Source organism: Uranotaenia lowii, chromosome 1, assembly GCF_029784155.1.
Source record: "Uranotaenia lowii strain MFRU-FL chromosome 1, ASM2978415v1, whole genome shotgun sequence".
In the NCBI taxonomy this organism is placed as follows: Eukaryota; Metazoa; Arthropoda; class Insecta; order Diptera; family Culicidae; genus Uranotaenia; species Uranotaenia lowii.
Genome location: NC_073691.1, coordinates 97,123,916 through 97,267,044, shown reverse-complemented (window position 1 = coordinate 97,267,044; position 143,129 = coordinate 97,123,916). Strand labels below are relative to the sequence as shown.

Sequence of the window (143,129 nt, the reverse complement as noted above, 5' to 3'; positions counted from 1 at the left end):
AAACACAAATTCAATGTCTTCATCACATTCCATGACGTGTAATTTTAAGAAATTTCTTATTCAGTGTTGTTGAGAATTGTGTACGACCAAAAACATTTGTAAAATTACATCACATATGATGTAACGAAAAAGAAGCAACACATATGATGGAATTTTCAGAGCGAGTTGAATATTACACGTCTATGAATTTCAACAGACGTGTAAAATTTGGAAGACATGTAAATATTTAAGACGTGTAATATTTAATTCGCACTGATAATTCCGTCATTTGTGATGCTTCTTTTTATTTACATCATATGTGATGGAAATTTACATCAAATAATCGCATTCCGTGTCATGTAATATTCATGTCCTTCGAATTCAGTGCTATTATGGATTCAACTTTATTCAATCTGTAAATTTACATCAACAAATCGCGTTCAACGTCATGTAATATTAAAGGTTTTTCAATTTCAGTGTTGTTAAGGATTCAGATTTTTTTTCTGTGTATAGGAACATACGACATATTCAAACATAAATCGTTCATACGTCTGAACACATTCGTCGTTTGGAGGGGAAATTTGTTTCATTCGTCTCTTTTCTTTCGTCCTTTGATTCGTTCAACTTGCTGCGCCCAAATGTTTCTGATGCAAATACTATGGGAAATTTTCAATTTTCTCGGCGTGATGGCTGTTATATAAGTGAAATATCTAGCATAGCGGTAAATTGGAGAGTAAATGCATAATGAAATGTGTGAATTGGGTGCGCCATCGGTCAAACGCAAACCAGCTCGCTGCTGCTGATCAGCTTTCTGTTGCCGATCAGCTGGAGGGGAAATTTGTCTCATTCGTCCTTTGATTCGTTCAACTTGCATTTACGCCCAAATGTTTCTGAGGCAATTACCGGTAAATTTTCAATTTTCTCGGCATAGTGAATGTTAACTTAGTGAGTTGTCGAGTGTAGCGGTAAATTTATTAGTGAATGCGTAATAAAAGCACTGACCACACTGACTTGTATGTATAGATCTGGTATTGTCATTGAAGTTGAAATCCGAAGTTTTCGCGCTGGTGATCGGCAACCTTGCCAACTAGCGACGTTGTGAAATATCATTACTGGCAACGCTTTTGTAAAGTAATAACCAGCGTGCCTATACAGCTACGGGTGGTTGCATATTGAGCAACAGTAGGCAAGGAGTACCAAAAGTTTCTCATTGGTGGGGGGTGGAGACGGAGCGCTTTTTGACAGCGAATTGTTCGCCTACCATGCCTATGATTACGATTGCCTGTTACAAGATGGACGATTCCGTGTATTCACGCAGAGTAAACTTGAATTTTGGAACGAATTAAATCTGACTTTGATTCAAAACATTCATTTTTTTTAATCCAGCTCCTGTTTTCTTTGAATCAATGAATTATAGTTTTGATTGAAAAAAATAATTTTTGAAAGAAAGAATAATTTTTTTGAATTGAATAACTTTGGACTTTGATTTCAAACAAATTCTTTGGTTCAAAAGAAATTTGTTCAATTGCATATTTCTTTAGAAACAAAATAAATTTTCTTTCAACCGAAGAAAAATGTTTTAAACTGAAAAGAATAATTTTTTGAAACAAAAACTTCAAACTTAGAAGATATTTTGCATTGACTTGCAAGAAGAACAGAAAACCGAAAAATCGAATAAAGTTCGGCCGCTCGTTTTAAAAATCAAACCAGTGAATCGGAGTAAGCTATAAATAAGGAGGATTCAGGATGCAAAATGGTAAGTGTAAGTTAATAAATACTGAATATTTAAGTGAATTCAAGATTTTCTAAAACGCTTGTATAGTTACAGGACCACGGCCGACGGATAGATTTCCAAGTCTCTCGAACATGGAGAAAGCTGCGCAAAGTAACACCTCCCCAAATCCCGCGGTCGTATTTTTTCGGCCCAATCTTCAACGGCAATCACCAGTCGGACCAGCCAGCAGCTGGAGTGGCTTTCGGAAGTTTACTGACCGGCCCACGGAGAATGCGAAACTTTGTCAACGATATCAAGGACCCTACTCGGTTATAGTGAACCAGTGTTTTATGTGTTTGTGAATAAAAAAGAATTTAAGAACTAAAATTGTATCTTTTTATTATTCAAACTCCTAATAGGAACTTCGAAACAACAGGGTAAAAATCTTCCAATTGGAATAAATGGAAAATGGTTCAATGAATAAATGCTTTTAAATCTATATCTAAATTACCTTTGAGCGAAGATAAAAACTTTAAATCAAATGAAACTGGTTTTTGTATCAAAGCATTAATATTTTGAATCTAAGATTTTTCAAAAGAAAAAATCTTTGAAACAGAGGAAAATGCATTTGAACCAAAGGATTCGTTATTTATACCAAACCAAAGGAAAAAATCCTTTGTTTTTGCGGCACTTTCCTTTGAAATAAAAAATCTTTGGTATAAGAACACACCCGAAGTTGTACACGTCCTGATAATAACTTGTCGCCAGTGAGTGTCGCCAGTAAATGTCGCCAGCGCTCATTGACGATAACTCCGGTTTGGGGATTCAGCGACAATATAGAATGGCAGAGAGTTTGATACTCTATATCACCACTACGACACACTGACTTGACACTTAGAAAAAAAATTCATCCATTTTCTGTCTAATTTTTTGTTGTCAGATTTTGCAGGTTCGCAATACCGACGGCAGGTGGCGAACCTGAAAAATTTGACAAAAAATGCCCTATAGGAAAAGTGGTCCTGTTTAGCCCGATTTTATCGTAGAAATTGCGTGTTTATTTTTTAAAGTTGAGTGGCATTTCCAAACTGGGATAGCATTTCTTCAAATCGATCGATGCGCACTCTGGAAACGACATTGCGTACTGTTGGAAAAATTATCCAGAAAACGAAATCGAGTGTCCAGTCAGTATATGGTCAGTGGTAAAACATTAGAAGAAATTATACGAAACTGTTGGACCACATAATGATTACAAATGTGCACCATTGACAGGTAGCCCGTGTCAACGTGGGTGTAAGTGTGGGCTACCGACACGTCTAGCAGCCTTAGGATCGTCCTGCACGGTGAATTGACAGTGCGATACTCGGTTGTGGTCTGAGAGCCCCCGGGTAATGCAAAGCCTCCTACGTTGGTTGCTTCCTGCAATCTCCGCACTAACCAGAAGTCGCCAACCACTAGGCGACTACGATAAGTATACCATCCACTGAATCAGGACGACGGCCGTTAAGATAGGATAACCTCTGTAAATACAGTCTGTAAGTGAAGGGAACCAGATAGGAATTTTTTGATTCGGAATAGTAAAGATTTTCTGGTTCACCCCTTGGAATCTTTCTTTGTTTCGATTATAGTCGTTTTACCATCTTTATGGCATTCGCGACTTTATCAACGTTGCAGTTGGCGGATCGTTATTGAAAAACTATCCGGTACACTCAGAAATGAAAAAAATATGAAAATTATTATATTTCAATAACTCCGATATTTCTCTGTCATTAATATCCAGAAATATTAAAAAATAACTATTTCAGATATTTAAATTTATGCATCCGAATAATTTCTTGGCGTGTAATGATCCAATGCATAAAATTTAATAACCGAGAAATTATATATTATTTTCTTCAAACAAACGCTTTGTGCGTTTGAGTCCCAACTAAACGGGTATGAGCACATGCTAGATTCTTCAGTTGCTAAATGCCTTTCAACTTGACTGCATGCAGATTCCATTCTCTTTGAATATTTAACTGAATCATATTTAAAAAGGATGGACTCAATTGCAGCAAGTAATATTACCAGCGAAATGCACATGTTTTTATGCTATGGTCAATTATGCACATTGACCATAGAACATGAACAAAAATCAAACGATTTTCGTTTGGTTTTTCTGTTTATTTCTGCTTTAAGCGTTTGCCTTTACTTTACGGCTCAAACTTTTATTTCTGACCACCAGATGTCGTTCCATAACATTTCTCAATGCATAAATTTTAATCGCAGAAATATTTCCCAGTGAGAAATATCCCAGTAATTACACCATGAGAAATATCCGTGTGCGTAAAGAGGGAGATATGTGAAAATACCTAAAATATAACTGTTTGATATTTTATTTATTTCTGAGTGTACAACTGTGTTCGATGTTTACTCTTGGGCTCGAGCTCGCGGACATCGGCTCAGGAGACAACAAACTACCCCTTGGAAAGAACTTGACAGGGTTGTTCAAGTTTAATTTTAATGCTTTCACCTGGTCAACCGTGGGCCAGATTAAGATAAATCGAGCCAATTAAACAAAACCCGCCTTATTTAAGAGTCTGATGGGCCGGCATTCATAACTTGCCAGTAACCTTCCTCTTTGGAAGTGGCGCCCTATAAAAAGTTAGACATTGTGGGCAAGACGCATTTGTTACCATCATATTAATATTAATACATCGCTTTTATCAAACATGTCAAGTGGATACGGGAGTAGACATTTGGCATGAAGCCATTTGACATAGCGGTTATTTGGCATAATTTCGTTTTTTCGTGTTGTCTCGTCGAAACTCACTTTGCAGACTTTTGGCACTTGTGGCATTGCCGTAAACATCGAGAATACACGGGGTAGGGCGGCACAAAGCCGCCGGGGCTCCACAATCCGATGTGGGCTAAGGAATCACCTTTAGCTTTCACGTAAACCTAGGAAGCCCCTGTAAATAAGCAGGGTTGGTAAATTTCGCCCGTCACGCTTGACCCGACTAGTTTTTTTTTCATCAAACGACCGGCACCTTACTCAATTGACGGAGCCTCACTACTCGCATGACGGATAAAGCACGACAACAATCAACATTTCTCCGTCATGCGACTGGCGAAGCTCCTACACATCCTCGATCGGCTGCTGCCGGCAGGTACAACCAGGGTTGCCAACTATTTTTCAGAAAAGTCTGGAAGATTTTTAAAAAATGTCTGGAAATTTCTGCAAATGTCTGGACACCTAAGTTTTGAAGTTGGCGACCTTTTTTTTTGGTCCCCAGATCTCAATGTTACAATAGTATTTTTCTGTCACTATATCAGTCACGTGCTCTGCCTGAGTCTCAATTTAACATACATCCTCAAAGCATTTGCCAAGGTTTCGAACCCTTATTGAATTCATAGTTCATAGGTTCTACTAATCATTTCCTCAGGGTGGCCACTCGAAATCCATTCTGGATTTCTCGCATTTTTCCCGACTTTTTCCCGCATGTTAACATGAAATTCCCGATTTTGTAAAACAGGAAACAAAACAAAAATCCGCATATTTATTTTTGAAACCACCTACCTAGACCTAGATTTCTAAGGTTTGCCTTTGTTTTTATATTTTTTTCAAAAATCGTCCTGAATTGCCCGACCATGCAGAAACGTGTAATGAAAAGTATGGTATTTTTAAGTTAAAAATCATCATTCTTTGAAACTACTATTCTGAAGATATTTTGCTCAAATCCGACCTTCATATAATTCAATATCAAATAAGCAATTTCAAATTGCTTAGCAAATGCTTTGACATGTTTTGTTCCAGATTTCACAGGATCCAAATATCTTTGGTAACCAACGCCCTAGCAGCGACAAGTCATCTGATGTCCTTTCAATTCTTTGTGACATTTTGAATATCAGAGAAACCCCTACCTGAAAAAGACCTCGTATATGGTAATATCATCTGATTGGAAATGATCGATTCAAAACATGAGGGGTATTACAATGGAACAAATATAAGGAAAATGAAATAATCGCTATTGCTTTTATAATTAAAAACTCTCTGGATTTTTTTTTTTTTTGTAGAGAAATGAATCCAACTTAGATGAAATTTCAGGGACTAGATAAGGGAAAATTGATGTTGAAAAACATGCGAAAAAAAATTCGCCTTGTCTCCCGGTGAGACTTGAACCCACATCTTGCGCCTCTCCGGGGCCCATGTATTAATCTGGAGTATTCGACCGAATATTCGTTTGGCCGAATAGTTTAAAAGGTCAATTTTCGGTATTTGGCCGTTGGCCGATTACAAATTTTTTCGTCCATCGTGCTTCCTCTCTATGAGCGTCGGATAGAAGTTTCAATTGTTTCGCCTCCTCGGCCGCCTCTCGCTTCCGATTTGCAATAGTTTCTATAACAGATAGTTTTCCTTTTTTTTGTTTTAATAGGACTCGACATCTCTCGAGTGAGTATAACGAGCATACTGGATTAATGATTTCGTTACGGTTATTCCCGTTGTTCAAAGAAGCAAGTTAAAACTAGTCAAAACCGATCCAACACGGTAGGAGGATCCATTTCGACCTGGTAGAAATCGGTCGAAGCCAATCGGAAAGAGATTGATGATCAACTGTGAATCAATTTTTACTTGTTTCGCCTTTTTCGTTCAAACTTCATTGAACAGACTTTCACCAAGCCAAAAATTCCCGACTTTTCGGGAGAAATTCCCGGCTTTTTCCTGCATTTTTCCCGGTGGATTCCAAATCCCGTATTTTTCCCACATTTCCCGAATGGGTGGCCACCCTGTTTCCTGCCATATTACACCATGACAAAATTGAATTTTCATAGAATCTTGGAACAATTTATGTCCAAACACAAAAGTCTGGAATTGTCTGGAAGAAATGCCAAAAGTCTGGAAGTCTGGATACCTAAAAAAATGTCTGGCAAAAGTCCAAAAAGTCTGGAAGATCCAGACAAAATCTGGAAGGTTGACATCACTGGGTACAACTAATTGAACGACTTGCTGGCAGAGAGCAACAATAGCAATAAAAAACTGAAAACGAGCTTGCTGGCAGGATCAACAATAATAATAAATGCTTTTCTTGTTCGTCTTCGGCTTGCTGGCAGGAGCAACAATAATAACACGCAGAGAAAACTTGGATTTTGAAACAAAACAAAACTGACTTTGATTCAAAACACTCAGTTTTTTGAATCAAACTCCTGTTTTCTTTGAATCAATGAATTCTCGTTCTGATTCAAATGAATAATTTTTGAAAGAAAGAATTAATTTTTTGAACTGAATAATTTTGGAATTTGATTTTAAACAAATTCTTTGATTCAAAAGACATTTTTTCAATTGCAAATGTCTTTTGAAACAAAGTAAATTTTCTTTCAACCAAAGAAAAATGTTTTCAACAGAAAGGAATAATTTCATTAAGTTAAAACTTCAAACTTAGAAGATAATTTGGATTGAGCAAGTACCGAATTTCGAATAAAGTTTGGCCGGTCGTGTTAAAAATCAAAACTAGTGAATCAGAGATAGCTATTTAGGAGGATTCAGGATGAGGAATGCATACCATGGTAAGTGCGTGTTAATCCATTAGTCAAAAAGTGAATATTTAAGATTTTATATAAACTTTTGCATTGTTACAGGACCACGGCTGATTCCGCCCAAAATCCAGCGGTCTGATTATCTTCGGGCCGATTTTCAGCGGCAATCACCAGTTGGATGACCGGAGTTGCTTCCGGAAGTTTATTGAGCGGTCCAAGAAGAATGCCCTCAGGCCAAAATTTAGGACCGGTTAATTCCATTATAGTGAAGCAGTGTTTGTGTTAAGTTTGTAATAAAAATGAATTTAAGATGTAAATTGTTTCTTTTTATTGTTCAAAATTCCTAATTGGAACTTCTGAACAACAGAAAATATTTCTTCCAATTGGAATAAAAGGAAATAGATCAATGAACCAATCCTTTTAAATCTAAATCTAAATTACATTGTAGCAAACGAAAAAGACTTTGCATCAAATGAAACTGTTTTTTGTTTCAAAGCATTAAGATTTTGACTCAAAGATTTTTCAAAAGAAAAATTCTTTGAAACAAAGGAAAATGTCCTTGAACCAATGGAATTTTTATTTATCCCAAAATCAAAGGAAAAAATCCTTTGTTTTTGCTGCACTTTCCTTTGAAATAAAAAATCTTTTTTCTGCGTGAATAAATGCGTTTCTTTTTCGTCATCGGTCGTTGAAATGCGATTGCTTGACTAGGTTATTATTTTAGCTTCAAATGACTGGGGAATTAATGACTGGCAAACGAATTGACTGGTCCTTAAGGAACAGTCAAATGAGTTTGAAGGACCATTTTACCGTTGACCGTTGAATTATGCCAACCCTGTAAATAAGGCATTTCCCCACTTGTCAGACGAACAGCTGAATTCTCATGTTTACATTTTCTCGGCATATCGTGGTAGGGTAAACATAACAACAACATTACGTATGTTCAATGACCAGATAGTAACTGTCGTTTCCTTGCAGTCTTCCACTTTTCCAACTGCCCAAGTAACAATTTAAGTTTTATAAGAAACTGGAGGAGCGCTGCAAAACTTAGTTATAAAACAGCGTTTAGTTATATAAACCCCATTAAAACATCTAAAAAACACTTATAAGTGTAAAAAGGCCCACCTACAGGAGGTTCTGAAGTGAACTTTTCAAGTACCTTACACAACCATATGGACTTATAAGGGTTTTTCCGAAGGCATGTTCCAGATAATAATTTCTTCTGACTTTCTGACACAAAACAAAAAAAATCCGAAAAAGGGTTTTTAAACTGCATTGATTAAAATGAAATAATCTTAAACAATTAAAAATAAGAGTGAACTTTTTTTTCGACCAAGACACAAAAATGCCCTTCTATCATATTACTTCAAATATCTTAATCGATTTAATCGGTTACTTTATGGATAAAGTTGATGCGCTTTTAGTTTTATCGGTTGATTTTTCGATAAACTCGAATATAGACCGCGCGCCCTCGTCATCTTCCGAAATAGAATATTTTAATAAATATTCTCCAAATATTAAATAAATCAAATATTTTTTCAGGATTGTTAATACATTGCGTTATATCAGTTTATGATATATTATTCAAATTTCAAAACATCAATCGTTGCAATTTTTAACGAATAATGCTAACTATTATAATATTCCATGAAAAATTCGTTTTAATTTTCATTTATTCCATAGGAAAATGGCGATTCAATGAAAAACCTTTTTGACTTGAAGAAACCAACTATAAATTCAACAATTCTGGAAGAATGCAATTATAAGAACAACGTTTCTGCAGAACATCAGTTTTGCTCCTTATAAAACCCTTAAAACCAAACGATCTTTTCTAGGATCTTTTTTAGTGTTCTTATTTCAGTGCAGCTGTCAGCGACGCAACACAAAAACAAAACAAAAAATTTATTTGCCCCTCCGAAACAAAACCATCATTCAAAAAGTTTCTCCGTCGACGGCTTTGACCAAAACTAAGTTTGATCTCTCCAGTTTTCCGCGTCCGACTCCAAGAATTCGAGTAACTCTACGGTGTAGTTTGTGGTCCACGTAAGGTTTTCTACTACGCCAACAATCGGAACCAGAAAACAAGTTGCAGAAATGAGCCTCGATCTGGTGCAGCGTTTCATCGTAATAGCAGAAAAAGCCGCCCACTGGGAAGCTAGAACCGGCTGGGAGAACACTCTGTGGAACGAGCGGACACATCGAAAACTGGATGTTTTCATCAAATTCCGACAATCGTATTTTCGCAGCTGGAGATGGAGGAAAAGACTTTTTGGACGGCCTCAATCCGAAAGGCCAAAAAATAGTTCTTAATGAGCAATATGGTTTTCTTTGTGAAAAGAAATTGTGATGGGATATTTATTAATAAAAAAAATCTTGTATAATAATTAATTATGATTTATGAAATTTTTGTTTGTGTTCTTTTGATGTTTTTCGAATGGAAAATCCCGATACGGCTCGATGTTGTCAACCGGAAAGTTCTTTAGTGCAAAAATAACTAGTTCAAGCTTTGCAGCAAAATTACGATATCCTTTGCCTCTCGAACTCGCTTATTCCGGGGACATTCAGGTAACATCGGAAAATAACGATTCTAGTTGTCGCAACATTTTTGGTTTTGTTGTTTACATTCCGTTTGAATTCTAAATGTCATTCTTCGTTGCTCTTCAAGTGTTCTTCAGGACAATTTGGACTTTCCCAAGAAAATAATTAGTCAAATACTCCATTTGGTGGTAAACATTTGAGGCGATGCCACACATACACATTTTGACATTTCGATCCGATTTGGATTGTCATTCTTTGTTGGTTTTCTAGAGAGGTTTTATAATTGCTTTGTAGTGCTCTACTAAACCAAAAAAATTAAAGGTTATAAAACATTCTTTGTTGTTGTTTTCTTCAAGGTTGGTTTTCTAGAGAGGTTTAATAATTGCTTTTTAGCGCTCTTCTCAACCAAAAAAATTAATGGTTATAAAACCAACACAAAATTTGACAGGAGTTCTATAAAAAGATTCTATAGTGGTTTTTAAGCTATCTTAAAGGGCAATCATATAGAGTTCCTTATAAATTACGTTACAAAGCAAACAATACTTTATAAATCCCTTATACAACAACTATTTTTTTTTATAAAACCATTCAGAGTTTAAAATGTTGCTTGGGTGGTTATGGTCCATCTGGTTTCGGAAATGTTTCCTGGTTTTCGTCTAGCTTTTTCCTAGAGTCAAAACAGAGCGCTCGGTAAATCTCACTAAACTATTTCACAAAATATGAGAGATTACCGAACGATCTTTTCCAACTCTAGGAGAAAACTTATTCTCCTCGCTCTCGCTGTTCTGCTTGTGTGTGTCCTTCTCCTTCAACTATGCGTAAACGAATGACCATATTTCGAAATCGCCTCGGTATTTATCTATTTTTTTACCCCTAGCGCACGCATTCTGGTGCAAGCAGTAACATCAAAGAACCGAAAATACACCCGCAAAATTTATCAGATGCAAATTTGGCAAATGCGTTTTTTTTTTTAATTTTTATAATTTTGTTCATTTTTCTTTTTTTTTTTTTGTTTATTTTCTTATCCATACTACAGTAACGTTCAGAAATTGGAAATGCAATTGTAGTGGTTTCGCAAGCGCACCTTGGTGAGGAGCATATAAATTCTTTATTTAATGATTTGTAAATTCATAACAAGTTGAGACATAAAGGTTTATTGATGCTTTTAATTAAAGAAGTTTTTAAAAGAAAGCATTGAACAGTGCACGCAGCGAAAAGATTTTTTATTTCAAAGGAAAGTGCCGCAAAAACAAAGGATTTTTTCCTTTGATTTTGGGATAAATAAAAATTCCTTTGATTCAAAGGCATTTTCCTTTGTTTCAAAGAATTTTTCTTTTGAAAAATCTTTGAATCAAAATATTAATGCTTTGAAACAAAAAACAGTTTCATTTGATGCAAAGTTGTACTCGTTTGCTACAATGTAATTTAGATTTAGATTTAAAAGGATTGGTTCATTAAACCATTTTGCTTTTATTCCAATTGGAAGAAATATTTTCTGTTTTCCCAAAGTTCCTATTAGGAATTTTGAATAATAAAAAGAACGAATTTACATTTTCAATTCATTTTTATTCACAAAATTAACACTAACACTGGTTCACTATAATTATGATCCTAATTTTGGCCTGAGGGCATACTTCTTGGGCCGCTCAATAGACTTCCGGAAGCAGCTCCGGTTGCTAGCTTTAGTGGTCATCCAACTGGTGATTACCGCTGAAGATCGGGCCGAAGATAATCAGACCGCTGGATTTGGGGCGGAATCTACCGTGGTCCTGTAATGCAAGAGTTTATATAAAATCTTAAACATTCACTTTTTGATTAATGGATTAACACACACTTACCATTCTTCATCCTGAATCCTCCTAAAGCTATCTCTGATTCACTAGTTTTGATTTTCAACACAACCGGACAAACTTTATTCGAAATTCGGTTCTTGCTCAATCCAAAATATCTTCTAAGTTTAAAATTTAAATTTAAAGAAATTATTCCTTTCTGTTGAAAACAATTTTCTTTGGTTGAAAGAAAATTTACTTTGTTTTTAACGAAATGTGCAATTGAACAAATTTCTTTTGAATCAAAGAATTTGTTTAAAATCAAAGTCCAAAATTATTCAGTTCAAAAACTTAATTCTTTCTTTCAAAAATTATTCATTTGAATCAGAACGATAATTCATTGATTCAAAGAAAACAGGAGTTTGATTCAAAAAACTGAATGTTTTGAATCAAAGTCAGTTTTGTTTTGTATCAAAATCCAAGTTTTCTCTGCGTGTGCTTATCATCAACGATCAAAATGGCGACCAGTTGGTGTTTACATTTATCAAAACAAAAACAAAAAGCTACCCTACCACAATCTGTCTCAGGAAATACTCTGTAGTCATCACACGATAAGTTAAAATTATGCGAAATTGTCATTACGCCAAATGACATTTATGCCATATGTCTAGTGAACCTTCATATAAGAGAAGCGACATCTGATCCCTCTTAAAATAAAATATGTGGCAACATCGCCGAATTCTTGAACAAAAAAATCCTCAGCACTGTTTTCTGGCTCAATGTTCAAGCTCTAAAGTGAACGCTCCTTCAATCCAACAAAACAACATTGAACTCGATATCCGAAGGATTGCAATAAACGGTATGAATGACTTGAATTTCGTTGATAATCATGTTAGTTTTTAACTAGGAACACGATTCACCAAAGCATTGAAAAATATTGCACCTAATCATAAATTCATATGACCAGCTTTAAAATTATTTGTTTGAACTATAACAGCAATCACAATAGCTTCTTTGGTTGAGTTTTCAATAAGAAAGGTAAAAGCTTTACGACAAAATGCTCGGATCGATTGGTATCGATTTTTAGTCTGTTCAATGAAACCTAGTAGAAACGGGTCGAAGCAAGTAGAAATGGATTGACAGTTTATCATCTGTCTCTTTCCAATTGACTTCGACCGATTTCTACCAGGTCGAAACGAATCCTGCTGCCGAGCTGGATCGGTTTCGACTGATTTCAACTTGCTCCGTTGAACAACGACCTGACTTGTTTCGACCAAAACATTGGCTCGTTGAACAACTACCAGTTGACAGAAACTAGTTGAAACCGATTTTTACTAACGATTGAACGAAGCTTTTGACAGTTCTTTTGTGTCGATTGGAATTTTGTGTTTGAGACGTCGTTTCTCTTTAATGTAGGTTCACTACATATCTAGCGTAACATTTAAAAAGGGCGAAACTGCCAAATGTAAACAAATCGAGTAAACGGTCATTCCGGATGCACGCGGTTGCACTTTACCTATTAAACGTGGTTTCATTTTAAAATTACTTAAAACTTTCATAAAATTGATAAAATTCAATTGGGCGAAACTTCCTGTTGATGCATTTTCGTTGGAACGTGAAGTTACGCCTATTCAAAATAGAGTGAATTTTTCTATTCGTGTAGGGCCAATAGGCGTAACTGAGTTGACCGTGTGTGACAAAACGGCCTTATTAGTTTTTGCGTGTAGGACGAATGGGCGAAACTTCAAAACCAAAACAAAAACGGCCGATCAATTGGGCGAAACTTGCAAGCGTAACTGGAATGGAAAACAATAAAAGGGCGAAACTCGAAAATCTCTGAAATTAAGCGAAAAAAGTTAAAGTTCTTGATAACCATCGAACAATAAGGGAATATAATGCACATTTTTAAATGTTGTTGAATAAAAAGTGGTCGATTTTTCAAATAGGATTTGAATAGGTGTTCCGAATTTTCAAACGCGTTTTACTCGTTTCGAGCAAACTGCCAGTTTCGCCCTTTTGAAATGTTACGCTAGATATGTCATATATACTCCCTTTAATACGACCTCATAAAAACGAACTCTAGATTTAATTTACTTAATATGCACGGTAACCAAAGTTACTCGATTCTGTATAAAAATCCATATACAGTTTCAAGAAAAGTGTCTCCACTTAGTTTTAACTTTGGGCGTTATACGCAGAGTGTGTGCAAAGAGCTTTTACACATTTGCGAGCTTTCACTCGATTAGTCAATTCTGTATATTTCGACACAGGGATGCCCATGCATTTTTGAGATTTCTGAGCAAAAATGAAAGTTTTAAAATGTATAGAGGAAAAACCACAAAAATTTATTCTTTTGCGTAGTAATCATAATTTATTAAGTAAATAAAGACAAACTGGCCATCTATGAGCTGCTTGGTAGGCTAGTTAAAATCGTCGAATTACTGTTTTTTTTCGGAATTGGCATTCTTGTTGGAGAGATGACTACCGTTAGATTTTGGCTACTTTTTGGGAACGACAAAATTAGCTTGCTCCTTATCCGGCCAACGTTCCAGCTTTCAGCTCTATGGTTCTGTTCGCCAATATTTCTACCCGCGGAATAATGTTAACGGCTGCTTTTCGTCGCATCCTGCCAACAAACAAATTTTAGGTTAGATTCGTCAATTTCCGATAACATTTAAAAATAAGGTAATTAAATAAGGGATATTACCTTAACGTCACTAAAACAGAGCGTAACATTTGGAACTTGGCCTCCAGTGCTCACACCATTATCGAAGAAGCTGATCCGCCCGATCCTCCTTGTCTGAAGAATAGCCGCTATCATCGGGTTCACCCTCAAGGGAAACGAGCGGGATGTTACATGTTGCTTTCGGCGATTTCGGACCGTTTCCAGCTTGCCCAGGTTCTTTGGGCGGATGCAGTAGAGCAACTGAAAAGGGAACAGATGCTAATTATTTATCATCAAAATTTTAATTCTTTTAGCGTACGGAAGCAGCGGTGTTTTGGAGCAGCTCATATAGAACGGTATATTTTTAGATTGTATTCCCCCGGATGTGTCATTAGGCACATTGGGTAGCTCCAACCAGGGGTAATTTTTCTCCTGCAAAGCCCTTAACATATTTCGAGCACTAAACGGTGGATCTCTTTAGTGCGAAAAATGATTTCTTCCGGCGGCTGTAGAGCAAAAAAAATTGAGTGGGCATCTTCCCTAAAAACGAACAATTACATTTATGAATTAAGTTACATTATTGTACGTACCTTCCACGAGTTAAAATTGACGATTACAACGTAAAATAACGATGGAAAACAAAAATCATCCTAACGACTTCTAAATTTTTATGCTTTGACATCCCCTTGAAAAAGCTTTCCAACAACAACAAACTTTTTATACAGAGCTGAATAATCGAATTTTACTTTACATCTGTATATTGGTGACCCTAAACTACCCAAAATTGAATTGGGGATATACAATTTTTGAACAACAACCGCTTAGGCTTTTTGAAGGTGTAATCGCAACACATTTCATGAATAACTCAATTTTTCCGTGTGACTAGAAAAATCCCCCATATGAGTATCGTTATTTTTTCGTGAGACACTCATTTTGGTTTATTTCAAGCGGTACACTTGCGGCCTGGCTTGCAGAGGTGCCAGGACACACTCTAGTTTTTGGTACTCCAAATTAATTTTGACTGAAATTCAAAACATACTTCGATTCTATCAGGTCAGGCAAATAGAAATTTTGCTGCAGCATTTTTTACTTTTCGACAGAAAAATGAGCACTTTTTGAAAAGATTTGTAATCGTTTATGATAAAAATTCGTGCCGGAACCAAAAATAAATCAATAAAGCTATTGTTCATAGATGAGGCATGCTCAGTTTGGTGAAACTTGTAAACTTATCCAATGCAAAACTCTCTAAAAGACTTAAAAAAAAGTTTTAAGAATGATCATCCTAATGGAGCAAAATTTGATACCTGCTCACTGGTCGGTGATTTAATCAGATCAATTTGACATTTGAGAGCTTTTTTTGTTTTTTTTTCTGTTTTTCACCCCTGGGATTCTATGAACTTTAAGTTGAGTTCCCTCCTTGCGATATGGTTCAAATCCACTGAAGTGCTGTTTTGAACCAAGAGGCTGAAAGAGAAGAAAATTTCCGAACTGACATTTCATTACCGCACTGACGTTTTGGTCAAAGAATATTGAAAGAAGGTAGTGCCGAGAGCCATATTGGATTTTTTTTCGTGACGTCACTGTTGCCAAGCTGTCGAAGGTTTATACTGGAAGAACTCAAATTTCAATGTTAAACACATTAAAGAACTAAATTAAAATCCAATTTGATTCGGATTATGTTGTAAGGCCACTAGTTGATTGTGCTATGAGGTTTCATGGTGTTTAATAGACTGCAGTGTGTATTATTCTTGAATTTGTTATTGAATGCACAGTCATGCTCTATGTGAAACGAGAAAAAATAATAATTTTCCCCTTTCAAAAGGTCTGATTGGTAGTTTATGGCAGTGCACCTCATCGTCATGATTTGAATCTAACATGGTGTACCATATGAATTTCTAATTTAGAACAATTAACCCCAATAAAGCCATTGCAACTTTGGTTTACCAAATTCCAATAAAAGATTGTGGTTGGATTCGAAAAATACTATTTTTGGTTATTTTATTTTATCAACGGTTCAAACCTAACTGATTTCAACATTTATAAGCAAAATTTTGAACTAATTATCAAGTTTTGTCAATTTGAGTTAGGATCCTCAGCAACTTCAATCGTCTGAATTAAAGCAAAACAATTACTACATTCAACTTTTTTAGTATCAGTCTTGAAGACCAATAATATTTCTAGAATTGTGTGCCTTCAAAGTTGAAAAAATCTTAAATTTTTTTTAATTGCTAACAAACATTGAAAAAATTCCATATAAATTCACAGATTATTGGCAACAGTGACGTCACAGGCGGTACTAATACTAAAGCAAGGCTGCCTCGGCACTACCTCCTTTAAATATTCCTTGCGTTTTGGTACCAAAATTCCATTGAAATCAAAGGGGAACAGACGTTCTGCTGGTGAATAACGGCGTGTTCGTAAATTGATTTTTTCTATCGAAGTGATTTTTTCTATCGATGCTGGCGTTCGTAAATTAAACAAACGGTATGCAAAAGCATTGGAAGGTGATTTGACATCTACCAAAAAAATCGATGCATCACCCAAAGAAATCAGTTTACGAACACGCCGTAAGTCGGAACGGTCCGTTTGTATGTGATTTTGACAGTTGCTTCAGTCCTTTGTTTTGAACCAAAACAACTTAATTTTGAGTTTGGCAAAAGGAGCGTGTTAACTACACATTTTTGTTACAAGCAGTACGTTTGCATGTTTGCGTAATTTTGTTTATATTCTTCGATTTGTTTGGCAACGTGTTGTAATTTCTTGCGCGACTTCTGGATATACATTGTAATTTAAACAATTCTATCGAATGTTACAAATTACATCAGTTATTGGAACAGAATATCAAAAAACGATTCAAATTTTTGTCCTGATTTGTTTCCCGCCAGTTAGTTGACTGTTTTTAATTGTGTATGTGTTCGTGTAAATCTTTTAAACATTAAAGAACTCACATTTTGACAAAACTAGCATCAGACAGCGCGCCTATTATGAGTACCAGCCAGTAGCAGCGGGAAAAGGAAAGCATCAAGAGGAAGTTTTCAGGAGAGTGGCATGAAAAGCAAGCCGTCGTCGAAAAATCGTATCCAAGTGATCTAGTGTTAATAAAAACTAAAAAAAAGCGAGTTTATATCGACTTTCCAGTGTTAAAACAAGTATTAAAAAGGACTCATAATGCCGCTCCTCAGGAAGCAGGTATTTGAGAAAGTTGCCGATCCCGAACGGCTTCGTGATAGCGATGAAGTTTTCTTCTGTGAAACAACCAACGAAATATTCAGCAACTATGAGTAAGTGGGCCATCGCCTCCAGTTAGCTCGTTTTTCACCTTTCTTGTTAATCGGGGCGGAATCCCAACATTTCATGTCGTGTACTCTAATGGCTGGCAGGCTTTTGGTTGACATGTAATCCTTCCAAAATAAAACCTTGGCCATGGTCTCTCAGCTGATCGTTACTCCTTCTTGATATTTTCATTTCAAATGATCATTGCCTGTATTTTCTCAGTTTATTAGCGTTAAGCCTATGTTGGGCCAAACCCTCGTTAATGGTTTTCTTTTATTCTTGCGCGACATCTAGCGATTACTTTCATCGCGTTATGCTCATCTCGTCTATGGTGTGGAGTTGTGCTGTAACGGGTAAACCCAATCTGACATATGCGGAAGCGCTCGATTCCGAGAAGCAAGCCCGTCGCCAGCTTAAGACGTTTCCGTCTGCTTTGAAAGGTCCCTTCCTGTTGGTCGCTACCCACACAAAGCGCAGTTCGTTCAATGAGCTAGTCGAAGATGTCTGCGGCTACATTAAGGAGCGATACTTCAAAGGCGAGGAGGTCGATGTCGTTGATCCGTCTGGCAAAACCCGTGAGGCAACTATTCTGGAGGTTATAGCACCGAGGTAACTAATGATTGATACTCTAATTTGAAAACATAATTTGAATTATTTTTTTTTCATTGAAATAACAATAGTCTTAAACCTACATCTATCTGTTGTACAAAGCCCATTTACTGTCCAATATGTGTAACGTGAATAAAACTGAAGGCAAAAAACTAGGAAAAATTGCCTATGGCCGGACAGCAAAGTTTTAAACTTTTATGATCACGATGTTTTCGTGTTTAATTCCATATCCTCTACTGATGGAAAATTATAGCGCTGATGTGGTCTAGTGGATAGGCTGGCGCGAGTCTGGTAACCCAGGCGTACTGGGTTCGATTCCCGGTATCGGCAAGAAAAACTTTTGGGTTCGAATCCCATAAGTTGTCGACATGTGAGATGCTTGGGGAGTAAGTAGAGGCCAGTCTCGAACCCACCCTTGTCCTTCCTCCAACTGGTATCAGGAGGGGTTGGTTTGTTATCTTATCTGCATTCTGTCCATATCCAGCCGGAATGGATATAATGAAGTGCATGATGGTCTAACGCAACGTCTCATGATCGCTTTCTATTCTACGCTGCCTACTCTAAACTTTGAAATTTCCTTCTCCAAACTATCTCTAATTTGCATTTCCAGCGTCAGCTCCCCGAGCTATTTAAACGCCACAAAAAAAAAAATTCCATATCCTCTACTGATGGAAAATTAAACTGTGATTTCGATTATTTTTCAGTTCGTTTCAGTCGTAGACAAATCACTTTTTTTTATTTTCAAATTTCAAAATTGTTCTTTTAAATAATGGAAGCTGCAACTTCAGCTTCGAACTGCAATGCTAGGAAGATAAATTCTAATTTTTTAAATGACTTTTTTTCTGTTTTCAAAACCCTTTCGAAAATTTGTTTTTTCACTCCTCTTCTCCGTCAAATGTAGAGCAGTTTTCGAATTAACATAGAAACATTTTTCGTAACTGAATAGCATCAAATGCATCATTTGGCTTTATTTGCTTCTCGTATCTAAAACCCTCCCATGCCCTCGCAAACAAACATTTCTGGTGGTGTCAAAACTAGGGAGAAATTCTGCTAGTGAAATGTTGGGGATGCGAGCCCCTTTTTACAATAGTTGTAATACCAATTTTGATGAATATCACTCAGAAAGGTTCCGATCTGTTTTTTTGTAATGTTTGTTGTATATGGGAGCCTTGCTATACAAAAAATGGAAGGGCTTTAAGACAAAAATACATCACATACACTAGAAGTGGAAGGAGTTTTTCCACTAAGTCAAAAAATGTAACAAACTTTATTGAAAAAAATACTAACAATTTAGTTGTGTATGTTATATTCATACAATATGAGACCTCTCATATTTATCATCATCATCTCTGAAAAATAGTAAGAGTCTTTCATTTGTTCTTCATTGAATTTCAGCAAAACTTGTTTGCCAAATATAAATCATCTCATGAAGACAAAACGCCTATGTTTATCAATTTTTATGAAAAATGGTTCGAAAATAGCTCGAATTTATTTTATTTCTATTTGTTTTGTACGGGCCCCTATATACAAACAAAAAATTTGATAATACTTTAAATAATTCCATGACACCATTTTGTGCCCAATTTGATCATACTTGTTTTAAAATCGTTCGAGTTTTGTTACATTTTTCAGTGAATTTGCAAGAGTCCCCCCTCTCCCTGTCTGTCCCACCCCGCTTTCAACGCCTGTCATTGGTTTAACCTTCACATATCGGAATATTATATTTTAAACATCATATCAGGCCTCTGTTTACTCTATTTCCATAGTGTCAGAAATTATTTGAATAATTCGTTTCGAGAAAAAAAAAAGTTGTTCAGCCATATTCTAAGTCCGGCCATAGACAACTTAGACAACTTTCGCGTATCTTATATCTTAGGACCTAAGAGGCCGCTCAAATGTAACGTATCGCAATTTTCGATCATTTTCGACCCTCCTCCCTCCACGTAACACATTCTGATCAGATTAACCATCCTGAAATTCACAAATTTATTTCAAAGTAGACGGCGCTTTCTATCTGGTCTACAAACAAATAAAAATTTTTGGGACCATACAATGTGATTCGCCATTTTTGGAATCTGTACATTTTTGCAATTTTTTGTTTACAGTAACAAAACAAACAGCCCAGTGAAGACAGAAAAGTTGCGTTATCGCGTAGCCGCCACAGACGCACGCAAACCCAAAGAATGGAACGCTTCGGCGGATAATGTTAAGCGTGCTCGTAGCGCGGCTCCACGAGAAAAATGCAAACTATTCTTAAAAATGCACGTTGAGCAAAGTGGAGCAGTATTAAGAATTAAAGAACCTTCATTGAAAAAATTTGTCTCAGATGAAGGGATTACTGATGAGCAAATTTTCTTTGGAAAACCCCCGGATTTCGAGAAATCTAAGCGACTTATGTTAGCGGAGGCGAAGAAACTTCGTGAAGATCAAGAGAAGAAAAACACCCCTCCTAAAAAGGAAAAGTCCATTACCAAAAAAGGTCCAAAGTCTAATGGAAGTGCTCAGAAAGATGGAAAACAGCAGAGTATATCAAAATACCTCAATAAATCAGATGATGAATCTGCCAAGACAGCAGAAATCGAAAAGAAAAAACTGGCAGAAGAAATGGAGCGTCTGCGTAAAGAAAAGGCGGAGAAAGATGCTCTGAAGAAAAAACATTTGGAAGAACAAAAAGCCATGCTTTCTCAGCAAGTAACGGTCGCAATCAAGAAATTTAAAAAAGTACAGGAAGATCTAGAACTATCCGATCAACGAGTTCTTCCCACGCCAACAACAGTTAGCACTATCGTGGACGAAAAGCACATAAGCGATTTCATATTCGTTCTAGAGTTTATGACTTCATTTGCTGAATTGCTATCTATAAAGGATAAATTTGCTCATGGCTTGACTATAGATCTACTGGAACGTGCGTTGGTGCTCCGGGAAGTTAATGGCCCACTTAGCGATATATTTCAAGTCCTGCTTAGTACGCTGTTCTCTCATCAAATTGAAGAGGAAAACGAAATAGCAGTTAAGTTCGACCTCAATAGCGATTCTGGAATTCGTAAAAATAATCTTCCGATTTTGAAAAAAGCAACCAAGGCCGCTATTTGGTGTGAAACTCACTACAATACCAAGCTGAATGAATTGCCAATGGATTCAACAACCATCTCAGAGCTTCTCCGTTTGCATTTTCTATCATCCGGGGCGCTCATTGAAGACAAAGGTGCCAAATGGCGATTCGGAATGCGTGGTGGTTACAACAGCTTCGATGATCCCGGAATACAACTCGTCAATGACCATCCACATATTTTCCGAGCTCTGGTGTCGAATACTGTTTTCCAGCTACCAGTTGGCGATATTTTAAGAATATTAAAATGTCTAATCGACCAGCTGATGACCTACAGTAGCGTGCGGGAACTTATCGAGGAACGGTTAGAAAAGGCGAGAGTTGCTAAACTACAGTTTATTTCGGCAAATGTTGCTAAATCGAAAAGAGAAGCTAAACTGGTGTCGGAAAAAACTGCGATGAAAAACGACATTAAGAAACAGGTAACATATGTAGATTTGAATGTTTTTTCTTTGCTAAAATTTTTAATATTTTTCATTTTTATATGATATTAACAGGTTGTTGCTTTGGAAGGGTCGGCTGATGAGAAAAACGCGTTAAAAAAAGAGTTAGAGGATAAAATGGCCGAAGATGTTATCAAGCTAGAGGCTGAGTTGGAAAAAGATGTAAAAATCATAGTGAAAGAAATTGACAAATTTAAGGAGAATTTCTTTGACTATCAAATCTATCTAGGGTCTGATAGAGCTCATCGAAATTATTGGCTTTTTGAATCATTACCTGGTCTATTTGTGGAGCACGATTACGCATTCTGCGGTAAGTGTTTAGAAAAACCTACACCTCAAATTCCCGGTCTAGCGTTATGCCCTGAAGATCAGCGGAAAAAATTTATTACACAAGCTATCATGAATAACATATTCAGCGATAATGATAAAGAAAACGATGGAATTAAACCTGACATAGCCATCGAAAAACTAATACTCGCCGGAAGTGCAAAATTGAAAGGGCTTTTTGAAAATAAAAGACCTGCCAATGGCACATCAGAAGAGTCTTCATCGACTTCTGAGCCGAAAGAAATAGTGAATCCTTCACTTGAGGAGCTACTTATGTGCACAGCTAATCCGAAAAGTTGTCCCGTACACACCAATCAATACGTTCACACGAAACGGTGGACATTCTACAATACAGTTGAGCAAATTGAGGCACTTATCGATAGCCTAAACGTAAGAGGTATACGAGAAAAAGCTCTACGTGATAACTTACAGAAGGAAAAAGAGCTCATTTTGAATCATCTTGAAAATTGTCCAGTAGAAAAGCTAACAGTTGATCCGAAAGAACGCGAATCTCTACTTGCCTCAATTGTCAATAAATCGAGAAAGTACGATTCGCCTAATTTTAACCATGAACCAGGAACTGATCCTAATGTTATCTTTGAAACAAGCATACGCGAAAATATTTTGGAACTAGAATCGAAAATAACAGTTGGTTATTTGGGTACGATGAAGGTATCCGACAGAGATGAATGGCGTGAGGCAATTGAACAGTTTGAATACAAACAACTGTCGGAACCTTTATTATGGGGCTCAAACCGAGTGATGCCGTTTAAGGAAAACAAGGAAGAACTTGAAGAACAAGACGAAGGAATGGAAAATGATGAACCCGACGAAACTGATATGGAAAAGTTATTGTCCAATTCTGTAGATCCTGGTTATGATTTACCAGATTCACTTATAATTGAATCTGAAGAGAAAACTGATAATACGGAATCAGAAACTGTGAAAGAGAAAGTTCGTTCGCTGGCTAAAGCATTGTTACAAATTGAACAATGTATCGACTCGAAGTTCTTAAGACATCCATTCGGTCCAAATAAGGTTATTAAAGATAAAGGTAACGCGGCTAAAGCTTTGTATCGAGGACAGAGGAATTTGGCACGTTGGGAAGAGTCATTGATGCGTTCAACGAATTATGCACAGCTATTCTTACATTACAATGTACTTTATGATTCAATCCACTGGTCGAGCTCGGCAGAACGTCGTCCATGCATGATTTGCCGCCGAAAAGGTGACCCGGATATGACGTTACTTTGCGATGAGTGTAATCGCGCCTGTCATATGTATTGCTTAAAACCTAAATTGAAACAGGTTCCCGAAGGAGACTGGTTCTGTCCTAAATGTAAGCCGGAGAATTACGCAACCAAAAAACAAAAACGTAGAAAGATATTTGAGGCAACCGAGGAAGAAATTGTCGAAGATGAAGTCGTTAAAGAAGAACAAAAAGCAACAGCCGGCTCAGACGATGATTCCGCAAACTCCGATGAGGAGGATGGTGTTGTATGCCAAAAATGTAAAGTCGGAGGAGCAACCGCCATGTGCACCACTTGCAATAAAGGCTACCATACGCAGTGCACGAAAACATTAACGGATACACCTAAAAAGCGATGGGAATGTGACAAGTGCTGCCAAAAGGTGGTTTACAATGAGACTCGCAAAAAGAAAAAGAACAAGAAATCTAAGAAAAATAAGGTTGCAGTTCGACTGGCTGCTTCACGCGCTGCAGATGATAGTTTTGAAAAATTAGAAGATGAACCGGAAGAAGAAGAAAACATGGATGAATCAGAAGAAGTACACAATGATGAAGTAGAAGAACCGGTGGTTAAAAAACGTTCCTCCAAACGTAGTATCTTAACTGAGCTAGATAATTCAGATAATGACAGTGATAACGAAGCACTCTCTAGTAAAGTTAAAAGGAATCGCCGATCGAATACGAGCTCTTCAAAACGATCACTTTCGAATGGTTTCCACGAAAACGGCGTTGAAGAAAGACCAGCAAAAGTTCGCCGATCAACGATGAATAATTCAATAAATGATGACCTGGATTCTTCTAGCTCACGGCGCGTTAGACGTACTGGGGAAGATCTGCCCCTGAACAACGTCATTCTCTATACATTACTAGAGGACATTCTGAAGCATCCCGAATCCTGGCCGTTCGATAGACCTGTTTCTGTGAAAGAGGTTCCAGATTATTATGACATTATTAAAAATCCGATGGACTTTGCCAAAATCAAGTCGAAGCTCAATATGGGAGAATATACTATCAATGAACAGATGATGAATGACGTCCAACTCGTATTCCGGAACTGCGATTTATACAACACTGATGAAACGGAAATCTATGTGTAAGTATAAAATAGTGAAGGTACCATTTATCATTAATTTTATACATTTTGTTTCTTTTTATGCAGTGCCGGTCGGAATCTAGAGCGGTTTGTCTTACAACGCTCTAGAGAGCTGTCGCTTCCTTTTAAGCCAAGTGATATGTTGAAGAACGATCATTTGCTTAAAAATGGTACGAACTCACCGAAAACAGCCACAGCAAAGTTGAACGGTGGTAAAGATAACCAGGACGTTCGCGGTAGTGGGAAACGTAGATCTATGAAAAAATAAGGCTTAGATACTAATAATGTTTTTAGACTTACATCAGACGAACACAGTGTTTTTGTCTTAGTATTACGCAACATATTGATAATATTGTAATCATAAACAACTCTCTTTCCGATAAATGTCATCATGATTAAATACAATTTTTATCGTGAATATTCAAAATTTAAAAATAATAGACATCGAGAAAACTAACTGCACGCCATATAATATCCGCCTGGTGCAAAGTGCGCTAATTTAATGTTTTACCGACATTTGTTGTAGAGAGGAATACATATTATAACTAGTTTAAAAAAAATAATACGAATAATCCATTCATTTTATGCTTTCGATTTTTCTTTTTTCCGACTCATGAAATGACTTGCTGTACAAATTTGACAGGTTATTACTAGGATCCGAAACTTTTACAACACTTTTAAATTTATGTTATTTATACAATATTCACAAACAAACCAACTTCTTGTTTTTCTGCAAAAATTCGAAATGTTTCCGAAAAAATATGAACAATTCCCTCACTTCAAACGGCACGTGTCAACAAACGTTTGTGCAATAATAAGTGCAGCACAAACAATGCAAATAGAAATAGGACATTCCAAGTTTCCAGCTATTCTACGAGCTCTATAAAAGTGTGTATCGCCTGTTAGAACAATGCTAAGTCAATATCGCCATTATTTTCGTTAAAAAATCCGTTTATTAGGAACTGCGGAAGAAAATGTTTTTTTTTCCAAAAAAGAGATGCCTGTGTGCACGAATCAATTAAGTAAACGATTGTTCATATTTTCTTGCAATCATACTCTGTAAGTAAGAGAAATTGAATTTTGAAGATATTTCTTTAATTATTGCTAGTGCGAAGATCTCCACTCATTGAATTGTCAGTTCACGCCATGCTTATTTCAATTCTCTCATTGAGTCATTTTCCGTTGATTCCAAAAAAAATCAAATCACGTATAGCTGGTCAAGGGCCAAATTGAGTGTGTGTGTGCCATAGTTGTACAACCAACATTCACATTTTTAATAAGTTTAGTAGAAAGTTTGGCGTTGCGGTACTCCTCAGTAGACCTTAAAATTATATTTATTAATTATTGCAAAAATTTTCTTTTTACAAGAACTAACAATCTTGGTTTATCTAGCGATCGTCGTACTGGTTCTGCTATCAGTTGTTTATTTTTAATGTTATGTTTACATTGATCTGTTTGTGTCTTGATCTTTGGTAAAATGGAATTGTATGCTGATTTGAAATTAATTGAATATTTCTGTTTTTTTAAAACGCCGTTGTCGCCCCTTATTCTTATGTGAAACATTTCTGCACAGATTCTGGTGTTGTACTTTGAGACTTTTTTTTTTAATTTTGGTGTTTTTAGAACCAAAAACATAACCGTACTCCATACTATGTTGTGTAAGTCCGGTGCCTCCTATTTTTCGTTTTTAACATCGTTTTTAGGCTGTTCCAATCTTTTGCGTAAGAATTGATTTGTTTCTCCAATGTAAGAATTTTCACATCCTCCACATTTTATGTTATAAACCACATTTACTGTTTTATCTTTTGGTATTTGTCTTAGTTTTTGTTAAAATTGTGTTCTTAACTTTGTTTAAAGATTGGAAGGCTACGTTAATATATTTTTTTTCAATATTGTAATAAAATGTTTGGGATGGTTATTTTTAGTTTCATTCAAACTGTTGTACGTTTTGTGGGTTCATTCTTTTATAATTTTTGTAACAAAAAGAATTCACTGAATCAATAACTGCTATGCTGATTTTAAAAATGCTATGCATTACAGGGTTATGTGTCTGTCCTCCATTTACGGGAGTGAAATTAAACAATTATGAACATTCACTGTTTTGTGTTAACTTCAGTGGAAACAGATCAATCATGATTGCATGTAAAAAAAATCGACGAACGATTTGTTTGTTTGGTTAATATATGTATGGTATACAGTGGAATAGTTTGGAATCTATTTGTTTTAGAAGTCCATTCATATAAAAATGAAAATATAAAAAAACTGAACTAAACATTTAAAATTTTTAACGTAACAGCATAGTTCTGACTTTTTGAAAACAATACAATACACTGCTGTGCTTCCTTCCACCATATTATCAACGAATTCATGTGGCCCGTTGTTGTGTTAGTGAGGCGCTTGACGGCCAATTTAAGGAACTGAGTAAGGGCCACAATATGGAACATTTCAATCAATAGTTTGAAAGGATTGTTCTCAAATTATCCACAGTTTCAAAGCCAAGAAATATTTTTTTTGCTTTCCGGGCTAGTAAGCAATCATGTTTGTCGAAGGATATTCATAGCTGCACATTACAGGAAGTCTACAATCTTGAGAAAACTAAGTCAATCATGCCTTAGGGGTACATCGGGTACATTTACCTTAAACCGAATTGTACGCCATCTACATTTCTGTAAGTTCCAAACTCATACAGATACTTATTCATATCAGCAGGAGATTCGAATTCTTCCAATATTTTGAAAACTACAAAAAGTGGAACAAATGTTTTGGGGAACGTATCACTACATTTATTTCAGGTCTTCAATATTATTCTTTTTCATTAAGGATCAATGATGACATTTTGATAACCAAATACAGTTTCCAATTTATTTATATTTTTATCAGCACCTTGCCATGTTGCTCAAACACTCAACCACAACATCGATGCTAGACGATTCGGGACATGGCGTCAGGATTAGTGATGCTCTGCGTGTTCCTTGCGTTTTGATTCGGCCCACTTAGCAACATTTCCGGGCGAGTTGGCTGGTGGAGTAAAATGTATGAGATAAGAATATCGTTCAACTAGTTTTGTCTCGAAATACTTACCGAGCTTGCTTATTTTGTAGAACAGAGGAATGGAAAGGCCGAATGCAATGAAGTAGTAGCGCCAAATCCATTGATTGTTGAAGTAGTGCTTAATCGGAAACTGGGCGATTTGAGCCGACATGGTGTAAGGGAACTTCATGGGGCGTGGAGCAGGATCCGACATTTTGGATTTATTACTTGTTCAGCACACGGACCAGAAACTGATTTAACGTGAAAGGCAATATAAATGCTTGATTAAGGATTTGTAGATTAATTTTTATTCGATTATATAATTTTACGGCTAAAGCGCCATGATACTCACTGCAGCAAAGACACCGAACAGAATTGAGAATCAGTAAAATCCGCAAAAATCTTTCCAGCTCTCGAATGACAGTCTGCCCAGGGATGCCAGATGCGCTGAAACGTTTTTTTTACTTTTTGCAAAAAAATAAATTAAAATTTAACTATTTAATAATTGTGTAAAAGCAACGAATTTATTCCGATATTTATTTAAATCAACATCATTGTAAGTTCGGTTTCTTCGAATCTGATTTTTTTTAAGGATTCCAGTTTGAAAATGCCGGACATTCAAACATCTTTTTTATTTTCGTTTTTCGCTTTTGGCATGCACGGAATGGAGTATGTTCCAATTTAAATATGCCAATTGTTAACACTTTCAAACATGTGTTTGATTCAGACGAATGTATACATTATATAAACTATAGTTTATGGCATCCCTGCAGTTGACAAATGTCAAATTTGACCTAACATTTCTAGCGTATTATTTCATGAGGGCGAAACTAGCAGTTACCTCGTTCCGGAACGAGAAAAACGCGACCGCGGGCAGGCCGGTCGTTTTGAGGTTGATTTTCTAAAACTGAAAAGTGTTGGTGAATCAACCAGCAAACATCACGAACACTACCAGCGGCAAATGCTGAGTGTGTATATAAGAAATTTCCCCACTTGTCAAACGAACAGCTGATTTTTCATGTTTACAATTTTCGGCACCATGGTGGTAGGGTAAAAATAAAATTAAAACTACGCATGTTCAATGGCCGGATAGTAACGAAACCAAATTGGTGGTGCAATAGTAATGGTTATGCATTTTTTTTAATTTTTTAAACTACCTAAAATTAAATAATTGTAGACATGAAATACTTTGAAAGTAAGGTTGATGTTATGTAAGTTAATTTGAAAAAATAATTTCTTTTGAAGAAATAATTGAACAGTGCTAATCTCCCAAGTTCAAAATGGCGACCAGTAGGTGTTTACATTTTTCAAAACAAAAACAAAAAGCTACTCTATACCACACTCTGTCTCAGGAAATACTCTATATATGAGACGGGAAAATTAACCTCAAAAACTCTCGGAACAAAAAAACGGGCAGCCGGTCGTCAAACATGGTCGTTTTTGAGGATGATTTTCCGTAAACTAAAAAGTGTTGGTGAAACCAGAGGACTGAACTGTAGAGAATATTGATGGATAGCGTTAAAATTATAAAAAAAATAGATAAAGATATTAATGTTTATAATGTTCATAGTAATTGATATAAGAATAACAAAAATTTGAATAAGGATTTCAGTTGATAAAAAAATTGAGTGTTTCGTTATTGATGGTTTATCTCCTAATAACCGTTTGAGCAGTTCTCCCTGGGAGAGAGGAACGCTTTAGAATTGAAATTTGACACAGAGTTGGAGAGCGAAAAAGAGAGCAAGTGAATGTGAATGAGAGAACCCGCATAGCAAAAAACTCTACCTCAAAAAATCAAAATGATAATCGAACCCCTACAGAAACTGTGATTGTTTATGGAAACATAGCTATTAAGTGAAACTATTCAAAAAAAATAAATAAATTTTGAATTAAACTATTCAAACCAAACCTTCACGTTTGAATGAAAAGTTACGATATTGGTTAGGCTTAACTTACTGTTTGGACTGTTAACGAAAGCTTTTTGTTAACCGTAAAAATAATGCCGAACGATTACATCTAACGTTCATATAAATTTGACACTTTTCGATTTTCGGGATGAGAGTTGTCATGTTTCGAGAAGAAGAAAAAAAGAATAAGAAATTGTAAAAAAAGATTTGCTGGCGAATTCGCACCAGCAGCAATTTTGGAGGAAATTTCGGTACCGTAGCTGCATCAACGTACCGGAAAGCCGGCGCACCGGGAGCCGAAATCAGTGCAGTTAGGTGTAGCAGTTAGGCTAATAATTTCAGTTTTTCAGGTGAGTTGAATTATGTTTTACATGTTTTCACCTGCTGCTTGTTGGGTAGGCAGATGTATTCTAGTTGCGTATTGTAAATATCTAATTGATGTTTTTTGTATTTCATTTCAGTGTCGTCGATGCTGCTCTCTTATGCAGCTCAAGTCCGCCGCCGGGGGGATTTCCCTCGCTGGTGGCGCTATTGCATTGCGCCCAGCATCCAGGTCAGAGGATTAATAAAAAATCAAAACCCTGTATGCAAGTAAGTTGGAATATAAAAATTAAACGTAAAGTGAAAGTATATTACTTTTTATGAAATCCGAAAATCCAAAAAAATAAAGTTCCCTTTAGTGCGTCCGCCATTATTCCGTACGGTTCTCATAACCATCAGTATAACGTTGGAAGAACATTTTGTGAAATCATATCATAACTTTTACTGTAAACGCTCAGTAACAAGCGAACTTTAAAAATAACTATAACAATAACGGTTTGAATATCTAAATATGTTTCCTAAAGGGGTTTTGAGACTTTATTTCAACTGTTTCTGGAACAGTTTTTCCATGTAAATGTTTTAACAGTTTTTAACAGTTACATAACCTAACGACATATTAAAAATACAGTCAATTTGGAACTCACGATTGAAGCAATGTATTTTACAATTTCAATTATCGTTCGCTTAACTTTTTTTTACACTTCATCAAATCTTCGATTGACTTTTTCTGAAATCGTTCGGATATAATCCTAATTTATGCGGGAAGCTCTCGTTAAAAACTTTGTAGATTTTTCGAATCGGCTGAGAACGAGGCTTTGCGGTTAGGAGTCAGATTGTAAAGAGTTGTAAACGAGTAAAGTTGTGTTTAATTTTGTGTTAAAAAAAATCGATAGGTCACGACATGAAGCTGTCAAATCGCATACAAACGCACCGTACCAAATTTTTGGTACCAGAACGTCAGTGTGGTTCCCGAAATTAAACACTTCACCCCATAACAGACTCGAAATAGGGTAACATTTTTGTTTCCAAACGCATCTGTTGTTGTCATACTGCAGATTTAGAATGAATTTTTACAAGGATTATGCTGAAAACTCTGCATTTTGTGCTAAACCATAATTTATTAATGTTACCAAAGATCCCTTTGATTGACATTCTCGAGCCGCACATATCATTTTAAGGATTATTAAAAATTGCCTCTGGTTAAAATTTTTGCAATGAGGACGCCATGTTGCCCCTATACGTGTTTCACTCGTTTCATTTTTCTTCTTCCTGCGGGTTTCTTGACTGAAAACTTGGTACGGGAATTTTTGTTTTCTTCAGCCCCTTGGGTGAAACAGTCAGCATAATATCATTAACACTACCAGTGGCAAATTGAACTATTTTGGATCATTTTTTTTTTTCTTAACGGATCATTGTTGAACGAAAAATTTCGCGTGTAGGTTCACGTTCAATAAATATTATCAGAAAAAAGTCTTAACTAATCGAATCACCTTCTATTTACCCTCCTTGATCTGGACGGGTCAAAAAGTCTGTGTTTTACAGACAAATCTGGGCACCTGGCAACCCGGCATGTGCTCGAAAAAGGTCGACATTAAACTGACGTTAAGATTTAAACATCGTCTGCATGCAGTCTACAACCTTCTACAACGTGTTCTTGTTGCTCTAAAAGTTTTAAAACATTTTTCTTTTGGACAGATTTAGATGCAGTTTTCTAGATAAAATCTACTTAAGTATCCCAGTAGTTCATCATGACTGACTGTGTTGAAGTGGCCATTACGAGCGATTCCAGTGATCAACTATGGAGCTGCTGTGTTTGGGATGTCCGCACTGGCACTCATCTAATTTCCTACAAAGGCGGTGGCGCCCCAGGCCCTAACACATTGTCCGTTATCAATGGCCAATTCATTTTGGCCGCTAATATGGTTAAGCCGATGCTGCACATCTGGCCAATAAATCGCCATGAGACTATAACGACTCGTTTCATTCTACCTGGTAGAGCAACAGCTGTAAGTAGTAAAAAAAAAAACTAACGAATGAACTAAGTGATTTGCAATCATTCTCTAATCTCAATCGATAACTTATGAATTTTCATTGCACTTATTATTTAAGAAGAAAAATTCTGAATTAATCTTCCATTTAATCCAGGTTTCCACGTCGCCTGATGGAAATTACTGTTTAGTGGCAGTCCAAGAAACAATTTACGTCTATCAATTAGCTACAGGAGCCCTGCTGGCAACGGCTTCACGACACTATCAAGCAGTCAAAGTGTTGCGTTTCACTGATGACGGTTCTCACTTCATCAGCGCTGGTCAAGACGGTATGGTTATGGTTTGGAATCTTGCACATGTGGTTCGGGTTTTCCAGAAACAAACCATTGGAGCTACCTATTCATTTTCGGATCACGCTTTGCCTGTTACTGATTTATACGTTGGGCGAGGAGGTATCAAGGCCACTTTCTGTTCGGTATCAGTGGACCGTTCCTGCAAAATTTATGATTTATCTTCCGGGACCATATTGCTGAATTTGGTGTTCCAAGAAGCTTTATCTGCCGTTACGATGGATAATCTGGAATCCAACGTTTTCATTGGAACCAGTGATGGACCGATTCACTGTTTCAGCATACATTCTCCACCTCGAACCAAGGAGTACCACATCAATCGCAAAAATCAGCAGAAAAATATGTTTCTAGGTCATAAAAAAGCTGTCACTAGTCTTTCGGTTTCTCTTGATGGGGAAACTTTACTCTCCGCTAGCGACGATGAAAATGTTTTGATTTGGCACATCCCAAGTCGCCAGCAACTCCGAGTCATCCCCCACAAAGGTACAGTAACCAATGCATTTTTCATGTTGACACCACGGACAATGTTCAATCAAGAAATAAAAATCGTCCCACTGTTTCAACCGTTTCAAAAAATGGTTTACCCGAGTGATAAAATTGACGACATTTGTGTAGAAGTTGAAGTTAAAGAGAGACCTTGGGACAATACCGTCAATAGTCATTCAAAAACTAATCAATCGTCAGCTACCGGAAATGATTACGCTAACAGTCAAGAAGAAATCATGAAACTAAGAAAAGAAATCCAATATTTGAAAATGGTGAACAAAGAGATGTATGAATTTACGGTTAAAAATATTATGAAAGACAGTTGATCAACAGACTACAGTTGATCTTGTTCGCAATAAAATAACATCTTATCCCAATGGCTATTTTATTGTCCTTTCAGTCCATTCTGTTACCTTCCCTCTTAAACCACTGATGCTTAAACTCTCCAGACTACGAAATCCGCGAAAAACATCAAATATTTCCGATGAGTTCGACGATAGATTTACTCGCATCTCGTCAATTTCTCACTGATTCAATTTGGAGGACTTCGAGAACAGCGGATATTCTGTATTGCTTTTTTTAAATGACTAATAATGACTATAAGCTTCTCTTTAATAGTACAAACACGAATGCCATAAGAATGGTAAAGTGTCTAATAAAAATAATAATAATATAATAGTGAGATCCTCAACCCAAATCTAAGTTTTTTTTTGACACAAAATTGCTCGCTGGGTGCAAATATAATGAAATTTTAGTTTATTAATAACCGTGTTTTGATTTCAGCAAGTCTGTTCAATGAAGTCTGGTCGAAACCAGGGGGATGGCAATCTAGTTCTTCTTGCGAACAATAATCTTTTTCTTTTTTTCTATCCATCGGGATAAACGTTTATGGTGTTTTCTTCTCAAAGCAGTACAGAATTGAAAAAGTCCGGTTCCTATTGACAGCAAAATGTCAGGTTTGTTATGGGCCCACAAAATCGTGGGCTCATAATTTTGATGGTTGTCAAAATCAATGACAAAGGATAGGGTGTAGCCAGCACAGTTCGATCCGACACAAGCGTGCTGCTTATGCGCCACCCTAGAATAGGGACAGCACACCAAGGTTGAATTGCCCGGCTGAGACTCCCTTCAAGGCGAGTCCATAAAGTTTTACCCGATCGGATAAAGGATCGAACTAGGGGCTTCACCGAATCCGCAATCGAAAAACTCGAGAATTTCTCGGTCACACTCCAAGAGATTACCAAAACCTAAAAGAATCATAAAAACTTCCCGGTACGAGATCGCTCATACCTGCATTTCGCATCACTGGACTAACAATCTACTCACCACCAGAGGGCGAACGGTCATGGAAGTAGCCAAAAGAAAATTCAAAACTAACATCTAAACGGTTCGCGTAGCAATGTGATTTCCAAATTCTCCAATTAAAATGCTCTAGGTAGGATCATTATCAAACAACGTATATTGTCTCTAAAACATTATTGTATTTTAGAATAATGGAAGAGTAGTTGAAGAGAAGTATCTCATATTTACAAAATTGGTTTTAGTCTGTAGTATAATTCAGTTTTCAGTCTGCGCATTTCATTCATACATTTTTGTCTTACACTACTATGTACAATTCCTACTCTAATCTCCTACCGGTGCGTGCATATTCGTATTCTAACTAATACTATCAACCGTGCAGTGCTTGGGCCATCGATCGCGTTCAGAGGCTGCGAACGATTGCGGTACCGCTGAAATTCAAGGGGTCGGACGGAGTTCAATAGAACCCGTCACGACTTAGACGAATTTATGTTTTAATGTCGAACATAAAATTCGTAAAACGACGTGATTTGTAAAATGCGATTAACGCCTATTATTTTGCCAACAATTTCAATTTTACGTCGGATATGGACGACGCTCTGCATAACGAATAGAGAAAACAGAGAATGATGGAATTGACTCACCGAGTTAGTGTATGTGGATCAAACCTGCTGTCGTCGAATGCTGTGGTATTGCTCAACCGTCCGTCGGGAGCAGATGACGTCGTCATCTCGCCAGAATCGTTGGTATTTGCTGCTGTTGATGCTGTGCTCCTGTTAGCATCGCCCAAGCAACCAAAAGTCGCGTTTTTACTTAAAGATGGAATTCCGAAGTTCACATTTGGCTGAAAAAATGTTTTACGGGAACTTCAGGTGACTCTTGTCGCGTAAAAGTTACTCAGGAATTTCCATCGCCCTTTGAAAGGTTAAACTATCGATAACGGAACTTCTAGGCGCTTTCAATGGAACTACCCGCATAATTAAAAACAGTTGGGGATATAGTACTAACTATTAACTTAATATATTGGTAGCAGTACCAGTATGAAATATCTTCCAAGTATCATTTCATTATACATGTTCAAAATTTTATTACCTCAATAAATTATGACAGGATCGTATCAGTGACAGTGACAATATGATATATGATTTAGTAAGTATAGTATAATAAGAGAATAAAAATTTGCAACCTTTGAATATTGTCTCTGGACCTTATCCAGGACTCTAACAGTGTACGACAAAGTTTCCTTATATTTTCTTAGCATTAGACATTAAATTAAAAAAAAAACAACATTGACAACATTGTATGAGTTAGACAAGTCGTTATCATTTCACCTCTTGCGGATAATAACTAATATTGTTATTTTAAGATGTAGTTGTGAGCTTATGCATTTTTTCGCTCTTGGGTTCAGCATCTGCTAATTTTCACTTCACTTCGTTAAAATTTGTGTCGGCAACCCCACGCCAGGTTCGGAACTGAAAACTGTGTTCAAAATGGCTCCGAAAAAAAAGAATCACGCTGAGAAAAACACACAGAACGCGAAAAGTAAGTAAAACTATATTATATTATCGATAAAAACTAGTGAGATTAAATAAAACTAATGAAATTACAGAAACAAAGATCTCTGCTGAGCGGAGAGCGGAAAAAAAATCTACTGAAAGGCTGAACAATGCAGATCTGCACAAATAGGTAAGATTGTATAATCCATGTATAATATCAGAAATAAAAAATAAAAATCTCAACATTTAAATTTTTTAATTTTATTTTATTTTTTGTGGGAAAGAATTGGAACTATATTGGTTATGGTACAGGGAAGCTCTTTTTAAAAATATTTTACAATATGCGGAACGTATGATTGAGCGTTATTTTTACTACAAACTACTATAAGCAAACTATATCCATTGAAGTTGATGAAATCTATGATTTTGTATTCCAACGTAGCTAGAACATTCAGGTAAATTGTTTTGCTCGCCAAAAGTGGATGATATTTTAACCGTATCCAATAATGTAGCATGAAATATTTGTTCGAAAAAATCGCTCTTTTTGAATGGTAAACATGCTTAACAGCCCTTTCCCCATATGGTACTTTAACAGATAATCATAATACAGATTGTTAATATGGTCTGTGTTATTGTACATATACTGTTCACTTTACAATAAACGATAACGTTTAGAGACAATATAGAATATTCTCTATATATTGTAATTGATTATGCGGGTATACTTTCAAGAAGGTCGATAACGTTCGCGTAACATTCCAAAACGCACCATTATGATACTTGAAGGTGTTTTAAAGAACCTATATGGGAATTCTAAGCGACATGTCAAAAATGTTTTTCAAGAAGGTCGATAACGTTCGCGTAACATTCTAAGGCGCACCATTAGGATACTTGAAGGTGTTTTAAAGAACCTATATGGGAATTCTAAGCGACATGTCAAAAATGTCTGTCAATTTTTTGTCATGGTATTTGTTTTGTTCATATCTGTACTGATATTTACAAATGGAATTCAAGATTTTTTCGAATTTTTCTTATAAATGTTAAATAAGATATTCGAATAAATTTTGATGATGCGAATTTTTGTTATGATTCGTGTTGTGTACTGAAAGTCCTTTGAACGAAATAAGGTACCTTCTATTGACCAACCCACTCAATCATCTCAAATGACATTAAGTTTAAATACTAATCATTACAGTGGCAATTAGCTATTGCTGGATTGGTCGAGAGGCTGGTGAGTTTCATTGCAACCTAGAGAGCAGCGGTTCAATTCTCTAGGCGTGTAAGCAGCTTTTGTAATCAAAACAATATAATTAAAATCAATGAGGTAGACCATGATAGACCGGCAACCTAGCAATCTGACATGTGGTTGTCAGAGCAATCTGTCAATCGGATTTTTTTTTTCGGCGCGTAGAAGTTTCTTGACATTCTCTTAGAAGCTGAATAGCGTTCTCTACAGCCACCTAAACGAACTTGAAAGTAGCTTTAAGAACTTAAATTTTGGGCTGATTAGCATTCTCTTCAGATACAAACGAGAGCTGATTAAGCTTCTATGGAACCTTTTTAAGGGAATTCTGGTTGCTTGGGCGGGTTTAAGGAAGCACGAGGCGGCCGATCCGACACGGGAGGGGCCCGCCGGATGTCCGTTCCAACCGGGAGGTTGTCTTGGTGGGAAACGTGATGTTCGGGTCAGGGAAAACGGCGTGGTTCGTGAACCGGTTTCCGTTCAGGTGGCAGGCTGGCTCGCTGTGACACTCGGGGCGATCTGGTCGAATTAGGGCGCACGTTGTTGGGAATGCTGTTGGCGAAATCGGTTGCCTATATGGCACAAAAATTAGCACTCGCACTTGCACGGGCACGGTTATTTAAGCACGCTTTACCTGCTATCTATTTTTAGATTTGCACGCACGATTTCGGCCCTAATTTCTAGGTGTAGCTTTAACAGCGAGCTACACAAAAAGGAAAGCAAATTAATCTTAAAATTCAGACATCACATCACCATTGGTACCTTTTCACTTAAAAGGACTAAAGTAAAACGGGTCGCGATAGAAGCGTACTTCCATTCGCGTTCACTAACCAGATCGAAGTGATTGCAGTATGTACCCTCAGATCAGGGAAAGCAATCTCGGGCGTTGACCTTAGGCGGAAGTACGTTAATCCCGAGTAATCTTTACAAATTCTTCGGGATTTTGGCGATCTCAATTCGTCGCTCGTTTTTCAATCGTGATTCGGGCCTTTCTATTTCTTTCCCACCCCCTAGCAAAGCTTTATGGGTTTGCCTTGAAAGAAAAAGCTCTGGAATTCAACCTTCGATGCAAGGTTCGATAAAGGCATCGGACCGATCCGTACATCTTGCATACAAATGGCAGAACCGATGCATTTTGCACGGTTCGACAAAATTAAAATTTAAAAAGGTGCGACCGCTACAAGGGATGTCACCCCCTGGACGAAACAGATAGAAATGGATTGATGTTGATCACCTCCCGCATACGTAAATACCATATGCTGAATCATCCGTATTATTCTCTTCTGATTACATTAATAGTAACGTCCCGCATACTAAAAAACTATATTATGAATAGTCAATACGATACTTCCACGTTCCCAGAAAAGGTTATTGTCTCCGTAAACGTAGCTATTATTTAAAACTTTACTTCGACAACGATAAGAATATAAAACGAAAGTTCATGTGAATAGTGATGATATCTGGGAAGGTGAATGAATTGTTTAACGATTTACTTCAATTTGATCAATAATCGTTAAACTGTTCTCGAACCATAACGTTTAACGTAATGTCATGTGTCAAACTCACGTCAAAAATGACCGAAATGCGGGTCAGAGATGCCAGATGATTTGAAAAAAGAAAATTCATGACCCGGATTCATGAAAATATCTTTAAATTTATTTATCGAATCAATTATTGATTTGTTCATACGCGGAAAGATAAAAGCAGATGCATTGTACAAAGAACAAAAAAAAACATTAAATTGAGACTATTGAGCCGATATCAAGAACTCTTATAGGTAGTTGACGGCAGTAAAATGTTAGATTTTTTATTTGAATTAATTAATTTTGAAATAATTAATAATAATTAAATTTTAAAATAAAATAATTATACATTGAGTATGACACTATCAATTCAAAACTTTCAATTTTTTTTCAATTAAGGGTTCGTTTTCTGTTTGTGTAGGTCGTGTGTGGAGCAACGAATTAATAGATTCATTTTGGTTATCATCAGATGCTTGAGCAGAAACTACTTCAACAGGCGGTGGTGGGACAGTTTCCTTTTGTTCGCCTTCCGAATATTCTTTCAACTTTTCTTTCTGCAGCAATGACTCGAACATCTTCATTCTAGAAAAGGAATGGTGATACATGGTGACTTAATCTTCTATCGCTTTAGTTATATCAACCAATTCAAATGAACTTGTAAATATAAGTTTTATTTTCTTGCTATAATTGCTATAATAAAAGACAATGCTTTAGTTATCTTCTGGTGAACTTCCTAATATTTTTTTCAGATGACGATGGAGAACATAAATCATATTCTTTACGATCTAATGAATAATAAATTGAGTATGACATTATCGATTCTAAACTTTCATTGGAATTGAACGGAATTTTTAAATTGAATTATTTGTATATTTTCATTTTTATAACATTTATTAGTTACTATTTACACATAAAGTCATCCTAAGCATCTGAAATTTATTAATTCAATATTCCGTTTCTCAATATCTGTGCAAATATTGATTAAACATTGAACTTGGCACCACTGTCGCAAACAGTCTTTATCGGTTTGTTTTGCTCGCTACGCCGGGAAATTTTCACCTCGCTCGTCGCGATCGATTGTCTTTAACCTGCTGGAGGAGATGCAATCAGCACACCGGGACCGGCATTCTAGGAATTTTACAACCAATGACATTGTACCAGGTAAGTGGAAATTAAAATCATCTTTAAAAGAAATACTAAGATCCCGTTTCTTATGTTTTAGGTTACGCTGCCGGAACCCCCAGTTTTACTCCGTGCAAGGATTGCTTGGCCCGGAAAGTGTTACAGGGCGTGCTGAGCGAAATGAGGAGGAGCAGGCAGCATGAAAATGCTCATCTCGGGCAAGTTATTTTGTGTTTTGAAATGTAAAATAAAATGAAAAATGTGAAATAAAATGATGAAATTAAAACGATTTGTCAATCTTATCCGAAAAATTCCCATATGCATGGAACGAAATTTTGCGTTTGTGTGCGTGCTCTTTTAGTACGCGTACTGTAAATAGTATGATGATTGGTGAACATCATTCTTTAGTATTAAAAAAGCTTTAAGGTTATCATTTATTAGCAGTTTAACGAAATAATCTAAAAGTTTTTTCAATGGTTACGTTATATGAGGCCATCAAAAAAACAGTAATTTTAGTTCAAACGGTTCGTACACCGATTTCCGTAACAGTTCGATGAACGGTTTGATAAAGCGTTTAAAATATGCCTACATATGTTCATTCTAGAAACAGTTCAATGCGCTGAAAACGTTATTCATAAGCGTTTTAGAAACCATACCCTAACTGTTCCTAGAACAGTGTCTCCATATAGAGGTTTTAATAGTTTTAAACAGTAACATAACTTAACGCCATATTCAACAGACCGTCGTTTTGGAATTCAAGATAAGTGCAATGTTTTTTATGGTTTCAGATATCATTTTCTAAACGTTTTTTTACACTGTCTCTAATCGTTTTATAACTACTACAGGAACCGTTGTGTTACAATATTTTCGTATTCGGGGTGCGTATCGCGTCATGGTTTAATGTGTCTCTGCTTAAATGGAAAAAATATTATTTCTGGAAGATTCTATAAATCTTCTAAATACCGAATTGATAAATTTAGCAACGCGCTGGAATGATAGAAAACTATCCGTGGAAGATACAATTAACGGTCCTAAAAATAAATTGAGGTTTTTTGCAACACGTCCCGAGTTCTCTGCTGTCACGTCAACACACGTGGTTAAATTCGTGAAAATCTTGTAAAGCTCGAAATGGAGAAGGTTGGATCAATAGGCTACGGTGCCAGCTTCGCCGGAAATGGTGAGTAACCTTAAATATTCATTATATACTTATGAGCAAAATTAATGCTTCTTCCAAAACAATGTTCTTTCAGGGGCTCTTAGGCAATTGGAAGCCGCGGAAAGTCACCGGAGGAAGATGGAAACCTGGCGAGATATGGCATTCCATCGCCCGAGAAGCAGGGCCGCGGAGCAGCCACATAGCGTCAAACAAAAGTTGGATCGCACGGCCGTGGCTAAACTCAGTATTTGTGGATACTTATGTTCCGCCGGAAGCTTCAAGGTAGAACCACCGACGAACGGTCGGATGATTATTTTGTGAAAGTGCAATTTAAAAGTTTTTCTTTTTTGATAATAGCAAAATTGTGAATTGTGTTCGCTAAAAAAAATGATTCAAATAAAAAATAATGTGTAAAATAATGTTTTTTTAATCCTAAAATTTTACTTAAATTAGATTGAATAACCAGAACCCCAGTATAATTTTGAATATTGTAATTTTAAGTTCACGATATGTGGTATCGTCATCATTTTATGATTGGATCATTAACTTAAGATAACACGTATGATCGACTCGTTTTAGGACGAGAAAAAAAGGCAAAAAAAATGAATGGTTACTCTACTTAACGACCCGTTCCCTGTATCGTAAAGTGAGTCCAAACGATTCCATGTCATGAAAAAATGATAAGCCTTATCTTACATTAATAATCCAAAACTATAGAAGTAATCTTTTGGGTGTCTTGGGAAGAAGATAATGGTAATAGTCACTGTATAATACTGATTCATGCGGGCTGCCTTTTTCCAATTGACTTTGATCGATTTCTACCAGGTTAAAACCGTTGAAACGAATCCTCCTGCCGATTTGGATTGGTTTTGACAAGTTCCGATCGATTTCAACTTGCTTCATTGAACAACGACCTAACTTGTTTCGACAAAACATTGGCTCATTGAACAATGAACAACTACCAGTTGCCAGAAGCTAGTAGAAACCATAATTTCTACTTACGATTGAACGAAGCTATCGTTTTTCGTCTTCTTCGTGACATGGACATCCGTCATCAGGCGAATTGAAAATTTGATTGAAACAGAAGTATTTATAAATACAAATTATAGGCAAAACTTTAAAATTATCAATACACACTGCTGCTTATGCGGTTTAAAATACAGTTAAAGTCGTGCCATAACAAACTATTTTGGTAATCGGTAAGTAAAAGAAAATATTTGTACATACCTACCCAGCTTTTTTTTTCTTTTAGTGAAAACGATGTGGTCCCCTTATAATTTTCAATAAGTAAATTTAGATGTTAATAGACGCTTTTAACAATGTTCAAGTGTTATTTTAAAATCAGCAATACATGAACTAATCTGAAATTTATTCATTCATATGTACTGTTAGTTGTTTAATGAAAATCATAACTTTACCTTTTCTCCAATAACCACCCGCTACCCACTTTGTCATCAGACAGGACCCAAAAATATAAGTGCGTGAATTAATAACTTTTATGTTTAAATTATAATCATTTTAACATTTTTTAGTCATTCAGTTGACAGCTGTTTAAAAACGTATATACGGGTGCAACTGTGCTTTAAGGTTGCTCTCGGGGCTTAGATTGTTACCAACCTGGGCTACAACCGGACCATATTAATAAAGTTGTATTTACAATCGACTAAATGAAGCTTCTAAAAACCTAAAAACAATCAGAATATCACTCGGTAGTATGTTGTTAGACACAAGATAATTTTATGCATAAAGTATATACAGTAATTTTCATCAAATTAACACAAAAAGTCAGAAGGTAATCTGGCGCTTGGTTTACTGGATTTTTATAATCCGAAATCATTATTGCTGCGTCAAAGTAAATAAAATTACAAACTAGCTTCCGAGCTTTTGCACAAAAGTTTGAAAGTTTAGCGCAGTTGCCTCTAGCGAAAAGAAGAGGTCGTGTAAAGCTGCTGGTAACAAATTAGCTTTCAAAATTTAAGCAGTAAAGTAATTAATTGGTTAATAATTTGTTTGTCCTAAGAAAGTACTTAACAAATACCATTTTAGTTCAGTAATATGATGAAAGTAGATATTTTTTTTAAATGATTTTTTTTTGCTTCAAAGCTATCCAACGATAAACGAACGAGGAAACCTTTTTGGCGATACGTGAATGTACAATTTGTACAAATCGAGCAGTGGCATTTCGGGCGCTAATTATTCTAAGGTCCTCACTACCGTACCGTTTGTACGTAAAATGGCTGGGGTCGCATTGTCAGCCGTAGTAGAGAAGCTAAACGAATTCGCACCAGAAAATTTAGCAGAAAAATGGGATAATGTTGGACTGCTTATCGAGCCATTCACCAAAAGGTTGGTTAATCACCAAATTGAAGAATTCAGCTAATATTGTTCGTTTTGTTTTGCAGGAATATAACGAAAATTCTGTTGACTAATGATTTAACAGAAAATGTCATGAGTGAAGCTTTGGCCAGAAGTTCCGACATGATAATTTCATACCATCCACCGATATTCGCTCCGCTGAAAAAGATCACCCAGAAATCTTGGAAAGAGCGTATAGTATCGATTTGTTTGGAAAACAAAATTGCTCTATATAGTCCTCACACAAGCTGGGATAGCGTAACCAATGGAGTGAACGATTGGTTGGCGGCTTCATTGCCGGCAGCCAGTGCTCAACCCATTATTGAAAATCTATCTAATCCCTCAATTGGAGCTGGAAGAATTTGTGTCATTCAAGGCGAACTTACTCTAGGGGCCGCCGTCGAACGTATCAAAGCCTATACCAAACTAAAAGATGTCCGAGTTGCAGTTGCCGTCAATAGAAATCTCGATGCTCCCATAAGAACCTTCGCTGTGTGTGCTGGATCGGGTACCAGTATTTTGAAGGGAGTTAAGGCCGATCTCTATATAACTGGTTTGTATAACTGAAAGTTATTGTAAAAATGTGTATCATGTTTAATTTTATTTTTATTTTTAGGTGAAATGTTTCATCATGATATTTTGGAAGCCAATCATCAAAACATTCATGTTATTTTGCTCAACCACAGCAATTCAGAGCGAGGATATCTACCGATATTTCGTGAAATTCTTCGCAACATGCTCAAAGATTACCAGTGCATTCAGATTGATATCTCTGAACAAGACGCCGATCCGCTTCAGACCTACTGATTTCCGTTATACCACTGGTAACACTCACAGCAGGACCCTGGACAATTGCAACAGCAGCAGCAGCAACACCAACATCATCATCAGTACCAGCAGCTGCCGTCGCGATTACCCAGTGGTAGTGCAATCGCAACCAGTGGCCAACACCCAATGCCAGCATCCAGTGCTCCCCGACAACCAGTCCCTCCCCCCGCGAAGCAGAAACGAGTCGTTTGCAGCAACAAGAAGCGAAAAACTAAATAATTTAATTATGTTTCGTCGTAAACGAAACGATTACTGAATTTTCACATAAAAGTTTTATCTTGCTTATTTTTAAGATTTTGGATTATCAAGTTTTGAATCCTTGTAGGTTCTTTGGATTCCTCCCTCGTGTGGTTTTTGTCACGATCAAGGTGCAAAACAGAATACGATAATGAAATGATTGTTATTTGAAAATGTTCCTAATTTGTTTGATTGTCTAAATTTAATTTTACAACCGACCTTGAAAATAATTCAGTCATTCTGGTCGACCAACTTAATAATGTAATGAGACTTCATATACTGTGCCAATAGATATTTTTATTTTGAAGTTTTTTATTGACTAGATACTACTTTTTTGTTACTGTTTGAATTCAATTCAAATTAACTGCTCCAAATGGCGTCGTTCTCGAGTTTTTGTCATCCAATTTGCGACTATATGAGTAATAGGCCTTGAAAGCTTTCATCCATAAGTGACGTATACATAATGAAGGCCAGTGTGACTCAAGGAATATAAGATAAACTGATTTTTTTTATAAAAATGGGTTTTCTTTCTTTTCTTCTAGAAATTAAGAAAAACATCAAATCACACGTGTTTGCTTAAGGAATTGGCGGAAAAAATATTGAAATAAAAAAAAAAACGAATTTATGAATTGTGTACCTACTTATCAAATTTTTAAACTTTGGAAAGTGTTATTCAATTCAAAAGTCAATTTTCTTGAAGAGTGCTTTTTTATTTGGTAAAACTAAATAAACCAAATACTTGGAATAAATGTATGTTCAACAGGATTTTCCAATAAATAATCACATAAATACGATACGAACTTCAATAATTTGAAATAGGATTAGGGACAAGGCATTTACTGCATTTTCAAGAAAAGCATTTTTTATAGGAAAAAATGTATAAATGTATAACCAACGTTCCTTTTTGACGAATTTTTTGGACCTAAACAACAAAAGAAATGTGATTCTGTGTAGAAAAATAAACCCGGCGCAAATATTGGCAAGGATAATTTATTATCAAAAAATTGTAGTTATAAGTAATTAAAAAGACATAATCTTTACAGTAAAATGTGGTTAAGCGATAAGCATTCATCAAGCAAAAATGATTAAAATTTGATTCGATAGAATCTATATGTGTACTAATCAAAATACCCAGTCGTATTCTAGAAATATCGGCCGTACTATACACGATGAAGACCTTTTGGTAAAACAATTCAATAAACGTAAATAATAATGAAAAAAAAAAAGGATTTTCCTTTCCTTTGTGCTCAATAATTTTTTCTTCAAATGAAATCCTGGTTTTCTACTGGTTATCTAGTAGGTTTGATTACTAAGTGCTGAACTTTGGAACAGGGATATACTTTTTTTTCTTCTACAATCAGCGTATCACGTTATTAATTCCAATCCTCCATCCAACATATTTATAGATTAGAGATGTACCGGATAGTGGTATTTGGTCAACGGCTCCAAAACCTTCTCAATTATTCGGCCGAATATTCGGTCGATTAAAGCTTGCCTACTGGATGCGTGGCGTTTAACATGGAATCGGTCTCAAGCCCTTTTACGATTTGTTAAACCTCACATTTGCCAAAACATAGATAGGAGACGTGCCTCAGAGCAACGTTTGTTAACAAGACTGAGAATGGGAAACACCGAACTACATGTAGGTGCATCGCCAAAGTGCGGAGTTCAAAATAAACATTAGAGCACCTGCAACGGTTCAGGTCCAAATATTGGTTTTAGGTATACCAGTTTAAGCAAAATTTTAAATTTTGGAATCGGCTAAAACATGCGCTCCCCACCGGTGTGATAGCAAATTTAAAACGGGTACACTTTTATTGCAGACACTCAATAATTGAGAAGAAAAAAACTCATTTCAATAGAAAAATTGCTAAGTTTTGAGTTTTACACCGTAATTATTCTACCAGGATTTCATTAACTTAAAGTCTTTTCAATGAAGTTTGATCGAAATAAATTGACGATTGAATACCTTTCTTTTTCCAATTGACTTCGATCGATTTCTTCCAGGCCGTAACGAAACCCCCTGTCGAGATGGATCGGTTTTGACCGTTTTGACTAGTTTCAACTTGCTTCATTGACAACGACCTGACTAGTTTCGACCAAAACATTGGCTCATTGAACAACTACCAGTTGGCAAAAACCGCAGTTGAAACCGATTTTTATCTATGATTGAACGAAGCTTTAAAAGCCAAAATGACTATACGCAGCGAGAAAAAAAGCTTAATTGAAACAAAAAAAAATCATTTTTCTTTTAAAAATTGGTTCATTTTGGGGTGCTGATTCCAAATATTAATTTAGTTCACCAGTTCTTGTTTTCGAGATACCTTAGCGTACCGAGATAGTTTTGAGTTTAACGGTTAATTGTCTTAAAATTAATTCTACGAATATTCTTTTTGACAGAACAATGATTTCAACTATTCTACCAGGACTACATTAATTTTAAAGCAAAAATGACTACACAACGAGGAAAAAAGGTCAATTGAAACAATTCTTCAATTAATTCAATCAAATTGCTTTGAATCAATGTAATAAGGTTTTGTTTAAATGAAATGAAAAAGCAATTTTTTTATCATGTTATTGCTGACATTGATATAGGAAATGAGAAATGTTTATCCCAAAGTCAAAGGAAATTTTCCTTTGATTTGTCGACATTTTTGTTTATCAAAAACTTGTTTCACTTTGTAAATTTATGTATGGATACAGAAAAATATGCTGCTATTGACGAAAACTCCGAGCAATCTATACGAAACTAAAAATCTCTCAATATCTCAAATAAAACAAAAATTATAGAACAAACAATAAACATTTATTTTACCTCATCTAAAAAGTATTAAAATTTTCTTTTCGTTTATTTTTTTCAAATTTTAGAACGATGACTGAATTCACTAATTCGTCGAGCCCAAATGAAAAGCTTTTTATTTAATTATATTAAATCGAGAATAATGTGCTTATACTTGATATGGTTTTTATTAACATCTATTCTCAATTTATGTTACGTATAGGCAGGTTGAAGCGAAAAAAAAACATTCAAATAATATCTCAAAAAGAAACTATTATCACACCCAATGTTACCCAAACATGTGTGAAAGAAATCATTGTTGGCTACAATTTTCTCACCGTGAACTAAATCGGTCTGTCGTATATTTTGAAATCCTGTTCCAAATTTGCATGAATTTGGAACAAAGGCGTATAACTGTTGGGAATTTTGAAATCGATAACTGTGCTAAAACAGCAATTTACGACACCGGTGCCAGGCGGACTGTTTTAGCGTGGTCGAAAACCGTGTTTTGCATCTACCGTTGGGACAGCCCTTACAACACATTTTGGTAGAATACCGAGGGTTTAACACTAAACGTACCGGAGGCGGTCAATTAGCGGGTTTTGAACATTAAATTATGATTACGCCGTATAAATATTTTTTTTTCGCAAATGTAACTACAAGACTATTTTTATTTTTTGTTTTGGGATGGTTTTTCTAATCAATCACGTTTTTTTCTGATAGTAGAGTTGCTTTAAAAATAATAAAGTTACTAGTCTAGTTTTCTTTCTCTAAACTAACAGCAACAAATCTTCACTAATATTGTTTCCTTGATTTTCGTTTGGAGTCTCTTTTTTTTTCTACAAATTCGTTAACCTCCCGAATACGAAAATATTGTAACACAACGGTTCCTGTAGTAGTTATAAAACGATTAGAGACAGTGTAAAAAAACGTTTAGAAAATGATATCTGAAACCATAAAAAACATTGCACTTATCTTGAATTCCAAAACGACGGTCTGTTGAATATGGCGTTAAGTTATGTTACTGTTTAAAACTATTAAAACCTCTATATGGAGACACTGTTCTAGGAACAGTTAGGGTATGGTTTCTAAAACGCTTATGAATAACGTTTTCAGCGCATTGAACTGTTTCTAGAATGAACATATGTAGGCATATTTTAAACGCTTTATCAAACCGTTCATCGAACTGTTACGGAAATCGGTGTACGAACCGTTTGAACTAAAATTACTGTTTTTTTGATGGCCTCATATAACGTAACCATTGAAAAAACTTTTAGATTATTTCGTTAAACTGCTAATAAATGATAACCTTAAAGCTTTTTTAATACTAAAGAATGATGTTCACCAATCATCATACTATTTACAGTACGCGTACTAAAAGAGCACGCACACAAACGCAAAATTTCGTTCCATGCATATGGGAATTTTTCGGATAAGATTGACAAATCGTTTTAATTTCATCATTTTATTTCACATTTTTCATTTTATTTTACATTTCAAAACACAAAATAACTTGCCCGAGATGAGCATTTTCATGCTGCCTGCTCCTCCTCATTTCGCTCAGCACGCCCTGTAACACTTTCCGGGCCAAGCAATCCTTGCACGGAGTAAAACTGGGGGTTCCGGCAGCGTAACCTAAAACATAAGAAACGGGATCTTAGTATTTCTTTTAAAGATGATTTTAATTTCCACTTACCTGGTACAATGTCATTGGTTGTAAAATTCCTAGAATGCCGGTCCCGGTGTGCTGATTGCATCTCCTCCAGCAGGTTAAAGACAATCGATCGCGACGAGCGAGGTGAAAATTTCCCGGCGTAGCGAGCAAAACAAACCGATAAAGACTGTTTGCGACAGTGGTGCCAAGTTCAATGTTTAATCAATATTTGCACAGATATTGAGAAACGGAATATTGAATTAATAAATTTCAGATGCTTAGGATGACTTTATGTGTAAATAGTAACTAATAAATGTTATAAAAATGAAAATATACAAATAATTCAATTTAAAAATTCCGTTCAATTCCAATGAAAGTTTAGAATCGATAATGTCATACTCAATTTATTATTCATTAGATCGTAAAGAATATGATTTATGTTCTCCATCGTCATCTGAAAAAAATATTAGGAAGTTCACCAGAAGATAACTAAAGCATTGTCTTTTATTATAGCAATTATAGCAAGAAAATAAAACTTATATTTACAAGTTCATTTGAATTGGTTGATATAACTAAAGCGATAGAAGATTAAGTCACCATGTATCACCATTCCTTTTCTAGAATGAAGATGTTCGAGTCATTGCTGCAGAAAGAAAAGTTGAAAGAATATTCGGAAGGCGAACAAAAGGAAACTGTCCCACCACCGCCTGTTGAAGTAGTTTCTGCTCAAGCATCTGATGATAACCAAAATGAATCTATTAATTCGTTGCTCCACACACGACCTACACAAACAGAAAACGAACCCTTAATTGAAAAAAAATTGAAAGTTTTGAATTGATAGTGTCATACTCAATGTATAATTATTTTATTTTAAAATTTAATTATTATTAATTATTTCAAAATTAATTAATTCAAATAAAAAATCTAACATTTTACTGCCGTCAACTACCTATAAGAGTTCTTGATATCGGCTCAATAGTCTCAATTTAATGTTTTTTTTTGTTCTTTGTACAATGCATCTGCTTTTATCTTTCCGCGTATGAACAAATCAATAATTGATTCGATAAATAAATTTAAAGATATTTTCATGAATCCGGGTCATGAATTTTCTTTTTTCAAATCATCTGGCATCTCTGACCCGCATTTCGGTCATTTTTGACGTGAGTTTGACACATGACATTACGTTAAACGTTATGGTTCGAGAACAGTTTAACGATTATTGATCAAATTGAAGTAAATCGTTAAACAATTCATTCACCTTCCCAGATATCATCACTATTCACATGAACTTTCGTTTTATATTCTTATCGTTGTCGAAGTAAAGTTTTAAATAATAGCTACGTTTACGGAGACAATAACCTTTTCTGGGAACGTGGAAGTATCGTATTGACTATTCATAATATAGTTTTTTAGTATGCGGGCTGTAGTTTGATTTGATAAATTTACAGCCAAGTATGTTTCAAACTCTCATTTGCAATACTTACAATCAAGTTAAACACAAACTTCCAAACTAAACTTAAACTGTCTCACAAATAACCATTTCTTTTTAAACTCAAATTATGTATGTACGCACAATTTGAAAAGGATACTACAATTTCTTCAATAAACTTAAGCCTAGTCCACACTAGGCAACATGAACTGCGATTTTTGTTATGAGAAGAACTTTGTTGTCTGTTGTTGGAAACCTGAGACGGTCTCAGTGTCTCCCGAAGAAAATTGGAGACCCTGAGACCGTCTCGAGACGAACCGTCTCCTAGGCTTTATGAATGAATAACTTCTAGGAATAAATAAAAACAAATTAAAGAAAACTTAGCTGCGTGCTTCGATTTTGTTCAATCAAAATTCTTCCGGAAAATCGACTTTCACTTACAATACCACTTAGCATTGAATTTCAAATCAAATCAAAAATTCAAACAATTTATAATTTTGACACCAGAAGAAACATTTTTCACGTCCTCCCAATCCAAGGCCTGCTTCACTTCTTTTTAAATTCAAATTATTAGCACAAAATGGCTTCCTTCACCTTCCGTGACTTCCTGTCGCCAGCGTTGCCACATTTAAATCTGTATTTTCGAGCCAAAAAATCTTTTTAATCTGTATAAAATCTCAAAAATCTGTATTGAAATCTGTATCAAAAATTTTCATTCCAGATACTTACGCTGAACTATGGTGACCTTTTGATAATGCGTAGTGCACTCATTTGGACTACGCTGCTTGTTACATATGATTATTTTGTTGATTATTATTGATACGATAAGAGCATATTCGCAAACAGTTTATTATTAACCCATTCCCCCATAAAAGATTATTAAGCGTGAATACAAATTGCAAAAGAAAAACAAAACACTGGAGCAAAACACGGTGCAGAAATCCGCAACTGCAGGAAAAATATTCATCGCGGAATCTGTCAGGCATCGGAGCATTTTGGACTTGACATCGGTCAACTTTTGTATTGCCAAGAATTGGCTAAAAAAGAAGCCTCATTCCGCTGTTGGCAACATTGCGCTTCCGGAAGACGGCGCAGAAAAGTTGAGAAGTGAAAGTGCGCCATTGGTGAGAAACACCGCCCCCCGGAAAAAAATCATCTTTTCTCGGCCAGAGCCACAGGTAAGCGGCATTAATCACCTCGGACGCAACCCTTCATTAAAAGGAAGCATTCTTCCAGTGGCATCTCGCCGACAGCCATCCAAGAAACCGGGAGATCCCAGAATCGGGTAGGGCTAAGGACGACCGGGAACGCACAGCGGCTCAAAACGAGGAAAAAAGGTAAGAGCAATCAAACGGGCTTCAGCTCTACAAACCCCTCAAGAAAGGCGTTTTTTATTCTAGTCGCCAAGCCACCAATCCAGCGCCACACAATCCGGTCGCTCTCAGCCCGGAAAGCGTACGAAGCGCAAGGAACCGTGCCGGTACATACGGAACAAAGAGCCGACAGGTAAGCCGAGGCAGATGACCACCGACACGACCGATTCTAATTAAGATGTCGTTTCAGTTTCGACCGGCGTGTTTGCCTATCAGCCCCGTCCAAATCCGAGGCCCAGAAACAGGCGAAGGAAGAAGAGCCATTAAAAGGGGTCAGGTGTATACTGTAAGTACTGACAATGCGCATTGAAAAGAGCTCATGTCTGACTAGATTTTGTGACCCCACAGGACCCCTTTTTTGTAACAGGGCAGAAGGTCCTTGCTGCGATCCATCCCGTGAAGAAACTTCATTCCGGTGGCAACGAGAAATCGAACTAGAAAGCAGCGAAACTCTACGTTTACGTTTGCTGGGGCTTTTTTCCCTTTTGTTCGCCATTTCCATAGCTCAGCAATTAACGAGCGCATCCGAACATTAAGCCGGGTACCACTTCCGGGTCAGCAGGCACGTGGTTTGAGTGGACCTTGGCAGAAGGTCCTTGTAAACATCCATCCGAGTGAGGCCAAACACACAAGCGCAATTTATTCCGGAAGCATCCAGGGCCGTCGATCAGGATTGCGTATTACATTTTCCGTTTACGTCGCTCAGCAGTGGGCGAGCGGTTCCGAACATCTCTTCCGGTTCTGGCCATTCAAGCAGGAACAGTTTGTTCCGGGAACATCCGGAAAATCCAGCCGGCAAGGAGCGAATTCCTACAGTCACGTGGTTTGCAGCTAGGTGTCGTCGAGTGGCATTGCACTATTGTTTATCGCCCGGAGCAGAAGCGTTTCTTGGCGGGCATCATATCTTTCATCGAATCGCAGCTAATTTACTGCTGGAGTTGCGATCAATTTTGCATGCGATTCGCATTCAGGAACCATCTTCGCTTGGAGAACCGGATAGGCGCGACACTACCGTTTGTGAGTCTTTTCGGTAGTCGAACCGGAAACCCAATCACCAGAAGCAGGATTTTGAATCCACTCGTGGATTTATCCAAGCAGTGGGAGGTGAGCTTCTCTTTCCACCGCCGTTCGAAGATTGGTCAGCAGATGACAAGCGTGAGGAGGTGTTTCCGGAAATTCTGTGGCGCGAGTCAAGCGTCAGCCGGAAGATACCGCGATCCGCGGTGTGAGTGCAGCGTGTGGAAGAAAAGTGTACTGGTTTGCCTCGACGGACGGTCGTATAGCAAATCGCAGCGTCAGAGTGGTGCTGATCAGCGGAATATCCGGTCCGCGCCCCTAAGGTTGGACATTGGGTCGGACAAGGAAGGACAGGGATCCCCTGGGTCCGCAGGAATCAGTTTCGTCGTCGTCGAGCGCCACAGCCAAGACCATCTGAGCATGCATCGGGTCGGAAGCGAACGTCGCTCGAGGAACCCCGAACATGGGCTCAACAGCATGCAGCAATAATTGATGTAAGTCGCTTTTTCATTATCTTTATGGGAAGGGAGAAAATGGGTAATTTTTTGAAAGTTCGCAACCCTGAATAAAGTTGCACAATATAATGTCTGTTTGCTAAGTTTAGTATTTCATTTATTTGTGGCACCGACCACGAGAAGCCAACATTACAAATGGCGCCCAACTAAAAACGAACCGTATTATTTTGTTCGTTTAATTTAATAAATATCATTAAATGTTATGATGATATTGTGATGATTATTATTACAGTTGAATTGTAAAAGCAACTGTTAGGTTTATTTTGATTTTTGCTCAAGTTTTTGTATCGTATCAAGCTGTTATTTTAATCTGTAAGTCCACTGAAAATATCTGGTTTTTGATCCAAATAAATGATGATGAATAAACAAATTGAGTTGTATCATCTTAATGATGAGGAGATGGAATATGAATTGGCCTTGCGCCATGTTACGAATCTAGCCCCATGCTCTAGAAGAGCTAGGGTGGTCAAGTTAAAAGCCCTTGTCCAAGAGGACACCCTTAGAGACACCATTTATGTTAATTCAGAACACGTAATGTCGCCGGAGTTGAACATCGAGGTCTGCCAGAGGGCAGTTGTAGAATTGAGGAATCATGTTGATTTAGCCACGCAGAATAGAAACGCCGATCAAATGGCTTGCGCGAAATCGAGATTGCTTCATTACCGGCAAAGATTATCACTGATTCCAGTGGTCGCGAGTTTAGAGGAAACGCGTAGGGTCGTGTGCGAGCTTGTAGAGACGCTGCTAGCTCAGATAGAGTGCGTGAACAGTGCAGTCAATATGGTGTTAAGTGAAACAGAAAACACTAGCCTTTCAACTAGTGTCCCAACCATCCAGGCAGAGAACAGTAGCAGTAGGGATGCCTGCGATGCGTTGACGATTCCACCGAGGCCACAAGCAGTCGGAAATGATGAAGGAGCACGAGCACGAATGCAAGAAGCGGATGTCGAGCCGCCTTCTCTTTCATTCCAAGGAGGCAGACAAGGACAGAGGGACTTGGAGGAAGTAATCATCCGGAGGTCGGGTAGTTCGGCTGGTCTGGCTGCTGTGAACGTTCTGGACGAACTGCGGTTCGACATTCAACAACGACAAAGGAGGCAGCAGCAGTTGAACGACAGCTTTACAAACCGAAGTGGTAGCAACTACGACAGGCGGATGCAGAAGGCGATTCACAATTGGCCTTTCAAGTTCCGAGGCGAAAAGGACACCACGTCCCTCAACATTTTCTTGGACCGGGTGGAGACGTTTGCCAGATCAGAGGGAATCGACGATCAGACACTTCTGGCTTCTATCAAGCACCTGTTGCTTGAAGACGCCCTCGACTGGTACTCAAGAGCACTTGCCCAACGTCGCCTGTATTCCTGGCAAGCATTCAAGCAAGAAATTCGACGGGAGTTTCTGCCAAGCGGGTATGCTCAGATCCTGAGGCTGGAAGCCAGCTTCCGTTTTCAAGGTGCCAACGAAACGTTCGATAAGTTCTTCCGCGACATCTCTACACTATTCCGCTTCATCGATCCACCACTTACGGAAGAGGAGAAGTTGTTCATAGTCAAGAAAAATATGAACATGGATTATGCAACAATAGCAACAGCCGCTCAGCCAAAGACACTGATGGACCTGGTCAACGTCTGCAGCAACTTCGACGAAACAAGGCTCTTACTGAACCAGCAGCGCAGAATTCCAATTCCGCACAACCACTTACTAGAACCAAACTTCGCAACACCAGCAACAACAAGTCGACCTCAGCAACACCAGCAGCAGCGGTTCGGGAGATTGCAAGCAGTAGAGGCGGACGAGCAGTTGTACGGAGCCACCTCATACTCAGCACCATCGCATAGGCTTCCAATACAACAGCCACGCCTCAACAGAGTTTATACGGTGGAGAACGAGAGCCAGCAAGGTGCGGCTTCAACGTCAGCTATCCAAACTGAAGCAGATCTAGTGGATTCAGAAGAAGCAAACGGTTTGCAAGGGGACTTAAACCAGCTGTACGAGCAAGTTTGTGCCATGAAGCTTCAACTGGAGCGCAGATCGAATCGTTTCAATACAGGACTACAGCAGCAGCACTCTGTACAACGACCGGAACAGCGTCAGCAACCGCCTACAACTTCGGCAGGTCAGAACAATTTGGTGAATCGGCAAGGCAGTCAAGCGGAGAACCATCGAATACAACATCCGTTGCAACAGCAAGCTAAATGGGCTCCGCGACAGCAGCCTCAACAGCAGCAGCTGCAACAACAGCAGCCTCAACGGCAATTCCAACAGCACTATCAACCACAGCTCCAGAACCAGCAGCTTCAGCAAGCAGGCAACAACATGTACGATCTAGATCCTGTTCAGCATACAGCGTACCGCCCAGCGCTTTGCTGGAACTGCGATGAGGAGGGGCATAGGTTTCCGGATTGCACGAAGGCACAGGCAATTCTCTTTTGCTACAGATGCGGTCGAAAAGGTTACACGTTACGCAGCTGTCTTGTTTGTAACAGTGAAGCGGAAAACGCCGCAGCGAGGAGGTGGTAGATGGAGGGCCAGATTCTTCGCAACACAGCTATCAACCTTCAATACCTCCCGATTTACTAGACATCAACTCTATCATTATCAATCCCGGACATGACAATCGTCCACACGCCGTTTTGGACGTTCTTGGAAAGAAAGTTACAGCTTTGTTGGACAGTGGCGCAAACTGTTCTTTGTTAGGTGGCAGTAAAGCACAGATTGTAGAAGAGCTTGGACTACGAAAAGAAGCACTGAGCGGTGGGATCAAGACAGTGGACGGAACGCCACACCAGATCAATCACTTCACACGTCTGCCAATATCGTACAACAACCGAAGCGAAATTTTGCCGGTTCTACTCGTGCCTAGCCTGCCAGATTGCGCTATCATGGGCATGAACTTCTGGCAAACGTTCGGAGTCAAAGCAGTATGCTGTTCAATGATTACTGAGCAAGAACTTGAAGCAGAGCCGATGAAGGAACTATCGGTAGAACAACGCCAGATACTGAAGGAGACAATCAAGCTATTTCCGAAAGCCGAGGAAGGGAAATTGGGAAGAACGGAGCTTTATGAACACCGTATAGATGTTGGCAAAGCCATGCCACGGAAGCAGCGATATTACCCAATGTCCCAATATGTCCTGGAGGAGGTCAACCGCGAAGTAGACAGAATGATCTCGTTGGATGTGATCGAGGAGGCAGTTTTTTCGCCGTGGAACAACCCTCTTGTGGCAGTCAAGAAGAAAAACGGGAGTTACCGCGTCTGCTTGGATGCAAGGCATCTTAACTCCATTATGGTCAACGAGGGCTACCCAATCCCACAAATTTCATCGATTATCAATAATCTGGGAGGCTGTTCATTCATATCGTCGATAGATCTCAAAGATGCCTTTTGGCAAATGCCCCTTCATGAGGAATCAAGGCCACTGACGGCATTTACAGTACCTTCCCGAGGGCACTTTCAATTCAAAGTGGTCCCTTTTGGGCTGTGCACAGCCAGTCAAGGACTGGCTAGGATTATGACTCACTTGTTTGCGGATATGGAGCCGTACGTTTTCCATTATTTGGACGACATCATCATATGTTCTAAATCGTTTGAGGAACACATTACAGTTCTTAGAGAAGTTGCGGCAAGACTACATCGAGCTAAGCTCACTATCTCGGCCGAAAAGTCCAAGTTTTGTCGGCAGCAAATCAAATATCTGGGCTACATTCTCAGCGAAGGAGGTTGGAAGGTGGATGACGAGAAAGTAGAGTGTATTGTAAAATTCCCCGTACCAACAACCAGGAAGGAAGTCCAACGGTTTCTGGGAATGTGTGGGTGGTACCGTCGTTTCATCTCCGATTTCTCCCGTATTGCAGCTCCCATCACCGAGCTTACGAAGACCAAAACGAAGTTTCGTTGGACAACAGCAGCCGAGGAAGCTTTTCTCAAACTTAAGTCGGCCCTTGTAACAGCTCCAGTCTTAGCCATGCCAGACTACACGAAGCCATTTTCTATTTCTTGCGATGCCAGCGATATGGCAATTGGAGCCGTGTTGACGCAGACAATCGACGGTGACGAGCACCCAATCTGCTACTTTTCACAAAAACTTTCTTCAGCGGAAAGGAAATACACCGTAACTGAAAAGGAATGCCTGGCCGTAATACGAGCAATTGAAAAGTTCCGTGGCTACGTCGAAGGAGTACGCTTTGTGGTCTACTGTAACCATTCAGCCCTCAGTTACCTGAAGACCTTGAAGAATCCAACGGCCCTCATGAGCAGGTGGTTGTTGAGGCTCAACGCGTTCGATTTTGAGATACGATACAGGAAAGGCAGCTGTAATATCGTTCCAGACGCACTGTCCAGGATAGTTTGTTCATTGGTCTTCTCAATCACGCAGGTACACGATCCGTGGTATAGAAACCTCATCAGGCAGGTGCAGAATCAAGGCGGAAAATATCCGGACTTCCGAATAGCGAATGAGGAACTCTACAAAAATTGCCAGGTCAAAGACGAGACGGGCGTTATCAGTCATCGATGGAAGAAGGTCGTTCCAGAGGAAGAGCGAGCAGAATTGATCCGTCGTTTTCACGATTCGCCTTCAGCCGCGCACTTAGGTTTCTACAAAACATGGCACAAACTTCAACAACACTATTATTGGCCAAAAATGCAGGACACCGTCGCTCGTTACGTGAAGGCTTGCGCAACGTGTAAAGCCAGCAAAGCTCCTAACAAACAAATGATGCCGCAGATGGGGAAGCTCAAGCCAGCAAAGGTGCCGTGGGAGTTAATATCCATCGACTTCGTCGGACCACTCACCAGATCCAAGAAGGGCAACACAGTTCTTCTGGTCATCGTCGACTGGATTACCAAATACGTCATTGCCCACCCGATGCGGGCAGCCGATTCAACCAAGATGGTCGAGTTTCTTGAGGAAAAGGTATTCCTGAAATTCTCCAGGCCGAGAATAGTACTGTCAGATAACGGGAAGCAGTTCGAGTCACAAGCCTTTCGAGCGCTGCTTAGCCGTCACAACATCATCCATATGAAGACAGCATTCTACGCACCGCAGGTCAACAACGCCGAGCGGGTGAACAGAGTTCTCATTACATGTATTCGTTCTTTGCTGGAAGAAGATCACCGCGAATGGGACAAGAATCTAGCAGCCATAACCGCCGCTATTAACAGTGCGAAGCACGAATCCACCGGGGTCAGCCCACACTTCGCCAACTTCGGTCGGGAACTTTTGCTGTACACGGACCTCTACACTCAACAAGACTTAAACGTGTCAGATGATCCAAAGGTCGCGCAGGAGATGAGGTTGTCCACGATCAACAGGATTCACAAGTTCATCCAGCAGCGAATCAAGAAAAACCACGAGAGAACGAAGGAACGCTACGATCTACGGAAGCGCACTGTCTCGTTCCAACCAGGCGAGCTAGTATGGCGTCGTTCGTTTGTACTATCGTCAAAGGCGGACCATATAAACAAGAAGCTGGATCCGAAGTTCATCGCTGCCATCGTGAAGGAGAAACTGGGAGCGAATTTGTATGTTTTAGAGGATGTCGTCACAGGAAAGCGTGGGCGCTACCATGTGAAGGACATCAAACCTGATTAACATTAAAGCTATGTAAGCAACAACGCTGACCACAAGCTCATTCGGAGCACAAAACACGAAATGGAGAAGGCTGAAGGACCAACATCATCTTTGAAACCTCGCCCCCAACAACTCGGAATAAATTATGCAGAACTCTTCCATTCGAACAACTCAACGGAACACAGCTGATGTTAATTCGTCGCTAGGACATCGACGAACACGACGAAGTAGGCGTATATGAAGGAGACAACGGCCTTACGCGGGACCAGCGTCGGCTGAATGGACTCTGAGAACTCTGCCAGGAAGTTCATCAGAATTTGGAGAGGGCTGGCAACCTTGCGTGGGATTGCCGCCACTCATTGTCCAGAATGCAATCCTGTCATCTTGAAGCAGCGTAGCAACGCTGGGGATAGTAGTACTGGTGAGCCACCGTAACCAGGCGCTACACACCATCGCAGAGAACCCATCCAGGTTCGGGATATTGGAATGTTCGGAAAGTCAAGTACAGCAGCTCCAAACACCACGTCGCTGCAATTGAAAGGATTGTCAGGACATCAAGTAGAGGATTCAGCACCATAGAATACAGTTAAGCGAAGAAGTTGTGAGGAGTAGACATCATGACGGCCGCTACTACCATATCGACTATCTCTCGCTAACTGTCAAAAGCCACACGCCCATAATCCAGCTATGACCGCTACCCAAGGTAGTCAACAAGAGCCTAACGAGGTCAAAACACGCCAGTCGTTACTACCACAAACAGGAGATCATCCACCAACCCCAAAAATCTCCGAATCAATACAAAAACCCTTCAGCTATGACCACAGCCAAAGCCTGTCAACCAAGCGCAACAGCGCAGGAAATACCGTTAGGCCGATCGGGAAAAATCGTGCATCTGGAAAACGCAGTGAGCAATATCTCTTATCTACCTCCTCGTGAGTACAGTAACAAGTCTAGCTATGTCCGCTACCCAAGGTTGCCAACAAAAGCATCGCCGATGCGAAAAACACGTACGTTCATCGTCAGCACCACAACCATCTGCTTTGCTCGACGACTCCGGAAGAAGGGCCCGTCTGAGGGAGCTCATTCGCAGCAGCAGCAACATCCGATTTTGTCCCGCAAACACGAACCCTGCTTATTCAGCACAGTATCATCAGGACGAATCAGGACAACGCCCAGAGTAGCTTGAAAGAGGTTGCAAGATTCCTGCTGACTTTCTCCTAGTCCGGAGGACCATAGCTGACCAGGCTTCCCAGAAATAAGAAAACCGAACAAGTACATCCACAAGGACCTCCCGATTAAGACTTCCCGATCTAGACGAAATTCTCAAAAGCTATCTACCAACTTTGTTAAGACCACAAGCTATGAGATCACCATCTACCACGGTCCACACCCCAAAATACGCGCAGCGGAACCACAAATTACCCTCGCCTGAAATGGTGTCGACAGTTCAACTGTCCGATTCAGACTTGACCACAAATCACCAACCTCACAAAATGATACAAAATGGATCATGCACAGTTGTCAAGGGGGTTGCCAAGGAAACATCAAAAGGAACGCGATCTGGAGGCGCGGTATAACCTCTATTCCGGGCCCTTGGTAATTAAGAGGATTAAATCCCTCTTTTCCTTAGACTTCTGTTGCTCTTAGTATAAACCAGTTAAGTTCCCACCTAAATTTCGTTTGTTAAGTTCTATTTGTAAGATCTAGGTTATTATCTCTATCAATAACCATTTGATTTTGGATTTTCGTATGCTGCTGAGGTGGATGTTAATAAGTGGATTGTTTAAGGATTTGAAGGAGTTTCTTTTTCCAGATATACTGGTAAATATCGACAACATTTGCCATAATTGTTGGCTTAGATTTTGTATTTGGATTTTGCCAAGAATCGTTGGCGTAGAGATCTAGTTTATCTTTCTGTATTTCCCGCATAATTAAAAACAGTTGGGGATATAGTACTAACTATTAACTTAATATATTGGTAGCAGTACCAGTATGAAATATCTTCCAAGTATCATTTCATTATACATGTTCAAAATTTTATTACCTCAATAAATTATGACAGGATCGTATCAGTGACAGTGACAATATGATATATGATTTAGTAAGTATAGTATAATAAGAGAATAAAAATTTGCAACCTTTGAATATTGTCTCTGGACCTTATCCAGGACTCTAACAGTGTACGACAAAGTTTCCTTATCCCAAGCAACATTTTAAACTCTGAATGGTTTTATAAAAAAAAATAGTTGTTGTATAAGGGATTTATAAAGTATTGTTTGCTTTGTAACGTAATTTATAAGGAACTCTATATGATTGCCCTTTAAGATAGCTTAAAAACCACTATAGAATCTTTTTATAGAACTCCTGTCAAATTTTGTGTTGGTTTTATAACCATTAATTTTTTTGGTTGAGAAGAGCGCTAAAAAGCAATTATTAAACCTCTCTAGAAAACCAACCTTGAAGAAAACAACAACAAAGAATGTTTTATAACCTTTAATTTTTTTGGTTTAGTAGAGCACTACAAAGCAATTATAAAACCTCTCTAGAAAACCAACAAAGAATGACAATCCAAATCGGATCGAAATGTCAAAATGTGTATGTGTGGCATCGCCTCAAATGTTTACCACCAAATGGAGTATTTGACTAATTATTTTCTTGGGAAAGTCCAAATTGTCCTGAAGAACACTTGAAGAGCAACGAAGAATGACATTTAGAATTCAAACGGAATGTAAACAACAAAACCAAAAATGTTGCGACAACTAGAATCGTTATTTTCCGATGTTACCTGAATGTCCCCGGAATAAGCGAGTTCGAGAGGCAAAGGATATCGTAATTTTGCTGCAAAGCTTGAACTAGTTATTTTTGCACTAAAGAACTTTCCGGTTGACAACATCGAGCCGTATCGGGATTTTCCATTCGAAAAACATCAAAAGAACACAAACAAAAATTTCATAAATCATAATTAATTATTATACAAGATTTTTTTTATTAATAAATATCCCATCACAATTTCTTTTCACAAAGAAAACCATATTGCTCATTAAGAACTATTTTTTGGCCTTTCGGATTGAGGCCGTCCAAAAAGTCTTTTCCTCCATCTCCAGCTGCGAAAATACGATTGTCGGAATTTGATGAAAACATCCAGTTTTCGATGTGTCCGCTCGTTCCACAGAGTGTTCTCCCAGCCGGTTCTAGCTTCCCAGTGGGCGGCTTTTTCTGCTATTACGATGAAACGCTGCACCAGATCGAGGCTCATTTCTGCAACTTGTTTTCTGGTTCCGATTGTTGGCGTAGTAGAAAACCTTACGTGGACCACAAACTACACCGTAGAGTTACTCGAATTCTTGGAGTCGGACGCGGAAAACTGGAGAGATCAAACTTAGTTTTGGTCAAAGCCGTCGACGGAGAAACTTTTTGAATGATGGTTTTGTTTCGGAGGGGCAAATAAATTTTTTGTTTTGTTTTTGTGTTGCGTCGCTGACAGCTGCACTGAAATAAGAACACTAAAAAAGATCCTAGAAAAGATCGTTTGGTTTTAAGGGTTTTATAAGGAGCAAAACTGATGTTCTGCAGAAACGTTGTTCTTATAATTGCATTCTTCCAGAATTGTTGAATTTATAGTTGGTTTCTTCAAGTCAAAAAGGTTTTTCATTGAATCGCCATTTTCCTATGGAATAAATGAAAATTAAAACGAATTTTTCATGGAATATTATAATAGTTAGCATTATTCGTTAAAAATTGCAACGATTGATGTTTTGAAATTTGAATAATATATCATAAACTGATATAACGCAATGTATTAACAATCCTGAAAAAATATTTGATTTATTTAATATTTGGAGAATATTTATTAAAATATTCTATTTCGGAAGATGACGAGGGCGCGCGGTCTATATTCGAGTTTATCGAAAAATCAACCGATAAAACTAAAAGCGCATCAACTTTATCCATAAAGTAACCGATTAAATCGATTAAGATATTTGAAGTAATATGATAGAAGGGCATTTTTGTGTCTTGGTCGAAAAAAAAGTTCACTCTTATTTTTAATTGTTTAAGATTATTTCATTTTAATCAATGCAGTTTAAAAACCCTTTTTCGGATTTTTTTTGTTTTGTGTCAGAAAGTCAGAAGAAATTATTATCTGGAACATGCCTTCGGAAAAACCCTTATAAGTCCATATGGTTGTGTAAGGTACTTGAAAAGTTCACTTCAGAACCTCCTGTAGGTGGGCCTTTTTACACTTATAAGTGTTTTTTAGATGTTTTAATGGGGTTTATATAACTAAACGCTGTTTTATAACTAAGTTTTGCAGCGCTCCTCCAGTTTCTTATAAAACTTAAATTGTTACTTGGGTATATTTTCTTAGCATTAGACATTAAATTAAAAAAAAAACAACATTGACAACATTGTATGAGTTAGACAAGTCGTTATCATTTCACCTCTTGCGGATAATAACTAATATTGTTATTTTAAGATGTAGTTGTGAGCTTATGCATTTTTTCGCTCTTGGGTTCAGCATCTGCTAATTTTCACTTCACTTCGTTAAAATTTGTGTCGGCAACCCCACGCCAGGTTCGGAACTGAAAACTGTGTTCAAAATGGCTCCGAAAAAAAAGAATCACGCTGAGAAAAACACACAGAACGCGAAAAGTAAGTAAAACTATATTATATTATCGATAAAAACTAGTGAGATTAAATAAAACTAATGAAATTACAGAAACAAAGATCTCTGCTGAGCGGAGAGCGGAAAAAAAATCAACTGAAAGGCTGAACAATGCAGATCTGCACAAATAGGTAAGATTGTATAATCCATGTATAATATCAGAAATAAAAAATAAAAATCTCAACATTTAAATTTTTTAATTTTATTTTATTTTTTGTGGGAAAGAATTGGAACTATATTGGTTATGGTACAGGGAAGCTCTTTTTAAAAATATTTTACAATATGTGGAACGTATGATTGAGCGTTATTTTTACTACAAACTACTATAAGCAAACTATATCCATTGAAGTTGATGAAATCTATGATTTTGTATTCCAACGTAGCTAGAACATTCAGGTAGATTGTTTTGCTCGCCAAAAGTGGATGATATTTTAACCGTATCCAATAATGTAGCATGAAATATTTGTTCGAAAAAATCGCTCTTTTTGAATGGTAAACATGCTTAACAGCCCTTTCCCCATATGGTACTTTAACAGATAATCATAATACAGATTGTTAATATGGTCTGTGTTATTGTACATATACTGTTCACTTTACAATAAACGATAACGTTTAGAGACAATATAGAATATTCTCTATATATTGTAATTGATTATGCGGGTTAGTCTTTGAAGATACTCACCACTGCAGGGTGACATCAGTACGAGGTTTTCTCGGAATAGCGTCGATTTTATTATCTCCTTCGAACTCCTAGTGGCGTGATTATGAATTTTTCATGGATCCTTGTCATGATCCATGAAAAATTCTACCAAAGTAGCAATGTTGTGTTACATATGATTATTTTGTTGATTATTATTGATACGATAAGAGCATATTCGCAAACAGTTTATTATTAACCCATTCCCCCATAAAAGATTATTAAGCGTGAATACAAATTGCAAAAGAAAAACAAAACACTGGAGCAAAACACGGTGCAGAAATCCGCAACTGCAGGAAAAATATTCATCGCGGAATCTGTCAGGCATCGGAGCATTTTGGACTTGACATCGGTCAACTTTTGTATTGCCAAGAATTGGCTAAAAAAGAAGCCTCATTCCGCTGTTGGCAACATTGCGCTTCCGGAAGACGGCGCAGAAAAGTTGAGAAGTGAAAGTGCGCCATTGGTGAGAAACACCGCCCCCCGGAAAAAAATCATCTTTTCTCGGCCAGAGCCACAGGTAAGCGGCATTAATCACCTCGGACGCAACCCTTCATTAAAAGGAAGCATTCTTCCAGTGGCATCTCGCCGACAGCCATCCAAGAAACCGGGAGATCCCAGAATCGGGTAGGGCTAAGGACGACCGGGAACGCACAGCGGCTCAAAACGAGGAAAAAAGGTAAGAGCAATCAAACGGGCTTCAGCTCTACAAACCCCTCAAGAAAGGCGTTTTTTATTCTAGTCGCCAAGCCACCAATCCAGCGCCACACAATCCGGTCGCTCTCAGCCCGGAAAGCGTACGAAGCGCAAGGAACCGTGCCGGTACATACGGAACAAAGAGCCGACAGGTAAGCCGAGGCAGATGACCACCGACACGACCGATTCTAATTAAGATGTCGTTTCAGTTTCGACCGGCGTGTTTGCCTATCAGCCCCGTCCAAATCCGAGGCCCAGAAACAGGCGAAGGAAGAAGAGCCATTAAAAGGGGTCAGGTGTATACTGTAAGTACTGACAATGCGCATTGAAAAGAGCTCATGTCTGACTAGATTTTGTGACCCCACAGGACCCCTTTTTTGTAACAGGGCAGAAGGTCCTTGCTGCGATCCATCCCGTGAAGAAACTTCATTCCGGTGGCAACGAGAAAATCGAACTAGAAAGCAGCGAAACTCTACGTTTACGTTTGCTGGGGCTTTTTTCCCTTTTGTTCGCCATTTCCATAGCTCAGCAATTAACGAGCGCATCCGAACATTAAGCCGGGTACCACTTCCGGGTCAGCAGGCACGTGGTTTGAGTGGACCTTGGCAGAAGGTCCTTGTAAACATCCATCCGAGTGAGGCCAAACACACAAGCGCAATTTATTCCGGAAGCATCCAGGGCCGTCGATCAGGATTGCGTATTACATTTTCCGTTTACGTCGCTCAGCAGTGGGCGAGCGGTTCCGAACATCTCTTCCGGTTCTGGCCATTCAAGCAGGAACAGTTTGTTCCGGGAACATCCGGAAAATCCAGCCGGCAAGGAGCGAATTCCTACAGTCACGTGGTTTGCAGCTAGGTGTCGTCGAGTGGCATTGCACTATTGTTTATCGCCCGGAGCAGAAGCGTTTCTTGGCGGGCATCATATCTTTCATCGAATCGCAGCTAATTTACTGCTGGAGTTGCGATCAATTTTGCATGCGATTCGCATTCAGGAACCATCTTCGCTTGGAGAACCGGATAGGCGCGACACTACCGTTTGTGAGTCTTTTCGGTAGTCGAACCGGAAACCCAATCACCAGAAGCAGGATTTTGAATCCACTCGTGGATTTATCCAAGCAGTGGGAGGTGAGCTTCTCTTTCCACCGCCGTTCGAAGATTGGTCAGCAGATGACAAGCGTGAGGAGGTGTTTCCGGAAATTCTGTGGCGCGAGTCAAGCGTCAGCCGGAAGATACCGCGATCCGCGGTGTGAGTGCAGCGTGTGGAAGAAAAGTGTACTGGTTTGCCTCGACGGACGGTCGTATAGCAAATCGCAGCGTCAGAGTGGTGCTGATCAGCGGAATATCCGGTCCGCGCCCCTAAGGTTGGACATCGGGTCGGACAAGGAAGGACAGGGATCCCCTGGGTCCGCAGGAATCAGTTTCGTCGTCGTCGAGCGCCACAGCCAAGACCATCTGAGCATGCATCGGGTCGGAAGCGAACGTCGCTCGAGGAACCCCGAACATGGGCTCAACAGCATGCAGCAATAATTGATGTAAGTCGCTTTTTCATTATCTTTATGGGAAGGGAGAAAATGGGTAATTTTTTGAAAGTTCGCAACCCTGAATAAAGTTGCACAATATAATGTCTGTTTGCTAAGTTTAGTATTTCATTTATTTGTGGCACCGACCACGAGAAGCCCACATTACATGCTTATACTGAGGACTGCTGTTTGTGCGACATGTCAAACTATAGTGTTAAACCTGATATTTTGTATACGCGAACCGTTTTTGGCTTAACTTTGTCCGATTAACTGTAACGGACAAAATATATGTCCGCTATGTGTGAAAATTAAGGTCCCGCAAAGTTTTAGGTCGATGTATTTCGTTAAATATAACGATCTGTGTGCTTCTGGGGTTTAACAATCAGTTGGGATTTGAACTTTGTGTCAATAGTCTTTACCATTAAAAGTTACATTTCCTATAATGCAATAATGACATATTTTGGTATATGATTCTTATACACAGGTCTTTAAACTTTCTTCAATTCTTTGCATGTTGTTTTGCATTGTTACGGTTCCAAACTCTATTCTGGAATTTTTTTCTTATTTGCAAGCGTAATAATTGATGGATGATTGAATCGATTGAATCATCAAAGTAGATTATTATTGATTGACTCGAAGTATAATCAAAATATCTTGGAAAATCTCTGATTTTCTGAAAATCTGTATGAAATCTGTATAAATTTCCATTTATCTGTAATCTGTATATACAGATTCTGTATTACAAAATGTCCAAAAAATCTGTATATTTACAGAAAAATCTGTATATGTGGTAACGCTGCCTGTCGCTGCTAACTGGCGCTCAATTTTCATTCTGCATCCTCGTGCGCTCCCATGAGCTTTACATAAGGTGCGGAGATATTTTGATGCTTTCACAAATATATCAGTATCTTCAGACTGGTGTGCGTGCAATGCGGTCTGATTCGCATCAATGACGTCATAAGAGTTGTTTGGGTTGCAATTACGGAAGAGTTTTTGATTTAGATAACTTTTGTTTAATGAAAAAATGACCAAATGCTGCATAAAATCCTGCAAAATTTCGCAGGTCGACGCTAAGAAGCAAAATAGAGCAGTGAGTTTTCATCAGCTACCGAAGGAACCCGCGGTATGCAAAAAATGGCTCGCGTTCTGTGGCCGTGAGGATGGATCCGGCATATACGTGTGCTCCCAGCATTTCGAATTGACGGAGTTTGTCTGGTCTGGTAATCTGGTAAGTATTTCTAACTTGGGCCATTGTCGCAATATTCTTTATGTTTCGTTTTTTCTCTCTCAGCTTTGCCATCCGTTCGTTGCCCTCCAACTGAGTCTGCTCGATCCATCAGAGCAAAACTGAGGAACCGGAAGCAAGTGGTCGAAGAATTTCTACAGAGAAATGCAAACTTGGGGATCAGTTGAAGTCATCGCCCTCGATTACAGGATTTTCTAAGATGGTTATTCCACAATAGATCACAAAAAGTTGGTCGCAGTGGATCTTCTCATACAAAGAAAAGATGGTTATTCCACGACGACGGAACAATCCACCGTAAAAAAAACGCGTTCTGTAACGACCGAATCACGCTGAAAAAAGCCATTTAATACTCATTTTGAGATGGGAAATTCACTCAACAAGGATATATGTTTCACCTTTTATACGAGCGTTCACTATTTTCAGTATTATAGTACTTTAATCATGTTAATTTGACCAACTTTTCTAGTAAACTGTATTACGCACTGCAGCCCCGATGATGTTATGACGTCATCACCGTAATACACACAATGTTTACGTTTTTTCGATCACCTATACCACGGCAAACCGAGTTCATCCACACCTCTACATCTAGCTCATGGCGTGCGCTCTTCTATATCCAGTCGATTATGCAGACTATCGCAGCACTTTCCAACGAGGGGTCTCCCGATGACACATAGGTAGTTCTAAAAACAGTAAAGGCTGCCTCGCAATACCGCGTCGGACGTCGCGTCGCGTCAGCTGTCAACGCTGTCGTTGAGTACTAAAACGCTGACGCGATGCACTGGAATTTATTTGCAGCACAATACAGCGTCCACTGACTAGGCTTTCCAGAATTTTTGAGACAAAACTCGGGGTGCCTTACATTACAAAACACAGAAAAAGGACGATAATTTTATTTTTGAGTATATTTGTGTCAAACTTTGACAATAAAAGCATAAAAAAGGAATATTCAAACCCTGCTGACGCGCTGGATTTTTGATTTATTTCAAAACAAAAACGTCGACGCTGGAGAACGCTGCTGTTTAGAACAAGTTTAGCGTTTTAGTACAATGCTGTCACTGACGCGACGCACCATTGTGGTGGCTCAAACGGAAAACGGTATCCCCAAAATGAAATGTCAACGCGACGCGACGTCCGACGGGCTATTGTGTGGGCGCCTTAACAATGGCTGATATGGATAAAGCTTTAACTTTCGAGCAGTTTTGTCAGTCAAATACTTCGAATGGCATACATATCTTTTATCCGGAGAATGTTCTATTCTGCTTTTTCATATCTAGCTGAGCAAATGCTTTCAAATTTTGCCATTACGAAGCAATTGCCATTTTCTTATTCATACCAACTAATATCTTTGAAAAACAATTGTTTAATCCAGGATTAATCCTTATTTGAATTGTCAACCTTTTATGAATGAATTAAAACCGCGCAGAAAAAAGTGGTGATTTGTTCAAAGTTATCTCAACTTAATACTTATTAAAAAAAAATAGATTTCTACAAAAAAAACTAGACATTTTAAGTAGGTTTACAAAGTAATGGTTTCACTTAATTCTTACACACATTGGAGTTACCCGGACTACTAAATAAAAGTGAAGAAAACCTCGAATCTCATTCCACATATTGTTCCAAATCAATTTAGTTTTTTTTTGTCATAAAAAAGCAGGAGAATTTTCTTTCCTTCAAATTCAAAACAACTTGCTTATTTGAAGAATCTTGTTTGTTATACGAATTTTATCAGATAGGTACACATATTTGTTGTTAAATTAAGATGCTATCATTTCGTATATTGCGATTAGACAGACATATTTCTGCTCATTTAAACTCTTGAATGTTAAATAGGGCATCAGAGTGGTTATTGCGCAACGCGCTTTGATTTAGGTTTTATTTGGATTGTGCACCATAAAGAGAAACAGCAAACGATGAACAATGTATTTTTGTTTAATTTGAAAAGCTGATATTCGTGTAACGTAAGCATAAATGTGGGTATACCTTTCGTTATCTGTACCCTAAAATGCCAACTTGTGACTTTATGACACATATTTTTTTTCTATTCATGAGGACAATTCAAACTGAAAGTGTGCTTTTCACTTGATATTAAATATTTGCTACCCGAAACACGACTTTATTCTATTGATACACGATGTCCCATATTCGCTGTTTTCTGTGCACAAACTACTGAAATTATCGATATTAAGTATATACTTATCATGTAGCTGCATACGATTTCCGATTTATTGCGCCTTCATTATTGGCATTAGAACAAACACCACCAGAACAAAATGATTATCTAGTACATAACACACATATCGGAAATAATCATAATCATCACAAATCCCATTAGGCAATTCCGTCACGAGTATAGGTAAAGACAATCGTGCGAATGAGACCATCACGAACCGACTCCGATTGAGAGCCGACACAAAATCTGAAACATACATTATCGCAGTTCACTTTTGCCACCGACTGACTAACCGGATACCATCCCACTTTATTGAAAACGACGCCAATCTTGTACATCTTGTGTCTTTGGACAAAGACCGGTCGATCGAAAGAAATTTCCAGCATTGAATTGTACTGCACTCGCTGATTGCAGTGTGTATAGGTTAAACGAGAACCATGGGCATCCAAGAGATGAGCATACAGCAGCTCGGAGTATCGATCGTTGCCGACAATAGATGACCCTTGAACCTGGGTCGGTACCTCGATACCAATGATGCACACAGATCTATCCACGATGAATGTCAATGAGCAATCCAACACTGAAGTGTTGAGACATTCTGTCTGTTGGCGCATTATTCTGCGACAATAATACTTGCGATCGTAGTTGGAATCATTGCCCCGTATTTCATCCAAATAGTCAGGGTAGAAGGGGCTTTCTGGATTTTCTGGGTGCGCTGGAGGAACTGGAGCCGGAGCCGGAGCTGGTACCGTTTGTGAAGGGAGCGGAGCAGGTTGAGGAGGTGGAACGTGTTGTGGGAAGAGCCCGCTCGGACCCGCTGAACCACCTGGACGATGAACCAGCTGGTTTCCACTAGGACCTGCTAACGGACTAGAAGGCGATGAATCGGGAAATGTGTTTCTGGTGTTTTTATTGGTAGTAAATCCGTCCGGCATGGGGTAGCAGCTGTTGGAAGTCGAAATGTTCATCAAAATCGCAAATGCTTCTGATTGTGTTAATAAATTTGTCCTGGCCGGACCTTCGGCAAACTGTTGTGGGTTCAAGGAGAGAAACCGTATACGACGGATAGCATCTCGAATCGTTGGCAGTTCTTGCTGTCGGCCGGGATTAACAGCTATGACAGCGGCTGGTCCAGCTTGCTGATCGTTGTTGCCAACAGGATTATTTTGTGGATTCCGTAGAGCGTTCGATGGGCCTGCCTCATCTTCTACAGTCGGAGGTGATGGGGGAGATTCAATCTGCTCTGCATCGTTTCCGGTCTGGTTGGTATCTCTACTAGAACAAAGGCCATGCTTTTCAGCATACTTATTGATAGCCCAAAAAAGGTTCAATTCCGAATCGATGTTCAAAACATCTTGATCCAAAATGGTTATAATCGTGCTGAGTTCAACATCTTCGAAGCTGGAGTCTTGGATGACATCGATGGTTTTTGTACACATGATTTGCAGACATTTTTCCATCAAACGAGGTTCCTCAAATAGTTTAGCAAACTCATAAGCTCTACAAACATTCTTTGGGCACAGATCTGACCACAAAAATGTGATACATTGCTCTACAACATGCGGCAGCATGTATTTCTTGGCCCCATAGCACAGCTCGCAGGCTTTGTCCACTGAGTTGATACTGATCTTATCCGTATATATGTACCTGAAAAAAAAAAACAAAGACTTAATAATGTTTTGGTGATATTAACTTCCTTTCAACATGTGTTTCAACTTCAACGGAATTGTTTTTTTTTTTGTTAATTTCTATACCTATTCCAATAGGTACTTAAAATTACATAAAAGTTAACATGTAGATACTTTAAAATAAAGTTAACTTGTAATAATATTAACACCTTACATATTTTCGTTGAATGAAACAGAAACAGCAATAAGAACAAGAAACGATACTCACTCTAGAAGCGATTTGAAGGCCGACGGATCCAAATCGAGAATTGGTATCGGATCACTCTTCTCAGCCAATCCACCGTAAAACATAGCTTCAAAAACGGGGGACGCCATCGCCAAAATTAGCTTATGCCCCGCTAGCATCTGATGATTTGGTTCCTGCCCGACCAAAAAGTGGCAGTCAGCCCACTTTCCAGTTTCCAACAGATACTGGCCGCGGGATTTAATGTCATGCCGAGAAATTTGCCAGTCAATGATCGGATCCATTGTTTTTTATTTCGCTTGATTTCTTTACAGCGCAACGGTGATCTAAGAAGAAACAAACTACAATAAGTTCAAATTACGCGGTTAAGAGCACAATATATAATATCTACCTTCAAACGATGATCTTAATGTAATTTTTAGAATAGTTCAATGTTATGCGTCTGACTGTACCGAGTCTGGATTCTTTATGAAAAACCCTGGAAAACAAACCATATGCATGCATGACAGCTCAACACTACGCACACCCAAATTCCATTACGCACACCCTGCTTGAAAGGCTTTTCTTGTTGCCAACCGCAACGCCATTATAGTGATGTAAACGATAGCGGAACTATTCCCTTAACGTTATGCATGCTGCAAGAATTGTACCCACTGGTATACCTACCTTTTACATGTGCACAATTTGTTTACGTTTCACTCGCCAGGCATGGTTGTGGTTTTAAAAGTGCTCCAAAATTCAAAAGTAATTGCAAGAAACTTTGCCGCACATTTCTCTTTATTCCGGAGGTATAAATCAAATAAATCAATGGCAAATAGCCGCTTTGAATATGTTAAGAGTTTTGAACAGCCTGATAAATTGCTACCGAACTGCTGGATCGTGATACGTGTGGATGGAAAAGGTTTCCACAAATTCTGTAACGTACATGCTTTTGAGAAACCTAACGATGAGCTTGGTTTGAATTTGATGAATCTGGCTGCAGTTGCGGTAATGCAAGAGTTCAACGAAATAATCCTTGCATATGGACAAAGTGACGAATATTCGTTCGTATTTCGTAGAGATGCTTCCGTTTATGAACGGCGAAAAGATAAGCTTATAAGCTATCTTTGTAGTTTGTTCACATCTGCCTACCTTTTCAACTGGAGCTATATTTTCAAAGATACTAAAACTTTGAAATATCCACCGGTGTTTGATTCACGCGCTGTTCTTTATCCGACGGACCAAAACATCCGAGATTACTTAAGCTGGCGACAAGCGGATTTGCATATAAATAATTTATACAATACTACTTTTTGGAAACTGGTTGCCTCGGGCCTGACAAACAATAAGGTAAACATAGTTACTTTTAACGATCTTACTGTAAAGACAAAACGTTCCGAAGGCAACTTCTCGTATTCTTGTTATATCATGAAATTCTTTTTAATGTTAATTCATTTCAAAATTGGGTAATTCAGATAATCCACACTTTTTGTTGAACAAGTAGTTTCCTTAATAAATTACATATTTCTCATTTTAGGCAGAAGAACGGCTAAGAGGTACGTTTTCCAGTGATAAAAATGAAATCCTTTTCAAGGAGTTCGACATAAACTATAACAATGAACCGATAATGTATCGAAAAGGTACGATCCTAGTGCGGAAAAAGGTTATCATACCCGATATGGGAAAACAAGTAAAGCTCATCGTACCGTTGTTTGAAGATATGATTCAAGATTGTTTTTGGAAAAAGCATCTCGAACTTTTGGATGAGCGAATGAAATCCAATGAAGTTTTTGACCTTGGCTTACAAAGCAATCATGTGATCCTGCAATATCAGATCGAAAAGTATAAAAAACAACGGGAAGGTTCACAAAGCAAGTTGAAAGAAACGAGCGGAGCATCGATCTGATTCAATAAAGTTGAATAAATTTGAAAGTCAAGTTTTGCTTTTTCATGCTTCGATAAGTTAGGTACCTGAAAAAACAAAAACGGGCCCAAGAGTTAAGTTTTTTAATTTTTTTTTTGTTTGGTTGATAATCTACCCCTTTAGACCAATCATTTAAACACATTTAACTATATCTAGCTTTCTGTTTAATTTAATATTATGTACTCATTAGCCTGTTTGTGAAAATATTGTTGTTTGAGCACCATACAACAGATCTGATCGAGTTCCTTGATTGGTGTAAATAAAGAGACTGTAGTTTGATATAGGCTCGTTAAGTATAAATAATTTTATTTCAATTTTAATCCTCGTTAGCGTAATCAATATCGATATCCTTGATCCTTATATTTTTCATTCATGAAAATGAAACTTTGTTAAAATTGAATGTCACAAAAATCAACTAATCTGGCACCACGGTTGACTTGTACCTACTGCAGGCTCCTTTTTTCAAGCTCAAAATTAAGTTGTTTTGGTTCAAAACAGCAGGTCGGCGTGGCATATGGCATCCCTTAACTTTGTGTGTTGACTGGGCAATCGCAGAGTTGAGTTTCATCAAGAGTACTCAAAGTTGAGTTCGACAGGCGAACTGAAAATGAAGTTTTTTTTCGTTTTTGTGGATCGTATTGGATAGAACAGAAAAGCTGGTTCATTTTTGGATATCAGTTTATACAAAATTTTAATGTTTGGATTGGTTTTTAACTGAAAATTTGTTCCGGAACTTTCTAGCATGTGCAAACTGGTAAACGTACAAATCCCAAAAAAAAAAAAAAAAATAATGAATAAAGGATCAGTAGCCGTCAAATAATTAAGGCGTGTTCGTAATTTGATTTTTTCTATCGAAGTGATTTTTTTATCGATGCTGGCATTCGTAAATTACAAACAAACGTATTCAAAAGCATTGGAAAGTGATTTAACATCTACCAAACAAATCGATTGTCTGAGGAACCCCCAAAAAAAATCAACCACCTGTTTGATTTAAAGCCCTACAGTAAAAGTGCGGCAGATGTCACCGTGGAGTTCCAATCGGAACTGTCAAAAGTTGTTTCAATCGAGCATTACTATTTTTTGCTCACTTTTAAGCTGTATATAGGGCTTTATTTCAAATTCGTACTGTAGGGGAGATGAGGGCATAACGAGCACCCAGGGCATAATGAGCACTACTCTTTTCTACGAAAGTACGTATTTTCTTAAATAAATTTTCATGAGGATTTGTTTCGTACTTCCTATAGTATTAATTTTTCACAAAAAAGGAATCTCCTTATCATCTTTACAGAGATATTAAAAAAAAACTAGCTTGGTTCTCAAGTTACGAAAATATTATAATTTTTGAGCACCACGAAATAAGCTCTTATGATCTCAAAATAATCTTGATCTATAATGTACGCACTGTAACATGATGTACACATTATTTCTCAATTTTCACCATCATAAAATTTTTGATTTTTCACTTTTATCAATTTTAAAACACGTTTTTACTTAAATTTGTTGACTAGGGGCATATAGAGCACCATATTATCGAGGCATAATGAGCATTTTCTGCCGTAGAATCTAGCAGCGAATTAAAATTGATTTATAGGGCCACACCTTGACTAGTTTTCATCCGACGATCGGTGTCAGAGAGGTAATCAAAAGACTAGCGTTAGATTTCTGTTCGAGGTGATTTTTTTCCATTTACAATTCATGATCGATTTTTTTATTGTTACATTATACGGCTAGTAGCATCATCCTCCGAACAAAGCACATAATGTAGGAGAGTGCGTGAATTGTTTGTATTCTACAAACAGACCCAGATTATTTTGTTATTGCTTTGTTTGATGAATCTACGACTCACCTGACTTCATCTAATTGAATTCGCTACTAGATTCCCCGGCAGAAACCGCACATCTTGCCCTGATTAATGGTGCTCATACTGCCTCAGGGGGGGTTCTCATTATGCCTCCACAGTGGCTGGTTTTCAGCTTTTGGCAAAATTTTTAAAAATGCATTTTTCAACGTTTTCATCTAGTTTTTCACGTTTCAGTCCGTTAGGGAATAGGCTTTTCAAGTATCTGAACACGAAACAATAATGTAACCTCCATATTATAGGTATTTTCTATGATTAAATAACCGTTTTCCTTAAGGTGGCCATTATGCCCCCATCTCCCCTAGGTCTTTAGTAAAAGTGCGGCAGAAAATGGTTATGTTGATTGGAACGACTTTTGACAGTTCGATTACGACTTCGAGGTGACAGTCTGCTGCACTTTTACTGTAGGGTTTTAGATTGATTGGGAATGTGGTTCTGCCTGATGTTCCTATTCCTGATGGGCCGGATGATATGTTATTTGCTACTGCTCCGAATGCCCGAGGTAATGCCATCGGTTGCTTGTGGCATATCGAAAAACTGCATCAGCCGGGCGAACTCTTTCAAAGCGTATAGACTTAGCACCGGAACGGGAGAAAACGCTCCGACCGATCACATTTAACTTTGAGTTCATCAAATGGAACTCTGTTTTGAAAATCGGTCATACTTTATTTTGAGTATGAAAAAAGGAGCGTGTGAAGAATTGTGTCGAAGGGATCCCTTTGACATATAAATAATAGGTGTGTTCAACAAAACTCAATCGAAATCAATTGAAATGGATTGACAGTTGATCAGCTGTTTTTCCAATTGACTTCGATCGATTTCTATCAGGCTGCTGAATGAACAGCCAGACACTAATACTAACGCGCTGCTTTTGCTGTCATTTTCTTATACAACTGTGTACTTGGAGATTTCGGGCTTTATTTAATAATGAAAATTATAATAGCAATCGTCTGTTACTGTACTGATGTTTTAACTTGATTAAATAAAAAAAAACACCTTTTTTTTTTAATGATTTATCGATTCTTAATAAACATGACACCAGCCCGACGGACCTGCCCCAAGTCATCAGCACCAACGAATCAGCATGGCTAGCACAGCACCACCGACTCAGCACAGCACCACCGACTCAGCACAGCACCACCGACTCAGCACAGTACCACCTCAGCATGGCTAGCACAGCACCACCGACTTAGCTAACTCGCACAGCACCGACTCCAGCACCCCACAATGAACACCGCTCCCAAAGAAACAATCAAAAATTAGTCACAACAAACCAAACCAGCTGTTTTTGACAGCAAGCAACTACATGTGTGTTAGTGTAATTGAAACCGATAGAAACGAATCCTGCTCTCGAGCTTGATCGATTTCGATTGGTTTCGATCGACTTCGATTGGCTTCATTGAACGTCAATTGGATTAGTTTCGATCACAACATTGGCTGAGTGAACAACAATTTACCAATCGAAATCGATTGAAACCGATTTCAATTGGCTGTTGAACACGCTAAATATGTCAAAATAAGAAGCTCCTCCCAAAAAGTCACCTTTCGTGTTTTGCACACATTAGTCATTCCATAAATTACTGGACAGCTTTGAGTAATAATTTTAAAGTTAAATCAACAGTTTCAGTCAACTGTTTCGAATCTACATCAGAGCTCGAAATCGTATCTAACTGAAAAAGGCCGTCTTCATCGGATTAAAGCGCTAATCGCCAAGAGAAAATTGTGCAATGGACAGCAAGGGAAGGAATGTAATTGTTTGCGATAATGGAACCGGAGTAGGTATCATGTTATGGTAATCTATAAAAAGGCATCAATAAGAAATTTATTTAAAAAAAACACGGCGATCGACAAATATTACGTACTTTAGAAGCAGTGACAAATTCTCTCAAACTTTTTGTCGATATAATTTTCCGAATTGTGTGAGGTCTTACATTACCTATCAAAAATATTGGAACGCCTTTCAAATTGGCTTGCATTTGAGTTTTAAATTGAAACTAAGTATCAAGAAACTGACCATAATAAAATTTTTGCCTACATACTGAATTTGTAAATAATGGTTGTGAAACATGTTTTGTTTTTTATGTTAAAGATATTCATTCACTTATGGTTATTCTTTGATTCCAGTTCGTGAAATGCGGATATGCCGGCAGCAATTTTCCGGCGCACATTTTCCCATCTATGGTTGGCAGGCCAATTATCCGTGCGGTCAACAAAATTGGTGATATCGAAGTTAAGGTATGTTTAGGTGCATATAATTGAACAATGTTCTACGGTATTTCTGCTTTGGAATATATTTTGATCGGAAAGAAAATCTTTCTTCTCGCGATTATCACTGCAAATTAGTTTGTGGAATAAAAATTAACCAAATTTACTGATACAGAAATTCGATTTTTGCAGGATTTACATGTCGATGTAAGTCATAGTGAAATCCGTTTCTAAAACGGTACTTTGTAGAAGCAGGTTTTATACTCACAATTTATTTAGTTTTGTTTTTTGTAGAATGTTTTGTTTTTTTTTTTCAAATGAAATGCAATTTCGATAATTTCTAACATTTTATAAAATGTTCACCTGTACGATTTCCTAAACGAGCAAATGCAATCCGATCATCTACCACGAAAACGTATTTTGATTCATGTTGTCGTTTTTGGCTTCTCTTTTTCATTTCTATTGCTAACACCATCAAATCTAACAATCGCATCTGCCAAACTAATCACGATTGCTCTCCATGCTCCGATCATCCGAAATTGGATAATGTATCGATCAAATGCGATTCACAAAACACATATTTTTTTCTGTTCTGCCCTTCTATGTTGTTTACCACTTTACCTTGTATTGTGCTATTCCACTACTCGATAATTGTGTAATCACATTCGTATGAAACTATGAAGGATGTTGAAGCTACTACGACATTGCCAGTAAGTATTAGATTCCACCATGCGCTTAGTCATTTCATATTGTACAAATGTAATGGATATTCAACCAATCAAACTTACCTTAACAACGTATAGTCATCTCATTTGTAACGCTCATCAAATTCTGAGAAAATTTGAAATGTGTTGATTGTTCAAAATTGAAAATGCAAATCGAAATTAAATAGATTGTATTGCATTCCGAGTCAATTATTTGCTTATACCGAAATAACAGAAACTCAAGGTACTTATTTTGAGACCTCTGACCTCTGAACCCTGTTTTAGCTACACTTAGACCTAGCTAAAAAAAATATGGGAAAGCCAGATTTTGCACATAATATCTCAGGAACTAGTGAATCGATTTTCATAAACTGTACACCATTGAATTACTCGAAATCGCAGGATACAAAAAGTTTGACAATTTTTTTTGTTAAGCATTTGATTTTGGTGTTTTGAGCAGAATATCCAGCTGTTAAGGCAACTTGAAGTAAATTTTTAATATACGCTCAGGTCATTAAATCCTTTTTTTTATAATGATTTGTAGGTAACATTTCGGTATATTACTCACTTTATTTTTTTTTAAGGGATTTTAACTCTGTAGGGTTCTACCATTCATCAAGTTTACATTGTTTAGAATTATATCATACCTCAGTATTTCACATACCGAGAGACGGATGGAAAAGGAAGAGAAGGACACACATCACAGAAAGTGTGTGCAAGAGAATGTCACGGGCAGTCGGAGTGAATATATTTTGACTGGTGAAAAGAACGAAGAAAGTGTGTGATATGGACTCTACAATTGGCGACGAGCGGGAGAACGAACCAGGAGCATAAAAGGTACGTTATTTAATCATTTTGCTGAACAAATAATGGACTTATTGTCCATTGGAGTTGATGGCACCTGGTAGAGGTTTTCTTCGAAATGGAAGGCAAAATGGCCGTCGAAAAGGTGAGAGTGTTCCGTTGTTCTGGGAGAAGAAGGGAAATAGAAGCCATGAGAATTTGATGTGGGAATATATTGTAGTATAGTCCTATTTGCCGCTGATAGTGTTCGTGACATTATGCACGTTGTTTCACCAACACTTTTCAACTTTGGGACAATTAACCTCAAAAACGACCATGTGTGTCGACCGGCTGCACGTTTTTTGTACCGAGAGTTTTTGAGGTTAATTGTCCCGTCTCATCTGTACATGCTCAGCAAGTGTGCGTAAGAAATGTCAAAAACAACTCTATGGGGCTCTTTGGTTCTAATGAAATAAAAATAAACAAAAGGTTCAAGGTATATGAAAGGGCAAGGTACATAATTCGGCAGCGGAGCTAGATAGATTAATGGATTCATTAGAGATGGAATAAATATTAGTCCCACTCCCGCATAAATCAGTATTATACAGTGACTATTCCCATTATCTTCTTCTCAAGACACCCAAAAGATTACTTCTATAGTTTTGGATTATTAATGTAAGATAAGGCTTATCATTTTTCCATGAAATGGAATCGTTTGGACGCACTTTACGATACAGGGAACGGGTCGTTAAGTAGAGTAACCATTCATTTTTTTTGCTTTTTTCTACTCGCTCTGAGCGAGTTGTATCATACGTGGAATCTTCCCTCAATGATTTTCGCATAAAAAAATAACGATACAACATATCGTGTAGTTTCGATAAAACTATTAGAATTAAAATTATTGAAATATAAATGTTTTCAAGTGGTTTATTATTACATTATATTAACAGCAAATAAATAACATTTACTTTATATACACTTTTTGCACTTTTAATCCGCTCATCATGTTGCTGTTTCCTATTCTAAACTTGTTAATGCTGTTGTCGGCTGCCGAGCACTCCTACCGTCGGAACCGGTGCTGCTGCCGATCGTACCGCCCCAAAATAGTATTGTGGTCCTTCAGTTCAATTTGACGGAAAATTTGGCGTAAACTTCTGGATCTTGAGACGTACGGCTAGCTGCACCTGGAATAAATTAATTTTCAGTTTAAAAAAAAATGTTAATTATTTACCAATAAATAAAACAGGATACTTACCCTCGTACAAATGGAACTGGCGTTGCCGCTAACCGACCCATCGCACTATCGAAACCTGTCCCGGTTCGGTAAGATTAAGAGAAAAATTTTCGCCAACTGCTACGGGAGATGATATATTTCCAGCACAAAATCGGCCACGTGGTGTGACAGTAGAAAAATTCTGGCGCGTTGCAAAAATTATTCAATTTTTCTTATGATCATTGACTGTATCTTTCAGAAACAATTTGTTATCTTATCGTTGTGTTGCTAAATTCCTCAATTAGTTTCTTGGAAGATTAATCGTATCTTTGAGAAATGGTTTCCATTCGTTTCTAGCACAGGCACATTCAGCAAGTACCCAAACGTAATCGTAACTATTAATGTAATCAGAACCGAATAATTCGAAAGATTCTAGGTATGGTTTTTAGCTATGCGGGCTGGAAAGTAGATAAATAATATTTTCCTAATTGTTACCATTTTCCAAAGTTTTCAAAAGGTCGAAAGTTAAATCGGTTGGGTTTATTTTTTTATAGTTTTCATAAGTGCATAGAGAAATGCGAATTACTTTTAGACGCGGAAGTCTATTCTTAATTTGGCTCAAATTGAATCGTTCGATCTAGGATTACGAAATGACTTTTGAGACTATTGTGTGTAAAGAAAGTGATGTGTTCCCGGAATCAACGTGATATCGCTGTAATTGGAATATTAGCTAAACAGTTTATACAAAAGTAAATGTTTGTTATATTGGGTCCAATAATGAATAAACTTAGGTCAAGTGAGAGTTCTGAAGGAAAGAAAGATTGTAACAGTGATTGTTTGAAAGAAGGACTTTTAAAAAAGGATATTAGGATACTGATAGTTGAAACGATTTTCGGAAAAAGAAGCGAAAAAAAGGGAACCAAAAGAGCATTGTTTTTACTTAACAGAGCTCAGTCAAACTCTAGTGCTGGGAGCCTAGAGAGGAGTGTTGGAACATTAGCAAGAGGCTATGTTCAACTCTAGTGCTGGGAGCCTAGAGTGAAGTGTCGGAACATTAGCAGGAGGCTATGTTCAATTCTAGTGCTGGGAGCCTAGAATGGAGTGTCGGAACATTAGCAGGAGTCTATGTTCAACTCTAGTGCTGGGAGCCTAGAGAGGAGTGTTGGAACATTAGCAGGAGGCTATGTTCAACTCTAGTGCATGGAGCCTAGAGTGGAGTGTCGGAACATTAGCAGGAGACTATGTTCAATTCTAGTGCTGGGAGCCTAGAATGGAGTGTTAAACATTAGCGGGAGGCTATGTTCAACTCTAGTGCTGGGAGCCTAGAGTGGAGTGTCGGAACATTAGCAGGGAGCTATGTTCAACTCTAGTGCATGGAGCCTAGAGTGAAGTGTTGGAGCATAAGCATGAGCTATGTTCAGCTCTTGTCCAAGGAACCTGAAATAGAGTGTAAGAACTTAGCAGGAAGCTATGTTAATCTCTAGTGCAAGAAGCTTAGAGTGGAGAGTGTTTTAACACGGCAGGGAGCTGAATATGTTAATTCTAGAGAAGGGATAAACTTGGCAGTGAGCTAAGAAGGATTGATCTTGAGCAGGGAGCTCAAAACTAGTTTTTAAAGTAGCACGAAGCTACAGACATCTTCAGTACAGAAAGCATGGAAATGAGTATGGTACTTAGCAGCGAGCTAAGTAGAATTGGTTTTTTTTAAATAAGAAAAACTAGGCAGATTGGCAGAAAAAGTGCACCGTTTCGATTTTAAACTATTTGTTTACTCAAACTGGCGAAATGCAGCAGAAATTAAACTTTGCCAACATCTGATTGATTTTGATTTAAGATTGTCTGCATTGTAAAAAAAAAATCAAGAAAAAAGTTGAGCTCTGCGACGAGCAGTGCCACTGCGCGTTTGCGTTTGATGGTCAGCGTCAAGAAAGAATTTGATTCGAAAATTTCCGAAAGGAGGTGTCATTGTTTGGGAAGAAACTTCGAAAGGATTGTGGAACGATACAACTTCTCCGAAATTAGGTTGATAAATAATCAGTGGCAGTCAGACAGTGAAACTCCGAAAAATGTTAATTTTCAGATAAATGAGTACAAAATAAAAGTCATTAATGATGTTTGTGGATATGTACTTAGCGAAAGTAATATGAAGCGGAATTGGAGCGACCACAAGAACTACTGAAGGAATGCATGTTTTTATCCACCCAAAGTTGCCAATAATAATGATACAATTACTTTCAATAGTTGTAGTTTTTACAGCGGGTTGAAAACAGTGAATTAGATCGTGAACAGCTGGGTATTCAAAGAAAGTACTCTCAACTGAATTGAACGGAAACGTGTCAAAATTTCAACACAACAAGGCATTATTCGAAACATTGAAATCCAAGAAGAAAGAAAAGTAAATGTACTAGAAATCCAAAAGAGAAAGCTAAATTGTAGTATTGAAGGGTGCAATCTAAAGTGCTGTGATGGAAGTTAGTTTATGTATTGTAACTTTGCAAAAATAAGCGTAAAAAATTGAATAAAAAAATCCGGATAGTGGATAAAAATCCCGAAGAATATCAAAAAAAAAAAATCAAAATGAACCGATCGCAAATTGAAAACAGGCGATGTTTAGTTATATGTAGTTGAATATCAGATATTTGAGCATATTTTATGGTGCGATAAATGAAATTTAAACTTCGAAATATTTGCTATTTTACATAAATACTTTTTTATTACAACCCATGACAGATTGTCAGTAGATGGAAGATTTTAGTTTATTAAATAAAAAAAAAAATGAAATATAGTAATCCCCATGGAATGTTTTCATGAGTCTTATCGAATATTGGCTAGTGAGTTAAGAAATTCTGTGCAGATCTCTAAATCAATTTGAATAATATAAAATCGGTGTTAGGGTATGGGCTGTACAATCAAGAGTCTTACATGATTATTCTTAATATAGAACTGATCAAGTATCGCATACATGAACTTAAACAGCTACTTTCAGTTCCGAAAGTAAATAAACAAACAGTAAGGTGGAAACATAGGATAAGTTATGAAAACGAAACACCAAGGAGACTAATTGTATACTCATTATTCTCAAACGCTAATAGATATGTAGAAAATAACCATAATGTCACCATTATGGTCATGTGATATTCAATATTCGGTCTGGTTATGCTACTAATTCCACTTCTTAATCTTTGGACATAAGGAAAGGTTCTAGTTTGAGGCTCGAAGATTAAAAAAAAAATAAATAAATAAAGATATAAAACAAAATACCATGCAGCGATGTTAAAAAGACACGCAAACTGCACGTAATTGTTTTGAAGTTTTGTTGTATCGAATTATAAAAAAAAAAAATATTATTGGAGATTATTATAGCGTAACGGATGTTCATAAAAAAAGGGGGAGAGAAAGACCACAAGGTAGTTGATCGGTAAAGGATAGAATAATTTGACTGTAAGGTGACAGGTGGTTCGAAAGAAATCAAACCCATCAAAAAGGCATATCAATGTAACTGTTAAGGTTTAAAGTACTTGAATAGAAACCGGTATTCAAATAGTAACGTGAACAAAGTCTGTGTTTAATGTAACGAACAAATAATCTGATTTGTTCAAATCTATAGGTTGGACCAAATCGATTGACGTTTTATTATATTCATTTCGTTTTTATTTTTCATTTAATGAAAAGTAGGGATGTAGGGTTCTACCATTCATCAAGTTTACATTGTTTATGATTATATCATACCTTAGTATTTCACATACCGAGAGACGGATGGAAAAGGAAGAGAAGGACACACATCACAGAAAGTGTGTGCAAGAGAATGTCACGGGCAGTCGGAGTGAATATATTTTGACTGGTGAAAAGAACGAAGAAAGTGTGTGATATGGACTCTACAAACTCCACAGAAGGCATTCGTCCCTATAAGTATATCAATTACGGTTTTTATTTATTTATTTATTTTTTTCATTACGTCTAATGACGTCCTTCATAAGCCTAGTCCACACCAAGGTGTGTATATATAGGAGGTGTAACGATATGTAAAATTCCCGATTCAGCCATTTTGATTGCGCTACTGAGGAGTTCGTGGAGTTTGTTTACCAACAAAGCCAAACAGCTCAAACAAATTTACCGATGTTTACAAACAAACTCACTAAATCTCACCGCGCTCTCCTCGCCTACTTACTGACAAAGTAAGAGAACCTTGTGATCTAATAACCTTGGTCCACACAAGGCAACTTGGACCAACCTGTATACTTCTCTCAGGTGGCGATGGAAATCCCGTGCTTAGTGTTAGTAAAAGTTTTTTTTTGGAAACATTGTAACCATGACAATTCGTGACGTCAGTCGCATTTTCAAACAAACAACCAACAGCGAAAACCAGAGAAAAAAGTCATTGCCAACTGCTGTTCACGATTCTCGCCAAAATGGGCTTGTGATATAGCTCAGTTGGCAAGTCTGTTGTCTCCTGAGCCGATGTCCGCGAGTTCGAGCCCAAGAGTAAATATCGAACACAGTTGTACCTGATAAGTTTTTCAATAACGATCCGCCAACTGTAACGTTGATAAAGTCGCGAATGCCATAAAGATGGTAAAACGACTATAATCGAAACAAAAAAAAAAAAAAAAGATTCTCGCCAAAGATACATAAACATCCTGGCAAGTGACGTAGGCTTTGTTAACCTTTTTTACTTTTAGAATAACGAGTTCTGTAATAGTGTGCGTTTTTGTTCATCACCTTCTTTGTACCACATTGAACTTGGACTGCGATTTCGGTTGCTGAGACTTGTGTGGACCATGATGCGTCTAGGATGGTGATCTCATATGCCAAATCGCCATTCAGCCATATTGAAAAAAGTTTTGACAGCTGGCTGTAGTGTTTACGAAAAAAGGGGTCCAAGGATGCCAGGTGTTAGAGATTAAAAATCAGATGGCAAAAAAGTGTGTGTATGTGCACAAGCTAATCGTAAACGAAAGATCAAAAGATTTAAAACCGTACTGGGGTTTAGTTTATTTTACTATATTTAAATTGAGTTTTCGGAAATAAAGCAATGATATGAGTATATTCAATGAATTAATTTGTATTCTAAACACTTTTTTTTTAATAAAATTACAATACAGTTCGGTATTTCCGTATGTTCCGAAAAAGAAAAACTTTTCATTGACCGTTATGATAGAAAGGATCTTAAAGGGTGGAACAAACAACCAAAACCCTAAACCGGATGTTGCTTGCCCCTTATTCTTGTTACCTTATCCAAAGAGCTATTTTGTTTCCCTCCAATCGAAAAGTGTTGGATGAAAATAAAAATAAATCGGTTCTGCTCAAAGAATGCTATAAATTCTGCTATTGATAATTTTCATGATTAAATGATAAACGATTTTATGATTCGAAATTTTATTTTCAAATAACTGTTGCACCATGTAAATACTGCTATAGCCTTTTTTAATATTAACATATTCAGTTAATCTACCACCACCACCCACGAGCAGCGCTGAGCTGGAGTTTTGGTGCACTCGAGGATGACTAGCAATTGAACAGCATCACCTGCAGGAATCTTTCAGGGGCTCAATCCATTCCGGACAATCAACAGCCGGCAGTGGATCGAACTGATTCCCCAACCCACTCATCGGACTTATCGTCATGCTGCTCAGGCGCCTAACGTTGCGCCTATTTGCCTATTTCAGCTCATCGGTTCCCTCGTTCAAATGTGCCAAAAACTTCATCTGGTTTTCCCAAATGCTACCCATCAGATCCGGATTACTCGATTGGATCTTCTGGAGCAGCGATGGCAACAGACGGGGGTCCTCCTGAAGCAGCTTCTTCATCTCGATGAAGATCGGATGTTCCTGCAGGAGGGCCAGCCGCTTCTCGGACGATGGAATGTAACGCCTCGCCATGTTACCATCCGATTCGATGACTTTCTGCTGCTTCTAGATAGCTCTTGAAAGAAAATAGTGTTGAATAAGCATACATTTGTCATAAGTAAAGGGTGATACGGTCAAAATTTGGTCAATATCAACTTGACGTATTTCTTTCAATTTTGCATTTAAAAACCCTGAACACCCCTCATTTTGAAGGTGTGTGTATGTAGGATGTTGCTCTTATTTTGATTTTGGAATTCGCTCTTCAGTTGTCAAAATGCCGTCCAAGAAAGAAGAGCAGCGTATCAAAATTTTGCTCGCGCATCGCGAAAATCCGAGCTACTCGCACGCAAAGCTAGCAAAATCGCTAAAAGTTGCCAAATCAACCGTTACAAATGTAATTAAAGTATTTGGGGATCGTTTGTCGACAGCCAGGAAGTCTGGATCGGGGAAAAATCGAAAACCGGAAGCCGCTGAGACGACAAAGAGAGTTGCAGGTAACCTAACCTCTCTCTCCGAGATGCCGCAACTAAGCTGAGTGTATCGTCTACAACCGTGCATCGAGCCAAAAAACGCGCCGGACTATCGACTTACAAGAAGGTAGTGACTCCAAATCGCGATGATAAACAAAATATGACGGCCAAAGCGCGATCCCGGATGCTGTACACGACGATGCTGACAAAGTTTGACTGCGTGGTAATGGACGACGAAACCTACGTCAAAGCCGACTACAAGCAGCTTCCGGGACAGGAGTTTTATACGGCAAAAGGAAGGGGAAAGGTAGCAGATATTTTCAAGCACATGAAACTGTCAAAGTTCGCGAAGAAATATCTGGTTTGGCAAGCCATCTGTACCTGTGGCTTGAAAAGCAGCATTTTCATAGCTTCCGGGACTGTCAACCAAGAAATTTACGTGAAAGAGTGTTTGAATAAACGTCTGCTGCCTTTCCTGAAGTAACACGGTTGTTCCGTACTGCTTTGGCCGGATTTGGCATCTTGCCATAACGGTAAAAAGGCTATGGAGTGGTACGCCGCCAACAACGTGCATGTGGTTCCCAAGGACAAGAACCCTCCCAACACGCCAGAGCTTCGCCCAATTGAGAAATACTGGGCTATTGTCAAGCGGAACCTAAAGAAAACCAAAAAAACTGCTAAGGACGAGTGTAGCCAGCACTGATCGATCCGGTGCAAGCGTGCTGCTTATGCGCCACCCTTAAAGAGGGACAGCACACCAAGGTGAAAATGCCCGAATACGTTCTTCAAAATCTTTCCAGGTAGAAAACTCATCCGCGTAACACAGATACCAGTCGTATGGCTCCTTTCTAAGGACGGTGTGAATCCGTTGCAGTAAAACGTCGTCTGCAATCCTGTCCATTCTCGCTAGACGCTGTACCTTGTGGAGGAAGTCTTCGAGCGAACGGTGTCGTGGATCCCCATCGAAGGTCAGATGCCATTTCTCCATACGCCTGTCTGCGTTCTGAATTTCAGCATCCGAGATGAGTCGTTGAAGTTGCCTACACGGATAAGACTCGGGTTCTTCGTCCTCCGATGAACTGTAGTTCTGCCTGACGTGTTGTCTATTCGTCGTTCTATTTCGAAAACGGTCACGTGGGTCACGGTCCTCCTCGCTGTCGTCACTTGTTCTATCTCGTACTGCCATTGAACTGCGTTGACGTTGTGGTTTTCCAACAAAACCTGCTGCCTGTCGTCGGTTGTCGCCATAGTCCTCCTCTGACTTCCATTTCCGGTCATGATTGATAACTGGTCGCTGCTTGGGTAGATTCTCCATGCCACGTGGTTCAAAAATACCCTCAACCGTTCTTGGATTAGGCGTTTTCTGACACATCCCTGCTAGTTGTGCCTCTAGTTCAGCAATTCGTCTCTTCAATCCTGCTGTCTCGTGGTCGCTCGTGGTAGTTCTGTGGTCCTGACGCAATTGTTTCGGAACTGCTCCCGTATACGGTGCTGGTGTTTGTGACCAAACTGTGTTGACTGCCGGCGGCGCTTGAAATTGACCCACAGGCCAAATCGAGGGTGCGGTGTAGTAGTTCGGAACGGTTCCAGGAAACGGGACCATTGGAGGTGAACTGAAGGTCTGAGGTAGCGAGGCACTCCCAAGTGAGTGTTGCGTACTCATCCCTGCAGTCATCCCAAGAGCCGTCGTTCGTGGTTGGAAAGGGGAAGTTGTTCCAGGCGGGACTACAATTTGAGTTGTAGTCACTGGTGAAATATGTTGGTGCATTTCCGGTGCACCCTTGTGACTTGTAACGCTTGTGGGGTTGTCCTTCACAACACGAGTAGGTTTGTGATGCTCCAAATCTGATTCGTTCTCCGAGGTTAACTTTTTCGCTGGCCTAGATTGTCGGAATTTGTTCAAAACAGACCTGATGTCATTCGCCAACTCTCTGACCATATCCTTAGAAGCCTGGTCGGGTGCTCGGCTTCTCAACGTACGCTGTAAATAGTGTTTTAATCGAGAAAAGCTGACCTCGTCAGGCTTGTCCTCCAGTTTTTGACGCAAATCGTTCACGATGCCTGCTATTCGATCAAACTCTTGCTCGATGGTGTAGGGTGACACGTGTTCTCGGTTCTCCTTCGCGTCTTCCTGGAAAAGCCTCCTCAACAGCCTACATTGCTCATCTCGATCGCCTTCTAGAGCCTTCACCTCACCCCGAATTACCAATTCATATTTTACTTCATCGTTTGTGAGGTGATCGACCCGCGGAAAACTTGCCATTTTTAAATATGAATAAATTTTAAAATACCAAAAAAAAAAATGTAAAGAAAAAAAATTGAATTCAGGTAAGTATTAACTAAAGAATACTTACAATAATAAAAAATAAAAAGAAAAAAAATAATAAAAATAATAAATTAAGAAAAAAAATAAATATTGAAATAAAAATGTAAATAAAATAATAAAGAAAATGAAATAATAAAAAATAATGGAAAATAATGTGAAACACAAATTCCTCGGACAAAAATTTCTCCTCTTTCCACTCCGAAATTCCTAGAGCGATCTTCAAAACAGTGCGCAATTGTACACGCAAAACAGTATAGGATTTACTATATGCAATGATAATGTACCTTAATAGTCTCCAAATAAATCTTTGATATACGCTAATCCCTAAATGTACATAGTGTTTTATTTATTAATTTACTCCAAAAAGTTTATTCTCTAACAAGTCCAAAAAATCTACTTATTAATTTTCCATAAGATCCTTAAAAAACGAGCAGTTTTATAATCTGCTTTGAAGCATTATTCTAGCGTGTTCTCCAAATAGAACCTTTTCGTTGGGCGCCAATTTGTAGCCAGCACTGATCGATCCGGTGCAAGCGTGCTGCTTATGCGCCACCCTTAAAGAGGGACAGCACACCAAGGTGAAAATGCCCGGCTGAGACTCACTTCAAGGCGAGTCCATAACGTCTTCCCGAAGGATAGAGGATCGAATCAGTCCGACTCCGCATTCCAGCCAACAAAACTCGAGAAAATTCTCGGACACACTCCCGAAAATTAACAAAACCTAAAAGATATTCCTCAAAAATCTCGGTACGAGACCACCCATACCTGAATTAATCTTCATAGGAACTACAATTCATTCCGCCCCGAAGAACAAGTGATTTTGGAAGTGGCTGCAGATGTGAGATCATCTGAATTTAATCCGTTACGCGTAGCGATGGGATTCCAAAATTAAATCGACTAATATTCTTGGTAGAGTTCAAAAGCGATTATATTCTTCATTGAAAAAGTGTATTAATAAATTTGTACAAAGGTGTTCATTCGGTGTATCAATTTAGTTCATTCATGTTATATGTATACATATGTATTTCCTACTCTCTACCTATCTCTTGTGCGTGCGTTTCTATCTTCTATCCTACCGTGCAGTGCTAAAGGCCGACGTTCAAGTGTTGAGAACGGCGTGAATTCCAACGATGACTCCAAGAGAGAATGTTAGAGTGGTCCACGCATTGCGCGACGTAGCTACGTTTTTGGTTTATGTTCAGAAATTCTGTGTTAACACATTTTTTATGCTGTAGTCTTTCTTACAGCTTTGTCGACAAATTATATATGGGTGATATTATAATGAGCTGAAGTTTCCATTTCAGCGGGGAATATTTAGGATTTAATTTTTCATATATTCGATGCAGTGGTAGCGGCAGCCGTGACCGGCGCTCTAATGGGAGAACCAAAAGGGAAAAGAGTAATGTTCATTCGACTCACCGAGTATGTATGGTTTCAAACCTTCTCTCCGACGTTGGTGTGGCCCAGCTCAACCGCGGAGGGCGCTTGATGACGTCGCTGCCGGTGATGACGTCGAAGGTAAGCGATGATGACGCTGCTCGCTCTCGACGATGCGGTGGTGGAATCCTTCCGATTCTGCGCTCCTAGTAGAAGTCGGAAAAATGATGTCGAATCGGGTTCGCTGAAACGGGGATGGGCCTATGACAATTTGGTTCCCCCTGGTTACCGAAAGGAGCGTGTTATGTTTCGATGTTAGATCTGTTACCTGAGCTGCAGTGTGACAGAACACGTGGTGTTCACTGGCTCAACTGGTTCCAAAACGGGCAATCAGGTGGTAGTTTCGGGCTCGAGGTGACGATATGGCCCGATAGTCTGGACGGATGGGCTAGATGGATTGTTCCCGGTGACCGGAAGCGGCTGTAGGGCGAAATCAGGTTGCCTGTACGGCCTTAACATTAGCACTTGCACTTGCACTATGGTATGTTCTGCACGACTTTACCTGGCTTTTTGCAACACAACGCACAAATTTGCCCTAGCTCGCGATATGTAGCCTAGAGTTGGGGCTACATACAAGGAAAGAAGTTTAGCTTCATAAATTTTAAAACCACATCACTTTATGGTTACCTTTCACAAAGTAAAGGATTCTACGACTCGCGAAACAAAGCGCACTCCCAAGCACATTTGCTGTCCAGATTGAAATGATCTTGCAGCGTGCAGTCTCAGATCAGGGAAGATGATCTCGGGCGTTGACCCTTGGCGGATATACGTTAATCCCGAGAGGTCTTTTGAAAATCTTCGGGATTTTGTCAATTTTAATTCGTCGCTCGTTTTGTCGACCGTAATTCGGGTCTTGCTGCAGCTTTCTAACCCTTTCGATAAACTTAATGCATCTCCTTGAAGTGAAAAGCCAGACTTTCCTCCTTCGATCGAAATCGATGAAGACACAGAACCGATCAATGCTGTATTGCATACCGAAAGGCGAAACCGAAAGCTAGTCTTTCGGTTCTGGAGAATTCAAATTTTTAAGTGGTGCGACCGCTACACGAGCAGCAGTTCAAGGCAAACTGGCTTTCTGCGGCGAAGAAGGTGGACAAGGTGGCTGTACAAAATCTGATGGCAGAGGTTAAGCGTAAGGCCCGGCAATTCGGGTTTGGAAAAACAGAAGCCTAACTGAATATTTTTCCTGAATTTTATACTAATTAAACTTGAAAAAGAAATTTAATTTGATTTTTTAAATAAACGATTTCACCGATTTACACGCGTTTTCTCTTGACCAAATTTTGACCTTATCATCCTTTAATGCAAAATTAATGTTACTCACCGCTACCGACAAAGCTGGCACCGTCGTTTATAGGTCCAACCTCTTCCAGCTTTGCTTACCAGCCCGGAGCTCAGCCGGAAGATTTTGTTTCGATTCTATGAATTATATTTGCAAAAATCAAGGCGAAATCTTTGTCTAAGTAATATCTTGATGATTGGCAAAACTTCGTGTTTTACAAAAAATCAGAGCACCTGGCATCCCAGCCAGTCAAACAGCCAGCTGTCAAATTTCGGCTACGTTTCGCCCCCTCCTCCGCATCCAACCCTCGTCTACTTTTTGCCAAAGTGAGACCACCATATCTAGATTTCATCATGGTGTGGACTACGCTTAAGTCGAGAGACTTGAGACGTGGATCTCATCAAATGCAAACAAAAACAAGTCTCAGCAACCGAAATCGCAGTTCAAGTTGCCGAGTGTGGAGGAGGCTATAGTCCTCCGATCCATTTTTGTTGCAGGATCTTCGGCGAGATGCAAAAAAACAACGCAACAAATGAAATACAACACGCGGACGACATCAAACAGTCAGTGGTGCCAAATATGAGGATTTTTCAAAATTTAGATTTTTTATTATGGGGCGGGTCCGTGGTCAAAGCCACATAAATAATTATGGTCAATGATATTTAAATTTTAAATTCTGATTTGTAATTTTTTGGAAACATTATACCCAATTTCTTTACAATGCTATTTAGATTTGAATGATAATAACGTGCACTTACAGCTTTTCCAGTTTTTGCGCATGACACACATCAGGGTCATGCATCATCGTCGCGTCTCGCTCGACCATCGGGCACAACACCATTCATTGTCCTTGCTGTTGATGCTGAGCCTGTTGTTGCTCTCGTTGCGAAGGCGTGCTCGTTACCACAGTACATATCACCACCAATTCTAGATTGTGATAGTACCACAGTTGATGCTGCCGCCGTCATAGCCGATGTGTTCTTCCGATCTCGATTTGTAGCCGGTGCCACAGCTGATATTGCCTCCGTTGTGGCCAAGACGTTCTTCCGATCTCGGTTTGTGGTCGATGCCACCGTTTATACTGCCTCCGTTGTGGCCGAGACGTTCTGACCGAACTTCGTTGGCTTGTAGGTTCGCGTTGAACTGAAAAGCCACAGTTGACACGTTGCGGCAGAAGGTGCCGATTTGCCCCGATTTATCGCAACGGGTGCTGCGAATGATGACATCCGACTCTGCTTGGTGGGATTATTTGGCGTTAGACCACTGCACATAGGCAGCTGGAAGTGTCGTGGATTCCGGTCGATTTTTGCCAAGCTGCTAACTGTTGCTGATTTAATGAAACAGCACAAAGGTGGGGCTGTGCTTGCTGTCTTGAATTCGGATACACTTGAAGAGCGTTGAGATGTTGAGATGGGAAAAAAGAGAAAAAAACAGAAAAGGGACCCTGGCGGAGGGGATCGTGACGTTAGTTTTTCCTTCGGACTTTGGTACATAGGCTACTCACGTTTCTGACCTCTTTTTATTTTTTTATCACAGCACTTGTCCAAGATGCAGATGAGCAGCTGGTGGAGCTATTATGGGGGGAAAGAACAGTTATTGCATTGCTCAACCTCTGTATTTGAAAGGTGCTTTTCGTTCCCGACGTTTGTCGTTTAGCGGACCTGCTGTCGCTCCCGAGCTACTGACCGGGTGCCTTGAGGCTTTGTGCCTAGGTGCTTGTCTAAGGTGCAGATGAGCGCGTGGCTCAGCTATTGTGGGAGGGAAAGGAACAATTCTCTGTGCAATTACTTTCTTGTTCTACCTATGTGTTTAATGGTGCTTACTTGGCGCTTTTCGTTCTCAACGTTTATTGTCGTTTAGCGGACCTGCTGTCGTCCCTGAGCTGCTGACCGGGTGCCTTGAGCAGCTTTGGGTAGCCGAGATGTCTGCGATTAAGTGATTTTTTTATCGGTAAAATGCATAAAATGCTATTTTGGAATTAGCGCTTACCTCTCCTCCCGAGGAGAGCACCTTTTCTCTCTGAAGACTTGAGCTGGCATTTTTGGATGTAGTTTTCTATCGGGGATTTAAACGCTGCATGTTCATAAAATCTAGCTAAGAGTATATATGCGCATTAATTGGAAGCAAAGTGAAAATGCTCACTCGCCACCATCACTCTGATACCGCACCGGGGGTTACTATATGGGTGAGCAAAATAGGGTCGTTGCCATCGGGACCGACAAAATCATCGATTTTGCTCACAAGAAAGGGGCGAGAGCAAACATGCACTGACAAACTATAGACTACTAAATGTTTATTGGTGATATTGGCGACGAGGGGTCCCAGAGAAACTAGTCCATCTCATCGAAGCACAGTACTTGGCATTTACGTGCAAAGTCTTGCACGACGGTGTCTTGTCCGAACGTATCCCGGTAACTGCTGGAGTGAGACAAGTAATGGATAAGATCTTGACTGGATCGATTGACTGTAGACTGATCCGAGGTTTGCCGTGGAATCCTTCGACAATAGAGCAGCTAAACGACCTTGACCTGGCAGACGATATTGTTATGCTCGCCCAAAGACAACCAGAGCAAACTCGACGACCTCACCGAAAGCTCCAAGGCAGCAGGTCTCAAAATCAATTTCGGAAAGACCAAGTCGATGGAGATCAACACAGTAAATCCTTCCAATTTCGTGGTGCTTCCAATATCTTGGTAGCCAGATAACGGCTGATACGGGTGCCAGGGTAGGTAAATTTCGCCCGTCACGCTTGACCCGACTAGTTTTGTTTCATCAAACGACCGGCACCGTACTTAATTGACGGAGCCTCACTACTCGCATGATGGATAAAGCACGTCAAATCAAACATTTCTCCGTCATGCGACTGGCGAAGCTCCCACACATGGTCAAATTTCTCCTGAGAGTGACTGGCAAAGCTCTTCGGTTGATGTCATGCTAAGGCGACAAGCAGCCCAATACGTTCACACGACATACCTGCTCTCATTTGATCTCCATGGAAAAAGCGCAGACCTGTGATGCTGAGTTTTGTAGCGCGACAAGTAGGAAAATGGGAATATTGTTTTTTCTCGGTTTGAAGCAGTGATTCCGGTATTTAAGCACAATAGTTTGAAGAACCGTCCGAAACTGTGATAATAAACTAAAAAATATCTTAATCGGCGAGAAAATTTTCATGACATCTTAGTTCCGGCAAAAAATCAAGAAATTTTGTCGGTTTAAATTTCGGCATTCTTACAATCCGGGTCATGATTTGATGAGTTTTTAATTGCTCCCGAAAGAAAGGAGACGATTCCAAGCATTATTAGATGTATAGAAGTGATGATTTGTTGTGAATTTCAAAGCGACATGGCGCGCCAGCATGACATACCAATGTGACATATCTTGACTATGAAATTCTTTAAGCTTCAAACGACTGGGGGATGAGTGACTGGCGAACGAAGTGACTGGCGTATAAGGAACATTCAATTGAGTTTGACGGACCAAGAGGCTTCACAGTCATATTTTTTTGACTAATGACGCTGACTGTTGCCAAGCCTGCTTGGTGCACATATGCGGTGACGACGCGAAAACTGCAAGTTTTTGTGAATCGCTGCCTGCGGTGTATCATCCGCGCTTGATGGCATGGCAATAGACGATGGATGTGCTGCCGAATTTGGGTGATGGTTTTGCATTAGTGCAAGTGGGATGCAGCTAAAATTTCACCCACCTTTTGACAGATCTTACGGGTTTTTCTTAAGAAGAGAAAGAATAACTTTTCGATTCCATCGCCCATTGGATCTCAAATGTGGAACTACATCGCCAGTGTACGTTCACGAGAAAAGACGCTGCTCTCAGAACCAAAGGTGCCAGAGGTGTCCTGATTTTATAGGATTTGCCCTGATTTTCGAGGGATTTTTCAAAAAATGTCCTGGTTTAAAAAAAAATCTAACTTATAATTGAATATATAACAAAGCAGTTAAACCTCTTAAACTGATAGTAATCTTCGGTTTAGATGATAAGTGAACGGCGTTTTTCGATATAAACTACGAGCCAGCTAACTGTTTAGGGGCCTTTCACATACCACCTGGACAACTGTATGGAAATGTCCACGCTTGTCCACGAAGAGGGGGGTAGGGGTTTGGGTCATGTCCACGTGACATACTTCCTAAATATTTTCAAAAGGTGCATAAATATTAAGATGTTGAAATAAAAAACTTAAAACTGCATATCCATTTTCTGTGATAATTAAAGATCGTAAAATGTCGATCACAAACTCAGTAGCACGTTGACATACGTTTGCTAGCTAAATGTCAGCAACTGGCTCTGTCATTAAAGTTAAGAACACTTTCTTGGGTTTGGGTCGGAGTTATCAACGAAAACGCTCTAGACTGATAAACCACATGTTATGATGGCATGCTTTGGGCTCAAGAAATGATGATGATATCGATCTAGCTGGCATTTCGTTTTCGTTAACGTCAGTCGTTAACCATCACCATCAACCATCGAACAGATGTTGACAGAATGTGAGTTAGGGCTTTGTGTTATCGGCAGCTTTTTGAACTACCTGTGTGACGGAGAAGCCACATTGCTACCCATAACCAGTTACGGATGAGGTTGCGTCCGACCGGGCAACCGGGCAGCAAGTTTTTATGAAATTTGCGGGAATCCCAATTCAGATTAAAATAAATACAATTTCAGCGGCGATTAAAATTAGATAACATGTAAGATTGTCCGGATCTGTCCGGCCCGGATACGTGCTGATATAATTCTGGCAAACTTATTCTAAAACTACCTTGGGCTTCGTATGTCAGATGTGCCCCTTGGTTTCACCCTATGATACTACATCAAGGGGTAGGCTGTGATCATGCATTTATACATCTCACATCTCATTTTCCTTTACCATCTTTCTTATTTTTAGTCGTCTTCTTTTTTCCTCTTTTGCCAACTTCAGACTGGTACAGAAGACTCCGAAACGTGTGTCGATTAGGTAACGTTTTCAAAGTAACTTGCGCCCGTCACAGCATCCGCTTCCGTAGGATTTCTAACCACCAGACCGATAGAGGAACTACCAAGCTAGAATACCGTCACGACCACCCCGGATGGTTTCTCCGCTACCTTCTGCGGCAGGAAAGATTGTAGCTGAGTACGTGAAACCTTTCAAGCCGAACCACACGTATGAGTGTAGATCAGTCCAGGTTATACCACGCCCTAAGATCGCGTTGCTTTTGAATTGTGGTGTCATACGAGGCCCAAGACCTTCCTTTAGCTTGTCAAGTTTGGTTGACTATCTCTCTCTCTCTCTCCGTTCATCATCCTTCCTGATTCGTATTATTAAGGCGCCAGCACTAAATTTTACTTCGGAAGTCCGGACTTCCGACTTCCGACATAGAAAAGTGGATTACTAGATTGTCGGAAGTCTGTGTGTTGTTGCCAGTTCACCAGCGACGTTTCTAAAATTTTTATTAAAATTCACTATAGATCGCGCATGATTCAGAACTGCGTCAGGTAGAAGTAACCTATCCATACTTCCAATTTACCCAGTCCGAAAGTCGCGAGATTAGCCTATCTTGCGTTGTTCGATGCCATTGCTCCTGCCACTTGAGCATTGGCTGATCGTTGAGTGCTACGTAATTTGCATCTGTTGCGCTCTAACTCTGTGGCTAAGCTCCAGGCCGCTCCTTCGTATCGTAGTTTCGACAGTGCTGCGCTCGCATGGAGACGTCTTTTGCTACTCTTTGGACCATGGCAGTTCGTTACTGACTAACTGTCACAGCAGTTCCTGACTTTTCAACAATTTCATGAATGGGCTATTTGTTAGTTTTATATGGCTTTATTAGGTTCTATCTTAAAGTGGGTCATCTGGTTTTGATTTCTTTCCTGGTAGATCGTCGAAAGGTCATTTTTTTCACTTGTAGCTATTGAAGTAATAATAAATACTTTTTTTGAATCAACAACTGGTTAGATTCATAAGTTATATAAAATTGATAAAAATAGAGTATTCAAATAGAATTAAAAAAATTATAATGAAAAACCAAAACTTGTGCCACATGGCACTCAAAGAACTTTGATAGATCAGGCTAAATCCATTGTTCTTGGGACTGAGCTGTGATATACTTTTTAAAAAAAATATATTTAACAGTTTTTTTTTAACAGGATTATTTTCTGGTTTTCTGTTGGAAAGGTAATGTTCAAATCCATCCCTTGTGTTTGTTTTGAATTTCAATTGTTTTTCCTTAATCAGCAATTTGTGAGTTTTGTTTTCAAAATAATAGCATTTCCCTAACGTAAGTCGCTTTCAAAATTGAACCTTTAACGTAAAACACTTATTCTAATAGGATCTTATGGTTGGCGATGAAGCATCACAGCTGCGGTCATTGCTCGAGGTTTCCTATCCCATGGAGAATGGTGTAGTTCGCAACTGGGAGGACATGTGTCACGTATGGGATTATACGTTCGGATCGAAGAAAATGAACATCGATCCTACAAACACGAAAATCCTGCTTACCGAACCACCCATGAATCCCACTAAGAACCGTGAAAAAATGATCGAAGTCATGTTCGAAAAGTACGGGTTCGACTCTACCTACATCGCTATTCAGGCAGTCTTGACCCTGTATGCCCAAGGATTGATAAGCGGTGTTGTGATAGATTCTGGTGACGGTGTGACTCACATATGTCCGGTGTATGAGGAATTCGCGTTACCACATCTCACGCGCCGCCTGGATATCGCAGGACGAGATATCACCCGGTATCTTATCAAGCTTCTACTCCTCCGAGGCTATGCTTTTAATCATTCCGCGGATTTTGAAACCGTCCGCATGATGAAAGAGAAGCTGTGCTACATAGGATACGATATCGAGATGGAACAGAGGCTGGCGCTGGAAACAACTGTGTTGGTTGAGTCGTACACGGTAATAGTGAATGAATTGTATTTTGAAATATCTGTATTGAAATAAATGAATAAATGTTTCAGCTTCCTGATGGGCGTATAATTAAGGTTGGTGGCGAGCGCTTCGAAGCACCGGAAGCATTGTTCCAACCGCATTTGATTAACGTTGAGGGACAAGGTATTGCTGAACTGGTATTTTCCACAATTCAGGCAGCAGATATTGACATGCGGTCGGAATTGTACAAGCACATTGTTCTGTCGGGTGGTTCGACTATGTATCCAGGGTTGCCGAGTAGATTAGAACGTGAAATTAAGCAATTGTACCTAGAACGGGTGCTTAAAAACGACAGCGAAAAATTATCCAAATTCAAAATTCGCATCGAAGATCCACCGAGACGAAAGGATATGGTTTTCATTGGTAAAGTTTCATAGCTAGCAGTTTTCTCAATTGTTGATTGCAACTTTATCTCACATCTTTTAGGCGGCGCAGTTTTGGCAGAAGTAACCAAGGATCGGGATGCATTCTGGATGTCCAAGGCAGAGTACCAAGAGCAGGGACTGAACGTTCTGAAAAAACTGAGCGCCAGAACGAGCAATTAGATGTAAAAAAATATAAATGTCAAACCTACCCTTACACGGTCAGTTTCCTCAAATTGGAAAAACATCATGAATGATTCAAATCAGTTTTATAACCTTTCAATTTTATATATTTAAAACCTACTTTCACTCTGATACGCGTTACTAAAGGCATTTGTAATTTGCTTTTGGCTAACGTGATAGAAAATTTAATTTCTGTGAACTTATTCTTTTATCGCTTTAAGATTTTATTCGACTTTAAAAAAAGTCTATTTGTCTAACAGTATTCTGAAAATGCTCCACAGCCAAGAGAATATGGCATTTTGCAAAATGCTTGTACTGAAGCTGCAACAGCCTGAGGTTCGCAGCATTTTGCAATTCCGTCACATTTCGCTACTGTCTTTAGATCGTCGAAAAAAACGAGGAAATATGTAATGACCGTTTGAATGCATTTATTATGAAATCAATTGAAATGACGTTGAAAGTTCGACCATAGATTCACAGGGACCTTCAATAATGTCAGTTGAGTGCGCTCTTGTTTTTTTCACTCAATTCGCATCATAGAATCAATACTTAAACAAATACATTTTGTGTAATTTGAAAATTGAATACAACGTAAATGTTACACCATCTGTAATTTTTCTTCACTCAACTTTCCAAATGTTTAAAAAAAAGAAACATGCCAAGAATTTTTATTTGATAGTAAAAATAGTATGTTAACTATAATTCTAATTATGCTGCTCATAATCGCATTATAATAGTGTCAATTTTTATATCAAAAACTGTTGTCGTTCCATGTTCGCTTTAGTTCTGAAACAAATTGTATTTTTTTTTATTACACGTCAACTATTAAATAAGTGTACGATTATGAGCAACACAATAGTTTATGTTTTCCTTTGGTTAAGAAAATAATAACATGTATGTTTTAGCTAGTATTTGTGGCTTTTCCATTTTAGAAAATGTATCGAGAAACTATCCCTTCTGACTTCTGCGACAAGATATCATTGGACTTATTTTGCGAATCGAGTGACGTGACCCAGGGAATTTCACTTCGTCGTTTTGACTCCATGAAAGTCTTCACGGAAGAAACTTAGGTTCAGATGAGTTCCGAAGACCGATTGCAGTTCATCCGAGCTAACATTCCTAGTCAAGGAATCCCCCTTGAGTCAGCACCTCCAGCCTCCAGGTGAAATGCAGAATGAGTCCCGATAAGGACTGTTCACGAAAGAAATGTTATTAAGCTAGTAGGTATAGAAGCTGGAATCGTGAAAATGATGTTGGATTGTTTGATAAACTCTGCTTCCAGCAACGTGAACGTGACGTGAAGCATACGTGATAAAATGTTGAAAATGATGATTTGAAGCTGGCAAAGATGGAATTAACTCATCGTTGGGCGAATCAATTCTGCACAAATGGAGTGCGAAAAAGGTTTTTTTTTCAAAACATGGGTTAAATTTTCGGAGGATGCGGAGTTTTCGGTACTTAAAATAATTAAGGTGTTTGGGGAATTTTATTTTCTTGAAGATCTATCGAAATTTGCATGAAAAAAGAGACCAGGAAACCGAAATATTTAAAAAGGAAGCTGCTTCTTGAATTTTGGAAAAACTACATTTTTTTAAAGAAATAACCAGATAAAAGTGCTCATAGTTCTCACAATACAGCTTTTTTTTTCTTTGAAAAAACGCAAAGCAGGTGTTACGAGGTCCCTCGTATCGGTTTCGAACCTACCTCGAGCGAATTAGGAAGATTCGCCTGGCAGCTTAAGACGTCAAACGACTTATCAAAACAAAGCAAGGAGAGGATCAATGTTGTAAACAATTAAGTAAAAACGTGCTTTCGAACCACGAATTAAAGAAGTTAGTTGTATCTACGGTTATAGGCGGTTGCGATATCGAAGTTAATTGAACGGTAAAGGCGAAGGTTTGCTTTAGTGAGGTGATATAATTACAAAGAAAACTTATTATTGTATTCTCTCTTTAGATCGCAAACGATATTCGATCCTTAAATCTAAGCGAACCCAAATTGATCTTAAACTATTTATGAGGATCTTGTATAAAATTGTTTAATTATTCCCTTAAAGGTAACTCAAACCTATTGAAACTTGAATTGTATAATCGAATTATAAACATTTAATAGGTAGTAAGATCTCGGTTGCCTCAGAGGAGCCTAAGAGGATTTACATCGCTTGAAACGGAACAAGTCACTAAACGTGAGTTTACACACCTATTGTCATTAAAACATAAACTAATTTCCCTTACCTCGCAGGGATTTTTATTATAGCTGAAATATATGCTTAATGCGGATTCGGAAATCGACTCGTTATTGAAGAAATAACATTATAAAAATCCGTTTAAGCTGTAAATCCAGAAGGGCGCTAACATAACCTCAAATGGGAGGCTTAGATAGAACGAGGATCACAGGTTCTCAAAGCCAACAAGCGGGACATGGAGCCCATGAAAGTGCCGGACATAGTTGTCAGCTGTGCCATAAGATTGATAATAACCGGATGGTTGCTTGCGACCACTGTTCCTTATGGCATCATTACACTTGTGCTGGTGTAACCTCGCAGATCGAAGCTGAAGACGTACCTTGGAGCTGTAAGAAGTGCACTAAGAAATCGCAGAAGAAGACATCAAAACAGCAGTTTACTGGTGACAAAGGCTCAACCGAACAAGCACCTAAAAGTAAGGCTGACGATGATCACTCCGAAGTGCGATCAATGGCAGGAACCAACATCTCCAAAACGTCGCATTTATCCAAGAAATCTGCCAAAACTTCTCTGGAAATCAAGTTGCAGAAAGTCGAAGCGGAGAAACAACTGCTTGAAGAGAAACGGAAACTGCTTGATAAACAATTTAGTTTAATGGAAGAAATGGCTGTGTTGGATAATCAGGAACCTGAAAATTCCACTGCTAACTCCAGATCCAAGGTTGAAGATTGGCTCGAACAGTCAAATGCGCAACAAGCTCGAAGTAGGCGTACTAAATCAGTCGATTCTAGCGAAAGTGAGTCCGAATCTGACTTGGATAGCGCTGATGAAGAACAGTTTTTACCCGATACCAAATCCACCCCGAAACCTCCCGCTGCTGAAAAATTGTGCAGCTCCAGACAAAAAGCTATAACTAGTAATCAGAACGACTGCAGTCTAAAGCGCAGCCACCTGGCAGCACGACAAGTTGTAGCGAAGGACTTGCCATCCTTTTCAGGAGACCCAGAGGAATGGCCTATGTTTGTCTCTACCTTGGAAAGCACCACCAAAATGTGCAGGTACACTGACGAAGAAAACCTTAGTCGTTTGAGAAACTGTCTACGCGGTGAGGCCCTAGCGGCAGTTCGTTGTTTCTTGATCAACCCGTCAACAGTACCGAGGGCGATCGAAGTTCTTCGTCTTAGATTTGGACAGCCACAGTTTGTTATAAGTTCCCTGAAAGAGAAACTTCTTGCCTTCCCGGTTTTCAAAGAAGAATCGCTGAATAAATTTATTGAGTTTGCACTTGCTGTGCAAAACTTATGTGCTACGATCGACGCGTGCGGACGAAAAGAATACTCCAGAGATATGACGTTGCTGGACAAACTTGTTGAGAAACTGCCCTCATCTTATGCAATCGATTGGGTCCGACACGCCAGAAGATTAAAGAAGATAACTTTAACCAGCTTTAGCGAATGGATTTTCATCATCGCGCAAGACGCATGCTGCGTCGCGAAGCCTCCTAGGAAAAACGAAAAACTAAGTACCGAGAGAGCGGGAACCGCACCTAAAGCTAGGGCTGCTATGAATCTGCATACAGAAGTAGCTGACTCCGAGAATGGTGAATCAGAAAACTACAAGTGGGGATCACGAAATTGCCTTATTTGCTTAAAGCATGATTGCCTTTCTATCGAAAAATGCTCGAAGTTTCAAAAAATGTCGTACGGAGAACGATGGACAGCAGTACATACGTATCGATTGTGCAAGAAATGTTTGAAACTTCACAGAGGTCGATGCAATTCTCCACTATGCGGAAAACAAGGATGTGAATGTAAACATCACCCACTCCTCCATAAGGACCTGAACATAGCTGCAGAGGAGCAATCGTGTAATATGCACCACGCCTATTCTGAGGCGACCCTATTTAGATACGTCCCAGTTACCCTGTACGGACAAAATAAACAAATCAAATGCTATGCATTTTTGGACGATGGCTCTCACCTAACACTCATGGATCAGGATTTATCAGATGAGCTGAATTTGAAAGGAGTACACCGTCCCCTCTGCTTAAAGTGGACCGGTGGCACAGAGAGGCACGAATCTAACTCATACTCAGTGAATTTAGATATTTCTGGCTCCGAAGGAAAACGGTACCACCTGGACGACGTACGAACTGTTCAAGAGTTGCAATTACCATGTCAGACCCTCAACGTAGTTGAACTGGCGACAAAATACAACCATCTTCGTGGCCTACCGGTTCAGTCTTATGAAAATGTGCGTCCGCGAATACTGATTGGAGTTAAACATGCGTACGTTACCCTAGTGCGTAAAAGCAGAGAAGGCAAACCTCAAGAACCGATTTGCATTAAAACGCGATTGGGCTGGTCGGTTTACGGAGGAGGCACTGGCGGTAGTGATGCTAGTATGGTTCATTACGTCTTACACGTGAGCGAAGGAGGAAATAAGAACGACCTTGTTCTCGAACAATCAGTTAAGAGTTACTTTGATATAGAAAGTATAGGCATTGTGAAATTGAATGATGTGGTAAGGTCGAAAGACGATGAACGCGCTTTAAAGCTTCTCCATGACATGACGCGATTCGTCGGTGATCGATACGAGACGGGCCTTCTATGGCGATACCCGAATCCGTGCCTACAGAACAATAAGGAGATGGCCCTGCAACGTTACCGTGGTTTAGAGAAGCGTTTAGAGAAGGATCCTGCTCTAAGACGTGCATTGAACGAAAAAATGGAATCTTATCTTACCAAAGGATACATCCGCAAACTTGAAAACAAAGAAATACACAACTTCCGAAAATTGGTATGGTATCTGCCGACGTTTCCCGTCACTAATCCCAACAAACCAGGTAAAGTGAGACTGGTATGGGATGCTGCCGCAACGTATAAAGGGCAATCGCTGAACTCCGCATTACTAACCGGACCAGATCAATTAGTCTCCTTGTTTTCCGTGCTATTGAAGTTTCGCGAAAATCGAATCGCCGTATGTGGTGACATCCGCGAAATGTATCACCAAGTGAAAATTCGTGAGCAGGATCAACATTGCCAACGTTTCCTGTGGAAGGACAAAAATGATAACCTTAGCGAGTATATTATGACGGTGATGACATTTGGCGCCTCTTGCTCTCCTAGCAGCGCACAATTTGTGAAAAATCTAAACGCTAAGAGACACGCCGATTTGTACCCAGAAGCAGCCGAAATTATAATAGACTGTACCTACGTGGATGATATGCTATTCAGCGTGGATGATGAGGAGAAGGCAACCGTCTTGGCAAAAACTGTCAAACTTATCAACGGAAAAGGAGGTTTTGAAATCCACAACTGGATGTCCAATTCAGCACAGGTACTTATCGAGCTCAACGAAGAACCTACAGCGGGGAAAAACCTTGATCTGATGTCCACTCTAGCCACTGAAAAAGTCCTGGGCATGTGGTGGGAAACAGCATCTGACTCCTTTATCTTTAAAATCAATTGGAACCGTTTGGATGAGGCTTTGTTAAAAGGTTCACGTATACCTACTAAGCGAGAAGTCTTAAGAACGCTAATGTCAATCTATGACCCTTTAGGCCTCATTTCTCACTACCTAATGTTCTTAAAAATTCTACTCCAAGAAATCTGGAGGACGGAAGTGGCTTGGGACGATGCTATTGGTGAAAAATTGAACGAGAAGTGGCTTCGATTTGTGAGTCTTCTTCCTTCTTTAGAAAATCTTCGAATCCAACGCTGCCTTCATAGTTTGAGCAAAATAGTACCTGCTGTTGACGTGCAGTTACACACCTTTGTTGATGCTAGCGAGGAAGGAATGGCGGCCGTGGTATACCTACGTTACCAGTGGGACGATTCTGTTGAATGTTCACTAGTGGGATCGAAAACGCGTGTAGCCCCACTGAAATATTTGTCGATTCCTCGTAAGGAGCTGCAATCAGCGGTCATAGGTGCGCGATTCGCGAAGATTATCCTGGAAAAGCTGTCAACTAAAGTTACTCGTTGCGTCTTCTGGTCCGACTCTCGGAATACATTATCGTGGATTTCTTCAGATCATCGAAAATATAGTCAGTACGTCGCCGCACGAGTCAGCGATATTCTTGAGACCACAACAGCTTCTGCTTGGCGGTGGGTTCCGTCCAAATGGAACGTGGCAGACGACGGGACTAAATGGCAGCGCACTCCTGCGCTCTCGGCGAATGACCGATGGTTCTGCGGTCCTGAGTTCCTACGTAAAACCGAAAATGAGTGGCCCGTAATGCCTGAAAAGAAGTGGACAACCGATGAAGAGCTTAAATTTACTTGTAATTTACATTCAACACAGAATATTGCCATTATCGAAGTTAGTGATTACTCTCGTTGGATACGCTTGTTGAGAGTTACCGCATACGTACTGCGCTACATAAGTAACTTGCCCAAAGACAAGAAGAAACAAGGTGGAATTCTTACCAGTAACGAGCTACGTGGTGCCGAAGAATTTCTCATTCGTCAAGTTCAAAGAGAAACCTATTCTGAAGAATATACTATTCTCAAAACAAAAAAAATTATTACTTCCAAAAAAAGCCCCCTTTATAGGCTTTGTGCATATCTCGATGACAGTGGAATCCTCAGAATGGAAGGAAGAACAGGTGCTTGCGAGTATCTCGACGTGGAGACAGCCAATCCAATCCTTCTTCCGTGGAAACATCATGTTACAAAATTACTTGTTTTATTCTATCACACTCGATACCATCACCAAAACAGTGAGTTGATCATCAGCGAAATAAAACAAAAGTTCTACATCACGAATTTGAGAAGGCTATACAAAGATGTACGCAAAGATTGTCAATTGTGCAAGATTCTTAACGCGCAGCCTTGTTCACCAAAAATGGCTAGACTACCTGCTGGGCGAGTAGCAGCCTTCACGCGACCATTCACTCACACCGGAGTGGATTACTTCGGTCCATTAGAGGTCGTCGTCGGTCGTAGAGTTGAGAAACGGTGGGGCGTAATATTTGTTTGTCAAACTACGAGAGCTATCCATCTAGAAATTGCTCATCAGTTAAATACAAGCTCCTGTATTATGGCAATTAGAACCTTTACAGCCAGAAGAGGAACGCCTGCTGTGTTTTATAGTGATAGAGGTACGAACTTCGTGGGATCGGATCGGGAGCTACGAGAGACTTTCAAAAGGATTGACCAGAGTAAGATTGCTGAAGAATTCACTACTCCGAACACATCGTGGACCTTCAACCCTCCAGCAGCTCCACACATGGGTGGAAGTTGGGAAAGGCTCATACGCTCAGTGAAAAGAATTTTACCTCTCTTGCGCGTATCTAAACGCCCAACCGACGAAGAGTTACGCAATGCGTTTGCGGAAATTGAGAACACGCTTAACGGAAGGCCGCTAACACATGTACCTGTGGACTGCGATTCTCGTACAGCACTTACCCCGAACCACTTTCTAGTGGGAAGCTCAAACGGATCTAAACCCTTGACAGATATTAACAGCGACGGAATATCACTAAAGCGAGGGTGGCAAGTATCGCAAGTCATCGCCAATCAGTTCTGGAAAAGATGGATACGCGACTACCTACCTGAAATCACCAGACGTAGTAAATGGTATGCACCAGTTAAACCCATCGAAGTCGACGATATAGTGTATGTAGTTGATCCAGACTTACCCAGAAATTGCTGGCCCAAAGGACGAGTACTAAAAATCGCTACTGACGTAGATGGGCAAGTTCGACGAGTCTGGGTGAAAACAAGAACATCTGTTTATGAGAGACCTGCGGTTAAGATTGCTGTGCTCGATGTAGGTGGCAAGGATAGTAAGCCGAATCCTGAGAAGTTATAATCGTCTTACTCGGGGGGGAGTGTTACGAGGTCCCTCGTATCGGTTTCGAACCTACCTCGAGCGAATTAGGAAGATTCGCCTGGCAGCTTAAGACGTCAAACGACTTATCAAAACAAAGCAAGGAGAGGATCAATGTTGTAAACAATTAAGTAAAAACGTGCTTTCGAACCACGAATTAAAGAAGTTAGTTGTATCTACGGTTATAGGCGGTTGCGATATCGAAGTTAATTGAACGGTAAAGGCGAAGGTTTGCTTTAGTGAGGTGATATAATTACAAAGAAAACTTATTATTGTATTCTCTCTTTAGATCGCAAACGATATTCGATCCTTAAATCTAAGCGAACCCAAATTGATCTTAAACTATTTATGAGGATCTTGTATAAAATTGTTTAATTATTCCCTTAAAGGTAACTCAAACCTATTGAAACTTGAATTGTATAATCGAATTATAAACATTTAATAGGTAGTAAGATCTCGGTTGCCTCAGAGGAGCCTAAGAGGATTTACATCGCTTGAAACGGAACAAGTCACTAAACGTGAGTTTACACACCTATTGTCATTAAAACATAAACTAATTTCCCTTACCTCGCAGGGATTTTTATTATAGCTGAAATATATGCTTAATGCGGATTCGGAAATCGACTCGTTATTGAAGAAATAACAGCAGGGCTAGACATGCTTTTTAATGGAATACTGTAAAAACATTTCTTATGTATAAACCGTCAAAATATTCATACTGTCTCTTTCTAAAAAAAACTGTGAGAAAAAAATTGTGACTTCTGAAGGACGATAAGCTTTTACCAAATTTGACACGAGTTGGCAATTTTTTAACGCTGTTTAAAAACAGGACATTCCTGATGATCAACAATGCATTTGATAAAAAAAAATAGAAAATATAAGTTTGAGTGGGATAATGAAATTGTATTTACGCACTGCATTCTTTACATTGGTCACTACAAATGCAGAGATTCACTGCAAAAATTAATATAACATATTATTTATGGCTCTTTTTTGTTAACTGAGGAGTCTCTTATTACTTTTGCCCGATTTGTGGGCTAATCACTTTACTACTGTACTAAGAAATAGTAAATTTTATCGAGAAATACCGAAATTCATCAAATTATCTCAAACAGCGACATATTTAAAGGCACTGACCTGTAATCGTCTTACGCCTTGAGAAAGATGATACAGAAGCCAACACCGTGGCAAAATTGAGTAGATTTAATCAAAACTTAGGGCACAATCAAAATTGTGTTAAATTTTACATAATATATTTTTTAAATAGTCACCAGTCACCAACGCTCTTAAAACAAAGCGTAAGGCTCTGAATTCTAAAGCATCTATTAAAATGCACACTTTTTAAAGATTCTCACTAAGTATTTGATTTTTTTTCAAAAACTTAACTTTTACCACAAAAAACAGGTGTCCATCTTCTTTCGTGAACACTCCTTATGTACATTATGTAGTGTTTGCATGAAAAGTTTTATCAGAATAAGGCTCATTGTAATTGTGCTTTGCAAAAGAAACGCTAGGAAAAAGACTATTGATTGAAGCTTTCAAATGAAACTTTTTTCTATCTACACTGCCGGCCAAAAGTTTGGGATCACCCACTAAAAAACATGCAAATTTTGATCGTTCATATCTCAGCCGTCTTAGGACATATTGAAAATCTTCTGATCTCATTTGAAAGATAATGAGCAATAGCTATCTCGGAGGTATTTTGCCCAAATATAATGTTTTAGTTTTGAACTTAAAACTTAACCTAAAATTTTAACATTTTCAAAAAATCGCACTCAATATTCAAAGCCGATCATCTCGGGATAGGGTGGACCAGATCTCAAAATTTGAGTGGCATTAGAATTCCTGTTCTTTACTTCTCAAAACACAATCAAAAAATTTTTTGAAAAAATTCAAAAACGTATTTTTAATTAATAAAATAGACACTTGAGTTGTCGTCCAAAAGTTTGGGATCACCTCTTTGTATGGTGAGTTTGGGATCATTCTTATAAAAACATGCAAATTTATTTTATTCATATCTTTCTCATCTAATATCGTATTGCAGATCTGAAGGGTTCATTTGGAAGCTTAGGAATTGTTGTTTTTTAATAAATTCATTCAAAAATTATATTTTAAGGTGAGAACTATAAAAAAAATCTGGGAACTTTCAAAAAAACAATAAATTTCAGGTGATTTTTTTATGGTTATCACTTCAAAATATAATTTTTGAATGAATTTATTAAAAAACAACAATTCCTTAGCTTCCAAATGAACCTTTCAGATCTGCAATACGATGTTAGATGAGAAAGATATGAATAAAATAAATTTGCATGTTTTTATAAGAATGATCCCAAACTCACCATACAAAGAGGTGATCCCAAACTTTTGGACGACAACTCAAGTGTCTATTTTATTAATTAAAAATACGTTTTTGAATTTTTTCAAAAAATTTTTTGATTGTGTTTTGAGAAGTAAAGAACAGGAATTCTAATGCCACTCAAATTTTGAGATTTGGTCCACCCTATCCCGAGATGATCGGCTTTGAATATTGAGTGCGATTTTTTGAAAATGTTATAACTTTAGGTTAAGTTTTAAGTTCAAAACTAAAACATTATATTTGGGCAAAATACCTCCGAGATAGCTATTGCTCATTATCTTTCAAATGAGATCAGAAGATTTTCAATATGTCCTAAGACGGCTGAGATATGAACGATCAAAATTTGCATGTTTTTTAGTGGGTGATCCCAAACTTTTGGCCGGCAGTGTATATTACATTGTTTCTTACACGGAAAATAAAAAAAAGGTAAAATTTACCTTTTTGCGAGGTGAATTTTTTCCACCCCTCTTTCGAGGTAAATTTTACCTTTTTTTCATTCACCTAGCAAAAAGGTAAATCTTACCTTTTTTCAATTCACCTAGCAGAATGGTAAATTTTACCTTTTTCGCATTCACCTAGCAAAATAGTAAATAATATCGTTTTCCCATTCACTGATTTGAAAGGTAAATGCTAGTTGGTTTGGTTGGTTTCTTCAATAAAAATGAAACAAAATTCATTGAAAAATTTATATTTATTTTATAAATAAATATGGACAATCCATTATATTATTTTTTAAATATATCACCTTGTTTAAAAAGTATTGAGGTAAGTCCTTTTTTCGCCAGGCTCGTGGCAATTCGGCTTCTCGTTCTTCCGCGCCATAATGGCGACTTATCCAGTCAGGTCCGGCTTTTCCGGAATGATATCTGGAGGATGACGTGGAATACACCTCGAAGCTGGGCCGATCTGAAACAAAAGCAAATTATTATGATGAGAACCAGCACAACTAAATAATAGCTAAGAAAAAACTTACCATTCTGTTCCGATTTTTCCATATTGGCACGAAACAAAACTCCCCTTCTGAACGACAAAACAGCTTAACCTCAATAAACGGATTCGGCAAATAGTTCTTTTGTTCGAGATGATTGTACCGTTTTGTTTAGCTCAATCCAGGTCAATTTCACCTCGCTACGAGGTAAGTTTTATCTTATTTGGATTTACCTATTTTTCTAGGTGAATTATACTTTTTTATTGAGCTCAATTCAGGTGAACTTCACCTCGCTACGAGGTAAGATTTACCTTTTTTGGATTCACCTTTTTTCTCGGTGAATTGTACCTTTTTTCCAACCTCGATTCAGGTAAATTTTACCTCGCTGTGAGGTGAGTTTCACCTCGAAGAGGTAGAAGTTACCTTTTTGGCTTTCACGAGCGTTCACCATTGCTAACTCGGTAAATTTTACCTTTTTATTATTTTCCGTGTACAATAGGAAGCTACTAGATATGAATATGAAGTCAGGTCTTCAGAGAAATCATGTTTTGGTTTTTGGTGAAATAATTAGACAATATCAAAACATATATGTACATATTCAAATGTATTTAATTTATGCATTTTATTTATTCCGAATTAAACATACAAAAATGAAACAAAGTATGGAACATTGATTATGGTAACGCCTGTTCGATCGAGAGGTACACGTGAACGAGATTTTACAAAATTGACAATAAAAACTTTTTACAACATGAAGCGGTATTCTCGAGAGGAAATTTCTGAACAAATTGAACAAAAAAAAAACATGTTAACGTTTGGTTTAGTGACGGCAGGCATATGGAGCATCTTCAGGATCTTCGCAGGTGAGCGATTCTTCGTTGAACACTTTTCCATCACCGCAAGTGATCAAACGAGGATGACCATCAACGCAGGTAATGAGACGGTGGCAATCTCCGGGAACGGCAAATCTGGGATAGGGCCAGAATCGGTGATTGATGGAGTTGGATGGAACCTCCGAGGGGCAGTTGAAACCAATGACGGCTTCGGGGCTGCATCCAGGCAACTGATCGGGCCATTGGCATCCGTGGATACGATGATCGTAGACCAGTCCAGGTTCGCAGTGTTCGGGATGAACTTCACCAAAGGCACATTTCGAGTAAGAGGTAGAACACTGGGCACTATCCGGGTAAATGCCGAACAGATATTCACAGCCCGGTGTAGAGATTGGCGTTTGGTCTGTGACAAATTTGCGAGGTCCACAATCTACCGCCCAGTTGTAGTTGCAATGATTATGAACTGCTCCTTTTCCATCGAACAAAAGTCCATTTTCGCATGTCTCCAGTGTTAGGGTTCCGTTCGTACAAAGGAAAAATTGATCACAATGATCCGGATGGAGATAGGCTTGCTCGCCGTAAGGCTCAGGGCATTGGGGAACAGCGGCTCCATTGGCTGAAAATGGATAAAAGGTAAGAACAAAAAATGTAAATAAATAAATAAATAAATAAAAATATAAATAAACGCATTTCTTCTTGTGGTATCGCTTTTCTCTAAATCCAATCTTGGATTTCAAGATGGCGACGAACAACGAAATTCGACTGCAACCCATGGTATCATTCCATCGGACATTCATAATTAATTCCTTTTTTATTTCGTTTAATAATTCTCATCGTACGCGTGTAATTGGTTGGCTTCTGAAAAAAACGTCAAATTTCAGCTATTTATATGGCTCTCATAAAACCGTTATAAAACTAATTAAAACATTTTTCTGACCATAATAAAGCTATTGAGCTTTGAATTGACTTGCAGCATCGAAGGGCACAAAACGACGCCATGTTGATAGATTTACATACAATGTCAAGTATTTGAACATATTTTTTCAGGTCTATTTTCAATCAATTCCATTATGTTTGCGATGTCATGTTTAACAATTATATTTATTGAAAATTGTTTTTCGCATAATATTTTTTATTTTATTTTTTTCCATTAAAATAAACATTTCTTTAAAATTTCGTTGATCTAATTCTAAAGATTTGACGAGGCGCGTTTGTTTTAAGATTCTATTTCATATACATTTTACCTAAATCTTGACTGGTAGTACAAAAGAGAGAGTAGGCGGTGACCCGATGGCATCGCACGTGTTTTTTTTTTGTTCGTTCCAGTGAAAATTATCATTTTTTTTTTATTTAAATAAAAATTTTGTGAAAAACTATTTAAAAATGCATTTAACGCGTAGACGGATGTGTGCACAATGATTGAAAATCGAAAGTTGCTCCTAAAAGCTTGTGTTTTTTATTTTAATGCTGCCTAAAATTTGCCTTGAGCGAATGTGTTGAAGCCTGTTTGTGTTCCTCTTGCTGGGTAAGAAAAAATAATATGTGCATTTAAGACAGTTGGGCCTAGAATTTGTTTTCTGGAGAAGTTAGGTAGGCTGTGCTCGAAAGTGGCGTGTTTTTTTTTGTGCTGGAAAATTTAATCTATTCGATGGATCAAAATGGATTTCAAAAGTTACTTCAAGGCCGGACCCTGAATATATAATACAAGAACTGGCATCGAGAAAACCTCAATCTACTTCCCGGAAAATCCTAAAAGCAGCTCGGATTGCTGTACAGAAATTTCAAAGGAGTTTTGCCTCGTTGTTTCAAGATCTGAAGTGGCAATAGGTTCCTTTATCCCTCATGGTTGTCAGCATCTCAAAACATTGGTAAACTCTTTCCATCTACTTAATTTGTTTATTTGTGAACATTATATTCCTTTATTCATCAATCCTATCTGTCAAGTAGGATTTCCCATCAAAACGATTAACCCTTCCCTTTCCTGTCTGAAACAGCATCTACGACCCTACACGTAAGGGTCGTATGAGTTTTCTGCACCTGAAAAGTTCATTTAGCTGTTCAGACTATCCCTATATGATTACATGGATTACATTGACTTTCCACGGTATGCATTATGGTATACACTGATTCTCAATAACAACACTTGAAATAAGTATTGAATTCAGGTACTTATTTTGGTATCTTGTGTTTGATTATTAGTTGTACGTGGTTGTACCTCGTGTAGCAGCCAATGCAAGATGTGTGTAGTCGCCCTATGCTATGCTATGCAACTTTTCTAGATCACAATAATGCAATCATCATTCATCATGGTTGAAGGAAAAAAAAGAAGAAAAAAAAACTCGGAACAGGGAATGAAAAAAACCTAACATGTTTTATAAAAGCTTTGGTGATCAAAATGATACAGCATAATTCGATTTTATCGAAGATTTAAAAATGAGTCATGGTGACGTAGCCATTTTAGCTTTATTAGAGTTCTGATCAGAGGAGTGAACAGATCCCATCATGCTAAATATAGTTCCGATTCTAACATCCCGACGTCAGCTACGAAAGAATCATCTTGCAAAGTTGCAAAACGATTTTTTCTCCCTTACGAACAGAACGCCGAACGTGCCTGTAAATAAAAATCAGGCGTGCGATAATCCTCTCATTGCAGGTTTCAAAAAATTAAACGACTCTCCGAAGTTAGGATCACTTGAGAATCAGAAATGCCAATGTGCCTGATTTTTCAGGATTAGCCTGATTTTTCTAGGCTCAGCCTGACAACCTGATAGACCATTGGATTTATCTGATTTTTTGAAAATAAGCCTGATTTTACCTAGTTTTTACGAATGTATTGAAAAATGGGTTGTAAGGAACTGAACTGTATTAGATACCATTGCTGAATAAAAATGTGGATCGACGACAAAAAAAAAGATCATTACTTTGAGCGTAATTTCCGTTACTTTGACGTTTCCTGATTTTGATTTCACCAGTCCCTGATTTGGAAAAAAATGTTGCCAATGTGCCTGTTTTTTTAGGATTTGCCTGATTTTTGGAGAACAACCTGATAACATAATAAGCCTCCGTTTTTTTCCTGATTTTTGGTAACGAGCCTGATTTTCTATATCTAATTTTTTTTGAATATGATTGAAAATGGGTAGCACGGAACCTGTATTAAAGACATTGGTGTAGGTCAAAATGTGGATTGACTACCAAAAAAAGGTCTTCACTTCGACCGAAATTTCACTTAAACCATGTCTCCTCTTCTCATGCCTCTGAATTTAAAAAAAATTGGCAACCCCGCAAGTGATTTTTACTTCGTAGAATCGTTTAACTTTTCCGGAACGTGCAGTCAAAACATTTCACCGCACGGCTGACTTTTACTTGCAGGCACTAACGAGCCTATATTTACTATAGTCTCTTTAGCAGGCACGTTCGACGTTCTGTTCGTCAGGGAGAAAAAATCGTTTTGCAACTTTGCAAGATGATTCTTTCACAGCTGACGTCGGGCTGTTAGAATCGGTTTAAAGTCGTGCGCTGCATGCTACATGAAAGGATCTCTTTGAACCTCTGGTTCTGATGATATATACCTACAATGCGCTTTAGCTTTCTATGAAGATTGATGCTATAGCTCTAACGAAGTTCTGCTGATCATAATACAGCTAAAATTGTTACAGTTCTGTCATTTCTTTTCGGATCAGAAAAGCCCGATTAGCATTTGCGAGTCTCCGTAACATCTGGCGCTCACGAACGAAAATTCGAATCTTCAACTCAAACGTCAAATCCGTACTGTTGTACGGGTGCGAAACTTGGTGCACATATGCTGCAAGAATTTGTGAATCGCTGTTTGCGGAATATCATCCGCGCTTGGTGGCATCAAAAGGCACTTGATCGTCAACAGTGGACGTCTTTTATTAGCCGAAAAATCGTCGCGGATCATTCAGTAAGTAAGTATAACATCGAATATCTTTTTGGGGGTACGAGCTAGGTTCGTGATTTATACACATAAATGCTAGGTCAGGCAAATAGAAAGTTTGCTGCAGCATTTTTTACTTTTCGACAGAAAAATGAGCGCTTTTTGAAAAGATTTGTAATCGTTTATGAAAAAAAAATCGTGCCGGAACCAAACAAAATCAACAAAGCTGTTGTTTCATCGATGAAGCATGCTCAGTTTGGTGAAACTTGTAAACTTATCCAATGCAAAACTCTCTCAACAACTTAAAAAAAGTTTTAAGAATGGTCATTCTAATGAAACAAAATTTGAAGCCTGGCTCATTGGTCGGCGATTTAATCAGATCAATTTGACATTTGAGCGCTTTTTTGTTTTTTTCTTCTGTTTTCCATCCCTGGATAAAATGGAGTGCAAGAGCCAAGGAATATTTTTCATTCGAAATTATATTTTTTAGACTTTTGAGTACATCTCTGGTGGTTTTCAGTTGGAAAATGTTGTTTTTTCATACAAATTTCCATACAAAATTGAAAATTGTGCGCCCAATCAATTCATCTAAAATTTACAAAGATTTTTGGCTGTGAAAACAAACAAAAAAAATTATACAAAGTTTCCAGCGGCCTACTACCACATATTACCAATCCCAAAATAGGTTCTGTACTGGCTATTCAAAAAAAAGCTCAGCACTGACGATGGGATTATTTTACCAGTTTTATCTATCGATATCTATATGCAAGATTTATTTGTCGAGCGGTTCTTCAAATACCGAATGTCTTATGTTCGGAGGCGGACTGCTCGATTCATCCGTCTCTAAAATACCGGTTGAAGGTTGTACGACATTCGCCGCCGCGCCATTCACTAACTATAGGACACCACAACACCGGTTTGATCGAATGGAGTGTGGTGAGATTTTATCGGACTCTCTGCCATGGCCTGATGGGCGAGCAAGACAGTTCAAATGTTTAATGAATCGTAGCAAAGTGCACAGTTTTGTTTTCGACTATCCATCTTCGTTTGCAGTTGTTTTACGCAAGAATAGGTTTTGTTGCATCCAGTTTTCATTTTACTTTTTTTTCTGTTTTAGTCCACAGCTCATACAGCCATTTCGGACAAAGCGTTCGATCGATCGATTGTATAACAACTGACTATGCTCAATGACGCCCGATATATTTAGGTTCAAAAGTATTGATTAGCAGTGTTTTCAAGGTGCGAACTAGGAAAATTATTACTCAAATTGCATGCTATAGATTAAGTGTTTTAATGTGCATAGATGCATGACAGAGCCTATTTATTGCTTCACCTACTCCGGTCCTATTCGCAAAAAAGGCCTATGTGCGAGGAAAACACAGTTGATATAAATCTAAATTGTAAACTTATCAATCTAAATGTAAGTGATTGCGCTTGATAGTAAAATTTTTTGGCTGTCCATTCAGTTTACCCTTATTTGTCAACTACAAAATGGCACATAGGTCAAACATGTGCGTATGAAGTGTTTTCTAGAACAATGTAGTCCGATCAGAATCAAGCATAGAGCACAAAGCCCAGTTACTTTCAAATCTTGGGGTGTAGCCGGCCAACTAATGTAGCTAACCTTCGTCCTCGCGTTACGTAGAAATTTGCACAGCCTGACTGACTGATCTACTCCCTTCTAAATAGCAATCTGAGCGTGGCAAGACCTTGTAGAAGTAATGGTTATTATCAAAACAGAAGCAAAAAATGAACTACACGGGTCTACGGGCGGCCTTTCCTTCGCTCTCTCTATCTTTCTGTCCCGGTCGTCGTCATGTTGAGTGTTTTTGAACCAGTTTTTTGTAGGTAGAACACGCGAAAATCGATCCAGATCACGACATCCTCTGTGATTCGCTTGGAGTTGCGTTGAGTAACCGAAAACCCATGAGAAGTAGATTGGTACCGTCTAGTGGGGCTAACAAAAACCAAATGGCTTTGTTTCACTTCCTGGTTTGCTTACAGAATCGTTTGTTTAGTTTTTAAGGCCTAAGTGAGCAACTGAGCAAATAAGGTTCTGTTCTGAAAATTTCGAGCTTAAAACACACAACAAAACTTAAGACACCTTGTCGGCTTTACTCCTTATTACAGTTTACTACCAGTGAAACGTTACAGAGATTGACAAAAAATCACTTAGCAACTGTACGATGAAGATTGTCAAGGGCGGTACCGTTTAAAAGTTCATTAAATTAAAATGTCGTCATATGTAGTTGACTGAGATGGATTGTCCTATCTGAGACATTTAAGTTAAGCCGCATGCATTTCATAGCGTACTTTAAGCGCTCATTACAGAAAGCGAGGGAAATAAAATGAACAGAACAAAAGTTACTGCTTCTTTGACTCCTGGTGTACCTACTTTCCAATTTTTTTCAATAGAATAATTTCGCTTCTATCTTCTAGACCAGGTGTGTGAAACCTTTTAAACCGACGACGTGCCAAATTCAATTTTAAAATTGGCCGCACTTAGAATAGCATCTGTTTTTTTGCTTTATTGATAATGATCATTTGAATAGAGAAGTATTAGAAATAAAACGTTTTTTTTTTAAACTAGGACATATGTAAACACGTTTAACGAAACAAATAAAAAAAATGATAAATCAATCAAATACATTCCTACAAATGTTACTCTAAGTCAGTGGTTATTTTTGAACAATTTACTTTGTTTAACTAATTTGAATTTTATCGCAAACATTCGTTCAAAGACTTTATTTGCTCCACTTTTTTTTTGTCTCAATCAAAAATTTTCAAGACCCTTTCCAACCTTTCTTGATTAATCGGGTGTTGTATTGTTCTTCATTACTCCAGTCTTTGGAGCTCAATCACAGCAATAACTAAAAATAAGGAAAATATTTTTTCAATGGAAACTAGTTATTCCAGCGTTGGACATTGAATCTTCTTTGAAATTTATTGATGGAAGATATGCGTATTTCCGAAAAGTTTTTTCCTCTCGAAGTCCTTATTTTTTTCCCTATAGACAGTTAGGTGAATAAAATGGCTTTTTATTTAAAATTCTTTATAATGTTATTGAAGAAATCACAAAATATCTATAATTTTACAGATTCTTAAGCAATTTTCTCCAAAGAATCAAGGTTACAGTTTACATTCATGAAAATGTTTACAGATAACAAAGATTCTCAAATTTGAATTTCGATACTCCGGTGATATGATGATGATATTTTTAAAAAATCGTTGTTGAACACAATATCTAAAAATTTCAAAAAAGAAATTTAAGTTCTTTTAATTCAATGAGCCTGGAAAGTCTTAAACAATATCTGGACATCCCGGCCAGATTTGACTTATCTCGAATCTCAATTGGATTTATGGTCAAGCCTGGATATATAAAGAAAATCTGGAATAAACGATTATCAAAGTAAATAGTAAGCGATACTCGTCAGCCTTCTCCTCTACAGTGAAAAATACCCGAATACACCTAAGACACATCCCAAGCAACCAAAAGTCCCATTTCTACTTAAACGCGTGCCTCCAAAGTTCGAATTTCGCTGAACAAAGAAAATTGGTACCAAATTTTCTTGAATGCGAGCATGAAAGTTACAAAATGCTCCTCAAAAAGCATTTTTGTGTGTGACACGTCAATCGCATCATTCGTATTGAAGTTACAAAAAGGGCCTCAAATAGCCTTCTATGGACTTGAAGTTCCAAAATGTCCTTTTTGTGACATGTTAGTTGCTTCCATTCAGTATAAAACTTACAAATTTGGTATCATAGTCTTCTATGAACATGAAGTTTCAAAAAGTTCCTTAAATAGCCTTTTTGAGACATGTCCGCCATTTCATGAATATGAAATGTGAACGAACATCACCAAAGAGCGTATTATCAATAAATCATTTTTGTAGCTTGGAAATTGTTGAATTGTATAATTTATATTGAAATTTTGACTCAGAACAACTATTCGACCGTGACGTGAAACCGCTTTTCCGGACTTTTCGGAACTAGAAGTTAACCAATGCACTTGAAAATAAAAAATAAAAGTAGCAAACGGTCGCAAATTGAATTTCCTTCAAAACGGATGTAATTTGGACATTCAAAAGTTTATGTTGTTTGTGTTGTGATCGATTACTTTTGTGACGTGAATTCACGCTAAAATTGACCATTTTTGACTTCAGTACATACCACTTTAATTTCCTGTTCCTGTTGAACAAAGTTATGCCTCTCTGAAGACGCGAATTCACTCAGTTTGAACATAAAAAGGGTAGTGGGCTGAATTTACATCACGAAATTTCAAGTTATTCTGAAACATTCTTTAGAGCCTTCAAATTTTGTGTACACCTTTTAAAAAGTGATATTTTGTTATTCCGACTTTAAAATTTCAGTATTTTTTCATAACTTTTTCCTCATTTTGACTGGCACTTGAATAGCAAAATACTAAGGAATCATACGTAAAAATTGCTACTGTCTCTCACAGTCTTTATTTAAAGATTCTAAACGAAAAAAAATTATTTTTTCTTCTAGATTTTTGTTTTTTATTTGAAAATAACACACAAATCAAAAAATCAACTGAATTATGTTCGATTTGTAAAAATCCGACCATCTGCAGGGTCAACACAGCTTTCAGAGCATATTTCCGTTATAAAATTTTACAAAAAAAAAAACAATTTTGTTACGTGAATTCAATCATTCATTCGCGCTGTTGTAACTCAACTGGATTGCAGCAGATTTCTATAAAACTTTGTGTTTCAGAATTGTCTCATCATTTTCAAGGAAGATCTTATTTTTTTTGTTATACAATGTTAAAGTTTTCTCATAAAATTAAAAGGTTTTCTTTATTGTTACGTGAATTCACTCATTTGCGACTGTTTTCGTCCGCTTTTTAAAACAATCTCATTGGATATTTAAAAAAAATCTACTACACAATAAAGCAGTATTTGTTCTTTTCAAAACGTATTAAAAAAATTTCCAAAAAAACAACCCATATATTTTTTTGATTCAGGTAAAAGTTGTCAACATTTCTACTTTTTTCCATTAAAAATATAATTGTCAAAACTATATTAAATATGTCAAAATTTTTTGAATCTCTTTTTCATTGCTTTTGTGTGATTTGAATTATCAAAATTAATGAAAAGTTTGAGATTGTATCAAAACAATCTCAAACTTTTCACGCTTACGGATAGAAATCACTTGTGAGCGGTACAAGCGCGTGGAATGTATCCTAAGATGTTTTTCTTAAAACATAAAATTTTGAATTTACAACATAAGTTTTGAATATTTTATAAATTATCCTAAATTATTTGAATATTTTGGCCGACCGAATATGCGGTACATCTCTACTACGAACTAAACGAGCTATTTAATCTTGCCTTATAAAAACTTAGAAAAAAAGGCTGCTAAAGTAGGGAAAAAAAACATAACACATTTTATTTGAATGATTTTCGAACACTTTTGCGGAACGGATGGCAACCCTAGTATGAGTGCATAACAGTTGATTTCGAGAAAACACGCTTTGAAGTTTGTTGTTTGGTTGTTGTTAGTTTTCCATACATTTTTCGAAAATTTGTAATTGTCATTTAAGTATGAAAATAAAATTCTTAATATCTGAAAAAATCATCAAATGATCTTTAAACTGGCATCATTAATTCAAAATCGACGATTTTTGCCTTTATTTTCCTTTGTCTCTGAGGGCATCAAATGTATTTGATTAGTAAAATCATTCATTGTTATTGCAAGTATTCGAGAGCCAACAAAACTAGCGTTTTTCCCCAATTTTTAAAAAAATATTTTGCTGATCCGATTCTTCATATAACTTGATCTTTTACAGAGCTCGGAAAAATAATTACTTTTGCAGTACACTTAGAAATGCCATTATAAATTTGGAATTTAAAAGTAGTTACGAAAATTAGAAAAAAATATACAAAAAAAACTCCAATATTACGTTTTTGACTCCATTATTGCACCTACGTTTGTAAAAGAGAACAATGAATATATAAATTATTTCGGTTCATTAGCTCACTTTTTCAACCCCCTTAGGCTTAAAATATACACAGTGATTAAAGACGCATAGAAAACGTTACATCTCGTAGAAGTATCTGTATTACAGTAAAATAAGTTCCTTCAGAAAAATGAATGGTTTTGCTTCTAATAATAATATGGATTAAAATCCGGTCCGGTCCAGTTGCCCGGATATCGAGGAAAAGCACCTGGATTTTTCCCGGATTTATCCTCAATATAAACAAAAATCAAAACAGAAACTGAAATTTGCTGATGTGCCTCGATTAAAAGTAATTTTTTGTGTGTATATCATTAGCCTTTTTTCCTACCTAAATTTCGGTTGGATCTGCCCGGATATGTGTGGTTTTGGTTTTGAATTGAAAATTTGTAATCCTATGTCCAGATTTTGCTAGATTTTAGGTAAATATAAATTTACCCTGCCTGGATACGGTCAGAAAAAAAATCTTGAAAGCTTAATTGAGCTGAAACATCAAACATTCTACAGATTTAAAAATTTGACATCTTTAGATTATGAAATTTAGCAAGTTAGAAGAAATTTAAAAGATTTTCAGGCATTGTATAAACTTTAGAATTCATCAAATTCAAATGACACGGAACACATTGCCATCCAAGATTTTTGCTTTTTAGTACAACTCAAAATAAAGTTACAAAACCAGATCAATATACAGATCAGATCTTTCACAATTAAAAAAAATCTGTCTGTGATTGTGACTTACAAAGACAAAAACTTACCTGAGTTTACAGATACAGTGAGCGAAATAAGAAGTGAAAGCTAAGTATTTCATATTTGATTTATAAAAATCAGTTGATCAAAACTTATAAATTTAACTTAAATACTAAAATGTTGTCAATGTGAAAAAATATTCACAAATATTCGTGCCACATTAAAAAGACCACAAAAAACATTTCGTAATTCTGATAGAATGATTTTAAATGTTTTCAAACTAATCGTTATTTCATCAATTCAAAATAAAAATTTAATAATTTTATAAAAGAACTACAAAATGGGTCCTTTTTGGTTTAAAAAATTAACATGGATTGACTTATTCAATAACTTGTTTATAATTTCAAAATTTGTCATCAATTTGTCCTTATTCAAACGTTCGAAACCTTAAAGCGATCGCCATCCATTTATATCATGATTAAAACATAATCAAGGCTCTTGATGTTTCTGATCGAATGCGGGAATTCGTTACATGAATAATTCAATCAAAATTGCTTGAAAAATTCCTACATAAATATGATTTAGAACATCAATTCAAATATCATTTCGAGCTTTGAATTATGTGAGCGACAACTATAATAGATACAGCTGAAGATGGAAATCAAGTTTATACGATTGATTTCGAATGTATTGTAGTCATAATCACGTTTCAAAATTGTTGTTTCTTATTTCGCTAAAATGTTTAATTAAATAAAAAATATATTTCAGGAGTAAAGGCTATAAGCATAACACTAGTCAAAAGTTTTTCCTAATTATTTCCTTTCCCTCACATTCCCAACCAAATTTTTTTGCAAGGATGCAGAGGTGCTTGAAACTGGAAAAGTGCGGTTTACTGAAAAAAATCTAAGTTTTTGAATTTTAACCTGTTTTCCTGATTCAAAACCTGTTTGAACCTGATTCAAAATCAACCCAGATTATTTGTTCATCATTTCACGTCATTTTTATGAAGGAAGTAAGTAGTTTGGTAAAGAATTATAGCTCAAATATCAAATATCTTAGTTCTAGAAGAGAATCTCTTTAAACTCCTTTTTAATACCTTTGAAAACCTTTGGAATTCTTGAAAACTCCTTTAAATGCAGTTATCTATTCAAATAATTCGTAGAATCATTATTATTCACTTTTACACAGTAAATTTTCAGAAATAAACTTATTTTTGTTGAAAACACACAAATGGTACTATTTTTATTTCGCACCATTTTTTTCATATTTTCAGCCCTCAACGCCAGTTGCTACGTCCAAAAAAACAAACTTATGCTTGACTTATACAATTCAAAACAAACAGTAGAAGAAAATTTTGGTGATTTTCAATCATTCATACCTATTTGAACATGCAAAACACATAGTGGTACTATTCTTATTGCGCTCACTGTATTTGTCCTCAAACTGGCTAGAATTTGAATTTCAGAATTCGTCTAAGCCCCCTAGAAAACCACTGATCTATACAATATCCATTCATGCAATTTTTTTAAAATAATTAAAGTCATATGATCAAAATGTTTAGTGTAATACAGTGCCAAGTTGTTATTTTTGAAAATCAGTATAAATTCTTCAAGTTGATCATCTTTAAAAACTCATTTTAAAACTCTGGCGGGGTTGGGTTTCTAAAGTAACATTAGGTAACCCTGTGTAAGTTCTATTAGTTACTAAAAGAGTAATATGTTTGTGCAAGACAGCAAACCACTAAATCGGAACAGCCAATTATAGTTTCTAAAACCGACTGCCGCCCTAGTCTAGAACAGGCAGCAAGCAAACAATTCTTCCATTTTGATTCTTTCATGAATATGCTTTTACTAGATCATGTTTGCAAATATTTTTTTTTCATAATGAACGAGTTTTGTGTTCGATACATTATAAATTCAATTTTCAATCAGAATGACTCCTCAACTTTTGTCTGGAAGAACCAACAAAATCAATCAACTTTTTCTAAAGACCTGTACGCTAGTATGCAAATATAAGCGACAAACCCGAAAATATGTTTGCATCCAATCGATTCACAGTTTAAATAGCTCGCGTTGCCGAGCTAGGTAATAAAGTAACGACCGCCGGGCTTAATTTTGCAATTCAATTATACATTCATATCGCTGAACAACGATCGCAACTCTCAATATGAATGCAATCAAGCGAGTGCCGGAGGTGTGTGAGAAATAAGGTGCCGCTAATTTCATCACTTTATGCATTGGCTATTTCATCAAGCCATTCGGATCAGCACAGGTACTACGTTCCATTTCAATCGACGACGACGCGGGTCAGGATAGCCTTTTGATTTAGAACAAACAGTATCTTCGAAAGATCGCCTTGCACATTTAGTTTTTGGAACCAGCTTTAAGATAGGAAAACTTACCCAGTGCCATCAGCCCCATGCCGAGAATAATCCCGATGAACTGTTTCATCCTGAGGGACCTTAAGGAGGGATGTGTTCTCTATCTTTCGGGAACAATGGAACTCTCAAATCGCGATAACTACTGATCTCAAATGCAACAGGCCGCCACTACGAGGTAGCGTTCACAGTTGCCAAAACCACCAGAACACGTTGTCGGTTTGCCTTTTGGATCACTAATGTCTGGCCACAGAAACACTTCCAACTCGAGCCTTAACCCGTGGCTATGGCTACTATGACTACTACTAAATACGACAATCTTAACACGACACGAAACCGAGCAGGCGGGCGGACGGTCTGGGTCGGGCGAATAGCAACAGCAATAGTAGGAGGCAGTTTTACCTGTATAGATACCCGCAGAAGAAAAAAAATCGCTCTACTCAAAATCACTACCGCGATGTCCGATGGCTGTCTACAAATAAAGTCGTACCCAAAGTCTGTTGACCAGTTTTCAGCAATTTACCATTTAAAATTTTTCTTCTGTTTTGTGTTGGCGAATTTTTCGTCATCGTCATTCCCCGTCACTTCTACACATTTTTAGGGTGGAACATCCAACATAAAACACGTTTCAGAACGTCGTCGTCGTTTTAAATGTTCTGAATCGGATGTAGTACATACCTCACCTTGCACCTCGTTGGGTTATCGAGGAAAAGTTTGTGTTCCTCTATGCTTCGAACCAATTACATCCATTCGATCTACAATTCGTGATGCAATCCGTGATATAATTTCTTTTAGTTGGCATGGATAAAATTGGAGCAGTTTCATTCGGTGGTAAACTATTGGAATACACTGGTAATCATTAATTCATAAATTAGAATTCCTAATTTATAGAAAGAATTCGGAATGAGAGGTCAGAATAAGAATTCCGAAAGTCACCGCTCTAAGTTCAGCTCTTTGGTCAACTTAAATTTTGGTTTTTACTTCTATCTATTTTCAATTAACAAAAACCATGAATTCATAAGTGAATCAACTACCTAAATATGGTGAATTATTGAAGCTAAATTAAATTGAACCATTACCCTAACCGGTTCTAAGTATTCAGATGAATTGGATAGCTACTTTGCAAACCACTGCACTGTTGTTGCTTATATGAAACAAAAATTAAAAAAAAGCGACACATGGATACGAGAAAGAACGGTCGAAATGCCAATTTCGAGGTCTTCAATGAGCTGTTTTTTTGCTCCATAAAATCACTATGCTCACTTTGCCACGATTCATTAAACTCTTTACGTGAGAATAACCGAAATAAAAACAATCGTAATTTTATAAGATTTCTTCAGTTAAATGTGAGAGGCCTAAATGATCGCACCAAAATGGATTTTATTAAAATATTCCTAGAGCAATTCCCTGTACCAGTAGATGTTTTGGTCCTGGGGGAGACATGGTTGAAAGATGAAAGAAAATATCTAGCAACAGTTAATGGATACCGCAGTTTTCATTCATGTCGTCCTGAATCGAGCAGCGGAGGACTTGCAATTCTTATTAAAGATTCGCTCATAGTATCAGAGATTCAAAATGTACACGATGATGGCTTTCATTACATACATTTGCGCATTGAACCTGGGGGCTCACCAATCGAATTCCATGCAGTTTACCGACCCCCTTCTCAAGATCCACGTATCTTTTTTGAAAAACTAGACTCCATACTCACATCTTTGAAGCCTCACTCCCAATTATTGATGCTTGGCGATGTCAACATTCCAGTTAATAAAACAAACTGTCCGGTAGTCGAGCGATACTTAGATCTTCTGAGATGCTACGGCTGCCAAGTCTCCAACACAAATATAACCCGTCCAGCAAGCTGCAACATTCTTGACCACGTTGTGTGCTCAGATTCGATAGCCGAAAAAACCTTAAACGAAACAGCAGCACTCGATATAAGCGATCATAGCCTAGTGTTGACTACAATAAATTTAAAAAAACCAATAGCTTATCGAAAACTAGAAAAGGTTATTGTCCAGCATGAACAGATCAATGAGGCCTTCCAAACCGAGATCCATAACATACAGGCGAACAGTCCCGCAGAAAAACTAGAAAAACTCTTATACAATCAACTGAAAGATAGATATTCCAAGACAGTATCTGCCGAAGTTAAAATCAGGGGTTACTGTCCATGGATGACACTAGATGTATGGAAGCTGATGCGGATTACGGAAAAAGCTTTTGCGCGATGTAAGAAGTACCCTACCAATGGCGACTTAAAGGAAATTCTGTTCCAGGTATCAAAACAACTTAATAGTGCTAAAGCTGCGGCGAAGAAGAGTTTTTATCACAAGGTTTTCCAGAAATCCACCCATAAGGAAATATGGAAAAACTTAAATAACCTGATAGGAGCAAATGAAACACAAACAGAGAGGATTAGGATTGAATTGAATGGAGTAATCACGGAGGAAGGGAAAGCAGTTGCCGATGCGTTCAACCATTACTTTTGTAGCATTGGAACTCAACTCGCAGCTACGATTCCTCGAAATGTTCAGAGTAGTGTAGAACATACCACTAGCAGTAACAGTATATACCTTCGACCAGCAACTGAGCAAGAAGTTATAATAAAAATCGGGAAGCTAGATCCTTCAAAAAGCCCGGGATCAGATGGAATTCCACCTCAGTTTGTTAAAACCAACCATCTTATTTTCGCACCTTTAATATGCGAAATTTTCAACCAATGTATTCAAAATGAAGAATTTCCGGAGTTCCTTAAGATAGCACGAGTTATACCTATCTTCAAAACAGGCAAGAAAACCGATTGTAGCAACTACCGCCCCATATCAGTACTTTCGGTTTTCAGCAAGATTTTGGAACAGCTTATAGCAGATCGTGTCTTGACATTTTTGAAGCACCATAGAATACTGTATAGTTACCAATACGGGTTCCGTGAAGGATCGAGTACTCTGACAGCTGCAACTGAACTGGTCGATACCATCCATGAAGCTTTTGACAATCGAAAGTTTTTAGGAGTCTTGTTTCTGGACTTAAAAAAAGCTTTCGATACGAATGACCACGCCATTATGCTTCGGAAACTGAGTGATCTTGGAATCAGAGGCAACGCGAATGCTCTTTTCGCCAGTTTTCTTGCCAATCGGAAGCAGTACGTGCAAACAAACCAGTCATCTAGTGACCTCGGAGACCTGTGTGTAGGAGTTCCCCAGGGCAGTAATCTAGGGCCACTTCTTTTCATTCTATATGTGAACGATTTGCACAAACTACGTTTGCATGGTAAGCCTAGGTTATTTGCTGACGATACATCGTTGTCATACGAGAACTCTGATGCTACGACAATAATTTGCCAGATGTCAACGGATCTAGAAAAGTTGAAAGCTTACTTCGATGTCAACCTTCTTTCACTTAACCTGGATAAGACCAAGTACGTTATCTTCAGCTCAACCAATCGGCTCTCTTCCTACCAGGGACAGCTTCAAGTTGATACAACTGTCATAGAGCAGGTGAAAACCTTTAAATACCTGGGTCTTCATTTCGATGAACGCTTGAGATGGGACACACATATTGATTGTCTCAGAAAAGACCTTAGTGCCATACACAGTATTATATGGAAGATATCTCGATTCGTACCTACTAAACAACTAGCTACCCTGTATCATGCATTTGTGCAATCCAAGTTGCAATACATGGTCTCTATTTGGGGAGCTGCAAGAAAAAATGACATCAAACCACTACAAGCTATGCAGAACCGATGCCTCAAAGCTGTGTACAAACGCCCCAGACTTTTTTCCACATACAATCTATTCCACGAAGCCCCTCCATCCATATTACCAATAGCCGCATTACGCGAACTTCAAAGCGTAATTCAAATCCACAATAAGCTACACAACCCACTTTTCCACCACAACCAACAAATCCAGCAGCTAAATCACCGATTTCCCACAAGGTCAAGAGGAAATCTGATACATAGAAGAGCTAATACAGAAAAAATGAAGAAATCTCCAAACTACTTCAGCAAAATTAAGTATAATGCTCTACCAGCGTACTTGAAAGTCATATCAAACAAAATAAGCTTTAAACGCCAAGTCAAAGCTTACCTAAAAACCAACTTAGCAAGCTACTTAGTATGATGGAGAAATAAAACCAACAAAACTGTGAACTAGGTGACACACAGCCCGTAAAAAGCCCCCTTAACAGAGTGTAATCTCACTGGGGGCCTTGCTTACTCAAGTTCCTCACTCGTATTATATCCGTCACTAATCTCCACAATATCACTATTTTCTGTATTTCCTTCTCTGCCAGCCACCTCCGACACAAAACCACCTGCCACGAAACCGCCCACCAACCCACCTCAACACCGCCTACCACGAAACCACCGACCACAACGAAAAGTTTACGAAAGAAGAAGAAATAGTGTAAAAAAAGAAAATTGTGTAATCCAAGAACTGTAAACCTTTATTTTTTGAAAAAAAAAGATGAATAAATGTGAGGAGGTTTTATGCCTTCGGGAGAATGGTTGGAGAACAAGACCAACTCCCGGGGGCTTTTCCCTGCTCAATTAAAAAAAAAAAAAAAAAATTGTCGAACCAAATTCTAAAATCAATCAACCAATGAACGTTACGAGGAAAGCTTCGGAAGTAGGTACATTAAATAAATAATATTTATACCTTTTCCCGATTGATTTACTTTTAAAATGCCGAGAAATTCTTACATTGACCAACTTTTTTTTTATGTACATTTTAGTACCTTGGAAGCAGTTGGCAACGCCGCGCCGATATGGTCTAGCTGATAGGCTGAAATTTTTGGGTTCGAATTCCATAAGTGGCCGACAGGTAAGATGTGTTTTCTCAAGAAACTGACTATATAATAAGAATGTTCAATCAGTTGCCAGCTGGCCAGGGGTATACACACGAGTGCGGAATACCTGTCGTAGATTCATAACACTGAAAATGTGATGAATTTTAAACGGTTGCGAAACTGATTGTCTCGTTTTCCACATAAGACTCACACATATATAAAACAAATTCATTACATGACAGTTCACACGAAGCCATGGTGTCGGGTATGCATTGAAGATCGGCCGAACTCCTGATCTTAAAGAATGCAATTCAGAGCATACGTTGGTGAAACTGCGGTGAATCCGTGCACCCATGGTGGATTACTTACATACATACATACATACATTTTAGTATATTGGAAGCAGTTAGTTTGTTTTCTTAAAACAGGATGGACCTTCGGAATAACTTAGTTTACCAGAGTTTTTCACGGTGTTACCTTTAAAAAGAAAAAAATCGGCATCTCTGGAAATTTGCCACATTATACAGTAGCCCCTCCGCTATCCAACGCACTATTCAACGAAATAACTGGCAACACTGTAGCAAATCATCAAAAGCAGGGAGGTGGCAATCTAGTTCTTCTTTCGAACAAGAATCTTTTTCTTTTTTTCTATCCATCGGGAGAGACGTTTATGGTTTTTTCCTCTCAAAGCAGTACGAAGTCTCAAAAGTCAAAATTTCAACCAATGAGAAATCAGAATGATTGATGTGTTAGTGTGCTATCAACCATACTTCTCTAGCATTTGACATTTAGTTCGGGTCCTTGACAGCAAAATGTCAGGTTTGTTATGGGCCCACAAAATCGTGGGCCCGTAATTTTGATGGTTGTCAAATTCAATGACAAAGGATAGGGATGCCATCTCCCTGATCAAAAGCACGGCAATAAAGAAATACATCTGTAAATCAGTTATTGTCCTTGGATGTCTTTTTATCTCTGGGCATTGATAAAGCAATAGATCTGAAACGTGTGAGAAATCATCCTAAAAATATACACCTCATAGAAATGCATGCACATATCAACAAAACACTTAAAACAAAAAGGAAACGTACAAACGACTGTACTTTGAAAAACTTCTGATTAATACCCCCCATACACATAACACACGACGTATTACAGGACACGACACAAAACGTTCTTACTTTACGGAAAAAAGGATATAAAGTTACCTTTTTGTCGACCGGTTTCGGGCTCGATGCTGCCCATCTACAGGACGATGTCCGACTGATTACACAAAAAATATAAATATAAATATAAATATAAAAATGAGTAATAACCCCCAAACTAAAATTTGGAAAAAAAATCTCTATTCTAATTCTATGAATATTTGGAACCCCTCCCTCCTTCCAGTGAGGAGTTTGAAAGTGGGGAAGGGGATACTTTACAATTATCAGCATAACTGGAAAACTAATCAAACAAATGGAACCAAATTTGGCGTGGGAAGGTATTTGATTACGAAAAATGTCTCTATGATATTTTGAGAACCCCCCGTTCTTCCAGTCGGAAAATCTTGAGGGAGATGGGTGCTCTCATACACTTTTTTACTTCATTCGGAAACTTACCCAACAAATGGTACGAAATTTGGCTTGGGAGGGTATTTGAGTCCAAGGAATGTTTCTGTGAATATTTGGTACTAATGCCTCCTTCCAGTTGGGTGATAAGAGGAGAGAGAAGGGCTTCTTTACAATTTTTCGCTTAACTCGAGAACTAATCGAGCATATGGAAATAACTTTGGGAAAGCATTTGGATACGTAAAATGGCTATTTGCTAATTTCAAACTTCTTTTTGCTACATTTGCTACATACATTTAGAGCAGACGTGACATACGATCATTTTGCATAAACCAAGAACTCATCTAACAAATGGAACCCCCTTCCTTCCATTAGGAGTAGAGGAAAGGGGGGGGGGGGGGTCATTCTCATTATTTGTATAATAATTCAAGAACGAATTGGTAAAATAAGTGTCCCGTGACGTTATTTTGTTACAAAAAATGTTTCTATGATAGTTTCAGACCCTCTCGCTGCTCCGAAGATTCCAAATATAAAAAATATTTCGGCATGAGTAACGAAGCAATGAACCAGAGTCATAAAGGTTTAAAACTCGAATTTAAATAAAAAGTTTATATGCTAATTTGTTTAGAAGAAACATTTTAATGATTTTTAAATTGAACTCAAAATTTTGTGCAAATAAATGAAAAGTTAAATAACTTGGTAGGTACCACAAATTTTAATAATTTTTGGAAGGTGCGGCAAAGCACACCGGGTCAGCTAGTCTAATATAAACGAGATGTTAAACTCTTTGTTCCTACAACTAACCATTGAAAACGAAGTTAATCTTACTGTCTTACTTAAAAAAAAGCTAAATCAAAGCAATCGAAATCCTTCTAATTCCACCACATTGGCTACCTAACGATGTGTAACGGTGATAAGAAGACGAATTTTTGTGCTGTGGGAGCCTAGAGTCAATTTAAACATTCACTGAAGAAAATATGAATCAATTTTGAAAGAACAGTGATTTTTTTTAAACTGTGAAATTCCTGGTCGGTTTGTTATGAACATCATTTTTGCGAGAAAACTTCAATCAAAGTGAAGAAAAAAGTACCACAAGTTAATGTGGGAGTGGTGAATGAAGTGCATTTTTGACAGATTTTGAGGGAAAAAACAGGCCTTCAATTATACTGACTTTTAATGATTGGGTTATGCAGTTAGAAAAGCCGTGGCAGAAAATGATGCCTTGGGAATAGCGGAAAAAGAAAATATGTGGTTTAAGACATTTATTTATTCAATTTTCTTCCCTGGAGGGAGAGCTAAAAGAATAATGTCGACTAAGTGGTTTGGATCTGGCTAGATAATGAAGATGAATGTTTTGAAATAGTTATGTAGAGGTTGTTCTCGTGGAAATTGATGTCTGCGCCTGCTTTGAAATATAGTACCGTTTGTTTTAAGAACTTCTAACTTGGAAGAATTCAATAAAATCATTGAAAAAAGTGTTTTTGATGTTTTGATTAAAAAATTAATTATGGTTTTGAGTTTTTAAGGGGAAACATTTGGGAATGCAAGAAACAAGTAATTTTTTTATGGTGTCATTAAACAGTGAGATTTTTTTTCGTTTCTTCATAAGTAGGGGAACATGCCCTATTATGCGCCACCTAAGTGAATCGCTGATTTTCTATGTATTCCACGTACAAATTGTGTTCAAAATGGGTGTAATCGTTGAAGAAAAGTGTTTTCTACAAATTCCTATGATTTTTCATTCCTTAAATTGCTATAGTTTCTTCAAAAACATGATTTTTTAAAACCATATTCAAAGCCACAGAACAAACCTGTGTTGCGAATACGCGCCGCTGTGTATTCAATACGCGCCTAGCAGCCGAACACACCCGAGAGCAGCCGAAGACCGAAAACACACCAATACTTACAGACACTTTGACTGAAAAGAAAATCAAAATGGACTAATAGAAATTTAACAAAAAATGAAAAATAGATTTTTTGGGCTGAATTAACGCTCAAAATATGGTTTTAGACTTTTTGTTCATTTTCAATGAAAATTGGCCTTTTTGAAAAATTAATGCTATTTTCAGCCTACTACGATTGGCGCATTATAAAGAGCGCATGGGCGCATGATAGAACATACCCATGAAAAGCATACCTTAGCGAGTTCAGTATGATTTTTTAGCATAAAACCATAATTTAGATTCTCCTCTATCGATGTGTCAGAAAATATTGTTTTATTCGTTTTTCTCTGCTTGGTGACACCTTATTGAAAGTCTTTTAAAATTTAGATCGAAATGAAGAAAAACCTAAATTGTGAAATTATCACGACACAGGGGCATTTTAAGGAAAAAATCATACTTGCCATGACCAATCACAGCATTTAAAACAAATTGGTAATATTTTGCAGGCTTAAAATGTTTCAGATTCTTCAAAACAAGAGTGGCGCGTATTAGCCACATGGGGCGTTATATGAACTTTTCCCCTAATGAAGTTTTCACACCTATGATTTCGGTAGCCAAGATTATTGCGACTTTTTCTTTGGTTGAGTCGTCGAAGCTTATTGAGTTTGATGTGCCAGTGCCTTGATTTCGATGGGGCAGGAGCTGTTCGCGAGGTGCTGTGGATGAGAGCGGGTGTGAGGCGTAAAACGGATTTATATTTATTTTTACGATCGGTCAAATGAGCAATGGAAGCGAAAAGTTATTCTTTCTCTCCTTAAGAAAAGCCCTTTAGAACTGTCAAAAGTTGGGTGAAATTATAGCTGCATCCCACTTGCACTAATGCGAAACCATCACCTAAATTCTTCAGCGCTTTCATCGCCTATTGACTATGAACATTTTCCTGATTGCTGCGATCTTTTTAAATCATTCAAAAAGAATGACGTACTGCAGTGCTGATGTTCACTTAAGGAAATGGAGATGTAAAAGTTTCCGTTATTTGCGGATAATTATCTTCAGCGGGGTAATCAAAGTTATGTATAATTGCAAAGCCGTACAACGTTTTTAATTTGTATAATGATTTTGAATCTTTAACTTTCGCTTTAAAAAGAATTGTCAATGGAAATATCCATTTCAATACAGTAGTTTTTCAATTTCATCACTGTTCGATTTTTTCGCTACTCGCCAAATTCATGCTCGATTTCATCACGGTTGTTTTTTCTATTTTATCAACCTTTTTTAATAAATATCAGAAATCATTCAGAAACCATTCCGAATATCCTAATATTCAATCAATATCATAGAACTCCTTTGTTCATGGTGATTTTATGGTTTATGGTGTGGTGTATGAGCATTCAATAATTTCAAAACCCATGATTTGTTTCTATTTTTACTGATATCATCATTCGAATTTAAAAAAAAATAACCACGTAAGCATTTCTACGTCAAACTAGGGTGATTTGCCAATCGTTGAACAGCTAAGCACATAAATTTGGTTTCTATGCAGTATTTCGGTCCTATAAATAGAATTCGTTCATATTTTTTGTCGAAGGTACTCATACAGGCTTGGTCAACAAGATCCAAAAGTTGAAATGCTCTAAAAAAGTGACATCGGAATTTAAAAAATCATTTAAAACATGCTGTTTTTGTCCAATAGTTGCACAGGCAAATTTGATGTCGTTCCTAATGTTGTCCGATTTTTTCCAATGGTTGCACATCTTAAAAGGCTTTCAAAGGCTCAGCCACCATGTAGTCTAAGTAGCTAATATTTGAAACGAAAGCTTTTTATGAGAACTTCTAGTTCAAATGCAATCCAATTTGAAGATGTCCCCTTTTGAAGAAGGTCGTCCATAAGATCCGTCCGATGCCCACTGGGGAAATTTGAACAAAAAATAATAATGATCCAAAACAAATCGAAGCCACGAGTTTCAGAGCCTGGAATAGTACATATCTTACGTGAAATTTTCTCAAAAATTCAAATCTGCCGTCAGACTAGACCGCACCTATATGAGTAGAGTGTTATTTGACCTTGTATACCCAGTAATAAGCTATTTCTTTATATGTTCTTGCAACATGAAATTTTAAATCATTCCATAAAACGAACTTAAAGGTTTTTGAACGCGTAATATATTTTAAAGGGACTATTTGTTGATGAAAGGATAAAGGACAAGATCTGTTTTGCCCACCTTTACCCTTATGAAGAAAATGTCATTTTTTTAATAATTGCATTTTATCTCACTAAGAAATTGTTTTATTTCAACATACTGAAAATCAATTTAAAGCTTAGAAATGCTCTCAGCAACGCCCAAAGCTTAAAACCATTCGACTGATTTATGACCAAGATATGCAGTTTTGTATAAGAGTTAGCGCTGATGTGGTCTAGTGGATAAGCTGGCGCGAGTCTGGTAACCCAGGCGTACTGGGTTCGATTCCCGGTATCGGCAAGAAAAACTTTTGGGTTCGAATCCCATAAGTTGCCGAGAGGTAAGATGTGTTTCATTGTATAAATAATTGTATATTTCAGAGGGAATGCATCTGGGGTAAATCTGAAGAGACTATTGCAAGCGGAGTGGATTGCCAACCATTGTAGGTCTCTGAAGATTGGATGCCTTCTCTCGACGAACCATCGGCCGTGAAAGCCTGAGAAGCAATTCGAAGGCCAAGCCACACAGACATAGGCTGGACCTTGCTACCGATGGGGGAACCATACATACATACAAGATATGCAGTTTTGTATAAGAATTAATTAATTGATTAAAAAATTTAGAACGCGAAAATGGGATAATTTGTAATAAATGTAACTCCTGTAGCATTTCATCAATCTTCATAAAACACTAGCTGACCCGGTAAACTTCATTTCACCTTTAAATAAACCAATGTAATAAATGTTTCATTTTCATTTTCACGTCCTTAACTTCATCGTGCTCGCGAATCGATTTTTATGAAAATCGTAACAAAATTTTATGTCTTCTGTCCCACTTAAAATTGATTTTGTTTGGTCCCCTGTCATAAAAAGTGAGATTCTTGAAACTATTATACAAACCATCTCTGACCCGAAAATCCCTCGGATACCAAAATTCACTTCATTCCGGCCGATTGTTTATACGTTGTTACAAAGAAAACACCTCCATTTTTATATTTAAGAAAAGAGATGTGAAGAAGAGATAATTTTGTATGGGGACCCCCCTTCCTCAAAAAGGGAGATTCTTAAAACTATCATACAAACCATCTCTGATCCGAAAAACTTTTACTTCATTCCGACCGACCGCTTCAAACAGATTTGGATTGAAAATATTCCATGAGATAAAATGGTATTTCAGATCTTCCAATCTGTAGATGCAGCAGACAGTTTCTAATTATGAGAAAAATTGGTAATGCAGAACAATCTTTAAATTATTTCCATGAAATTTTGAGTTGACGGTCGGGACGAAGAGCTAAAAAATAAATCTGATATAAAAGTAGTCCCTCAAAACCAAGACAGTTTAATTTCCTTGAGGCTACTTTTAAATTTTTCATGTAGTTTAATAAACTCAATACTTCCAATTGAAGATTTGACGATAAGAAAAATATAGTTTTTGAACCATGAAGAAATATTCGTCATAATTAGTTTTAAAATATTAGAATTTGTAAAATATCATTGATTTTTTTAAATCGTATTTAATGTGTCTTTAATTTAAGTTAAGTTCTTGTAAATCAACATTACGTGAAAATAATATGAAAATTCTGAGTGAAAAACGGTTGAACAGAGCACGGAAATCACTAAAATCACTTCTTAAACGTAGTTTTCAACTTATTTAGCAGAAAAAAATGTCATATTAAGGGGCCGTGATGTACATATGTGATGTACAATAATTGGACAAGAGAAGATTTATCGGACCAATTGTTGCACAATCCGATATTTTCTCTATTTCTATAGGGATCGTGATTTTTTTTTTAAATCATGGCTTTAAAATAGTCCAACATACGATTCATAAAGAAAACCGATGCGAAAAAAGTTTTGTTCTGACGTAAAACCTTATTTGCCATTGAAGGAATCTTAAGGTTTTGGTTAACAATTTGCACAAAAACCGCGCGAAAAAAACAAGAAAAAGTAAAACTGTCGTTATATGCCTAATTTTCAGCAGAAAATTTCGTAAAAAGCCTCATTTGATCAGTAAATATTCCAATAAACATGATTCAGCATAATTTTTGGGTAAAATTTGAAAGACGGCTGAAATATTGACAATTTAAGTCAACCTGTGCAACGATGGGGTAGAGGACAACGATTGGCAAATCACCCTATGTGTTGAGTTGGTGTTGTGGCCAGCGTTATTTGTGTTTGGTTAATCATTCTTGAAAGGAGATTGGTTTTATTTCAACGAAAATTTTCTTGAATAAGATAAAATTCCACTTGTCATATGCGATAGCGACTCCAAAACTTTTTTTTTCTGAAAACTATGGTAAAAGGGAATTTTTTTTATTTGCGAATGGTTTTATTAAGGCATTTTGCTTATAAAGTTTTTATGTGCCGGAATATTTTTTCTATGGTAAAGGGGGATGATCGACAAAATTATGTGAGGCTTTTGAAAGCAAAAACTTCTTTCGAGAAAATATGACTTCATAATTATAAGTCACACAAATTCGCTTGAATTTAAGGAAAGGTAAACTTTTCATATATTTTGAATAAGAGAAGTTGGTAAGAGATAGAACCACTGCTTTCAAAAAAAAAAAAAAAAAATGATCATTAGACTTACTCGATGATACACTTCAATGAGTTTCACACTATTAAATTGATGTTTTAAATGCTTTGGCTTTGAGGAGAAATCGTAAGATTGCTTCTAGTACTTCTAGACCTAGATACGTAGGTAACTTCTAGAAATGATAGATACAAACCCTACATTTTCGCCATTTTTACGGTTTCGCCATGTTTACGGTGACTTTTTTTTTAAAGAGATAACATTGAAAAACTACTGTACTGAAAACTAACATCGGGTATAGCATCACATCTTATTGTAAATAAGTCATTAAAACCATTCGAGTTTTTAACAGAACTCGAAAGGTTTTGTTTCTTCTTATGCTAATGCATTCATCTGTTCTTTTTCATTGGCAAGAGCGAATAAAGGCGCTATATCCTTGATCAACGACCAGAAATGAAAGTATACAAAAATTGTAAAAATTAAAATTTGAAAACTGTATTTAAAGTTAGAAATTTCTGAATTGTTTCACTTATTTGATCCTCATTTTTGTGATTTCTGTGTATAAAATAACTCATTTTCAGTTGCTGAAGAATGATCAGAGGCATACTTCTTTTATCAAGTTTTTACATATCGAGAAAATTTATGTTATGGACAGATATTGAAGTCTAATGAGTGTCTTTAAAGAAAAGCATTTTAGTTCAAGGATTCAAATGGCCTTCGAAGTTAATCAAGTTTTACGTTGTGAAAAAATCACAATTTTCAGATTTTCTTTTACAAAGCTATTCGTTTGTCAGAATGATTTTTTTTATTCAACACTAATAAACATGGAATGCTACCTTTAGGTTGCTTATCCAAGAGGTTAAAAACAGATGATGATAAATATCGGTTCATGTAGTTACAGGAAAATGAAAACAGCTTCTGTAAGACATAAACACAGTTTATAGCTGGATCGAGTTTTAAATGTTCAACCGCCAAACAGAACTTTTAAAAAAAAAAGAAACCGTAAAACGCCAAATTATTGACTAATTGTACTTACTTCTCGGTTTGAATCTAAATATTAATTCTTAACTTTGATTTTGAATAACGAGATGTATTTTTCGGCTTTCAGTCTTTTTAAATAGTGAAAACGACTATTTATTTAACGTTCCAACGTTTCAATCCATATAGGATCGTCATCAGGGACTGCAATGTTTATTGTGTGTGAACTAAATTATCAAAAATTCTTCACAAGATTATTTGATTCTTACCTAAAATGTGTCGTATTTCTTGTCAGGTTTGATTCGGCTGATCAGATAAAGCTGTCATTTGTTCTGTTACAATAATTTTTGTGATTAATTTTCGATTCTAGTGTTATGTAGTGTTATCTGACTTACTGTGTGAAAATTCGTACTTCCTCCTATATTTGGATTAAATTTTCACTGCTTCGATTTTTCACAGTCACCACTTTCCACTGTTTGTTTTACTTTGATCTGGTTCAGCTAGTGTATGCTATTGTTTACAGGTTGTTGTTGGATTCGTGTTTCTGTGTTGGTGTTTTTATGTTTTGAGTTTATTTTTCTTTTTGTGTGTTGAAGTGTTTTAAAAATGTTTGCGTATGTTGAATGTATGTTTTCGGTGTCTTTTTTTAGGTTTATCGCGTGCTTTGTTGTTTTTATATGGCAGCTCTCCAGGATCAGCAATTTGTTCTCGTTGTCACACCTGTCGATGATATCCGCTTTATCTATGTCGAACAGGTGATCCATAGCTATTTCGTGCTCCAATAATGCTGTCTGTTGGCGAAGTTGTTGTATTGCGTAGTCCTGTTTTGTGTATCCGATGTTCCATAGGCGCTTGAGTTCGTTAGTTTGAGTCCTGTGTTGTGAGATTCGTTGTTTTAATTTTCTCGTAGTACATCCTATGTAGCATGCTTCGCAGTTTTCTGCTTCCTGTGTTTCATCTGTTTTCCAATGTCCTTTGCATGTTATTTTGTATATGACGTTGGTTTGTTCATCGTGCGGCGTTTTGTCTTTTATGATCGGAAAGAGACACCCAATTGTTTTTACTTGCTTACTTGCTGTTCGTATATCAGCATACTCCGAACGCAATGTTTTGGTTATGTTGGCGGTAAGACCATCTATATTTGTGAGCGAACGTGTAATTTTGTTATCTTCCGCTACCATAGCTGTTTGGGTGTTATCCTTTTCATTGAGACGGTTTATGATCCCATTAATCAATCCAATCGGATAATCGTTCAACCTCAGGTTTGTTCGAATGATTTGGTTGATTTCGTTCTTGCTTGTTCGAGATGAAAAGAGTGAAACACGTTTAGCAAAATTGGTTGCAACGTTTAGCTTCTGATGAAGTGGATGGAAGGAACAGAAGTTTAAAAATCTACCAGACGCGATCGGTTTCATGTACCAGTCGGTGGTGATTTTTCCATCTTCGCATCTGTGTAACATCATGTCCAAAAAAGGTAGTGATTGTTCTTTTTCAACTTCAACAGTAAATTGTATATTATTATGTTGAGAGTTGAAAACTTTTTGAACGGATTCTATAGTGTGTTCGGGCAATATCAAAAATAAATCGTCAACATACTTTCGTATATGTGGGAGCGAGATGGCACTGTGTGCTGTTGCTGCATCGAGTAAATCGTCAACCACTATTTCGGCGATAGGTGAAGCAATAGGGCTCCCCATAGCTAGGCCTGTTTTTTGCTTATAGTAGGTTTGGTTGAAGCAAAAGAAACTACTGTTCACGCAGAATTCGATGGTTTCTAGAAATAAGTCGAGGCATATGGGGGTATGAAGTGTGATTTGGTCCCAATTGGCTATCACGCTTTTCCGTACGAGCTCTATTGGTATGGAAGTGAATAGAGCCACCACGTCAAACGATACCATCACGTGCCCGTCGGGTACTGTGATATTGTTGACGTAGGTACAAAATTCGAACGAGTTTTTAATTGCGTATTTTGATTTAATTGAACGCTGTAGGATCATTTGAATTTGAATAAGGAATTTTGAATTCTACATACAAAACAAACGATGAATAAAAAATCTGTAAAAAGAGCACATCTTTTTATTGTACGGTCAGTAACATAAGACTTTACACGGATAAAAAACTAGGTTAAACTAAATTGTACTAACTGTTTGTTAATTTAACATGAACTTCTTAGATCAACTTCAATAAACTGCTATAGTTTAAAACATCCATTTGATGATAATAATTGACCGCTTCTAGGATGTTTTTTTTTTTCAAAACTATCTATAGATGCTGATAATATGTCGTTCAATAACAATATATTACATGGTGATTTCCATCCTCATAAAATTGAAGAAAAAAAAATCATTGATCAGATTTGTCAGATGTGGCGTACCAGTCTTCGCTGAAATTGGAATAAAAAATGTAATTTTTTTTACTAAACTTGGAACAATATTGTGAATACTAACCATCCCGGAACATTCTCGGGATCGTCGCACTGTTTTGTGTCCTCGTTGAACACGAGACCCGCATCACACGATCCAGATCTCGGTTCGACACCATTCAAGCAAATGTAGAACTTGGAACAATCCTCAGGATGGGCATAGTTTGGATGCGTAATCATTTGACCATTTTTGTCCATCTTTTCATAATCTCTCGGGCACTGGAACCCATCCTGAAGCTTCTCTGTAAAAGAAAAATGGGAAATCAAATACTGCTTCCCTTTTTTGTGTGCCTTCTCGGGGCAGTTACAAGTACATATTCTTAAAAAATGTTATCGTAGGTATTTAATTTCAATTGCCGCCCACTTACTTCTGACATTTCCGCCGCAGTTTTTGCGGTCAGCCATATCCGGCCAAACGCATGTTCCTGTCTTCAGATTGAAGTACAATCCGGCCACGCAAGTCATTTCCAGCTCTCGCCCGTTGACGCAGTGATAGAAAATGTTGCAGATCTCTGGCTCCACATGAGGGAAGAATCCATTCTGCCGAGGACAGTTCCCGATTGGATTAGGGGGTTCTGGAATTGAAAAAAAAAAAGATATTTCGTTTGTTTACTCTTTGGAATTAGATATTCCGATATTGTGCAGACCAGAATTTACCTGCGACTTGTCGCAGAAACCAAAATAACCTAGCTTTGATAGTTTAAGATTTTCAAACTGTAAAAATTTTAAATTGTTGAACTTGGAAATTCTAGGTATTTTTTCGCGGATTTTAATCCTTATGAATGATTCATCCCAGAAAAATTCTAGGTATGAAAACGTTTAAATTGTTAGAATTATTACAAACTATCAACATTCCAAAACCTGCGCTACGCTTGTGGGCAATGGATGAAGGATTTCATTTTTGGGTGTAATGCCAAATGATTTAAAATGCATGTAAATATCTGGTGTTTCATTTTTCGGAATTCTGGTAGATTTTAAGGAATGTTGAACACGTTCGTAGCCACGCTCATTTTTGCAGTTTTACTAGCCTGGCCAAAAGAAATTTTCAGGGCGTGAAAGTAAACAGAGAGAGAACTGCTAGATTTGCAACGCGTAGAGAAATTGAGTGGTTACCATGTGTAAGAGAACGTGACCCGTTTTTGATGTGACGGGACCTTATATTCATTTGTTAGTTTTTACTTACTTACAAAAATTACAAAATTTAAAAAAAAAAATTAAATGCCAAAATTTTAGAAGTGAAATTATGACAAAAAGCACAAGAATAACAAATATGCTAATTTAAACAACAAAAACGTTTGACTGAAATGACAAACTTTTGACAACTTTTGTCATTCTGATATTTCAGTAATTTTCATGCCTGGTGTATTTTTTTATTTTTGTAATGTCTTGTCGCATAGGATCAAAGGGGTGTAAGTGCTCTAATGATAATTTCGATGAAACGTGCTTTCAATTGTCAAATTACTCGATTTTTCATATATTTTTCGAATTCGAGCAGTTCAATCGAACAAGTGTTAAAAAATTTATAAAAAATCTGAAATTTACACCAGATGTAGATTGAGATACGAAAAATCGATTGGTAAACTGAACTCAAAATTGAGGGATCAATTCGGATTCTATTCAAACAATTTTTGCTTTATACAGAATTAAAATCCGTTAATCTGGCTTCTAGTACCGTAATACGGGGTAAGATTTCTTTTTTCAATATTTTTCGATTATTTGTCTGTTAAGGGTCTCTATTTCAACGGTTTTAACGAGTTTTCTTGATAATAAAGGATACAAAAACCTTCATAATATTTACAAATGCTGCAGAAAACTGCCACAAACCAAATGAAACAAATAAAGTAAATATGTAAATAAACAGCAGTTAGAGCAAAACTCATGGAGAACTTGATTTCCACTGCTTATTTATCATCGAAGACGCTATTTGTTAACAAATTGCAGCCCAAGTATGAAAATTCTCGTTCTTTCATTTCTGCGAATGAACTATTCTTAGAGACATAACTCAAATGATATAAAATTAATCATGAAACTCTACAAAATTAAACACAGCACTTTCGGTGGCTCAAAATTTCTAAATTTGTAACTATTGGTCCAGTGAATTCTGAGATATATAACGCTGAATTTCGGGTTTTCTTTGTTTAGATTTCTTCGCGGTTCGCGGTCCTTTATGTGGTAAGGCCGACAACAATTAAAATCGAAAGATGGACAATGATGCTGCATAAATAAAGTGGCTAAATTTTTTAACATAAGTAATAAAATTTTAACTGCAAAAACAAATGAAATTATGCCTTCTTTCAATTCCCTAGGCCCTCGCATTATTGCCCTCATATTTTTTCCTTCAAAATTTGCCATTTGATAGGGTTTCTAGCCTTTTGTCCTAGACTTGCTTACTCTTGGAAAATGTCCCTGTTTTTTTTTTAAATATCAAAAATTTACCTCAAACTACAACAAGAATTACACGAAAACTATACTACTATATATATACTAACTCTTAAGTTAACTCTCTCATAAACCAACCTGTTTGCTTCAATTTTAACGCTTTGATTTCATCAGGAAGGGCGTTTGTTTGCCAACTTCGAAAAAAAAGGTATTTCGAGATTTTAAATAACATTTTCGATTACATTGGAAACTTTCATAAACAAACCAAGGTTTCCCCAATTTGATACTCAACTTAAAGGTTTTTAAACGTAGATAAAAGTTTTGAGACATTTTAACTTTAGGCTTAGTTATTGATGATTATGTGGAAAAATTTCGTGTTGATCAAAGTTACCCCGGTTTACGGTAAATCAAAATAGATTGATTCGTCAATATAATGACTTTCAATTTTCCCCCAATTCAAGCTAAATGACTTTTAAATTGCTGTAGTCCTAAATTTGGGCATTACATTAATGATTCACCGAATTTAAGACTGGGTGTTAGCAAAAGGTGTACAATCGGCATTATCATAAAGAGATATAAGATGAAAAACTATTGTTATTCAACGCTACTTGCACAGAGAACAGACGTACAAGCTAGCCCACGAAACTTGTGTAAAATTTCCAACGATCGTTTTCAACCAAACTTTGGTTTTTGGCTGGGCCCACAGATGTCTCCAAACACATCAAAGAGAACTGTAAAAACCAAACTGAGAAAAAAATTTTGGTCAGTTTTTAACAGGTCGTATGAACTGTTTGGCATGCTTCAAGAAAATTGCTGTTAAAGTTTTGTAACACTTTCATCCGGTTGCATAATGGAAAAATATCTATTTCCTTCAAGCTATAAGTGCTAAATTTTGGACAATGGGATGCAAAAATGATGCTTGAAAGTAACCCGCTTAGAGATGTCTAGAATCAGTACTGATGGGTCAGACTGATCTTCAAGATCATGACGATATCCACTCAAGAAGTGCCAAAATTTATT

The 143,129-nt window shown here is 37.8% G+C and overlaps 12 protein-coding genes and 2 long non-coding RNA genes across 23 annotated transcripts in view; 9 read left to right on the top strand and 5 right to left on the bottom strand.

Moving 5' to 3' along the window:
• Window positions 1–13,872: 13,872 nt before the first annotated feature.
• On the bottom strand, window positions 13,873–14,913 carry LOC129739992 (uncharacterized). 3 transcript variants are annotated; one of them, XR_008736055.1, is made up of 4 exons: window positions 14,767–14,913; window positions 14,496–14,716; window positions 14,219–14,437; window positions 13,873–14,137 (listed from the first exon to the last, which is right to left on the bottom strand). It is a non-coding gene; the product is annotated as an uncharacterized LOC129739992 (long non-coding RNA). The 3 variants fall into 3 exon arrangements; XR_008736056.1 differs by having other exon boundaries at window positions 14,496–14,682; window positions 14,767–14,908; XR_008736057.1 differs by having other exon boundaries at window positions 14,496–14,711; window positions 14,767–14,874.
• Window positions 14,914–16,953: 2,040 nt separating this feature from the next.
• LOC129750282 (bromodomain adjacent to zinc finger domain protein 1A) lies at window positions 16,954–24,993 on the top strand. The gene is made up of 5 exons (XM_055745447.1): window positions 16,954–17,457; window positions 17,744–18,058; window positions 20,164–21,589; window positions 21,665–24,279; window positions 24,346–24,993. The coding sequence occupies exons 1-5, from the start codon at window positions 17,345–17,347 to the stop codon at window positions 24,545–24,547; spliced, it is 4,671 nt and encodes a 1,556-aa protein (XP_055601422.1). The 5' UTR covers window positions 16,954–17,344; the 3' UTR covers window positions 24,548–24,993.
• Window positions 24,994–27,037: 2,044 nt separating this feature from the next.
• Window positions 27,038–27,787, bottom strand: LOC129750314 (uncharacterized). Its single transcript, XM_055745449.1, has 3 exons — window positions 27,662–27,787; window positions 27,361–27,560; window positions 27,038–27,297 (listed from the first exon to the last, which is right to left on the bottom strand). Exons 2-3 carry the CDS (start codon window positions 27,521–27,523, stop codon window positions 27,230–27,232), a joined length of 231 nt encoding a protein of 76 aa, XP_055601424.1. The 5' UTR covers window positions 27,524–27,560; window positions 27,662–27,787; the 3' UTR covers window positions 27,038–27,229.
• A 796-nt stretch (window positions 27,788–28,583) lies between these two features.
• On the top strand, window positions 28,584–29,837 carry LOC129750330 (uncharacterized). The gene is made up of 2 exons (XR_008738383.1): window positions 28,584–29,566; window positions 29,678–29,837. It is a non-coding gene; the product is annotated as an uncharacterized LOC129750330 (long non-coding RNA).
• A 1,298-nt stretch (window positions 29,838–31,135) lies between these two features.
• On the top strand, window positions 31,136–32,932 carry LOC129750298 (WD repeat-containing protein 18). Its single transcript, XM_055745448.1, has 2 exons — window positions 31,136–31,543; window positions 31,683–32,932. The coding sequence occupies exons 1-2, from the start codon at window positions 31,286–31,288 to the stop codon at window positions 32,685–32,687; spliced, it is 1,263 nt and encodes a 420-aa protein (XP_055601423.1). The 5' UTR covers window positions 31,136–31,285; the 3' UTR covers window positions 32,688–32,932.
• An 8,283-nt stretch (window positions 32,933–41,215) lies between these two features.
• Window positions 41,216–46,097, top strand: LOC129738983 (NIF3-like protein 1). Its single transcript, XM_055730335.1, has 4 exons — window positions 41,216–41,399; window positions 42,304–42,546; window positions 42,603–43,108; window positions 43,172–46,097. Exons 2-4 carry the CDS (start codon window positions 42,350–42,352, stop codon window positions 43,360–43,362), a joined length of 894 nt encoding a protein of 297 aa, XP_055586310.1. The 5' UTR covers window positions 41,216–41,399; window positions 42,304–42,349; the 3' UTR covers window positions 43,363–46,097.
• A 4,186-nt stretch (window positions 46,098–50,283) lies between these two features.
• On the top strand, window positions 50,284–54,909 carry LOC129739140 (uncharacterized). 5 transcript variants are annotated; one of them, XM_055730542.1, is made up of 5 exons: window positions 50,284–50,660; window positions 50,719–50,819; window positions 50,883–50,988; window positions 51,046–51,141; window positions 51,204–54,909. In XM_055730542.1, exon 5 carries the CDS (start codon window positions 52,739–52,741, stop codon window positions 54,905–54,907), a length of 2,169 nt encoding a protein of 722 aa, XP_055586517.1. In that variant the 5' UTR covers window positions 50,284–50,660; window positions 50,719–50,819; window positions 50,883–50,988; window positions 51,046–51,141; window positions 51,204–52,738; the 3' UTR covers window positions 54,908–54,909. The 5 variants fall into 5 exon arrangements, with proteins under 5 accessions (XP_055586517.1, XP_055586516.1, XP_055586519.1 ...); XM_055730541.1 differs by having other exon boundaries at window positions 50,867–50,988; XM_055730544.1 differs by having other exon boundaries at window positions 50,863–50,988.
• A 3,865-nt stretch (window positions 54,910–58,774) lies between these two features.
• On the top strand, window positions 58,775–69,503 carry LOC129737658 (uncharacterized). The gene is made up of 7 exons (XM_055728817.1): window positions 58,775–59,137; window positions 63,538–63,840; window positions 63,899–63,999; window positions 64,063–64,168; window positions 64,226–64,321; window positions 64,384–66,763; window positions 66,827–69,503. Exons 1-6 carry the CDS (start codon window positions 58,775–58,777, stop codon window positions 64,570–64,572), a joined length of 1,158 nt encoding a protein of 385 aa, XP_055584792.1. The 3' UTR covers window positions 64,573–66,763; window positions 66,827–69,503.
• LOC129757082 (uncharacterized) lies at window positions 68,475–71,340 on the bottom strand. 2 transcript variants are annotated; one of them, XM_055754203.1, is made up of 3 exons: window positions 71,218–71,340; window positions 70,851–71,152; window positions 68,475–70,601 (listed from the first exon to the last, which is right to left on the bottom strand). In XM_055754203.1, the coding sequence occupies exons 2-3, from the start codon at window positions 71,108–71,110 to the stop codon at window positions 69,113–69,115; spliced, it is 1,749 nt and encodes a 582-aa protein (XP_055610178.1). In that variant the 5' UTR covers window positions 71,111–71,152; window positions 71,218–71,340; the 3' UTR covers window positions 68,475–69,112. The 2 variants fall into 2 exon arrangements, with proteins under 2 accessions (XP_055610178.1, XP_055610185.1); XM_055754210.1 differs by having other exon boundaries at window positions 70,851–71,167; window positions 71,218–71,301.
• A 108-nt stretch (window positions 71,341–71,448) lies between these two features.
• On the top strand, window positions 71,449–72,742 carry LOC129757092 (probable tRNA(His) guanylyltransferase). Its single transcript, XM_055754224.1, has 2 exons — window positions 71,449–72,155; window positions 72,343–72,742. Exons 1-2 carry the CDS (start codon window positions 71,535–71,537, stop codon window positions 72,709–72,711), a joined length of 990 nt encoding a protein of 329 aa, XP_055610199.1. The 5' UTR covers window positions 71,449–71,534; the 3' UTR covers window positions 72,712–72,742.
• A 3,365-nt stretch (window positions 72,743–76,107) lies between these two features.
• LOC129754651 (actin-related protein 2) lies at window positions 76,108–99,229 on the top strand. Of its 3 annotated transcripts, XM_055750867.1 has the most exons (7): window positions 76,108–76,362; window positions 76,712–76,822; window positions 76,985–76,999; window positions 77,476–77,502; window positions 97,165–97,740; window positions 97,803–98,136; window positions 98,200–99,229. In XM_055750867.1, the coding sequence occupies exons 1-7, from the start codon at window positions 76,315–76,317 to the stop codon at window positions 98,316–98,318; spliced, it is 1,230 nt and encodes a 409-aa protein (XP_055606842.1). In that variant the 5' UTR covers window positions 76,108–76,314; the 3' UTR covers window positions 98,319–99,229. The 3 variants fall into 3 exon arrangements, with proteins under 3 accessions (XP_055606842.1, XP_055606917.1, XP_055606990.1); XM_055750942.1 differs by lacking the exon at window positions 77,476–77,502; XM_055751015.1 differs by lacking the exons at window positions 76,985–76,999; window positions 77,476–77,502.
• Window positions 99,230–100,683: 1,454 nt separating this feature from the next.
• Window positions 100,684–106,320, top strand: LOC129737657 (uncharacterized). Its single transcript, XM_055728816.1, has one exon. The coding sequence runs from the start codon at window positions 100,684–100,686 to the stop codon at window positions 106,318–106,320; it is 5,637 nt and encodes a 1,878-aa protein (XP_055584791.1).
• Window positions 106,321–110,209: 3,889 nt separating this feature from the next.
• LOC129739863 (protein obstructor-E) lies at window positions 110,210–123,872 on the bottom strand. Its single transcript, XM_055731405.1, has 2 exons — window positions 123,419–123,872; window positions 110,210–111,071 (listed from the first exon to the last, which is right to left on the bottom strand). Exons 1-2 carry the CDS (start codon window positions 123,465–123,467, stop codon window positions 110,443–110,445), a joined length of 678 nt encoding a protein of 225 aa, XP_055587380.1. The 5' UTR covers window positions 123,468–123,872; the 3' UTR covers window positions 110,210–110,442.
• A 15,483-nt stretch (window positions 123,873–139,355) lies between these two features.
• LOC129738530 (protein obstructor-E-like) overlaps window positions 139,356–143,129 on the bottom strand; it is a 6,106-nt gene continuing 2,332 nt past the window's right edge. The window contains exons 3-5 of the mRNA XM_055729749.1: window positions 140,099–140,305; window positions 139,756–139,972; window positions 139,356–139,691 (exon numbers count right to left, since the gene is read on the bottom strand). Coding sequence (XP_055585724.1) covers window positions 139,652–139,691; window positions 139,756–139,972; window positions 140,099–140,305 — 464 coding nt within the window. The 3' untranslated portion in view covers window positions 139,356–139,651. The remainder of the gene's footprint in view (window positions 139,692–139,755; window positions 139,973–140,098; window positions 140,306–143,129) is intronic.

Bases quoted from the DNA above. Each gene is read 5' to 3' on its own strand.
- LOC129750282 (XM_055745447.1), top strand. From the start codon at position 17,345: ATGCCGCTCCTCAGGAAGCAGGTATTTGAGAAAGTTGCCGATCCCGAA. The intron at 21,590-21,664 runs GTAACATATGTA...TGATATTAACAG, and splicing joins AAAACGACATTAAGAAACAG to GTTGTTGCTTTGGAAGGGTC. The intron at 24,280-24,345 runs GTAAGTATAAAA...CTTTTTATGCAG, and splicing joins GATGAAACGGAAATCTATGT to TGCCGGTCGGAATCTAGAGC.
- LOC129750314 (XM_055745449.1), bottom strand. From the start codon at position 27,523: ATGTCGGATCCTGCTCCACGCCCCATGAAGTTCCCTTACACCATGTCG. The intron at 27,298-27,360 runs GTAAGTATTTCG...TTACTCCACCAG, and splicing joins CTACAAAATAAGCAAGCTCG to CCAACTCGCCCGGAAATGTT.
- LOC129750298 (XM_055745448.1), top strand. From the start codon at position 31,286: ATGACTGACTGTGTTGAAGTGGCCATTACGAGCGATTCCAGTGATCAA. The intron at 31,544-31,682 runs GTAAGTAGTAAA...CATTTAATCCAG, and splicing joins TACCTGGTAGAGCAACAGCT to GTTTCCACGTCGCCTGATGG.
- LOC129738983 (XM_055730335.1), top strand. From the start codon at position 42,350: ATGTACAATTTGTACAAATCGAGCAGTGGCATTTCGGGCGCTAATTAT. The intron at 42,547-42,602 runs GTTGGTTAATCA...TTTGTTTTGCAG, and splicing joins ATCGAGCCATTCACCAAAAG to GAATATAACGAAAATTCTGT. The intron at 43,109-43,171 runs GTTTGTATAACT...TTTTATTTTTAG, and splicing joins GGCCGATCTCTATATAACTG to GTGAAATGTTTCATCATGAT.
- LOC129739140 (XM_055730542.1), top strand. From the start codon at position 52,739: ATGATGATGAATAAACAAATTGAGTTGTATCATCTTAATGATGAGGAG.
- LOC129737658 (XM_055728817.1), top strand. From the start codon at position 58,775: ATGACCACAGCCAAAGCCTGTCAACCAAGCGCAACAGCGCAGGAAATA. The intron at 59,138-63,537 runs GTAGCTTGAAAG...CCCCCATAAAAG, and splicing joins GAATCAGGACAACGCCCAGA to ATTATTAAGCGTGAATACAA. The intron at 63,841-63,898 runs GTAAGCGGCATT...GCATTCTTCCAG, and splicing joins TTTCTCGGCCAGAGCCACAG to TGGCATCTCGCCGACAGCCA.
- LOC129757082 (XM_055754203.1), bottom strand. From the start codon at position 71,110: ATGGATCCGATCATTGACTGGCAAATTTCTCGGCATGACATTAAATCC. The intron at 70,602-70,850 runs GTGAGTATCGTT...TTTTTTTTTCAG, and splicing joins GCCTTCAAATCGCTTCTAGA to GTACATATATACGGATAAGA.
- LOC129757092 (XM_055754224.1), top strand. From the start codon at position 71,535: ATGGTTGTGGTTTTAAAAGTGCTCCAAAATTCAAAAGTAATTGCAAGA. The intron at 72,156-72,342 runs GTAAACATAGTT...TTCTCATTTTAG, and splicing joins CGGGCCTGACAAACAATAAG to GCAGAAGAACGGCTAAGAGG.
- LOC129754651 (XM_055750867.1), top strand. From the start codon at position 76,315: ATGGACAGCAAGGGAAGGAATGTAATTGTTTGCGATAATGGAACCGGA. The intron at 97,741-97,802 runs GTAATAGTGAAT...TAAATGTTTCAG, and splicing joins TGTTGGTTGAGTCGTACACG to CTTCCTGATGGGCGTATAAT. The intron at 98,137-98,199 runs GTAAAGTTTCAT...CACATCTTTTAG, and splicing joins AAAGGATATGGTTTTCATTG to GCGGCGCAGTTTTGGCAGAA.
- LOC129737657 (XM_055728816.1), top strand. From the start codon at position 100,684: ATGGGAGGCTTAGATAGAACGAGGATCACAGGTTCTCAAAGCCAACAA.
- LOC129739863 (XM_055731405.1), bottom strand. From the start codon at position 123,467: ATGAAACAGTTCATCGGGATTATTCTCGGCATGGGGCTGATGGCACTG. The intron at 111,072-123,418 runs GTAAGTTTTCCT...ATCCATTTTCAG, and splicing joins CATGGGGCTGATGGCACTGG to CCAATGGAGCCGCTGTTCCC.